The sequence below is a fragment of the Balaenoptera acutorostrata genome, chromosome 1 (genome assembly GCF_949987535.1).
Source record: "Balaenoptera acutorostrata chromosome 1, mBalAcu1.1, whole genome shotgun sequence".
In the NCBI taxonomy this organism is placed as follows: domain Eukaryota; kingdom Metazoa; phylum Chordata; class Mammalia; order Artiodactyla; family Balaenopteridae; genus Balaenoptera; species Balaenoptera acutorostrata.
The window spans coordinates 79,248,515-79,373,536 of NC_080064.1; the positions used below are offsets into that span (position 1 = coordinate 79,248,515).

General features: G+C 39.8%; 1 protein-coding gene across 6 annotated transcripts; it reads left to right on the forward strand.

Annotated features, from left to right (window-relative positions):
- The first annotated feature begins 45,170 nt into the window (after positions 1–45,170).
- On the forward strand, positions 45,171–118,784 carry LRRC8B (leucine rich repeat containing 8 VRAC subunit B). Of its 6 annotated transcripts, none has more exons than XM_057553350.1 (6): positions 45,175–45,377; positions 48,722–48,814; positions 83,729–83,784; positions 95,256–95,358; positions 97,928–100,092; positions 115,267–118,784. In XM_057553350.1, the coding sequence occupies exons 5-6, from the start codon at positions 97,954–97,956 to the stop codon at positions 115,537–115,539; spliced, it is 2,412 nt and encodes an 803-aa protein (XP_057409333.1). In that variant the 5' UTR covers positions 45,175–45,377; positions 48,722–48,814; positions 83,729–83,784; positions 95,256–95,358; positions 97,928–97,953; the 3' UTR covers positions 115,540–118,784. The 6 variants fall into 6 exon arrangements, with proteins under 6 accessions (XP_007176420.2, XP_057409333.1, XP_057409336.1 ...); XM_057553353.1 differs by lacking the exon at positions 48,722–48,814 and adding an exon at positions 73,049–73,127; XM_057553358.1 differs by lacking the exon at positions 48,722–48,814 and adding an exon at positions 79,094–79,202.
- Positions 118,785–125,022: the final 6,238 nt, after the last annotated feature.

Below are 125,022 nucleotides of genomic sequence, written 5' to 3' on the forward strand. Positions count from 1 at the left end.
GGGAGAGGGGGAAATAAACAAGAAAAGATGTGGGTCCCTGAAGGCTGGGGGCCAGGGAGGAGGCAAGACCCCAGAAAGCAGTGACTGTCCCATTTTAGACAAATGAGAGCAAGGCCAGAGTTGCTGCAAAAGGCCTTGGGACAGAGCCCGAAAAGACCCGCATGGGCCCAGGTGAGGCCCAGACAACCAATCCTGGTGGAAACGTGCGAAGGTAAAGGTGTGCTCTTTTGAGGGTTTGAGTAAGGCTGATCCACCACCCAATTCCCCCAGCAGTGACCACCTCGCACTGCGTAATTACAGAGTGGTCATTCTCAAAGACCCACACCAGCTGGGGGATGAGAGGAACAAAGGGGTGAAGGAGACACAAAATCCCATCCTTCCCCAATCATGTCTGATTCTGAATTTTCCCCAGAGGTTTCTTATCCAGGTATGAGACACCTCGCCCTTTGCTTTCCACTCCAAACTCCTTCAACCCATTTCTCTGATAACAGAGCAGAAGTGGTAGAAAAGAAGGGTAGGATCACTCAGGACAAGAGCTTCCTTGTCAGAGTCTAACAGGAAAAGGGTGGTGATGTACTACCATGGTGAAAGTAAATGTGGGTGTGATCTATGGGTTTCATTTTTTCCCATACTATTCCTATTGCTTAATGCCAGTGAGGAACCAGTGAGCTGCCTGCATCTTACTGAATGTTTCATTAAAAACAAGGTCACTTGCTTACTGCCTCCTGGGCTGCCATAAATCCAGGAAGTCTGCCTGTTCTCATAGTTTCACAGTCCCACAAGTCAGAATATCCACTGGGGTAGAAGTGTCTCTTCTGACCTCTTCTAATCCCTTTTTCCTTTAAAGTACCTCCTTCTCTTTTCTCTGCCCTTAAGCCCCAGACTTCCCTTCTCCCCACAATTTCCACTCCTTCCTAAATAATGGCATTCCTTTGGATCCAGTGCAAGGTGATAGATACCTTGTCTGATAAACTAATCATTGGCTTTATGCGTTTTGCATTCTTTAGTTTCTAAGCACAGAGGTGATTGGCTATAAGTTAGAGAAGGCTTCCCCACCCCACCCCCAATGAACTTACATCTTCACATCCTTTCACACTGAGACGTCTCATAGCACAGCCACATTATGAAGTTGCTGATGTGATCCCATCACTTAGCAAATATTAATTAAGCATCTACTATGTGCTGGGCATTGTGCTGCACATTACTGAGTCAAAACAAGTAAGCCATTGTCTCTCTCTTTAAGGAGTTCCAGGTAACTAGGAAGGGGCAGAGTGGAAGTTATTCAGCTCCACAATTAACTTTCTGAGACTTTCGCCATAAGCAAGCAGTGCATGTCCAGAATCTGCTGTGAAGTGTGATCATTCTCCTCTTGACCCATGGTTGTGAAATGCATTCTTGCCAATCAGGGCATTTTTGAGATGGTTGACTGTGTCCCCAGTACACGAACAGTTTTGTTAATCATTTTGCCCCACTTAATCGGTGGGTAGCCTGGTAAGGCAGAGTTTGGGAAAGCACACCCCAAATCCTGAGCTGAACTCAGCATGACCTTTGCTTCCTTTTTCCCATTGGCTCTTTCCGACCCCAACACACCTTTGGAAAACTCAGTCCACATTTGGCAGAAACTAGGTGCTGACTAATTGTTGACCTAAGCTTTTTTTAAAGGTTAAGTTGAGTCCTTTTGAGTAAAATTCAACCAAAACAACCATCATATTCCCTACAGATGAACTGCTATAGTAGTCAAGTGATATCTCTTCTGAAAGTTACTGACTTAGCTGGAAGGAGCCTCTTCTGTGACTGGTTACTTCTCAGGAAGTCTGCCTAAGACCATATTTTCCATCAAGAATGCTAAATACCTTCCAGATGAAGTATTTTTGTAGGCAATTGTAATTGTCTAGGACAAATGCAAGGACATGACCCTTGGAGTCCCATATCTTAGACGGGCTTTGAGCCAATAAGGCCAGGCTGTGTTTGGGTGGGTCATGCAGCCTTCCTGGAACTCTCCTCTGTGCTCAGACGCCCCCTCACTCTCCTGCAGAAGGCCCAGAGGAGAGGAGAGGGGAGACAAGTGACAATCTTCACACCCTTCCCCAAGAGGCTCACAACAAATCTAGCCCTTTGGGGCTGGAAGAACAGGACAGCAATTACATGGAATTTTATAGTCACTACAGGTAACCTGGTAACAGTACATTTAAAAAAAATTAATGACAAGTCTAGGTTTTTTGTTTTTGCTGGCATCCTTGCCTTAGTTCTGAAGCTGAGATTGTGCATAAATGGAATGTGAATTATAATTTCAGGGGCTTCAGAAGGGATTACTGCCTACCTTGCAGATCCATATCTTTAGTTTGAGACTGAGATATCTGTTCTAATGCAAATATCACTGGGAATGCAGGACTTTATGTCTTCTGGACCATTTATGCCTTGATCTGGATGAGCTTCAGATTACTTCCTAAGAGCCAACTAACAAGGGCAAGAAAGACTGAGAATATGAGGAGTGGGAGAATGAGCAGCTAAATGGGAAATGGACACCCATCTATTCATAAGATGGGTACTGAAGCCAATGGGGCTACTGCCAGGCCCATCTAACTCTATTTAGAATAGAGCAAAATATTTTCTGGCCGGCACCTCTCCAATGGTCACATTTTTCAGAATATTTGTTTCTGGAGACAGAGATCTGCTTTTGTAATATAGTCAGAGAGCTTATGTACCATGGTAATATTTAAATAACTGTGCTTCCAGAGTAAAATAAATGTTTAGATAACTGTAGATACACCACCCAAAAAGTGTACCTTTAATCTCTTGCTCCAGAATTAAGACTTTGGACTAAAAACACATCAGAAGGAACTTGATAGCTCACAGGGTTCACGTTATGTAGAAGTGATCCATGGCCACAGAATCTCTTAAGTTGGGAGCTTCTGTTGGCAATTGTGTCTGTACATGTAAGGACTTCATAAAATGTTATTCAAATGCTATAATTTTATGACTATAGAAACATTCTCACAACACTGCACCTTTTGCTGTAATTGCAAGTCAAACAAAAAGTCACAGTTTGTATTTCAAAGATACTCCCCAGTCCATATGCATAAATGCAGTTTTTATCCCTCAAAACTTTGTAGTAAATGTTAGAAATAGCTCTGTAGTATATATAGACATTACTCTTCATGTCTCATCCAGTGCCAAAAATCAAAGATTATACTTCTCATTTTAATTAAATCCCCATCAAAATTACAGTAGAAATTTTAGGGGACCTCAGCACATTTAGGATGTGGAAGAATAAAAATTCATGAATACCAAAAATTGTTCTTTAAGTATAGAAAAGGGAAGGGACTCTGCCCCAGAAATTAAGACACACTATATATCCATAGTAATTTTTAAAAACTCATGGTATTCATATAGGGACAAATGGACCATGGAGTTAAATATTGAGTTCAGAAATAGGTCCATGTGCATCTGGAAACTTGCCATATGATGGATACAGTACAAAAGACAAGGGGAGAAAGGATGTGTTGTGTGTGAGATGGTATTAAAAAACTGGTCATCGCCTGGGAGACAATTAAGTTGGATCTCTACCTCATACCATACATAAAAGTGAGCCTTGAAGGTTTAAGGAACTAAAAGGATGAAGGAATATTTAAAGCTAGTAGAAGAAAATGCAGAAGAGCATCTTTGTTATCTCGGGGTGGGGAGGAAATTTTTAATAAGACCCCAAATCATACATCATAAGGGGGGAAATAGTTGAGTTTCTTTTCATCAAAGAAACCCTCCCAGTCTTAAAATACATGTGATTGGGCAAAGTTAGTGACAGCATAACTGACACAATATCTATATCTGAGTATATCTAGAATATATATTATGGATAGAGTTAACAGAAGAATGAAGATTTGGACAAGAAATTTGAAATGTCTAAACCCAACAAAGAAGTAGCATCTAAAACATTCAAGTGACACCAATAAATTAACAAATAACAACGACAAAAAGTTAGTTAAGCCAAGAAAGAAATGAGCAAAGAATTAATATCTATATAAATTATGCATATTATTTGTATCCATAGAACAGAGAAACTTGTAAACCAGCAAGTATATAAAACTATGCTTAAGTCCAATAGTGCTTAAAGGAATTGAAAAATAAATAATAGCTTTTTGTACCCCTCAGATGGCAAAAATTAAAGTCAAAAAACACCAAGTGAACAGGAACACTTGTTCAAGAGGTGGAAGAAGAAATGGTGTAGCCTTTCTATAGGGCAATCTGTCAATACTTATCCCATTGCCCTTCTTCTAACTACTGTGTGTATGTCCCAGAGAAACTTTTGCACAAGTCTATAAAGATGTATATAAATGGATATTCGTCTGTAGAGGGGAGAGATGCCCATCACCACAGAGTAGATAAGTAATATGGGCTGGGACAGACAAATCCTGAACAATGCAACCGTGAGTGAAAAAAAAGTAAGAAATAGACACACTGTAGAGTACAATACATAACATTTAATTTAAAACATGTACATGTATTATACCATAAGGTATATTTTAGAAGAATATATATGAATCCAAAGACACATAGCAAGCACATTAGAGAGGGTTTGTTGAGAAGGCAGTGGAGGAAATGGGAATAAGAACCAGAGGAAGAGATAAGAATATTGAAACTTGACTAAATGAAAATTAAACAAAAGTGATACCTTGCCCAGATGAGCACTGAGGAGTACAATGATCTCAACTCTGCACCCAAGTTCCAAATGTTAAAAAGAAAAAAAAAAGTGAGAGAGCTTTCCTGAGGTCACACGCTGAATTTGAAGCAAGACCTGGGCTTTGGTAGTGTTGATAGCCTCATTTACTGAGACCTTGACCTGTACTAGTCATTATCTAATAGCTTGACATTCTATGCATTATCTTATTCAAACCTCACGTTAAAAAAAAAATCCACATTATTATTTCCATTTTACAGATGAGGAAGCAGAGACTCAGAGAGGTTATGTTATCTGCCTAAGGTCACACAGCTAGTAAGTGGCATAGCTGGAATTTGAATCTAGGTCTACATAACTCTGAAGTTCATGTACTATATTTCCTGCCATTGTTCACAATTTTAAGAAATAAATGAAGTTACCAAAACCAAGTTCATTCTTTCCTACTCCAATCCCCAGTCCTCTATCATTGACCACTTTGGTTACTGTGGTAGGCTGATATGCCCACATCCTAATATCTAAAACCTCTAAAATATTCCCCCCCAGATATGCCCACATCCTAATATCTAAAACCTCTGAATGTTTCCTTATGTGGCAAAAGGGACTTTGCAGATATGACTTAGTCAAGGATTTGGAAATGGGAAGAGTATTCCGGAGTATTCAGGTGAGTTCAGTGTAATCCCAGGGGTACATTGGAGGAATGTCAGAGAGAGGAGGAGATGTGATCGTGGAAGCAGGAGATGGGAGTGATGCCAGGAAGGGGCCATGAGCCAGGGAATATAGGCAGCCTCTACAAGGTGAAAACAGCAAAGAAATGGATTCTCCTGTGAACCTTCAGAAAGAGCCAACATCTTGATTTTAGCCCCATAAGACCCATTTCTGACTTCTGACCTCCATAACTATAAGAATATAAATCTATGTCGTTTAAAGCCATTGTTTGTGGTAATTTGTTGTAGCAGCAATAGAAATATTCCAGACTCACTTCAGATATTTAGAGCCATCAGAGGGGTAATAGATGTGTTACCAACAAGGTTTAACAACCAGTTAATACCAAATGTGGAACTAGAATCTGGATTTCTTTATGCCTCAGCACTGGGTTCTTTCCACTACATCTTTCATTGGATACACAAAAGTCTCTGGAGTAATAGCAACAGGGAATTTGAAATCAAATAAGTAGACATTGAAAGTGTGTGACTTGTTTCCAAGGGGGCACGGGTTTAGACACCAGGCAAAGAAACCAAATAATCCCTGTGGTCCTGTTACAGAGAATAGCTCAGTATACAAAAGGAAATATTTCTACGCTTAAAGTCCTACACCTGGCTATCAGTGAAGTAGAACAATTCAGGTTTGATTCAACTGCTCCAGCAATGCTATCTACACATATTAATTAGTTCTTATTAAAAATCATTCTCAAAAGGCAAAAGAGGTATAAATAATGCTATTTATGAAGTTACTGTAATATTGTAAAAAAGAAAAAAAAAGACTACTGGAGTTGAAATCAGAATTGGGTTCAACTTCCGACTCTGCCATTAGCTCTGTGATCTGGGTAAGTCAGTTCGCCCTTCCGGGTCTCAGATTCCTCACCCATGGAACGACCTGCATAGCCCACCACAGCTCTTGCATGCTAGACCAAATCATTCAGCACTCTCTATGCAGCCAGAGCTGTCCTAACACCAGCACTGGGCTGGAAGCCAGAGAGAGGAGCCCTGACGTTCACTGAGTGCCTCCTGACAGCCTGGTGCTGTGCTCCGAGCTCCACCTGCGTCACAATGGTCGATGCTCACAGCTCCACAGGGTCATATTGTGATACATATTTCACAACAGAGGAAAGCAGAGACCCAGAGAGCTCAAGTAACACACTCAAGATCATGCAGCACATGTTAGTTAGAGCCAGTTCTGCCTTGAAGTGCTGTGGTCTACAGTACTGCGCCATCTCCCATCTCCTCCTCGAAGGTTAAATAATGTAACTAACACACACACACACACTTTTCAGGTGTCCGACACTTCACACTCATCAGTTCACTCAGTCCTACCAGCAACCCTCTGACAAAGCCAAGGCAGATGAGGAAACTAGCTCAGATACTTTTAAGGAACCTGCCCAAGGTCAAGAGCTGGGAAATGGCAAAGATGGTAGAACTTGCATTCGAGTCTCTCTGACTCCTTGCTCTTTCCACGATGCCCCAGGTCCCTACTCTGCCACCAGCAAAGAGGTCTTGGGTAAGTCACTTAACCTCTGTAAACTTCAATTCCTTCTACTGTAAGATTTCAATTATAATACCCGCCCCTGAAGCCATCTTGAGGATTAGATCATTCTAAGAAAGTGTTTTGCAAGCTTTTAAGAATATACAAACGACAAGAGTGTTTCAGCTTCCCTTGAGCAATGACTATTTGTGTCATCTAATTTAGATCTTTTCTTGAAAGTTTAGACAAAACTATCATAACATGTCAGGAACTAAATACCTCTATGAAACAATTCTGTAATGCCTGGCACAGGCTGAGGGCTTATGTGTTTGCTATTGTTAGTACGAGAAGAGCCTTAATCAGTAGCTGTTCAGAAAGGCAATCTTAGCAAATGCTCAGATGATCAATAACAGCATTTAGGGCAGTAGCCAGTCCATTAACTGGTATTGAAACCACAGTTCCACATCACTGAATTTCGGTGCTAGGACAGAATCCATTTGCCATGAATGAAGTTCAGTATAATACTGAACCTGTGGTGGGACGGAAAAACCTAGAATAAGTACAAGTTTGCTATAATTGGAATAATTTTAGTTTCAAAAATCTTATTGATAACTAGCCAAAAGAATAACTTTTTAAAATCCTTTTTTAATGATAGATTTATCATCATTTCTGGTGAATTTCTTCTACTAGCATTGTGTCACTTTCATTATGAATTAATAACCTATCTATTTAGAATAAACCACAGATCCACCATGAAAAGTTGCTGAAGAATCACAGATGGTACATTTTAAAAAGATGTTATCAAAATTTAACTAGAAATTTTGAAATATGTAGAGTCATTTCAAATTAGTCATAGTAATAGGAGTCAGGAATAATTTAAATTCACGTGCATCCCCAAAGATGATTCTTCTACCAAAACTTTTATTATTGCATCGATCCTGGAGTTGAAAGACATGCACTTGAGTCCCAGCTCTGCCACGCACCGGCTCAGGCTTAAACTCTCTGAGCATTTCCTTATCTGTCATATAGGCATAATGATGATACTCCAAGGGTTTATTTTATCAAATTCTGTAATGACTATGAAAATGTTATATGAATTATAAATGTTAATTAGTATTGAATGTTAATAAATTACAAGACGTATATTTTGTTCAAATTATAATAGAAGTTGTTGGCCTTAGAAGACAAAGACAATACTCACATTTTAAGTTCTTCCTTGTTCTATTACAATATTGAGAAAGCAAAGAAAGGTATTTCAAAGACCCAGCAAATGAAAGTCATAACTGGGTATAACTGAATCTGTGGAATACTGAAGAGCTCTAAAAATTGTTGCCAGATCATTTCTCAAGCTAACTCTATAAAGAATGTGTTAATACAATGCAGAGAAAAATTATATGAATACTCTACCACATGGAGGTGATAGACAGTGGTGTGTGCTATGGAAACTAGAAAGATGACTAAGGTAAAATCTCTGCCTTTGAGAGCAAAGAGTAATGAATAGTCCTTAGTCATTCATCATCAGTTGGGATCATTGACTCCAAAATTTATTATTTTCTCTCTCTCTCTCTCTTCCTCCTTCTCTTCTTCCCGCATCCCCTCTCTGGGTCTGCATGTCTTGCTATGTATCTGTATACATTTACATGTATATATGAATATATAGGCACAATTCAGTATATGCTCATATATCATCTAATAGCCTCTGGGATAATTTCTTATCAGGAAAATTACTTATCCCAAAACATACTCTCGTCTCAGTCTTTCTCACCTCAGTATATGGCACTACCATTCCCCTGGTTGCTCAAGCTACAGGAGCCTTGAAAAATAAGAGTGAAAATAAACATAATTTTATAAATGATTTTGAAGTCATAAGAGAAGATACGATAATAGTTAATAATGATTGAAGGCTTATATATGAGAAATTTCCCATCTCATTCAAATCTCAGAACTATGCTATAAAATAGATATTTCTGTCAATCCAATTTGCAGGTGAGGAAACTGAGAATCATAGAGTATAAGTAACTTGTCCAAGGCCATACAGTCAATGTGTGATAAAATCTGGGATTAAAACCTATATCTGTCTTATTGTAGAAATCATTTTTTTGCATGTGTTTTTTGTGTATGTGTATGAGTGTGTATATTTCATAAAAGTCTGTGTAGTTGTTACAAAAAAAGGAACAAGGAAGGCAAACTTAAGCATCTAATCTGTAATGTGCAAAGTACAAAAACCTTCTGTGCATATTGATGATAACCAGATAAAGATTAAAAGACCAGATTCCATCAAAGGACACATTTTAGGGGAATGAACTAATTCTTTTTTAGGAGTAAAGGGACTCATCGAAGAGATATTTTAATAGACTGATCTTGCTGTCTTGACACGGTAAATTGTTTCCAAAGATGGCCACCTTCCTCTCACCTCTGTATATCCATGACACTTCATCCTGAGGAGGTGGAGTCTATTTTTCCTCTCGTTGAATCTGGGTTGTCCTTGTGACTCGTTTTGTCAAAAAGTATATAGCAGAAGTGATGTTTTGACAGTTCCAGGCCTAGGCCTTAAGAAGTATGGTCGGTCCTGTTTTAATTCTCTTGGAATGTAGCAGCCATATAAAGAAGTTCAACTACTATGTTAGAGAGATAAGCCTCTTGGATGGATGGACGGGTGCATGGATGAATGGGTGGGTGGGTAGATGAATAGATAGGTAGATAGATAATGATTGATAGTTGGATAGATGCTGGATGGATAGATAGATAGATAGATAGATAGATAGATAGATAAATCATGTATAGAGAGAGAAGCCCTGGATAATAAGAGAGTTTGAAAGAAAAGGGAGAAGACCAGCCAGCCCCCATCTGATCCGGCCACTCCAGGTGAGGCACCAGACATGTACATGAAGCTTGAACTACGCCAGCCAACACCACGTGGCCCAAAGACAATACATCCCCACCGAGCCCTCCTCAAATCGCAGAATAAGGAGAAAATGAATAGTTGTTATTGCCTGTTATTTTAGTTACCTGTTGCTCCATAGCAAACCACCCTAAATCATAAGCAATACATAAATGAAACACCTAGAAGATTGGTTCATACTACATTTTGCACTGAGCAACAGAACCAAAAATTATGACTGCATAATGACTTCCTCAGTTTTTTAATCAAGCCGAAGCTAAACAACAAGTTCTTATTACTTGCAGGTTAGTGGTGACTATAAAAAAAAGTGTTAATATAGTGCCAATAGTGACTTATTTTTAATGTTCAAATTTGGAAATTACAGGGCTCTTGGCAAACATCTCATTTACCTCTCAAGGGAAATGTAACAGCTTTTAAAAGATGAGAAACCTGAGTCTTTTTGAAAGATAAAAAAAAAAAAAAAAAAAACCTGAGTCTTTTGAGAGATATGATTAAGAAACTGGGATACCTAAACAAATTATAAATAGAAAATATTCCTCCCAAAGTCTTTTTCATTTTATTTAGTTTTAAAACATCATAAACTGAATTTAGTGAAGCTAGAGAGTTTGAAAAGGAGGATAAGAAAAGTTTTTAATAAATCAGAAATCATTTTACAATAGCTGCAGAGTGAAGTCAATTTTTTCTTTATTCCTGCCAACCTGGGAGACAGAGATGAATGAGCTCTAGAGCCAACCTTCATCCTCAGACTAGGCATTAGTTTCAATCCCCTCCTCCACTAAAGTTCAACAAGAACTGTTTAAGGAGAATAGTATTTCCTTAGATTGGATTTCAGATCCCTAGTCATCTAGTGCAATTGAAAATGGCTGGAACATAGACAAAGCCAAGTGTTAGGAAGTGTTCCTGGATATCAAAAAATATTTTAAATGACTGAAAAGTTGACTCAGAAAACCTCTACAGAAATTCTGGAGGTAATTCTGGAGTCTCCCACATGTGTCACTCCATTTGTCACCAAGATTGATAATTGATTGAGATGATTGAGGCCCCTATCCCCTCTCATTAAGTCATGTGTATCCCTACACATGCTGCCAGGTCAGCCCAGGAGGGCAATATTCATCACCAAAGATACATGAGTAAGTGTACTTCCCTGCTTGATGCCCTAAATAATTTTCTCTATTTGTGGCAGGGTATTCAGGAAACATTTCTAAATTATATTAAATGACAAGGAACCTCACATTCCAGAAATCTCTAGTGATTTTACCTTTCCAAATTTAGTTATGTGATAATCTAACAAACCTAAACTACATCATGAATTTAAGAAATAATCAATATATGCTCCATCCTCTGAGCTAGAGTACAAATATCAAAGCAAGAACTTTCTAATAAATAATAAAAGCAAAGTAGTTAATTCACAAATTCTTTAAACCTCTATCCATAAAGTTAATTTGGTTACATAATGACCTCAATCTTGATTATTACTATCAGCACAAAAAGTGCTTTTTCTGAACCAAGTTCTCTGACACAAAATGAAATAACAATACATTATGTTTTTCTTAAATTCTATTTGTTTTATTCTAAATAGTTAAAATATTCGTATGGAATGTTAAAAAGAATGTATATATGTAAAACATATTCATATGGTCCAAAATTCAAATGTGTATGTAATGTTAAAAGTCAAATTCCTATCCTGTGTCCTCACCACCCAGTTCCCCTGCCTAGAGTTTCCTGCGTATTCGTCTAAAGATATTTTATGCCTTTAGAGGCAGATATTTTCCCCTTCCCATGCTTTTAGAATACAAATGGCCACCTTATATTTGTATATTGTTCTTCAATATACATTAAGATAAATTAAGTTAAGCCTCAAAACTCCTTGAGGTAGACATTTGTTCCAATTTTACAAATGAGGACACAAAAAACATTTGAAACACTTGCCCAAGGTAGAGATGGCACATAAACCTAGGTTTTCTTATTGCAATCAACATTCATTTCACTGCAATCCAGCATTCCTGTTTATTCATTCATCCCTCCATTTATTTTGCAAATATATATATTGAGCTCCCATTACATTCAAAATATCATCTTAGATGTTTTGGAGTGTATATATTTTGGTGAGACACAATTTCTTCTTCCCAATAACTTTAATTGTACAGTGGAAATAAACTCCATTTAGATAAGATAGAATGTTGTAGTGTAATTTTACAACCGTACAAATTAATATGAGGTCCTAAAGAGGAAGCAACTATTTTACCTTGAGATATCAAAAATGGTTTCATGGTAGAAATGACATTTATGTCAAACCTTGAACTACAGTAGAATAGAAATAACTCAAATTTATCAGTACAATTAAAATACATGTATTTAAAAAGTGTAATAAGCATGTTATAAGGCATTTAGTTAAACAAGTAAAGAATTTTACATAGTAATAAATGTGGAACCCCTCCAATCCATTAATTTATTTGTCTTTTATAGCATTTCTATAGATAGAGAGCTATTTAATGATAAAAATTTCAATTCACCAAGAAATTATAATAATTCTAAATCTGTATGCATCTGATAATAATAATAGAGTCTCAAATGATATAGAGCAAAAATTGATCAAACTTCAAGGAAAAATTCATAAATCCATATGCATAGTTGGAAATTTTACCATGTCTCTCTCACTAACTAGAGCAATGTGATAAAAATACTAATAAGTCTAGAAAAGTTTTAACAACATGATAATGACTTAATTGATATATGAAACACCGCACCAAACAACTACAGTTATCCTTTTTTTGAACATTTTCTGGGTCATAAAACAAGTCATCACAAATTTCAAAAATTGCTGTCATACAGAGCATATTATCTTACAGCAGTGGAATTAAGCTAGAAATCTGCCGCAGACCGGCTGCAGAAAGCTAGAAGTTCCTGGCGGTGAGGGGTAAGGAACTGAAAAGCACCAGTATGGGGTCAGAAGGGCCAAGACAACTGATGGTTGCAAGGCAAGTTTATTCAAAGAGCATGAATGTATATATAGGTTTAGTACGGAACGAATATCAGACAATAAATCAGTAAACCTTGTATTTCCGTATAATTCTGTCGCCACTATCTATGCGCCACTATCTATGCACCACTATCTATGCACCACTATCTATGCACCACTATCTATGCGTCAGCATGCCTTATGGGCCATTCTTTGGAGATACAGACTTCCCCCTCAGGGCAGCACGTCCTTCTTCTGGGGAACAACCAGGGGCTCTTAGATGCAGAGCAGGCACCTGGAGCGAAACTGGCCGCAAGCCATTTTCCTTTTTTACGCTCAATACCGCAGCGTCAGGAGTGCATACCAAGAGAGAGACAAGCAGTTCTCCGGAAAGCAGAAAGCTGAATAAGCTTACAGCTTGGGGGCCACCACAGAAATCAATAATGCAAAGATAAAATAAAAATCCTCACACATTTAGAATTTTAAAAATACACTTTATAAATAACTCATTAGCCAATAAGGAAATTGCCATGAAAATCATAAAATATTTTGAACTAAATGATAATGAAAACAGTCAATACTAAAACTTTTAGGATGTGGCTAAAGCCAAACTTTTGTAGCCTTAAAATACATATGTTAGAGAAAGAAAAAGGTCAAAAATCAATGAGTTAAGCTCAATTACAAAACTGAGAAAAAGAACAGCAAATTAAACCCAAAGAAAGAACAGAAGAAAGAAAGGTAAGAGCAACTTAAAAAATAGAAAAATAAATGTAGAATAAAGAAGATCAGCAATGCCTAAAACTTATTATTTGAAATGTATAAAAATATTGATTGATCCCTGGCAATCAAGAAAAGAGAGAAACAAGGTACAAAATAAAAAATATTGGGAATTTACAAAGTGATATCAGTATGAATCATAAAGACACTGGAAATATCCTAAGAGGATATCATGAAAAATAGTATTCAAATACATTTGAAAATTTAGGCACAAATCAATTAATTTCTTTAGGAAAACATTAACTTTCTAGAACTGACAGAAAAAGAAATAGAAAATCTAAATAGTGCTATAACAATTAAAAGAATCAAGTGTGTAATTTAAACATTTTCCATAAAGAAATCTCCAGGCCCAAAGGATTATGTGAGAAAAAAATTAAACATTTTTAATTACCTCTGCCTCACACTATAAACAAAAATCAAGTCCAGGTGGATTGTAGACTTAAATGTGAACAGTAAAACAACAAACCTTCCAGAAGATATCATGAACAACATCAGGATCTGGGGATAGGGAAAGAGATCTAAAACAGGACTCAAAAAGCAAAAATCATAAAGAAAAAGATTAAGCAATTAGACTAAATTGAAATCATGAACTTAAGTTCATAAAAAGACTTTATTAAAGTAATAACGAGTGGGAGAAGAAATTTTCAACCCAGACAATCTAAGAGTGCACATCCAGAATATAGGAAGAACCCTACTAATTGATTAAAAAAGGACAAATAAATCAATTAGAAAATGGTTCTCTGGGCTTCCCTGGTGGCGCAGTGGTTGAGAGTCTGCCTGCTAATGCAGGGGACGCGGGTTCGAGCCCTGGTCTGGGAGGATCCCACATGCCGCGGAGCGGCTGGGCCCGTGAGCCACAGCTGCTGAGCCTGCGCGTCTGGAGCCTGTGCCCCGCAACGGGAGGGGCCGCGATAGGGAAAGGCCCGCGCACCGCGATGAAGAGCGGTCCCCGTACCGCGATGAAGAGTGGCCCCCACTTGCCGTAACCAGAGAAAGCCCTCGCACAAACTGAAGACCCAACACAGCCAAAAATAAATAAATAAATAAATAAAGTAGCTATAAAATTAAAAAAAAAAAAAAAGAAAAAGAAAATGGTTCTCTTAAAAAGATTCTTCACAAAAGATGATGACCAACTGGCCAATAAACATATGAAAAAGCTCACAATCTCACTGATAATTAGGGAAATACAACACACCCATCAGAATATCTAAATCTAAATATCAAGTGCTGACAAACTTATGACACAACAGGAAATTTTGTCCCCTTTAGGTGGAGTGTAAATTAGTACAACCACTTTGGAAAACTATTTTCTAAAATGGTCACGCACATCCTACGGCCCTATGTAGCGGGTCTGGCTGCATAATTTGTGGATCCAATACAAAATAAAAATACAGGACCTGTTCAAATAGCAGGGGTAAACTACTTCAAAAGGTACTAAAACATAAAAATTTTTCCTTTCTTGCACAGTATCTCTGGCATGTCATGATGTTGTTTATTTGCTCTTTAATGCCATTCTAAGCAAAGAAAAATTAAAATTTTAAATTATTATCTTGAATTTTACTATTAATCTCTGTATTGTGCAATGCCAGTTTTAAGTGCACATATAAAGGCATTTGCTCATATGTGGAATTGCCAGTATTACACAATTTGTATTTTATAGCCCATACATGGAGATGTACTTTATTCTACCAAAACAGTGGAAACACTGCACAAAACTAACTCTGCTATTTTTTTTTTCACCTCTTGGTGTGTTCATATTCTATCTACATTCTCTACCTTTGGCTTACTTTAGCCCTTACTAAGAAAGGACTAAGAGGAAGGGTTTGTCCCATCTTTCCCTTTCCTTCTCTGTCATCATTTTCAGAGTTAAGTGGTTGGCTAATAAAGGGAAGTCGTTTTTCTTAGAATGCATTACCTTCTCCCTGCACTTGATGCAAATACTGATTTGAGTGAAAGCATGGCCTCTTGAGGCTGTCAGTGCCCTGCTTACTCAGTCCAGTCTGTAGATGTAATACACTTATCTTAAATTTGTTTTGAATCTTGTTGAACTTCAACGAATAGTAGCTCCACCGGAATTCTATGCTTGCAGGCATTCGGTCACAGGCAAATGAAGCTACCAGGAACTGCGAACATGGACATTGTGCCTTTCTCCTCTGTTATGGACATGCTCATTATTCCATCAGGCTTCAATTACAAAAGACAAGCTTCAACATAAAATTATTAAGAATTTCGAGACTGAAAAAGATGAGATCTAATTCAAAAATATACATGCACCCCAGTGTTCATAGTGGCACAATTTACAATAGCTAAGACATGGAAGCAACCTAAATGTCCATCGACAGATGAATGGATAAAGAAGACGTAGTATATATATATACAATGGAATATTACTCAGCCATAAAAAAGAATGAAATAATGACATTTGCAGCAACATGGATGGACCTAGAGAATATCATACTAGGTGAAGTAAGTCAGACAGAGAAAGACAAATATTATATGATATCACTTACATGTGGAATCTTAGAAACAGTACAAATGAACTTATTTATAAAACATAAACAGACTCAGAGACATAGAAAACAAACTTATGGTTACCAAAGGGGAAGCGGGGGAGGGCTAAATTAGGAGGATGGAATTAACAGATATACACTACCATATATAAAAATAGATAAACAGCAAGGACCTAGTGTATAGCACAGGGAACTATATTCAATATCTTGTAATAACCTATAATGAAAAAGAATTGAAAAAAAAGAATATAGATACATACACATATATGTATAACCAAATCACTTTGCTGTACACGTGAAACTAACACAATATTGTAAATCAAATATACTTCCATAAAGAAAAGGAATTTTAGAACGAAATAACAGACCACTAAACCAAGTACCGAGCTTTTGTGAGCACAGGGCACCGTGCAGCTGTACAAGTTGCATGCCGATGAAGCCAACCCTGCCCAGCAGATCCACTCTTCGATTTATAGCCAACAGAAATGCATGCATGCGTGCACCAAAAGACATGCTCAAGAACATTCCTAATATCATTATTTCTAGTATCCCTAAACTGGAAATAATTCACATGTCTACCAACATTAAATGAATAATTGCATAGTAATATCCATAAAATGGAATAGTATATAACAATTAAAATTAAAGAACTCTAGCTCACCACAACCTTGATGACTCACAAATATAATGTTGAGCAAAATTAGCCAAACACTGAAGAATACATGTTTTGTTATTACTTTCATGTAAACTTTTAAAACAGCCAAAATGATGCTAGAAGTCAGGATAATGTACGCTCCTGGGAAAGAAGGAAGGAGGCATTGATTGAGAGAGGAATGAAGACAATACTCTGTCCCTTGGCCTGGGTGGTGATTACCCAGTAAGTTTATTTTGTGATAGTTTATTGAGCTGAACACTTATAATCTGTTCATTTTTCTGAATTGTCATATTTAATTCTATGTTTTAATTTAAAAATGGAAATATGGAAAAAGCATTCCTTTACTTTTGTTTATTATAGTTCTACAGTGGAAAGTGAGTTCATTTAAAAAAATTATCTGGCAAAATATTAATGATGATACATAGCACCTGTTATGATAATCATAGAAATCTATTAGAAAATAAGCACACTAGAGCCTTTTAAGTTTGATGTTTAGGAAGTTCCTCTTTTATTACCATTACAAATCACCATCAGATGTCTTTTCTAATGACATTATCTACTTCTGGTAGCTGTAGTTTGTTCCATATACACAAATATCATAATCATGGAAATTATTAATTTTATTCTTTTTTTTTTTTTTTTTTGGCCACACCACATGACATGTGGGATCTTAGTTCCCCGACCAGGGATAGAACCCGTGCCTCCTGCACTGGGAGCACAGAGTCTTAACCATTGGACCATCAGGGAAGTCCCGAGATTTTATTCATTTTATTATCTCCTATAAGAGTATGACTTTGTCAACGTACATATACAGGGATTTCATAAGTTTCTACTTATAATTATCATGCATTGAGGAAACAACAATAGAACAAGCCTTAAAGTCTTGTATGGACTCTAGGTACAAGAGGGCAACCGTAAAAATCAAACCAGTCAGTGTTGACAAGGATGTCTTTTTTTTTTTTTTAATATTAATCTATTTATTTTATTTATTTTGGTTGTGTTGGGTCTTCGTTTCTGTGCGAGGGCTTTCTCCAGTTGCGGCAAGCGGGGGCCACTCTTCATCGCGGTGCGCGGGCCTCTCACTATCGCGCCCTCTCTTGTTGCGGAGCACAGGCTCCAGACGTGCAGGCTCAGTAATTGTGGCTCACGGGCCCAGTTGCTCCGCGGCATGTGGGATCCTCCCATACCAGGGCTCGAACCCGTGTCCTCCGCATTGGCAGGCGGACTCTCAACCACTGCGCCACCAGGGAAGCCCGACAAGCATGTCTTGATTTCTACAACTGTTGAACACATAAAGCAGGTGAATTCATAATAATTAGATTTTCCCCCTTCTAATGAGTTGGTTGTAGGAGTAAGTAGAGAGTGAGAAATAATCCTTTGTTTTCGATGTAACTCTAGAAGAGGGGTCTGTGAGAAACAGGGGAGAAATTATCCCAGAAGATTAAGTTTTGGCCACAAAAGGGAGTTGTGAGGTGCAGAATGAGCTGATTCCAGGTCTTTGCGATCAATGGCCATTCAGGGCTAAGAGACAAATCACTAACATCATCTTCATCACTAGCTTCAGCCACTCCAAATCCCGTACAATTTTCTGTCCAGGGCCAAGAAGGGTAAATTAAGAAAAAAGAGGTAATGAATGGCAGTATTTTTCCTGTTTGCCAACTCTACTTAATGTATAGGCCTCTTTTCCATTTTCAGGACCCGATGTTGAATACTTAACTCAGACAGCTCATGTGGATATATTAAGGAAGAGTGGAATAAGCTTCTTTCTCCTATCCTCAATTCTCTTAGTGAACTCCAGTTCCTACCAGAACAATGTATGAAAATATAACTGTTCTAGAACCATTCCAACCTTTTATAATCATTGAATGTTGCCTGTATTTATTGAACTGACACTACCCTGCTCTGCATCTATGTAAGAAAATGTAAAAGTTGAAAGAAAATTACAATTAGCAAGGTTCTATAACAATTCTGTACCTCTCTAAGTGGTACAATTATACTATATCTATTCCATATCTGCAATAATATTTAATTGTGGCTTTTATATCATTTATTATATATTTTTTCAGATTCATGAATTTTCTCTAAAAATGACTTTTTTTTTTTTAATTTTATTTTATTTACTTATTTATGGCTGTGTTGGGTCTTCGTTTCTGTGCGAGGGCTTTCTCTAGTTGAGGCAAGTGGGGGCCACTCTTCATCGCGGTGCGCGGGCCTCGCACTATCGCGGCCTCTCTTGTTGCGGAGCACAGGCTCCAGACGCGCAGGCTCAGTAGTTGTGGCTCACGGGCCTAGTCGCTCTGCGGCATGTGGGATCTTCCCAGACCAGGGCTCGAACCCATGTCCCCTGCATTGGCAGGCAGATTCTCAATCACTGCGCCACCAGGGAAGCCCAAAAAGACTTATTTAGATTGGAATGAATTGATTGTTCAAAGTTAACTATAAGTCAACAAAGAGGAAGTGTATATAATGACAAGGTAGGTGATGAAAAACCTCTGACCACATATTATTTAACCACAAATCTGAACCACAAGATAAAGTCATCAGTAGGAGTTGCCCATTTTCACTGCTAATACAAGAATATGCTCAATTCATTGATGTCAATGCTTTACAAATTAGCCACACATGCAAAATTTCTTTTTCCTTTTCTTTTTTGCCTCAACTAGATTGTGAAATTTAATGACCAACCTTTAATGTATAGCTAATATTACTTAAGTCTTCTTTTTTAGGGGATTGGGTTACTTTAAGATATTTCATATATTAAAATCAGACTACTGGGAATCAAAGAAATTAAAACCATCTAAAACTGTCTTCCGCAGTCAGCATGTTGCCTGTGGCAGTTTTAAAAGTATGCCCACAAATTCTTTGAACCTTCTCCCTTCAGGAGGTAAAACTTAAGTGTAGGTTAGTTTTAATGACTAACTTCTAATGACTTGGATACAGAAGATATGATGGTATTCACTTCTGAGATTAGAGTATAAGAAACCTGCAGCCTCTTGCTTGCAAATGTGCTTTTTCTCTCCTGGATCACTTACTCTGGGAGAAGCCATGTCATGAGGAGCCCTGTGGAGAGGCCCATGTAAGGAGGAACAGAAGCCTCTTGCCAAAAGCCATTTGAATGAGCTTAGAAAATGAACCCCAACCCCGCCCAAGCCTCCAAAGACTGCAGCCCAGCCGACAGCTCAGCTACAACCACGTGAGAGATCCTGAGTCAGAACCATCCAGCTAAGCTGCTCCAAGCTTCCTTTGCAAACAGTGGGATAATAAATATTTGTTATTTAAAGTTGTTACGTTTGAGAGTAGTTTAGTACACAATAGATAACTAGTATAGGTTTTGGTATCTGGAAATGGGATGCTGCAATAACAAAAATCTAAAATGTGGGAATGGCTTAGGAACTGGGCAATGGGCATTGAAGAGAGCATTAATGAAAGCCTAAAGTGCTTTGAAGTAGCTGTTAATAGATGCCTTGTAGTGTTTGATAAGGCAGTGAGTGAGGGCTTACAGGAAAGTGAAGCAACTGTTATTGGAACACAGAATCAAGAAGAGCTTTGCATTTTAATAACAGAAAGCTCAGAAACAGTGTTGCACATAGTTATATGAAAAGTGTTAAATGTAAGAGAAAAATGTAACTAATGAACTGGGTGACATAGAGATTTCCAACAGCGGTGTTAAAAGTGCTACCTGCCTTCTTTTTGCTGCTTAAAGTAGAAGGCAGGAGGAGAGATATAAACTAAAGGAAGAATTAATAAACACAAAGGAGCCAGGAATCAATGATTTTGAAAGTTCTTAGCTTTTCACGATGACAAATGATCCTAAGATTAAGAAACGGCTTCTATGCAAAGAACAAATCCAGGGCATTGCTGGGGGCAGGGGTGGAAATGGGTCAAATATGAAACCAAAGACTGAAAAGTCTTTTGTTTAGACCTCAGGATCATCAAAGGTGGTTCCTCAGAGTGTGATCTAATCAGAAAAAGACTCTCTGAGGAGAATTACAGTGTGTATCACGGATGCTCTCAATCAAACAATAGGGCCTCTGGAAAGCTTAAGGGTATTGTTCCCCAGCCTTCTCAGAAAAAACCCAAGGAAGAGCCAGGGCTCCATTGAAAGGATTTGTAGGTATGGCTTTTGTCTAATGGTTCAACTTAATAAGATTCACAGAAAATCCACAATGTTTTTAAAAGAATTACACATTCAGAAACATCATCAGCTTGGCCTGAGAGGGACAGAATCAGTACAATATGAAAAGTGGCCTTTGGACTACAAAAATTTCACTAGAAGGAAGCAGGCTGAGAAAACTGCTCAGCTGTAAACACACACTATCTTTCATGACAAAGGAAGGATTGCTCAGAGGGCAATGCCGGAAGGCCAGAGAAAGGCATAGAGAGCCATGATGAAGTATTTCCAGGCCTGGAGACCTAATCAAGAACTTCTAACATGTCTGACTGGATTTTATAACTGCTCTGATCAGTGACTCCCAGTTCCCCCTTTTTGTACAGAAATGTCTATAGCAGTTATCCTGTGCCTTTCACACCAGTGATCACTGGGTGTTTTGAGAGGGACAGATCCTTTTTTTTAAATTTTTATTGGAGTATAGTTGATTTACAATGTTGTGTTACTTTCTGCTGTACAGCAAAGTGAATCAGTTATACATATACATATATCCACTCTTTTTTAGATTCTTTTCCCATATAGGTCATTACAGAGTATTGAGTAGAGTTCCCTGTGCTATACAGTAGGTCCTTATTAGTTATCTATTTTATATACAGTAGTGCATATATGTCAATCCCAATCTCCAATGTATCCCTCCCCCCCCCCCTTTTCTCCCCTGGTAACCATAAGAATATTTTCTACATCTGTAATTCTGTTTCTGTTTTGTAAATAAGTTCATTTGTACCATTTTTTTCAGATTCCACATATAAGCGATATCATACAATATTTGTTCTTCTCTGTCTGACTTACTTCACTCAGTATGACAATCTCTAGGTCCATCCATGTCACTGCAAATGGCATTATTTCATTCTTTTTTATGACTGAGTAATATTGAGAGGAACAGATCCTTGTTTCTCTAGTTCACAAATATATAGATCTAGGTTACTACACCTAAGAAAATACACCCAAGGAGCCTCATCCACACCTGGACCTGATTAAATGATGAGATTCCGGATGCTGCAATGGGGGCCATGGGAGGAGGTGAGAGTAGGAGAGGAAGTGAATCAGTGGGGGCCAGAGGACACATTGCCATAACCAGCTTCCTCGAATCCCAGTGGTCCCCACCTCCTGGTATCAGACCTTTGTGTAGTGCCCTCCCATTCTGTACCAGGGTTGATCTGTGTGACCAAGAGCATATGGCAGAAGTGATGGTATGTTCCTTCCAAAACTAGATTATAAAGAATTAAAGCTTCTGTTTTGGGAATTGTTTTCTCTCCTCTGTCTCCTCACCCACCACCCACACTTCCTGCCTCTCTTTCTCTCTCTCTCTTAGACCACTCACTGTGTGGGGAGCTATGTCATGAACAATCCTATGGAGGACCCGTAAGGAGAGTAACTGAGGCCTCTTGCCAACAGCTGTAGCTGTCAGCCAAGCACATTCTCTAGACCCAGGTAAGATTCAGATGACTCCAGCCCTGGCAGACACCTTGATTGAAGCTACATGAGAAACACCACCCACTTAAGCCTTTCACAGATTTCTGACCCACAGAAACTGTGAAACAATAAATATGTTTGTTGTTTTAAGCTGGTAAGGTTTGAGGTAGTTTTTTATATAACACTAGATGAGAAATACATTGACATATGCTGAATTGGGTGAGCCTATTTCATAGAAGCATAAATGAACAGCAGACTGGGACTCTCCTGGTTTTCCAGGTTTTTTTTTTTTTTCTAAAAAAGATGTTTCAAAAATTGACTATGTGCTATTCCTACCACTTCTGATGTCACTCTATGACCTTTCATGGTTAACAAAACAAAAAGTATAATTCAGTTCAAAAGCTGCCTTAGCTTCTTTCATTTTATCCATAATAAATAAAGACTTATCAAGGACCGTGAAATCAAGAAATCCTATATTGGGACTTCCCTGGCAGTCCAGTGGTTAAGATTCCATGTTTCCACTGCAGGGGGCATGGGTTGATCCCTGGTGGGGGAACTAAGATCCCGCATGCTGCAGGCGCCATGGCCAAAAAATTTTAAGAAAAAAAAAAGAAAGAAAGAAAGAAATCCTGTAGAGGAACACAGAGATCACCCCCTCGACCAACAAGCCTGGCAAAATCTGAGATTCTAGGTCATTTTGACAGCACATCTGTAGAAATGGTGCAGCAAGAGATAGGGCATAATAGAAGTAATTACTAGCATTTATAAATCACTTTGTTTTCAGAATGGTTTTAGGTCATTTTTAACAGTTTTCATCGTTATTAATTAGCATAACAGCAATTTCCCCATTTTACTGATAAGGAGCCTAGGAAACAGGGATACTGCATTCCTATGCCACTCACCCAGTTACCATCAGAGCCCAAGTAGAAATCCATATCTCTTTAAGTTAGCTTAATAAACTTTTATTAAGTTTCCTCAATATCCCAAATACTATGCTAGGTACCAAAAAATACAAGGAAAATTAGGTACATGTCCTTATTCTCCAGGATCTTAAAATCTAGTAAATGTAAAAGTTAAATGGTGAGAGCAATGATAGTGGTGATATACCAAGTAGAGTCGAAGCAAAGGGCAAGCGTACTTTCCCTGTTCTCTTATGATTAGGAGATACTTGGACTTGGAACTCTAAGAATACTCTATAGCCTAATGAACTCTTAATTTCCCTGTATCCTAAACATAAATAGTTGAGAAGCTTCTTTGACTGATACATTTTTGTTTATATGGTAGGATATCAAACTGGAAATTTTGTCTCATGCATCACAATACAATAGATATTGAATTCCAAAGTGAGATGCCAGACCACGTATATATTTTCAAAGAAAATTATGAGAACCAATTTTGGTACCTTTAAAACCTCTGACCCACTTTGATGATATAAAAGGTTGAGGGCAGACTGAGAGGGTGGAATTATAAAGGAGTTTTACCTATTGAAAAGAGCTTTGTCCTTCTTCAAATGAGGCGAGGAAATCCTGAAGGAGACTCTGGGAGACAATCTGTGTTCCCCACTGTTGTGGAAGCAAGCTGGACTGGGGTGTGACAAGTCTGAGGACTGTGGCTAGATGCTATGGCTGCTGGCCTGGGATATCAGGAGAGAGACATCCAAGAGACTGGCTGCTGTTAGCTCATCAACAGAGACTGATTACAGGTCGACTCTCATCCTGGAATCATTTTAAAAGTGCTCCCATCTGTTCAAACAGGGCTTTGGCCTGATGGCAAGAGATCCCAACAGAATCTGGGCTTGGGTGGACTGCTGAAAACCTAGAAGCTAAGAGGGAGCCAGTAGTCAGCAAATGAGGGGCACGACCCACATTGTGGAGTGGAGGTCAGAGAGGTCGAGCAGGTGAGCTGTCAGATAATCCAGAATGGCCCCAGAGAGAGAACGTCAGCTTTAAACATCACCCAGGCCCAGAGAGCAAAGAGACAGAATGAAAGTACCAGTTAAGCAAGAACTTTCTGGTCCTCTTCTGTCTGTCCCTGAGGCTGCTTAGGTGGGACAAGCAACCCATAGTCCCTCCCTGACAAGGTTGCGAGGAGGCAGCTAAGGATGGGAGGGGGAAGGAAAGGGGAAGGAATTCTTACCTATAAATGAAACTAAAATTTAGCCTAGACATTCTAATTTTTGAATCAAGCTCTGCTTTGCAAGTTAAAGCAACCATGGGACTTTCTGTCATTAAGTCCCCTCGAGCTTTTATCCAGCCGCAGGAAAAACATTTATCTTACTGAATACACTTTAAAGTATCAGTGGGAGACAAAAAAAAAATTGATTTTCTTATTATATCCCTCAAACCATGCTTATTCAATATACCAGTTGTTTTTATATTAATGGCAATATTATTCAGGCTAGATTATGAAGAAAAACAAGAATTTAAATGGAAAATTTCATTGCTGTTGTGAAAAGGTATGATTATAAATAACAGCCACAATTCCTTACATTTAAAAAGCTTAAAAAAAAAAAAACTTAAAAATCACCTTCACATCTATTTTTCATTATCTCTACAATACTTCGCAGTAGTAGCAGAATAAGAAGTTAGTTAACACCACATCAAGATACCTACATATACATACTTATCTAAACTCTCAGGGTGTATAAATCTAATATAGACTAATAAAATATTAGATTTATAAAGGATCCAGCTCAGCCTGGTTTCTCATCTCTATATCTGTCCCTACCCAGAATCGCTGGGTCTGGATCCAAGTCCTCACCAGCTGGCTGGGTCCCTAGTCCTGGCCTGGGACTGCCCCAGCCTCACGTCCCAGAGCCCCATGTTGCTCTGTTCTATTTCATTCTGTTCTATTCTATGCTATTCTATTCTGAATCTGACTCTGGTGTGAGGCCCCTCGTCTGATATCTGGACATTCACTGCATTCCCAAGTTTTGACATCTACCTCCGTGGCTTACAGTTGGTTTCCGACCATCTCCAAGTTCTTGATTACCCTCCTATATTCCAGTTCCTTACCAGAACTTCTTTCAAAGGTCCTTTCCAAAGGATTGGGGGCCTGTCCTGGAAATCAGCCTAGAGAACCTAGCCTTCATATCACTTGACAGATCTTCAAGTCTTCGTTGCTGTATCTACTCAAATGCCAGAACTCCCTGCTACATCATTGTCAATTCTGTTACCAACTATTTGCCTGACTGAATCTGACCTAGCCCTCAGAAAGTCAGAAAGCATGCTTACCCGACAGCTTAAACCTCCAGCCCAGCACATGCATCAGGTGCCAGCTCCCCTGTAGGTGGGTTTATTGCCAGGTCTTAGTCCCTCCTATGAGCCTATTCTGATGAAAAGAACTGACATGCGCTACTAAACCTCAACAATAATAACAGTTAACATTTATATCTTACTAAGTTCTAGTCATCGTGAAGTACTGTATTATTTTATTTATTTCTTACAACAACTCTATGAAATAGGTACTATTGCCTTGTACAAATGAGGAAACTGAGGCACATACTGGTGAGACAACTTGCCTAATATTTCTTGCTCAGAAGCAGCAGAGACCAGGCTTGATAAGTAAGATTGCAAGGAAGCAGCATGGGATAGGAGGGGGAAGAATTGATAATTGGATGCATACATTCACCAGAAAATAAAGCATTACATAGGTCTAGGAGATGACAGAAAAACTTTAACCACATGTAGGAAAAGACCAAGTGCATTTTAGAAAAAGGAAAGACAAGTGAGAACAAATGACTTTAAATTTGTTGATACACAGGTGAGAAGGGCTATAAAGAGGAAAATAAGAGTTGAATCTGCTAACTAGGCTACTAGACAACCGTTGGCAAGAGACACAAGAGAAAAAGACTGGTTTCAGGAGAAGAACCTTCGGTTGCCAAAACCCTAGAGAGGGAAGGAAGCCTGAACTTAGCCCTGGTTGTTCAGGCTTCTTGTCCAAGAGCTGGAACTGCTCCAAAGTACTGCGGGAGCTGTCTGGTCTGGCGCGCTGAGCACCTTAACTCTCAGTGCAGGAGGGTTTTCTACAGCCTGTTGGGAAAAAGAGCCGTAGTACAGCTGTGTGGAGTCCAGCCAAACTAGGGTTCTTGGATTCTAGGCTCCACCACTTACTTTGAGAAGATAACTAGTCTTTCTGAGTCTCAGTTTCCTTAGCTATACAGTGGGAATATTACTATCTCCCATGCAAGATTATGATGACGATGAGAGGTACTATGTAAATAACCACCACAGTGCCTAGCACAGCACAGATGCTTGGCAAATACTTAACTGTGGTACCATTGTGATTTGTGGGGAGAGGAGGGAAAAGACCACCATGATGCCAAGAAAAGGACTGTGAGCTGTATTCCTAGCAGAGTTCTTGGCACATAGTAGGCAATCAATAAACATTTGTGTGAATAAAGGAGTAAGACAAGGAATAAATGAATCTTAGTGTTTCCATCTCAAGACCCAGAATGTAGTTGCTTGCATAAGATAGGGCAGCATATGTGCTGACATCTAATGTGTCATCTGAAGTTCTGTCATTCTCTGTATCTCATGGGGCTTCTAGGTCTTGCAGGCTCTGAGGCAGGGTTCAGTATTGCTGCCACACTGGCATGCTATAGGATACTCTGATGCTTTTAATGTATAGGATTCATTCAGAATAATAGATGTCACGTCTATGCCACTTCAGAATTTTCATGAATCTAACTTGAGTATTTTTCCAGGCTTTACTCTTACTCTGGAGGTAGGGTGGGTCAAGAAAACAATAAACCAGGCATTTCATAACCTAGATTCCTCAGTTGCCTGAGTCCTCTTGGTCCATATTCATATAGTAGTGTAAAGGTGTCAAAAGGCATTACTTGAATATGGATACATGAAAGTTCTGAAGTAGCATAGATGTGACATCTATCACTTTGAAAAAGAGTTGAAAGTTGGAGAGAAGCAGTAGAAGGAGTTCCAAGAATAGACAGGATGGATTAAAGGAAAGTCAGTATGGAATGAAATCATACAAGAAAAATGTTGTAGTCACGCGGCAAAAATCTTTCACCACATTCTGAGAGATTGGCTATGCTCACTCTATATCAAAAATGAAATAAAATACAGCATCGTAATGGGCCAGAGATTCGGAACCCTGTGATATTTTTTTTCACAAAGAAGGAACAAAGGATTATTTATACTGATGGCATTTGAAGAGTATCTGAAACTAGTAAATGATGCCAACTCACACTGCCATTAATAGAATATCCAAAGCCAGTGATATGGAAGGGGGAAACCAGATGCTTTTAGGGACCCACCCTTAGTGTGAGAGCTGAATCCCCGGAGCAAAACTGAATACTAATGAAGAGAACTGACTATCAAAATAGATGACTGCAGTTATCATATGGTCGTTGGTTCAGCTCCAACTCAAACAGCAGACCAATCTGTGGCGCTCTAAGATCTTTCCACAGTCTGGCACCAGCAACAAATAGCCCATCTGTATTGCCGGGATGGCAGCAGTGAGAGCAGACATCTATTTACATAAAGACAGGCTTCCATGGCTAAAATTACCTTATATTTGGCATGGCTTGCTCATAAAAACTGAGCATTTAACATGCCAGTGTGCTATGAATTGTTTTCTTCATGCATGGTAAATTTTCAGTATTTTTCAAGAGGCTAAATCCACAATTTGCAAGGGCCTAAATTGTTTTACCTTAAAGCAAGCTAACTAGAAAAGAAAAGTTAATTTACATGTTGTTGGAGTATAACAATGTGGGCCTTTTTTTTTTTTTTTAAAGGAATTCCTTTATTTTTATTATTTATTTATTTATTTATTTATTTATGGCTGTGTTGGGTCTTCGTTTCTGTGCGAGGGCTTTCTCTAGTTGCAGCAAGTGGGGACCACTCTTCATCGCGGTGCGCGGGCCTCTCACCATCGCGGCCTCTCTTGTTGCGGAGCACAGGCTCCAGATGCGCAGGCTCAGTAATTGTGGCTCACGGGCCCAGTTGCTCCGTGGCATGTGGGATCTTCCCAGACCAGGGCTCGAACCCGTGTCCCCTGCATTGGCAGGCAGATTCTCAACCACTGAGCCACCAGGGAAGCCCAAGGATCTTTTTTAAGTTGCTTTTTTTTATGGTTGATAAACTGGGTTGTTTTTGTTTTTGTTTTTGTTTTTAAGGCATGCACTACGGAGTCCTATGGCTCTGGATTATAAACTTCTTTTCAGTCCTTACTAGCTGTATTACTGTGGTTATTTGTGGGCCTCTGTTTCTGATTTACAAAGTAAGAATAGGAACACTAACCTCAAAAACTGTTAATGCTGAGCAGGACACAGAGCACCTTGCAAAGAGTCTGGAAAAATTAAATATTAAATAAATATTAGTTACCTCTGCTTCTTTCTTCTCTACCCTCAATGTTCCAAGACAATCAAATACAATGTTTTTAAATTTTAAAAAGTAATTTGACCTAAATTTAGCTCTCTGTCCAGATGGATATATTTTTCAGAAAGTAGCTCAGAGAGGTAAATCTATGCCTCTGAAATGATTACGGGTAAAGCTAGTGCACAAATATGAATTTTTAAAATCGAAGTATTAAATATTTTAAATCAGAGTTCATACTTTAAAAGAATCATGTGAGGTGGCATCCTTGCTTGGAAAAAATAATCACCCCTAATTAATCTGTTTTGTCATTCTGGGTTTCTGGATCCTATACGAAGATCTTGCCTAAAATGGGATAGGTCTCTTCTCAGTTCTTTGTAAGCCTATAATTATATATTTACTCATCAATGTCAATAGACTTTGAAAAAGATTGCATAATGTTGCAATTATTGCATAATGTTTATTATATTTTGTATTTAAAAACATACTCTTGTCAGGAATAATATTTGATTTTTTTTGGAGTAATAGGGCCATTGTTACATTTTAGTCTTCCATGGAAATGGCCTGCCTGATGGGTGCGTTTGTGTGTGCGTGTGCATGTTCGTGTGTAGTTATAACATGGAATATAAGCATATACTTCACCTAGTACATAGTAGATGCTTAATGACTTTTTGTGACTGTTGATTTTAACAAATATTAAGCTATTGTCAGACACTGACACTTCTTGAATTGATTTAACTGGGTCAGACTTTTAAGGGTTAGCAAGAGGAGAAATAAGATTGAAAGCATGGAGAAGGTCTTATCCCCTCCACCGAGAGTCTGGACTTGTGGGGCATTGAAGGCGAATATAGGGCCACTGAAGATAAAAATTCACTGCAAATGGAATACATCCGAGAGAAAACACATAGAAATATTAAAAATTGGTGTATGCAGAGTACAGGTTATTTTCCTCTTGGATTATGTCTTAAACTACTGTCCATTGTTCTAGTTGTATCATAAAATCAAAATAATAATAAAAAATAATAGTGAATCATAGATCAGTCTGATTTTGTAAGTAATTAAACATCAGAAGTGGTCCTCTAGCAACAGATATCAGTCATTAGTATCATTGCTTCATGTGTTCTGTCTAATCCAGCTGTGATTTCTGAATTTATTTCTACTAGTACAGACAAGGAATCATTTTCTAAGGAAAATTTAGTTTTAAACTCTCCTAGAAACTGCTGTAAGAAACCTTAAAAAATATTGAAATGCCATATGCTAAAAAATATTCTTGCATGACAAATTAAAACAATGTGAAACCCAAGAGATTAGAAATATGGTTCAATCATGTTACTAATCATGGCTGGCATTGAAAAAGCAGATGTGAGACTAAACTTTGAAAGGATTTTGTTTGAATATAATAAATCTAAATTTTTCTCAAATGTGTTTGTTATAACTTCCACACTATTCATATGCCAGTGAAGTCTTTGTAATTTTGTTGTTGGAGTTATTAACTTGTCAGATTGCATTGGTGTTTCTAGGTCTGAAAGCATAACTTCTGTTTTAGGAGATTAGGAGTGTTCCTGTTTTGAGATAAAAATCACCACTTTCCAATATTTCTGTGATATTCAAATGGCATACCATTTGGAGTCACAGGTGCTATTGAGAAAGTTACTTATATGCTAATATGTTTTAAATTAGCAAGACAAAGTGAGAAAGTGATTTCTAACTTCAACTACACTGTTCACTGGCATAGATCAGTTTAGTTAGATGCCTAACTTATCATTCAAGTAGAATTGTATTCTTACCGAATGGCAATTTCTCTTTAACCTAATCTAAAAAAGGAAAGGTTTTGAAATGATCTCTACAATCTACTTCACGAAACGTCTTCAATGTAAAAAGAAAGCATTTATTGCACCTAACAATGAGTATGGCTCGACCTGTAAGACTTCTTTTACGTCAGTCTTATTAAGAAATGTCACATTGTCACTTATTGAAAAGAGACCAGGTGCATGTATCTTTTATTTACAAAAATCTGGCTCCTTTGGTATAAATCGCTGCAGGATGCTGTTTAAATTGATGTTCACAGAGCACCTAAACATTTAGCACTTGAACCACAATGGGGCTTAGGGCGTATGTAGCACCACTTGAAGTCTCTCCACTGCCAATTAATTTGAAGGAAAATATTGCCATGTGGGATTCTTGTTTTAGAGAAATAGCTCTGCTCCTTGCTAAACCAAATAATTTAAGCATGTTGAGTGGGTAATGGGCCCATGTACATTTTCCCCAAAATTCTCACTCCTTGGATGATACTAACCAAGAGATTTCAGCATTGTTGGGCCCTGACAAGGCTGACCCCAGAAGGCTTAGGCCAAAACCAAGGGTATTTGTGCTAATGAATAGCTACTGGGGCTGTTGGTATGCACTCCCAGGCATGCCTCTGCTTTTTTGCTTACTATTTCTCTGCTTTTTCCCTTTATTTTTCTTTCATTCCTTGCTTCTTTACCTCTTCTTGGACAGTTTTGTGTAGATAATGGACAGAGGACAGGACTTGGAGTCAGACAGGTTGCATCTGAGACTAATATCTACAACCAAGCTGAGTGACCTAGAACAGGTCAGGTCTGATCTCTTCATCTGTAGAAATGACAGAGTAATATCTAATTTACTGTGTAGTCATGAGAATCAGAGATAGTAAGTGTAAGCTTTCTTAAAAGACAGAAAGTGGCCAGTAAAAGTAGCTGTTATATTATTTTTATTACTATTACTACAATTACTTTCATGAGGTTGATTTAGATTCTTACAGCAGCTGCTGTTGAACTCTACTCTGAGTCTCTTTACTACAGAGTATCCATCCTTAGATGCTATGAGTGTTGGCTGCTAGAGAGGACCACACCACCTCCCTTGAGAGATGCCTGGGAACTTGTATTCTCCCACGTCACCACTTCTCTAAAGATTTCTTCTAAGGGGACTCAATCAACCAATCATCTACAGGAACTACTATCTTAGGCTTTGCCTCTGGGATACTAACCTAAGAAAATTAGTAGTAGTAGTATTACAAATATATCTTAGGCTTTCCACTAGCAACCACAAATACTTCAAGCACTCAGCTAAAGACAATGCTAATCTATACTGGCTCAGTTTCTCCTTCCTAGTTCCACTTCTGGCATGACAGTATGCAACTCAGACTCACTCCTCAGCAAAACTGATGAAAAGTATTTTTTAAACAGCCATTTAAAAGTAGTTGGCCGTTTGGGCATACAAAAATAGAAATGGCCCTATAGGCATACAGCAAGTGAGGAAATATTTACTCAAGAATATTTACGAAAACTCCATAAAACTACAAGAGTCTGTGGTATTTGAACCAAAACCCATACTATCCCTCACCATTCCCAGCTCAATGAGATGGGAACTCCACCCAGACTGGTACAGCTGAGAACACAAGGTTCTGACTCCCCCCAGCTCCCACTTGGAAGCCTATCTTCCTGGGAGGGACAAGACATCAGCATTTCTCATGCTGCCCCCAGCTACTTGTTGCTGAGGTGAAGTTCTGGATAAGTGCAGCCAAGAGGTGGGATCTCCCTTCTCCCACTCATGGGACAAAGGTTCTACCTTGGGCATGGTAGGACACCAAGGTCCCAATTGCTCTTGCCTCAGCCCAAAGGACAGGGGGTTTATGCCAAGGGAAACAAGCCAATGACATCTGGGGCTGTGCCCCCACATACACTGAGCACTTAGTTCTTTGAGCTGGGGTGTCACTTAGAGAGAATTGAGCTATAGTTCCTTCCTCCAGCACCAGAGTTGTGGCTCAGAGATTTTGCCTGGGAGAAAAGGCCGGCCATAGAACAGAAGAGCTCAAATTCTCTCCCCAGAGGACTCAACTTTACCTGAAACAGCATGTGAAGTTCAAGCCTAAGGGTACTTTCAAAAAAACAGTAGAATTGTTGGTTAGAGGCAATTGGAAGGAGATTGATAAATTATTTGAGGATATATAGGCTAAATGATAAGACAAATAGTTGCTGGAGAAAAATAAGAAAACAGTTGCAAGAACCCTCCTAGAATCTGAATAAACCTCACACACTGACTATCAGGAACTATCACTTCAAAGGAGCCTGAATTTGATTGGATGAATGTGTAAAGCAATTTATTCCCCAGGGCATTGTTACAAACAATAGAGCAATTAACCAGCCATTAGTGGAGTTTCACAGGTGGGTGTGGTCAGGTAATAGACAAACAGTCCCGCTAAAACCCTGCTATCCCAGAGTGACTGGGCACACCCAAGGATGAACCGCTGAGGAAAAACATCAGAGACTTTATGTGTGTTTAGGGCACAGAGGAGGAGGGGCAGGGAATAGACTTCACTAAAATAACCCAGTCAGTCCCTAAACAACTAAACAAGCTAATAACAGCAACAAGCCCCAGAGGAGGGGAGAGGTGGAGCCAGTATCCAAAGTTGCTGCAATATGTTATCTACAATGTTCATTTTCAGAAACGTATTATGAGACATGAAAAATAAGCAGGAAAATATGACCTGTATACCAGAAGAAAAGCAAGCAATAAAACTGCCTGTAAGAGTGACCAGATGTCAGATTTATCGGAAAAAGACTTCAAAGAAGCCATTATAAATATGTTCAAAGAACTAAAGGAAACAATGATTTTAGAAGAAAGGAAAGCATGATGACAATGTCACATCACACAGAGAACATTAATACAGTAATTGCAATTATTTAAAAGAAGCTAATGGAAATTTTGGAGTTGTAAAGTAAAATAACTGAAATTTTTAAATTCACTAGATGGGCTCAGTAGTAAATTTAAACTGGCGGAAAATGAAATTAAAGAACTTGAAAATAGATCAATAGAAGTTATGTAATTCAAAGAACAGAGAGGAAAAAAATAAAGAAAATGAACAAAGCCTCAGAGAAACGTGGGTCACTATTAAGTATACCAACAGACATGTAATGGTAGTACCAGAAAAAGAAAAAGAGAGAGAAAGGAACAGAAAAAATATTTGAAAAATTAATGGCTGAAAACTTCCCAAATTTACTGAAAAATTATAAACCTACGTATCCAGGAAGTTCAAAAAACTACAAATAGGATAAACTAAAAAAGATCCATGAATAGACACATCATAGTAAAATTTCCAAAGAAAATGTTGAAAACAGCAACAGAAAAATGACTCCTCACTTATAAGGAAACTCCAATAAGATTAACAGTTGACTTATCAGAAACAATAGAGGGCTGGAGGCAATGGGATTACATATTCTAAGTCCTCAGATTTAAAAAACTATTAATCAAGAATCCTATATCCAGCAAATTTATCATTCAAAAAAAATGAAAGTGAAATAAAGATATTAGGATAAACAAAAACTGAAAGAATCTGTTGCTAGCAGACCTGCCTTACAAGAAATACTAAAGTAAGTCCTTCAGGCTGAAAGGAAGGGACCTCAGACACTTATCTGAATACACACAACGCACACACACACACACACACACACACACACACACACAAAACAAAGAGCACTGATAAAGGTAATGATGTAATTATAAAAGAGTATAAATGCCTGTTTCTTATCATTTCTTCTCTTAATCATTTAAAAAGTGTAAAGCAATGTATATTTAATTGTATTGATGGGCCTATAACACACAGAAATTTAATGTATTTGCCAATAACAGCACAAGGAGGTTGGTGAGAATAAAGCCATACTGGGTTAAGAACTGACATCAGATACTTAACTTGAATCCATAGGAACAAATGCAGAGAACCTAAAATGATAAATAAGAAGGCTGATGTAACAAAAGCTATACATATATACTTGCTCTCCTTTCTTCTCTCAGCTTCTTTAAAAGACATAAAATTATGTAAAGTAATAATAATTATAACAATGTATTGTTGGGTTTATAACATGTATAGAGGTAATACCTATAACAGTAATACCACAATAAGAGAGAAAAGAGAATAGAGCTATATGGGAATGATGTTTCTACATTGCCCTGGAATTGCTGGTATAATTCTGAAACTTTTTTTGATAAGTTAAGATGTATATGGTAAGCCCTAAAGGAAATAACTAAACATATATAACAATAAAATCATTAAAGATATTAAAATGCAATATTAGAAAATATTCAATTAATGAAAAAGAAGGCATTAATGCAAAAAAATAAATAAAGGTGAGGCATAGAAAAACAGCAACTTAAATGGGAAATGTAAATTCAATTATATTGATAACAAATGTGAATGGACAAAACAATCCAATCAAAAAGCAGAGATTGTCAGACTGGGTTAAAAAAAGGATCCAAATATATGCTGTCTACAGGAGACACAGGTTATTGGCAAAATTACAAATAGATTGAAAGTAAAATAATGAAAAAAGATGCATCATGCAAACAACAAAAATAAAGCTAGAGGGACTTTTTATTATGCTAAAACTATCAATCCATCAGGAAGATATAACAACTATAAACATATGTGCACCTAACAATAGAGCCCCAAAGATATGAAACAAAAACTGACAGAAATGAAAAGAGAAATATATAGTCCTCCTTCAGTATCCACAGGGTATTAGTTCCAGGACTTGCCACAGATATCAAAATCTATGGATGTTCAAATCCCTATAGTATAGTACAGTCGGTCCTCCATACCTGCAGGTTCTGCATTTGTGAATTCAATCAACAGCCAATTAAAATTCAATCCACAGGTGCAGAACCTGTGGATACAGAGGGGTGACTGTGTTTACATAAAGTTCCCCCTATCACATCATCCTTAAGTCCTGGACAGCATTTATTATAAGACCCCAAATGCACAGTTTGGGGAATACTTGAGAGAGGATTCATTCTTTTATAGTTTTTATTTTTAAAAATTAATATAACTAATAGTTTGCTTAATAAAAGGCAAAAAGTTTAAATTTGATAAAACCAAAATAAGCTGCTAGATTGCTTTTGTCACTTCTTAATCAGTTCTTTTGGTATTAAAAAGACACAGGGCTTCCCTGGTGGCTCAGTGGTTGAGAATCTGCCTGCCAATGCAGGGGACACGGGTTCGAGCCCTAGTCTGGGAAGATCCCACATGCCGCAGAGCAGCTGGGCCCGTGAGCCACAATTGCTGAGCCTGCGCATCTGGAGCCTGTGCTCCACAACAAGAGAGGCCGCGACAGTGAAAGGCCCGCGCACCGCGATGAAGAGTGGCCCCCGCTTGCCGCAACTAGAGAAAGCCCTCGCACAGAAACGAAGACCCAACACAGCCATAAATAAATAAATAAGTAAATAATTTAAAAATATATATATATTAAAGAAAAAAAAAAAAGACACAATCTCAGATTATTTCTTTGGTTAAAAAAAAAGCAAACAAAAAAAACCCAGAAATCCCTTGACAGGCATAGCCCTACAGGAGATCTTTACAGGGCAATGTCCAGATTCAAAAGTTCCAGCAAAGCCTGAAACTTTGTCCTCTGGTTATTAGAATTGTGTATATTTAGAGGACATTGATTTTGTTTAACAGCAGGTATACTGAGATGCAATTCAAAAAATTCACCTTTTTAAAGTGTACAATTCACTGTTTTTTTCATATAGTCACAGAGTTATGCAACAATCATAACTATCTAATATCAAAACATTTTCATCACCCCCAAAAGAAACCCTGTACCCATTAGCAGTCACTTTCTGTCCCTTCTCCCCCAACCTCTGGCAACCACTAACCTTCTTTTGTGTGTGTGTGGATTTACCTATACTGGACATTTCGTATAAATGAATCACATATTATGTAACATTTCATGACTGGTTTCTTTCATTTAGCATAATGTTTCCAAGGTTCGTTTATGTTGTAGCAGATATCAATATTTCATTATTTTTATGGTCACAAATTATTCCATTGTATGGATATACCACAATTTGTTTATTCACTCATCAGTTGGTAGACATTTGGGCTGTTTCTACCTTTTGGTTATTATGAATAATGCTACTATGAACATTCATGTACAGGTTTTTTTGGGGCCATGTGTTTTCAATTCTCTTGAATGTATTCCTAGGAGTAGAATTGATGGGTCATATAGTAATTCTGTGTTCAACACTTTGAGAAACTGCCAGGCTGTTTTTTAAAGTGGATACACCAATTTACAATTCCACCAGGAATGTTATAAAGGTTCCAATATCTCCACATCCTTACTGAGATTTCTCATTTTCTTTTTATTTTAGTCATCCTAATGAGTTTGAAGTAGTATCTCCTTGTGATTTTGATTTGCATTTCCCTAACGACTAATGATATTGAACGTCTTTTCATGTGCTTATTGTCCATCAGTATCTTTTTTTTTTCCAAGAAATGTTGATTCAAATACTTTGCCATTTTAAAATTTTTCTTTTACTGTTGAGTTTTGTTTTTATATACTCTGAATACAAGCCTCTTATCAAATATACGATTTGTGAATATTTTCTACTATTCTGTGGGTTGTCTTTTCACTTTCTTAACATTAATATTTTATTTAATGCTACCCCTCTGTTTTTATTTAAAATGAATGAGAAAGAACACAACATTTGTACAAAGGTGTAGATACAAGTGCTCTGGAGAAAGGGCAGAAATGCAAGGCAAGGAAAAGAGTCTTGGGTTTTAGTGCAAATCACGCCATTCTCAATGCCATAACACCAAATCTGTACTTGCAACACAGCAAAATATGTCTACCTGCTATATTCTATTTCTAAAATCCAAGACTTCTGAACTCAAATCAGAATCTGCCATCAAAAAACCAATCTATCATGAATTCCTGCACTATGAATATCTCCAGTAGAGAGCACTAATGTTTCTCGAATATTTTGTGTAAGTAGCTTTAAGCTAGAAAAGGCTTAGGAAGCAGTTATGCTCTTTTCCATTCCCACACACCTGGGAACAGAAGACACAGGCATTTATTCCACATTCATTAACAGTTTATAGAGCACTCACTCTCCCCAGGTATCATGTTAGTCCTTGGGATCCTGAAGAGGAAAAGATATACTTCTTACCCTCAAGGAATTTAGAGTGTAGTGAAGAAGCTTATCTCAATCTCCCAATAGCCCCGTCTTCCATCAGTCAAGGAAAGCATTTACTAACTACTCATGCACTTCCCCATCTCTAACCACATACATATATGGTAGAAAAATGCCTGCACTGTCTTCACTTGAAAACAGTAAGTACAGGAGGGCCTTAGAGATAATCTAGTCAAAGCCTCTCATTTTTTTTTTTTAATTTTTATTTATTTATTTTTATTTATTTATGGCTGTGTCGGGTCTTCGTTTCTGTGCGAGGGCTTTCTCTAGTTGCGGCAAGTGGGGGCCACTCTTCATCGCGGTGCGCGGGCCTCTCACTGTCGCGGCCTCTCTTGTTGCAGAGCACGGGCTCCAGACGCGCAGGCTCAGTAGTTGTGGCTCACGGGCCCAGTTGCTCCGTGGCATGTGGAATCTTCCCAGACCAGGGCTCGAACCCATGTCCCCTGCATTGGCAGGCAGATTCTCAACCACTGTGCCACCAGGGAAGCCCAAAGCCTCTCATTTTATACATGGAAACTCTAAACCCAGTAAGTTACTTCCCCAAGATCATGATAAAAGCTAAGATTAATATGCGATTTACTATGTGCTTGGAGCTACTCTAACCATACTATTCATTTAATCTTCACAACCCATTTTCCAAATGGAAAACTAAGGCACAGAGAAATTAACTAATGACAAACATCAAGCAGCTCATCAGGGCAAAGCCACGATTTGAATCCAAGTAGTCTTGTTCCAGAATCCATGCTTTTACACTATGCTATATTCAAGTAACTGTTTCTAAAGGTGGTCATGACTTTCTGACTCATGTCTTTGTACTGTCTTGTTACTTTATGCTAGCAAAATGGTTTCCAGCATCTCTAAAGCCAATCCTTTGGTCAAAAATTATCAAAGAAATCTTAAGATATTATGGCACTTTAAAGTCACAAGACACTCAAGTTGGAAAAAGTGGCCTAATTCAATGTGGATGTATATGTTACCAGGAGGAAGAGATGAAGACATACATAGCCATGAGAAATATAATAAGTAATCTTGTAATAAGTAATTTTTTTAGCAAACTTTGACAAATGTTGCCACCTGTATATCATTCCCTTGTCTTCTTGACTCACCCCCATGTACTCCTTCCCACTTCCAAATCCCAGTCTTTTAAATTTGTTGATTTTTCAATCAAGTAAGAACATGTTAAAATATGAGAACTAAAGTGGACAGAGCTAGGGGTTAAATCCTGAGATGACCATTTCATTTCAGAAGTCTCAGACTTCATTTCATTTCACTCTTTCGTTTATCACCCAGCAAATACTTGTTTTGTGCCTACTACGTTCAAAACACTGCACCTGTTTCTGAGGATGCACTAGTCCATGTGATGGATGTGACCTTTGCCCTCCTGAGTTCCACAGTCTCGCAGCATTCCTCCAGAGGATGTTAGGGATCTGTAGTTAAGCAGCTGTCAACTTGCAACCTATTGGGCCTCTGAATGATGACTGAGCTGCAGAAGGATTAACAGAGTGACTCAGCAAGGCTAGGAACTGCTAATAGATGCCATCACTCTTAGGTATACAGACTATAGAGGTAAGAGCATATTGTTTAGAAACGCCTATAATACACTATTTGAGTGATTTGCATGAACTATAAAATAGTCCATAAATAGAAATTATTTGTATTATAATTATATTTTGTCCTTGAGGACCCTAGAGAACAAAATATTATATCTGCTTATTGAATTGGTAAGTAAGTTAAGGAAATCCAGGAATTTTATTTGACAATAGAGTTTACTCAAAGAAGATAAAATTATAAATTTCCACCCACCCATATATCTGTTTTCATCCTTCAGTTTGCTTCCGCCTCATCTTTACTTGTAATCAAGCTGTCTGTAACTCCCCCACCTACACAGAGGCCTTTGTCAGCCACCAAAAGCTGCTCTGCTCACCAAAAAACAGGATTCCTTTGAGCCCTAAGTAATTTACCCATTAGGTCTGAATTTCTCTGAGAAGTCTTCCCTACTTTAACCCACTCTTTCCTCTACCAGTGTAAGACCTGACTACTTTTGCCCTTCAATTTTGTAATGAGATACAGGACACCTGGTTTATTATCTTACTATTCTTTTTCATAAGGTAACCTAGTTATATACAGCTATTATAAATCATATTTGAGTTGTAGGTTCTGAACCATGATAATATCCTGTATTAGGAGATCCTACTTCGCCCCATATTTGCTCATATAGCCAGCTACCATTTGTCTCTATTTTTTTAAGTTTTAATAACTTTAAGCTTCTTCAGGGCACATGTCTTATTGCTCTATTATGCTCCAAAAACAGCAATTTCATGCAGATGGTGAATTGGATGTAAAGAAGTCTGCAGAGAGAAGTTAGTAGAAGAAGCAGATAATTCAAAGGTGTGTCTGCATTTGGGTACATAGAGTTCAGGAGATAAAGCCAGAGAGTATGGTGCTGTGGGGACACACTAGAGTTTGGTTAGTCAGTCCTCACTGATTTATCATGTCCAGTCTTATATTCCCTGGAGGCGTGCTGGGAGACTATAGACCCCAGGAGGGCAAAGATCACATCTATCACATGGACCAGTGTATCCCCAAAAACCAGTATAGTGTTTTGCACGTAGTAGGCACAGAATAAATATTTGTTGGATGGTAAATGATTAAAATGAAATGAAATCTGAGATATCTGAAACATGAACTATACTTATCTTCTTTTCTTATACAGTCCAGGATAGATATATTAAACACATTGGAAATTAGAAACTCCTGCCTAGACTGTTAGTGGCTTGCCCTAGGCCTCATGGCCAGAAGAGCCACCAATAGAACCCAAGACACCAGGTTCTGTGTTCTTTCTGGCATATATCTCTTTCTCCTCCATCTCTAAAATGCTCTGAATCTTGTTCTTTTACAATTTATTTTGATTTTTTTAAATTCTTAACAAACCACAGATATATATTTATTAGCTCCTACTCTTACAGAATCATTTTATATGAGAATTGAAGGCTAGTGTTCGATGTGTATTATAATTAACAGATGGCCTTATATTAGGTCAAGAAGCACAGACACACAGAAGCACATACACAGACAGCTGTTGAGAAAAAAAGGGTGGGAGTTGGTGGGGAGAGTCGTTGTCTGGCTGGTGTTGGACTTGGGGACCCTCAGATTCCAGCTGCTTTTACAGTACCAGGAAACTTTTTGACCAGGTTTCAACATGGTTTAGGGAACACAGATTGAATCCTCACAGGGATCTCAGCAAGCACTGTCTCAGCCACTAGCAGAACTCCTCCGGGCTTTTTTTAGACCACTTTGCAGGAGCTGAGGGGCACCAGCTCTGCTTTAATTCTAAGCTTTCAGTCTGGCTTCACTTGCGAATATTTTCTTAGAAGTCTTCTTTTTATGGATGGGAAAGGGACAAGATTCAATAATTGGCTGGCTGCTCTGTGGTGGATTCCAATATGTGACCCAGATGACAGTATATAGTCTTTAAATGGGATGTGTAGGAAACTTCCAAAGAAATATTTGGGCATCTTCCCAGAAGACAGATCAACTGGGAATGTTGGGCATCCTGCTGCAGGAATTCTTGTTTTTGCTTTGGAGAAGAGGCTGGAAAGTCATCTTCCTAGCCCCTGCCTCATAAGGAAAGGGCAGTGTATACTTAAGGCAGAGGGGGCAATCAGCACAGTGGGTAGTGAGAACACAGAGTAACTAGTCATGAATATTCCATACTGGGACCATGATAAAGGATCAACTCACACAGAAGTGCACAGCCGGCCCTGCGCAATTAGTTTCTAGTCAAGCTACCTTATTCCAAAAACATGTGCAATGTCCTACTCATCCTATCTTTGGAATTCTCACTACTGAGCTCATTCTCAGAATTTTCCCCAGGCCCAAGGCAAGCTCATGTTAAACCTCTACAACCAGGAGATTGAAAAGTTCAGGAAAACATGGTGAAGTGTTTGGTCAAAAATAAATAAAAATTCTTTATCAGTGACAATATGCTCAGTCATACACAGCTGAACCAGGAGGATTCTGGAAAACGTTCTGAGAATGCAAAACCATGCCTTCTTGCTCTTGTTCTTTTCTTCTGATTTGATGTCTTGGTAGAACTAACAAACTTGAACCATAATGCTCAGACAATAGTTAAAAGCAGTATTTCAATTTAGAACCTTAAAGCTAGCCAAACTTCTTCAGACCCAAGTTCATATGATTCTCCTCCAACCCTACATAGCCCACCAACCTCACCGCCCCTTTAAGATGCTATATGCTATCTGGATAAACCTTCTCCACTAGAGTACATATCTTTAAGGAAAGGAATTATTATATTTATCTTGGTATTCTCCCTCACCTCTGTCAGATGTCCAGTGCTTTCTTTTATACACTGCAGACATTCAATGTTTAATTAATTTAAAGAAATAGAGGATTTTTCATTATCAGAAATAATTTTAGAATTAGAAAAGAACTGTTAATACTGGATCATATTCTGCCTTCCATTAATCATAAAAATTCTCAAGACAAAGAGAAAACAGAACTCTTATCAAGGCAGCCGCATGGAGCATAGCTTAATGCTGATGTCACTCACTCAGATTATTTTTTTTTCAGGGAATCAGCTCAAAAGGGACCTGCCAAACCCAGGAGTTAGTTGATTACTTCATGTGGGTCATGCAGTTCAACAACCAGATGACCAAATTGCAGTGATCCTTTTATTTCTATTATTTGTGTCATCCGACAGAGGAACCAGCGACATGTGCTGTCCATAGTCATCCTCTGTTTCATATGAATGTGAGCAACCTACCACTAGCTATTCTACTCAATGGGATGTTGTAGAAAATAAAGTATTTCTACTTCTGCTTCTTCTAGACAGTCTCGGCTTACCAGAAAGAGATTGACTGAGCCCTGATTGGTCATTTTAAGACAATATTTGGGGTAGATAAGACAAAGGTATAGGATTTAGTCTTTCTAAATTTTGCTTCTCTTTCAATACTTAAAAGTTTCCCTTTCTTCATGAGACTTTGTCTGTTACCATGTGCACTGATCCCTCTCTTCATTGGCGCATAAGTAGCACTTGATTGTTTTCTATGTGTTCATCTATCTTATGAGCTGCTGAGCTCAGGGACCAAGTTTGATGCTTTTTTGGTATTGTCCACGATGTCTAGCATACTGATGGTGACATAATAAGTGCTTAATATCTATGATGGGACTTAAACACTATTTTAGACTTCAACGAATTTGGCTGTGGAAATAGTGACTGAGTCTTTTAGAATTTCCTTTGATCAGAATAATTGACTTTCTCTGATCAAAATAATTGATCAGAGTCCCTTAGAGAATTTCAGATACTCCTCTAAGGACTGAGCATATTTCAAGACTCCACCCATCCTGTTTTCAAAGAGATTACAGTGTAGTAGAAAAACTGGGCACAGGCATAAAAAGTCAAACAGTATTTTTATTTCTCATTATAAGGCCTACCCAGGGCCAATAATTTCTAGTTACTACTGAATACTCTTCTTTATGAGCTTGAATCATGTGCAGAGTATTAAAGTTCTATGAGAACAGCATTTGGGGTCATTCATTTTTCTCCTGTGATATAAGCAGGAGCTTATATGAAGTGAAACAGAAGGAAGAAGAAACGAGAGAAACATCTGTTTGATGCTACAGTTTCAGAGGAGGACTCCCAGAAGCAATATATCACAAATTCAGAAGCCCAATTTCTTCAATGTCAGTAATAAATGTTGTCACCATGGAGGGTGATTTTGTTAATGAGAATTGGAATAAATACATTCATAAGCCACATAGCTGAGATGAACCCAGAGCTAATACAGTTTTAATGAACTTGAGCACTTTAACTTCCTGCTAATGGTGACTTGGGTTACCAAGCATGGGAGTCACTTTTTTATTCATACCCTCATTGGAATTGGAATCTTAACAGATCATCTAGTTTTTAACCTCTTATTTTATAGATGAAGAGGCTGAGTCCCAAGGAGGTTAAGTTACTACTCCAAGTCACACAAGTAGTGATATTGCTGTGATAGAAGAATGGATTCTCTGTTCGCGGTTTTGGAAGGGGAGACAATATGCCTTTCCAAACATTCAAAGACACATATGGAAAATTAGACATTTAAAAATTTTAATGCCATGACTTTACAGTCAATCAGTATTTCTCATAGCACTCACTTTTTTCCTCGTTTCATATTTATTTCTGAATACTTTTTATCTTCCTCTCCAAGTTGTAAGCAGTTTGAGGACCAAATTCCAATCTAAATTAGCTTAACAGATCTGTACATACACAGTGTCTCACCCTCATAAGTTCGATAAAAACTCTATCAATGACTAAATGAAGGAATGCCCTTTCAGCCTTTCCTCCAAGACAGCTGCCAACCCAGAATGGAGTGGACAAGGAGAGAATAGAGCCGTGTCACAAAGACAACCCTCTTATTCCCTTTTGGGGTAATTTAAATTGTAGTCCTAATCTCAGCAGTCTCTGTCTGACACCACTTGGTCTCATATAACTCAGTTGTTCCATTTTCTTTACTCCCATTTATACAAAACGATCAGATATGCTCCAGATGCTGAGTCTTTTATAGTCTTTACTTTATTCCTTTCGGAGGTTCCCGCACATTTTTTTTTAATGGTAATGTGATTGCCATAGCAACTCAAAGATATAAATGTTGCCTAATTGAATCGCAGTGTTGAGGATGATAGTCTGCAAAAAGACTGTCTTAAATCTGGGGTGAGGATGAGAGTAGGGGGTGAATGGGGATGATAAAAATTTTGTCCCCCGAACTCCTGGGTTTGGATTTTTTGTTTGTTCTGTAAGGCACATTGTAACTTTTCCCACTTAACTGTAGAGGGAAAAGAGCGGGTCAGTAGATAGGGTAGACCGGCAGTTTCTTAGCAGTAAAAGCCTAGTTATGAGTAAAGCGAGACTCCTCTACCGCGTTGTTCCCTCCCAATCCTGAGGATAACGACATGTGAGAGAGACGGATGCTATTGGAGGCCCAGAATCTTAAGCCGCTTAGTTTGGTAAAACTGTAAACTGCCACACAGGGGCTCGGCCCTGCATCCTAAGTACGCAGTATAAGGAAAGGTAAAGGGATTTCCCGCAAGCTCCACCCGAGCCTTCCCTTCAGGTTCAAAACACGTTATGTAAATAACAAGTTACTCGGGGTGCACATATGAGAAGGCAGTGGTCCGACACATAAATATTGTACTTCCAAAGTCCCTTGCATGTGCACCTGGATAGCCCTAAGCCCCTCTGCCGTCTCTTGAAAAGAGCCCCCCACTTTTCTAGCCCCAGCGAGACGTGAGCTGTGCACTGCTGCCTGCGCACCCGAGGCTGTGCCGAGCGGGCCGGGCGGCCACATGGCGCGCTCCCCGGTGATGGCAGCCGCGCTTTGTTTCCATCAGCAAGGGGTGAGTCACAGGCCCCCGCAGTCCCTAAGCTGGGCAAACACTCGGGCCGAGGCTGCTGCAAATTTAACAGCAGGAGCAACTACCGAAGCAGCTGCTACCCGTTTCTCCCCTTCCTCCTTCTCCTCCGCCGCCACCGCCGCCGCGCGGCCAACGCCCCCACCTCCTGCCTCCGCCCAGTCCCCTCTTCCTCCCCCCGCGAACTTAGTCAGCGGTTCGCGCCGCCGCGCCCCGATTGGCCGGCGGAACGCGCCGCGTCACAATGGAGCCGGTTGGAGGCGGTGAGCCTGGCAGCGCTGGGGCTTCCCGCTGAGCCCGCAGCAGCCGGCAGCAAGGAAGTGCGGGCGCGGGGCCGCCGCCGGCGCGCCCGGAGCGGCGCGGGGCGCACCCCGCGAGGAGCGCCGGATCCCGGGGCCGGAGGCACGCAGGTAGGTCGGGGCGGGACGCCCCTGGTCACCGAGGAGGAGCCGAGCCGACCCAGTTGGTGGGGGCGGAGGACCGGGTGAGGGGACGCAGCAGGTGCGGTTACCTGTCCGCGCCTCACCTGCGAGCCGGGCCTGCGGGCAGGTGGCTGGGCTAGAGAGATGAGGCGCGGTTTTGCCACTCCCTCGTCTCTAGGAGAGGGGGAATGATACCCCCGAGGGACTTCTGGGTGCTGGGATCATTCGGGGCAGGAGGAGTGGGCGCCGCGACGAGGCGGTCGCATGTCTCCCCCAGCAGTCACGGCGCCGCACCTGAGTGTGAGTCCTCGGGGTGGTGCGGGAACCGGGTTCTCGCCCTCCCTAGATGCGCAGATCTCTCCGGAGGGCGTCCGCCCTTGGGTCGCTCTCCTTTGCCCCTTGCCCTGGCGCTGTTTGTTGGCAAACATTTTCTACTCGTGGGAAATCTACAATTGTTCGCCTGCAATTTAATGGTGGTGTTGGCATTCGTTTGTTTGAGGGAGAAGGGAGCAACCTATACCCATTTCGAGAGAGAAGCTAAGAGTTTCCCCTTACTGGGAAACCGTTGAGCAGGTGCTGAGAGGTCAGAAGGGGGGGAGGCTGGGTGTTGGCTCGTCACTCTGTGTCCTCACCTGACTTCCCAAAGTCCATAGGTTGCCTTTAGTCAGATGACATTTGTGGAAGACTTCTTTGTGGCCAGAAAGACTCCCTCTCAGCAGCCCCCTTCCCACCTCCCCAGAAAAAAGGATAAACCTGATTTAAAAACGAAAACCTGCCCGTGAAGTTCCTTGAATAAATTCGCCTTGCCAAAAACTTTTTTTTTAAGTCCGTAAAAAGATATCGGTATGAAGATTTTAAATTGCAAATAGTTAACCAACTTAAAATAGGCAAAGTGTACACTGCTTTCTAAGAGGAAATGAAATGGTATGTGTCTTTATCAGACTGTTAGGTCTCCTAAAACCTAAGGGTCAGGTTGTAGTACACAGAAGCAATCAAACTGCAGTATAATTGTTTAAAAATTCCAGTACCCTCCGCGTGCCGAGGTTCCACCTCCTGAGAACCGAAAATGCTCTTTGATTTGTGAGTGCCAAGGTGACTTTCTTTTGCCCCTGGCTTCCCTAGTCAACAGCTTCACCCTTGAAGGAATATAAAATGACAGCCAATCCCACAAGTGAGTGGGCCCCTAACATGTCAGACGTTACTCTTAGCTCAGGTAATGAGGGAGACCGTGTTGTTGCTGAGTGTACAGTTGAGTCATGATACCTACTATCCATCTACTACATGTTAGAATTAAATTTACTATTCTTTGAAACGTTCTTTTTTTCTTAAATTGGAAAAGTGTTCCAACATGTCCAGCCTAACAGGAAGATTCTCACATTGGGAGTGATTTCATTTGACTAGTTAAGATTTGCGTTTTAAAGACCACTCTCCTCCCCATTGCTGTTTCATTCCTCCGAATCCTCAGAATGAAAGCACCAACGTTAATTAAAATGAAAAGGGCCCTAATCAATATCACTGGAAAAGGGTACCAGGTCTTTCAAGTTTTGTTTGTTTTTTTTAAATAGAATTTATTTTTTAGAGCAGTTTTAGGTCCATAGCAAAATTGAGAGTAACTGCAGAGAGTTCCCATGTACCCCCTGCTCCCATTCATGCATAGCCTCCCCCATTATCAACATCCCCCACCAGAGTCAGTACACTTGATACAATAGATAAACCTACATTGAGACATCATTATCACCCAAAGACCATAGTTTAGATTAGGGTTCACTCTTGGTGTCGTACATTCTATGGGTTTGGCCAAATATATAACAACATGTATCCACCATTATAATATCATCAGAGTATGATATTATATCATATTATCACTGCCCTAAAACTCCTCTGTGATCTTCCTATTCATCCCTCCTGCCCCCCCAACCCCTGGCAACCACTGATATTTTCACTGTGTCCACAGGTTTCCCTTTTCCAAAATGTCTTACAGTTGGAATCAGTCTGTAGCCTTTTCACATTGGCTTCTTGCACTTAGTATTATGCATTTAAGTTTCCTCCATGTCTTTTCATGGCTTGATAATTTTTCTTTTTAGTACTGAATAATATTCTGTTATCCCTCCACATTTTTTTAGGCTGTGTGGGTATTTTCCTGCAGTGGTTTGAAATTGATTTTTTTTTTGTTTTCTGGAGTTGAAGGTTGGAAATAATATGTAGAAGATTCTTGCTTGAGCCAAAATTTTTATTTATAAAAAAGTTTTTGTAATTTTAAAATCCTTTTTGATGGTATCCAAGTATTTTTATGTTCCTTTTTGATTTTTTACTGCCCATAAAAAATAGCCTATTTAATATCTGATGTTCATTTAGTGTTTCTCAAGTTGAATTTCCAAATTTCATTTTTGCTTCTCTTTCCAGCATCCTTCTAGCTTACACTGATATTATCAGAAACAAATGTATGCTGAATCTGTTGTGTTGCTCCAGACTCGGTGGCATGGTTTTCATTGCCTCCTATATAGCATGTCCCTCGCTGCTTTCTTGACGCAGGGAGTATTGCTTACTCTGCAAACAGTACAGACCTACGACCACTCATAGGAATTTGGGAGGCCCAATTATAGTATAGAATTTCTTTAACCAATTGTAAAATACATTCTAATTTCTGTCATGTCTGTTTTCATATTGCTGCCTTTTCTTTTATTGCTATCGCCCACTTGCATTTTATTTCCTATCTATATTTTCTAAACTTCCTACACACCTTTATTATGACTTAGGTTTTTTTCTCGTGTTTAAAATAATGTCTTTGGCAGACATAACAACTTATTTTTCCTTTTCTGGATCATTAAGATTGATCTTAAATAAAATTAGGCCTAACTCCAATCACTGTATCTCTCTGCTAAGTTCTTTTCAGTGCTGTTCATTTAGAAATTGAACAAAGGGTAATAATAAACTCCCTGTTCTATGACTTCCTCTTATTTAGGATTCTACTCAATTGCAACACAATTTAAATTCACTTCTGCAATGCTGTTGTGAATCCATGTAAAGGAAATGAATAAAAATGAGTGTCAGAGCTTCAACCTTGACCTTTACTTTTGCCTTTTTGGTCTTGATACGGGTCATGTGATTCTGCTTGATATGGGTCATATGATTCTGCTTGTTTCTTTCCAGACTGTGTATCTTTGAACTTCATCGCCTGCTTCTTCAATTTCAGGATTCCTTGTAATTCTTTGTTGTTTGTTTCATCCTGTGGCCATTTTCAGGGCTCTATTCTACAATGCCCACTCCTCCCTCAACAGCATCTTTCAGAGACATTATCAGCTACACAGCTTCTACTTCTCTTCTCTTTCCAGCTCCATGCAGGTGACTGAGATCTTCCTCTGCCCATCTCTGATGGAGACTGAATTTTTTACTGTCAAGTAGCACATTCCCTTTGATTGTCTCAGGTATGCAGATTTGAAAGCATATTCAAACCTTCCTTCTTTTCTTTTTTCAAATATTTTTCAGCATTTTTACACTTCCCCCTCAAATCTATTGCAGATTATAATCAGGAGTTCTTCAGGCTTCTGCCTAAGAGCGTGAACTGTGCAGACTGATGAGCCTGGGTTTGAACCCTACACTATCACTTTGGATGAGTTGCTGGATTAGTTAAGATTAGCTGTCAGTTACAGAGACCTCAAAGAAAAATTGCTTAAACAAAGTGATGTTTGTTTCTCTTTCACATTAAAAAAAAAAAAGCTTATAGAGAGACAATCCAGAGCTGGTATTATGATTTTACAAATCCTCTGAGACCTAGGCTGGTTCCACCTTTTAGAACTACCAAACATCAAATTAGGCCCTCAATCTCATGGTCCTAAGTGGAACTTCAGCCATCACATCCAGGTTCCAAGTGTAGAAGGGAGGACGAACGGAACGGAAGAAGATGGGAAAAAGCAAGAGCCCAGGGTCTCTTAAGGAAATTTCCTGGAGGCTGTCTTACATTTCTTGTTATATCTCATTGACAAGACTTTAGCAATATGGCCTTATCTAGCTGGAATAGAGACTGGGGAATATTGTCCTTACTGTAGACAACCTTATGCCCAGCTAAAACGTGGGATTTTCGCATCCTTGGTAAGATTGGAGTAGTCGAACACCACCGTTGGAGTAGTCGAACACCACTGTTATTCTACACCTTTTTTTTCTTGACTATTGTTATCCATCTCACAGGATTCTTAGGATTAAAAGAAATCTTAACATGAAAGCATCTAATCCAGTATCCAGTATCTGGCATAAAACAAGCTTTCAGTAAATGTTAGTTCATAATCCTCCTTATTCCTTTTTCACGAATTGTCTCATTTCTCTGCTACCACATCATTGGCATCCAAATCCTATTTTAAATACTGGCCCCAATTGATGGTACTAGACTGTAGTCTTGTACCTTATCATTGGAGGGAGCAATGCATTATTACTCAATGTCACACCTATTTCTTAGCTTATAGTGTGGCTTAGATTTAAGATATAGCTCTTGGAATCAAATAGATCTAGATATGAATCCTGGCTCTCCCACTTACTCAGTATGCCTCTCGCATCCTCAATCTCCTAATCTGTAACCTGGGGGTAAGATTCAGATATGAGGAGTAAATGAAAAAAATGTATGTAGAGTACCTAATAAACTGTGCCTGATGAAGTAAGTGGTAGCTTTTCTTTTTTAATTTGGCCTAATCTAGATGAACCTTTTTGAAAATGAACTCTTATTCCATTAAAAAAAAGTTTTAACATTGGTCACCTCCATACATATCCAAATGAGTGTTGTTAAATTGTTAGTCAGACTTTTTGAGAATTGTCCCCAAGATCAGTTTAAACCTAGCAAAGTCTTTCCTGTATGTGTATATATATATTTTATAAAAACCAGAATAGCTCAGCCTTAACCTTTTCCAGCCTTGATTTGAATGAGTTTTTGCCACATCCACTCTCAGAAGCAGAAACATTCCACCAATGAGTATATTTCATAGTATTTTTTTTCAGCAGCTCTTTGTTAAGCACCTACTGTGTGCCAGACACTGTGCTGGGTTCTAGGGGCACAACAGTAAATAAAAATGCACGTGGTCCATACCACCATGGAGGTTACAGGTTACTGGGGGAGACAGGAGAATCAATCACTGCAAATACATGAAAAATTGCTACTACCAACGTTACTGGGAAGGAGACGTACAGGTGCTGTGAAAGTATGTGCAAGCGTTCTTATGGTTGGAGGTTGTATGGTGACTTTAGGAACAAAAAATTGGCCAGGGAGTGGGAGCAAAGAGATGTCGTGGAAGCGTGGCTTGGAATGAGCTTGGACACGAGATGAGCCTGCCTTAAGCAGGGGTCAGAGTGTGCCACAGGTTTCCAGCGCCATTCCGAAGAAGCCGTAATGTTTGGAGTCATCTGTTAAGTGTTCATAATATATAACTTCTCCATGTGATGCTCTGAAAGGGGTCACCTAATTCAGGAACAATTTAATTCTTTTATAGTTTATTCATGCTATATTGACAAACTTTACATTCAGCTGCGTTTTTCTTTTGGATACACCAAGCAGATGCATCTGAGAAAATTGGCTGTAAAGCAGGATCTTTCCAGAGAGGGTCAGAGGGTTGATCTGCATCACCCTTAGCGAGGGGAATTTGAAGCCATTTGGCTGAATGGGGGCACATGAAGGAATGTTGGCAGAATAGGTAGGCCACAAAGCAGCAGTGGAAGATGACCACAGGAGGGGAGGCGTAGGCAGTGGGTTCCAGAGAGCTGGCTGGACTGCCGTGCTTGGGGTGGTGCATCTCGGAGCCAGCAGGCAGCCCAACATCCAATCTCCCCAAGGCTTTCAGGCTCTCATTGACAGGACCCAGCTTGGCACCTTGGCAGTGGGGTACCATTTCTCCTTATGCTGTCCAGCTGAGCTAATGAGGCATCCTTTGGGGAAAATGTTGCCTCTCTAGTCCCTTTGAGGGCCTTGGAGGGTGGCTGGGAGGCTCAGCTCCCGTGTAACATGTGAGGACATGACGGAGCCTTGGGGGCAGAGCCGCCTGCCATTGGACTGCAGGTTGTTTCTTGCTCTGAGCAGATGAATTTAAGATGAATTCTGTTCATCTGAAGATTTTAAAGTTCATCTCTCCAGGCAAAACTAAGTGAGTTTGTTCCTGGCCCTATTTCAATGCCGAAATAGGCAACTGAGCCATGACTTGTCTTCGAAAAGTGTGAGTCATGGTGCAGTTTCTAGATGCACAATGCTGTGCTTGGTGGGCAGGTTCCCAGAGTATTTATGCTCTGCTAGCACTGCCCTGAGGGGGCGCAAGGCTTTCACCTCCACCCTCGCAGGAGTGCCTTTGGAGCTGGGGCTTCCTCTGGCTCACCACTTGCCCGGTATTTGGAATTCCTCCCTCCGGGGCTTCTCAGCTGCTGCTCTCTGCCTGGACCGCTCTTCTCTTATGAATCTGCACAGCTGCTTCCTTCTCAATGGAAGGTCAGCTCCAGCGACCTCAGATATTGTTTCCCTGGATCACCTCAGATGAAGTACCCTTGCCTTTCTCCAGTCATAGTCTTTCAGGCTTTGGTTTATTGTTTGCTGGCTTGTTGATCTTCTGTTTCCCTCCCCGCCCACACCACGATATAAGTTATGTGAAAGCATGGATCTTGTCTCCCTTGTATATCTGCCCTTAAGCCTGGTATGTAGTGGGCTCCCCAAACTGCTACATGTGATTTTGGGCAAAAATTACCCCTTTGAACTTAAAATAGGGATGATATCACCTGTGCTGCCTGCCTGATGGAACAGTAAGGGCCTGGAGTTAGTGTCCCAAAGATACTACTTCCCCCACCAAAATTTGCTAATCATCTTTAGAGTCCATATTTTTGCAAATAGCGATACCATTTACCCAATCACATAACCCTAAAATGTGTAGGACTCATTCTGGGCTTCTCTTTGCTTTGTTCCCCCCTTAACTGCTCCTTAAATGATGGTGACCAGTTTGTCCAGAGGCCACAGCCTTAAGGTACCTCCCATCAGTGCCCTTCCTTTACAGTCTCTTGACTGCCGCGAGTCTTTTCCAGGACTGCTGCTAATTGCCTCCAAATGGTAGTTCAGTTTGTAGTCTTTCCTATCTTCCCCCCACCAAATTGGTTGTCCACACAACAGGAAAATAATCATTGTGAAAGGCAAATTTCATACCACGACTACCTGGTTTGATAATCCTTTAATGACTTGCTTTGCCAAAGGATCGATTCCAAATGCCTTGGAGAGCCATATAATACAGTCTTCTTCCGTCTGCTTCTACAGCGCTCCAGCTTCACCTCTCACTGCCCCCCACTCACCTTCCGTCATTTCTGAATCACCAACGCGTGCACCGTGGACACAGCATGCACAGTCACACCCCCATGCACCAGCCATCCTAAACTGTCTGCAGTGCAGGGAGGAAGGTACAAGGTAGCCAGATGCCTTCACTCCATGGCTTTTTTTTTTTTCCTTTTCTCTATCTGTGTTCATATCCCCTTGTCAAACACCTGCCCATCTTTTCAAGAGTCAGTTCAAGCATACCTATTTGTGAAAGACCATTCCAGACCCTTCCCTCTGCCTACCACTCGTAAGAGCTCCTGAATCCCTTCCCTGTGTTGCCTCTGATGCTTGTGCATCTGTTATATTCCCTCTGCCAGAGAATGCCTCTGCCTCCTCCTAGGTGCTCCTTCATGATAAAGATTATTTTGTTCATCTCCCGAGTGAGCTTCCAGAGCCAGGCATTATACTTGGCATGTAAACTGATATGTGGGAAAGAATTAGGCAATAAAATTCAGTATACTTATTATCTAGTCCAGGGCTTTGTTTCAATAATGTACTTTTGACTGGTATTTGGAAATTTGAAAGATTTCCTTGAAGGTTAGAAGTAGGAAGAAGAGTTATTGTATATATGCTGTTAATAGATATCAGTTGAATGACCAAAATATTTTGTTAATGAGCTAGTGTTTACTGAACGTTTACTGTGTTTAGAGTTCTGGATTTGACCATTTGCAAGGGATGCTTGACTCAGCTTTTGGACTTTACTGAAATAATTCTGGCTCTTTCTATTAGAAGTCAAAATTTTAGATGGTCAGCACAGGTTCTTGGCTTACAGACAGTTTAGGATCTCCAAAGGTGCTTTCAATTCCAGGCTTTGGAGACTAAACTTGGGCACAGAGTACAGCAAGATAGAAGCAACTTTTTTTTTTTTTTTTTTTAAATCTGGCTGCGTGGGGTCTTAGTTGTGACATGCGGGCTCTAGTTCCCTGACCAGAGATTGAATCTGGGCCCCCTGCATTGGGAGCGTGGAGTCTTAACTGCTGGACCACCAGGGAAGTCCTTACAGGCAGTTTAGAATAAAGTGTCTGGTAATGTTTTTTGTCCAGTACCCCCTAAAAGGATTTTGAAACACTATGTCCTCTCCTCATACATTTTAAAAGTTAATATCTAAATTTTTTTATAGTTGTAAAAAATGGCACTTCTGATATTATAAATATTGATTTAAAAAAACACTCTTTTTAATGTACCCAGTGGAAGCTAAATTAAATACCACAGTGATTTCATATCTACCATGTCATCCATTTAAAAAACATACAAACAAGCTGGTCTAGACAAGCTGGGAATTTTTACATAGTTGTTTCCCTTGTGGAACTCATTTCATTCTTCTTCTATATAACCTAATCCCCATTTAACAGTCTTATGTTTGAAAATCTTTCATTGATTACCTTATCATACTCTTGTGACGCACATATATACACACTATATTTTTTTAAGTTCTTGTGACAATAAGCCTCTAAATGTTAAACAGAATTTCATTTGGATTGAGTTTTTATGATTTTGACTAATATACCGTTGACCAGAACAAGTATATTAGAATTTTGATGAATAATTATCAAGCATAGGTAAAATTTTATGGAAAATAACTTCTCAGTGAGATGCCTGGGGCTTAAAAAGAGTTTATTTATGCATAAGTAAAACCTATTGCTAAAATAAGATAGGCTTCATAATCAAGGCTTCTTTTTAAATGTAAATGTTTAAGACACCTTACCACATAAATAAGTGTATGGGAATGAAGGCAGTAAAATTCCACTCTATTTTTTAAACTCCTGAGGTGTATGACAAAAGTTACCTAGTGATTGATCACAAAAATAATTTTCCATGTTCTGTTGTCTAACAGCTTGATTTGGTCTCCCTCCAGTGTTGTTTGAAGCAAAGAAATGGATACTTTCCCCAACTCCCAAAAGGATTTCTCAGTCTTGAAAGTCAATCACTTTCTTAACATCTATAACCCTACAGGTATTTCAAATGACCCTCAGCTTGGAGCCCTGGAGATTTTTACTCCCCAAGACAATGCACCATAAGCAGACTCCTGAGAAATGAGATGTTTTTACCTTTCTTGTGGAACGTGGGGAGAGGATGACTGTGAAAAGGGAAGAAAGGGAGATGGCCAGAAGGAACCAGCTGGACATGGGGTGTTCTGAAGCACATACTTTTAGACGAGGGTTAATTGGTGATCTGGAAGTAGATTCTACCAGAGTACTCCTCCTTCCAAAAACAAAAAGCCCCCACACCCCTTACCCCACTTTGAAGATCAACTGGTTTGGGTGCTAAAGAAAACTTTTCAGTCAAATTCGCTATCAACTCTAAGGAGAAAGGCCCCAATAGGCCAATTTAAAGATTTCTTCCTGGTGGACAAGAACATTCAAAAGGGAAAGAACATGGTTAGAGCTTATCACTCTTTTAAAAAGACTTGATGGAAGCTAATTTGATACCAAAGTGATAGAATCACCATTATCCATTTTAGGAATGTACACTCAAACTCTCCTAGAATATTTAGAAATAATACATAATTTTTTATACACATTGTTAGACTATATACAAATAGAATGTTGGTAAGGATCACCAGGTGCTTGACTGACAGTCACCTAGGTCAGTGAGTGACTGATTTCTAAGGACAAGTCTTAATCCCATTGAAAAAAAGTTTTCTGCAGTGTTTTATCAGGAATGCTAATTTCTTTCCAAGAGGAGATTGTGAATTACATGCAAAAAGGTTTGGTCCCAGGCTAGGTTTGGGACATTTTTTTCTTTACAGAGTAATGCATTCTGAAGGGAGAGGAGTTGAGCCTGGTTGTCATTCCCATTGATTAGTAAGTCTTTATTGGGTCCTCCTGGATCCTGGATGCTCTTGACACCCTGTATGTAAGGGCACTGTACAGATGTCCCCTGTGCTCTTGCCTTCTCCCAGCAGCTTGCAGCAAATCTCTCCTGAAACACTTTACAGGGACCCCCCACCACATTACTTACTCTATTATACATTTGTACATCACTTCTCACATACTGAAGCATTTATATGCACATTTATTCTCCTGATGACCTGTGGGAGATGGGGCAAGTGTTATTCCCAGGATACAAATGTGGATACTGAGTTTATAAGGGGATTGTGGCTTGTCTCAGCAGACTCTACAAGTTAGCTGTAGATCTGGTACCTGATGAAACAACTTTTTCTACAGTATATTGCCTGCCTCCTTTTCCCAGATGTGTTATTTTATAGAAGGCTCTAAAAATTGAAAAGCTTGCCTTAATGTGATCATACGAAGATTAGGTAAGACAGATATGCTCACAAAATGCTTAGTAGAGTACATTGCTCTTAGCAGGCCCCCAGATTTTTTAAAAAGAAAAAAACTGTATTTGAATTTTGGGTCTGCCATGCTTCATTTTATGGATTAAGAAAAAATTTATTCAGTACTTTTTGAGCACTTAATATTTGCCAGGCACTGAGAATAAATCCAACAATGAAGAAAACAGCATGGAGCGTACATCCTAGAGGAGGGAAGATAGACGATAAGCAAATCCAACATATAATATCGTGTGCTGAGTGCTCTGATGAACAATGAAGCAGGGTACAGGGCTAGAGAGTGGTTGGCGGCTGGTAGTGGTTGGTGACACAGCGTGGTCCGGGAGAGCGTCCCTTGGGTGAGGACTTTTGAGAAGACCTGAGTATTACACTCACCTGAGTCTGAGCTCAAAGCCTTGAGTTTATTTGGGTAAGTTGATTCAAGTCATGGTATTCTAGAGTTGTGTGGAAGAGATCTTACAGAGTATCGATCTTTAACCTTTTTTATATTATAGGTATCCTTGAGGGTCTTTCCCAGAATACTACACACATATGCATAACATTTTAACATGCCTTGAAATCATCCTTAGAGCACCTCAAGTTCATATCCCTGTTCCATCTCAGTTTTTCTTTTTACTGATAAGACATTAAGGTTGAAAAAGGCAAAGTAAAAACCATCCAGTGTCACAGCTAGTTAGCGGCTGAGTCAAGGACCTAAGATTCCCATAAAGTTGTCCATTCCTTTTTCTGCTAAACTCTCTAAGTTGCTAGTGTTAAACTCTCTCAGTTTGGTCCATAAAGCATCTCTTGTTTGTTTAATATCTACACCGTTTTTATTTACGTAGAAAACCTCCCCAAGTAGCTTATGTGGCCAGTGTGGCTCCTTGTTCTACTTCCTGACCAGTAACAATATAAATAATATCCCAAGCGTTCCAAATACCCTAGAAAATTATGAACAAGGAGGACTCAGGCTGGCAGTAGAAAAGGAAAAAACAAACAAAAACCAAAATGGAGACCTTGGAGTGTGAAGATGTTCTTACAGACAGCAGAGGGGCTGGAGGTGGGAAAGGCCTTGTCCCAGTTTTGACGGGGGGACAGGGACTCCCTAGGGTGAAACAACAGTCACCCTCACAACTCCACCCAGTGATTTCCTCTGGGGACATTTTATACAAAAACTTGGAAGCTAAACTTGTCACTTTCAGGAAAATATTCATTGTATCAACTTATCTTCCCAGCCACACTTCCTTAACAGATGTCTCAACTTTTAGTACAACAAAATACCCAAAAATTTCAAGTAGTAATCATCCACACTGTGGAACTAATGTGTAATTTCCAAAATTGGTTGCTGTGTAAAGGTTTTGATTTGCGCACAAGATTTTCTTTTTTTTGTAACATCTTTATTGGAGTATAATTGCTTTACAATGGTGTGTTAGTTTCTGCTTTATAACAAAGTGAATCAGTTATACATACACATATGTTCCCATATCTCTTCCCTCTTGCATCTCCCTCCCTCCCACCCTCCCTATCCCACCCCTCTAGGTGGTCACAAAGCACCGAGCTGATCTCCCTGTGCTATGCGGTTGCTTCCCACTAGCTATCTATTTTACGTTCACACAAGATTTTCTAATAAAATATACCTGGCTTTAAAGCCTCCAAAAGTTAGCCACTCTACCTCCTACAAGCACTGATATTTATTGAATTTTTAGGCTGCTTTCTGTTGTTGCAAAGAAAACCTACTTTTTCCATTAGAAGTGCCCCGTAGTGTTGTGTTGATAGAAGAATTCTAGCCTTTTCTCTCTTAACCAGTGAAAGGCCCTTTCTTCCATATTCCCCATCCCCACCCCCATTTCTAGGTATTTCTAGCCTACTTTTCCATCTGTGTGCCTTGTTGCTATGGTGATGGGCACTGTAGAAATAGAGAACAAAGCAGATATAATAAGCATCTCCAACATGGTTCACAATGCTAAAAAGGGATCTAGGTTTTTTCAGGCATGGGTGGTTCTTTATTGGTGATAGAACTGGACCAACCCAACTGGGAGGGGGCACTGGGGTTATGAGCTGATTCAGGCCCTACTTTTCCCATTGTTCTACACTTCACCAGACCCTTCTTTACCTATAATCATGAAGGTGAGCAAAGAGCACTAGGAGCCTGTGGAGGGGATGTAGTACAGAAATTCATGCCACAGAGTCACCCCACTGCAAAAGACAAATCTGCTGAAGCGTATTACATGGGAGGAATCTTGGGCTGGTTTTACGGTTTACCAGTTGTTAATCCCATTGCTTGAGTTAGTATTGTTCAACTTGACCTTTCAGTAGAGGAGATTTGCCAGCTTAGGTTTTCCTCCCTTCAAAGTATTTATTCAGTATTAGACTTTTTTAAAAAATTAACTAAAAATCTGTCTTGATTACTGATAGCTTGCAGTATTTGCTCCCATCCATTGAATTTTTAAAAATAAGTGGTTAAACCAATGTGCACTTATTTTGTGCTTGTTTTAGAATTACAATGAAATATTCTCTCTATGTTATGGAAATTAGTGTTTTCCATAAGATCTGGGAGAAGGTGGCCACAGGTAGTTTTTAACCTTCCCACATGTGTGTTCATTCTTTCATATGTTACATCTTCAAGTATCAGGTTCTTAGACACCCAATAATGAAATACCCAAAGATTAAATAAAATATTCCAATTAACCAATTCCAATTTCCAGACACTTATTTTAAAATTGAATATTATGTTTTATAATCACTTATAAAACACTTTTGCATTACTTACGTTTTATGTTTGTGTTTTATGTAGAGGGAAAATAGTTTTTAGCACAATGTTTCAGTATGTAAAGTCATGGGATGTGAATCAAATTTTTGGAGCTAAAGAAGGTGAACATTCTGTGTGTCTGTTGCATTGTGGCATGAGGGCCTGAAGTTCTTTTTGGCTCTAAATTCTTGTTTCTTTGGCCATGTGGCTCCTTTCTTTTTGCCTGATGAAATAGTACTTTGCCAGTTTTATCTGCTGTAATGTCTCTTACACTGATGTGAAAATATGCTTGGAATCAATCTCACACTTTGAGTTTTTTAAGTATATACCCAGTGTAGCCCTCCCTGCCAAAGTCAGCTATTCCCCTTTGTGTCATGAATGGAAGAATGAGAGCACTGGAGACTAGAGTGGGAGTTGGAACTCCCAGTGCTGATTCTGGCTCAGCCTCTGCCTGGGGTGGCCTTAGAGATACATTTTTAACCCCGTAAGCAGCACTCAGCTTCATCAGGAGGAGCCCAGGAGCCACAAGGAAGGTTTTGAAGCAGAAGGTAACATCAGATTTGTTTTGGGAAGTGATGCTGGCCGTCATGTGGAGGATGTGTTGGCGATGTGAGAGATCATGTTGGGAGACCCAGTAGGGCAGTGGGGATGGAGCAGAGGAGGCTCATATGAAAAAAACTTGAGGAAGAGGTCAGAGGAGTACATATTCTCATTTTCTTTCATCACAAGCATCCCATGGTAATTACGTTAAGTCCAACTATGCTTACTGAAGTTTTACTAGTTTTACTATAATTTCTAACTTTTCAGTTTTTTATAGAAGGAAGGGACTAAGTTCCTTCTGATTATTTATGGAGTCCCCCAAATCCTCAAATTTCAGGTTACCAGTGAATGTACTTATATTAGCACAACTTTAAAAATCATAGCTTTGCTATAGGCTGAGTATGTCCCCCGCAAAATTCATATGTTAAAACCTAACCCTTAAGGTGACGGTACTGGGGGCGGGGGTGTCTTTGGGAGGTAATTAAGTCCTGGGGGTAGAGCCTTCAAGAATAGGATTAGTGCCCTTATGAAACAGACTCCGAGAGCTCCCTTGCCCTTCCAACCATGTGTGGACACAACGAGAAGAGGTCCTTCTGCGAACCAGCAAGTGAGCTCTCACCAGACATTGAATCTTCTGGCACCTTGGTATTGGACCTCTCAGCCTCTAGGACTGTGAGAAATAAATGTTGTTGATTAAGCCACCCAGTCTATGGGAGTTTGTGATAGCAGCCCGAATGGATTAAGACAGCTTCTGGGGCTTCCCTGGTGGCGCAGTGGTTGAGAATCCGCCTGCCAATGCAGGGGACACGGGTTCGAGCCCTGGTCTGGGAAGATCCCACATGCCGCGGAGCAACTCGGCCCGTGAGCCACAATTGCTGAGCCTGCGCGTCTGGAGCCTGTGCTCCGCAACAAGAGAGGCCGCGACAGTGAGAAGCCCACGCACCGCGATGAAGAGTGGCCCCCACTTGCCGCAACTAGAGAAAGCCCTTGCACAGAAACGAAGACCCAACACAGCCAAAAATAATAAATTAATTAATTTTAAAAAAAAAGAAAGATGCTGGGAAGATTAATTTTAGAAAAAAAAAAAAGAGCTTCTAAACATGAGTGTCTTACTAGAAAAGAGAGAAGACTTGGGAGAAGTAGTGTGTGTTCTGTGGGAAGAATAATGACTCTTTTTGCACAGGAGAAGTCTGTGGAAAGCAGGTAACCACTCCACACAGGACAGTTTCTTGTTTCCCAGAAGGCTTGAAAACTGTGGGCACGTTGGGTAGGTTTTATGGGGGGAGCAGGGCTTGTATTCGCCAGGAGTTTCCCCCTTCATGGGCAATTGTTTTCTGATGCCTCCTGGGCGAAAGGCGTATCCATTGCATTTGATGTTATCATCTACGTGAAGGGAGAAAGGCCAGGTAGAACTATTTCTATTTTTACGATTAAGCTGAAGTTCTGAGAGACTGTGTAGCTTAGCTCCCAAATAAGGTAGATGTTAGTCAGGATAAGAGTTCACTCTCCTTAGTCGTTTTGCTGACTTCTCCTACTACACTCATGACTGAAGGAAGGGGTGAATGAATGAATGAATGTATGTTTAGTGTGCTATTCATTTTATTGAGCTGAGCTACTTTTTATTCCCCTCAAAGATCTCTTTGAAGATTATTCACATTCTTGCTAGTCTTATGAGTTTACTGGTTGTGCAAGCATAGATAAATCCCATAACTCTGTCTCAGTTGCCTCATCTGTAAAGTGGAGATAACCTCATGGAGTTGTTGGGAGCATAAATAAGTTAATTGATATAAAGGGCTTAGTAGAATATTTACATGTGGTTATCTTGTGGTGAGTGAGCATTAGCTTCTGCAACTGAGTGTTACAATATACTGAGTGAACCTGACTACTTCAGCCTCACATCAGCTACTTATACGGGCCTCACAAAACACTGGGCTTGTTTTGTCTTATCTACCTAGGCAGAACTATTAGGGTAGGTTCCACTTGATTTGTCTTTTGATGATTTATAATTTGTTGTTTCAGTTAACTAGGCTTAAATGGACTTTTTCCTGGTTATTTTTAGAGTCAACTTACTTAGTGCTGGAAAATTAGGCTTTTATATAGTTATTGATTGTACAGGAACACTACAAATTAGAAGAAATTATAGCTGTCCCAGGACCAGATTGGAAAAGCCTCTAAGTTTTTGTTATAGCCTGAAATTTGTTCAATCTTCACATTCTCTGAAATTCAACCTTGAATTATTCAGCAAATGAACAAATAAAAAAAAGTATGGTCCTTCACATTTTTAATGCATATTTTGAGATATGTAGACTTTAACTTTGAAAAGTCTTTCATGATAATTGATCAGCATGGGTAACAATACTCAAAAGCCACATAAAGCTAGATAGCATAAAATTCTCATTTTTATCTGTAAGAAGCCTTGGAGCTCCTTTGTTTCTTTTCCTGTTCTGCATGAAGGTGACTGAATCAGTGACTCGTAGTTTCCTTATCTTAAAGTGATCTAGACGAGAGAAAGTTTATTCTAACGATATGATCTCATTTTTGAAAAATGATGATTTTTTTTTTTCAATCTCTGTATCAGTGTATGTGTGAATGGAGAATGATTTGTAAGGATGCAGAGAGTTGCCTGGTGTGTGCATTGGAGAATGATGAGAGGGGAAAGGGAACAGAGGAAGGAAACTATTCTGTAGTTCACTCTTGATTCTGTGTTTTTCCTCTCTAGTGAAGTTCTCAGAGATGTTACACATGGTGCAGCAGTCTTATAAAAAAAAAAGTTCTTTCTAAAAACATTTCCTTTCCTAATGAGATTTCATTTTGGTGCTTTGTTGTCAGTGTGCTGGGAGTTTTGAAATGTTCTCTGTGTATTTCTGTGATTTTTGACCTAATAATCTCATGGGGGTTTACCAGGCTTAGCAGCTGTTGTTTTTACCAACTATTGCTAAATTCTGTTAATGTCCAAAGTTGAAAAACCCTTTTTTTCTACATTGGCCTAGATTATCCAGAGTTTTAAAAAATTTAAGCCTTTTCCTCACCCCTTTTAATTTTCATTTACTTGCAAGAAAACGTATAATATTAATATTCTAATGGATGGTTTAAATAGGCTGAACCTGTCTCTCACAGGACTCCAGTGACAGCTTGCAGTGTCAGTTGCAGAACAGCATTTTTTTTGATAAAGCCATCTATCCTCTTTTCTGCGGGAGGAAGGAGAGACCTCAATTCTATTGTAATTTAAGTAGTGTTTAGTGTAATATGGTAAATGTTTACAGAGTGATAGTAATGATTGTTCTTTGACAAAGCAAAAGGAAAAGTTGAGAAGTCAAAGACTTTGAAAATGTCCTAGGAGAAAATAAATTCAGAATTATAGCCATTTTGGGGGATAATTCTGCAGTTTTATTTGAAGGAGGGCATCAGATGTTGAATTTTGCCTTTTCATTTAAGTAATGTAACAGGAATTTTTCTTAAATGGCTGACAGTATATCTTGCTTCCTTTGCAGTCTCTTTTTAGGGGTCCTTTAATTGGTCTGTTTTAATTATAAGGCAGTGGTTTTTGAACTAGAATCTGGGTATGCTCTTGAATTCCTCTAGGGTTAATTTTGTTGGTTCTAAATCCCATCTGATCTCTATACTATCTTTCACATTCCCATTTTCCCTGTTGAGAGCTTAAATTTATTCTCATATATTCAGGATCCAAAGCAATAGTTTTTCTTATTATCAAATCAGATGGCCAGCTGTTTCTGCATTTACAGGTAATGATGTGTATCAGCAACATGCTTTATAATTACAAGGCCGTCTTTACATACATAATCGCATTTGACTCTGACAGTCCAGTGAGAGAGAGAGAGAGAATGGCTACAGTTAATTCCTATTTTACAGGTGAACTTTGAGAAGTCACTCAATATACCCCAAAATAACACACAAACAGAAGGACTAGGAGAAGAACTAGTTCTTTTAGCTTCATGTCTAGTGTCCTTTCTGGCCTGTCATACTTTGTGGGCACACCCTGTTCTATGCCATGAGACGTTTGCCATATAAGCAATTGAGTCAATATGCTGTGTGAAATTGGTGTACCAAATTTTAATAAACTTTCTAAAACCAGGTTGTTATTCTTTATTGCTCTTCCTACTAAGCATTATCATTGCACTGTCTGTGTAGTGAGAGCAGTTTCCTGCTTTCCAGGCTAATGACATTGTGAGTATACAGCTTACGAGGTACAGAACAACAGGACAGCAATAAGAGAGATGCCCAAGGAGACATATAACTAAGTGACAAGTTCAGTGGAAACAGTGTAGGAAGTGAGACCCAAGCTGAGCCTGGCAGGATGAGATAGAATTTGGAAAGGTGAGGGGGGTAGAAGGGAAATATCTGAGCAGAGACGTACAGGACAGAATGTATGCAGTACTGAAATAATTGTGAAATGATATGTCCAGGATTTGCTTCAAAATAATCCTGGGCATGGGTGTGATATGAATTGATAATTGTTGAAGCTGAGTGAAGGGTACATGGGGCTTCCTTATACTGTTGTTTATACTTTTATATTAGGGATTTTTCATAATAAAAAGTTTAAAATATAAAAATAGTATGTATTATTTTTGGACAGTGGGTAGGCTGGCCTATCTGGAATAAAGGGTTTGTTCAAAGGCACAGTGGGAAATGATGTTGGAAAGATAGTTTGGAAACAGATTTGGTGGTGGGAGGGAGTTCATGAATGTACACTCTGGAGTCTGGGTGAGCGCTGGTAGACACTGGTTCATTTACTAGACTTAAGTTTGACTTGACTATGAGCTGAAGGTGGGGTCACAGTTCAGCCTGGCATCCTCGTCAAGGATGACAGCAGACCCACTTAGGGGGTTTCTTAGATGCCACCACACCTGACATGCCGTATTCAGTTCTGGAAGGCACATTTAAAGAGGGCTTTTACAAACTGAGTTTCAATGGTGGTGTGACAGAAGGTGTCACATCTTAGGAATCTTTCTTGTAGAACACTCCATCATTTTATGGTTGTTTATCTGGAAAGGACTTATTTTCCCATCTGCCAAGTTCCTTCTCTGCTCCTTTTTAAACTCTCTCTCTCGTGTGCCTGAGAATGGGCAGTAAAAGCGAAGTAAAAACACTGCTGATTGCCCAGTAATATAGAGGCACATGTGCATGACGGCACCTAATTTAACCTCCTGGAAACAGCCTTTAACAGCAGACAGTTACACACAGAAGCACCCAACCGTTTAGAAAGCCTAACTCTTTGGTGTAGCTTTCTGAAGCAAAGTTCCCTCTTCCTTCCTGCTTAAAATGTTTCTCTATTGCTGAGGAAAAATAGGAGAGAAATTTGGATAGTTGGTAATATTAAGGAATTATTAATTATTTGGATGTGATTCAGTGGTATGCTAGAGTTGACGAGAGACGATTGTTATGTTTTCAGGAATTTTGCAAGCCAGTTGTTAAACACAACCATTAAAAAATTATACAAACTTGAAGTATTAAAATAAAAGTAACACCCCAAATTTATCATTTCCTATTAATTTTTCTATAATTTGCTGTTATCTGTGCTCTTAAGGTTATTTATATCTAATGTCTCCGCATAGTCGAGGTGCTGAATGTGTGCTGTGCATTTCTTATCAAACCCACGGAAATTGGCAAAGACTACAAATCAGGGCCTTCCCCCTCCTCCCTCCCCGCCCCCCTGGCCAGAGAACTGGTTGTAAAATACCTACCAGCACACTGTTGGGTATGATTATGATATTGTGGTTATATTTTTTAAACTCTTTACCTTTTGGAGATGCATACTGATATAAGCCAGATAAAATATAATATCTAGAATTTGTTTCAAATAATCCAGTTGAAGTGGGTATCATGATTGTTGTATCAGAGTGATGGGCACATGGGCTTCATTATACTACTACTCTCTCTACTTTTGTGTATGTTTTAAATTTTCCATAATAAAAAGTTAATAATTAAGGAATGTTACAATATAAATAAGTTGCCTATACCCAGGAGACAGTCTGGTACCTGTCTGTCCCTCAAACTTTGATGCTAACATTGATAAAATATTATTCTCTAATTTTAGAGACCTTATTTGTAACTGGTTGACATAGATCATTGAGCTTAAATGTCTGTTTCTCATTAAATAAAATCAAGGAATCACTATGTGCAGTTGACCATACCTGTAAGTATAAAGGAATCCAACACAGCCTTCCCTAGGGCACTGAAAAGCTCTCTCTTCACAGTGGGGCAAAAATGCATTGTTGGATTGCAATCCTGTTTGCAGAACCAGTTGTACAGATAGGGAAAAATGAATCAAGTTATTGCTCAGAGGACTACTTTGGGCTGTATGACAGCTGTGTGCCCTCTAGATTTATTTTCAGTCTAACTGATTTGAGTCATTTCTCAAGAAAGGAGTGCTGTCAAGTGAATTGTCTTCTCTGCTGATGAAGAGAGCCTTTCTAAACATTGCCTTGCTGGTAAAATGGATGTGTTTGGAATTGTTGGCCTATGAATTAAATTAGACCCAATCCAATGACTTAAAACACATAGCCTAGGTTGTGTACTGACTACCTCTCACAAAGAGTGCAGAAGCACAGTATTTTTTCTAGTATATATCTAGACATCAAATGGATAATTTGTAGCATAAATTTGTAGCTTAGAATACATCTCTTTTTTTCTAAGTTTGAGGTCCTTTTAAATTTCATTCGTAATATACATCTGGAGAATGGTAGTAGTTTTCTTCGTGTCTTTGATTGTATAATAATTCCTACTTACCAAATGTAGTTGACCAGAAAAAAAATTTATGTAGAATAAGGAATGCAAGTGGTCACGGTGATTAGCCCATCAGACAGAGTGGTGCGGAAATTATTAGGTTTATAAGGGGGACAAGGAAGGGCAATAAGAACCTTGAGGGGAAAGTAGTCTATAATATCTTATAATTTTAAGTTATGTGAGTTTCTAGGCTGTGTAAGAAATACAGGCTTAGACCATTCTCTAGGTTTAACCCCCGCCCCCCGACACACACACAAAATCAAAATGTCAAGCAATGAAAATAACAGATGTCAAACTCAGGTAACCTGGGGTCAGAATACCAAAAGGAAGTCTAGCTTGAAGCAGATGCTGAAAACAGGAATTGAGATCAGGAAACCAGAAGTCAGAGTAGGAGGGTTGAAGAATCATAACTCTTCATTATAAGACAGAACCACGCAGAGGAATCACCTGGAGAACCTGGGAGGTTTTGACACTTGGCTACAGTTTTCCCCATGTTCATTTCTGTGTACCAATAACCTTCAGTGCCCTGCAGGATCCCACCATGATATAGGTCCTAAAAGAATTTCTTTGGAGTATGTAAATAGAAAGCATGGTTCAAGATGAAGTTGGGACATGGAGATTGAGTCATGATTGCTAAGGAAAAACACATGTCAAGTTCTTGAAGTACAGTAATCACAGGACTGTGATTTATTCACTCAGCAATTATTTATTGAGCTCCTACTATCTGAGTTAAAAGCTGGGGATACATCATTGAACCTTACAGATAAAAGGTCTGTGCTCTTAGAGCTTACTGCCTCGTGGGTAGACACAGAAAATAGACAAAATAATTATATAGTACATTAAACAGAGATAAATTACATAGAGAAGAACAAAACAGGAAGTATTCTTCAGAATTGGATTCCCCAAGGATACATTTCCCAGTTCTATCAAAGCTAGCAAAGGAAAGATTAATATTTATAAAAATACAAAACATACCACATCTGAAATTCCTTCCTGTTTCTGTTAACTCTGTTGATGAGCTAAATACATTCACTGTTTCTACAACCAACCAGTAGGTTTAAAGCACAAAATGAAGTTTAATTAGCGTGGGAGAGCAGCTTTTTTACACTGAAGTACAATGAAAAATATGCCCTTACACATTTTGTTAGAGAGTTGGCCATTCATGATCAGGATGGTAGTGAGCACCTACAACAGGGAGGCTGGAAGTTATTTAAAATCTTCCCGTCCTGTTTACCTCCAGTTGGGCAGACAAGTAGAAGCCACACAAAGAGATGTGTATGTGTGTGTATGTGTGTGTGTGTGTGTGTGATAACATATAGACATTATGTTTCAGTCAACTTGATTGCCTTCATAAAAAAATTAAATTGTCTCATCTTTAAATAGAAATATTCACAAAGGCAAGTGTTAAGTGAACTCCTTTATGCAGGAGATGGACTCAGTCTACATTTACTTCTCTATTCCAAATTACCAAGTGCAAGCCTTTAAATCCAACATTGGCCAAGGTCAGCAGCAAAAACAAACAGTCTAACAAACACATATGTTCTCCTCTCCCCAGGGCTCCAGTTTATTTCCATCTGCCTACTAGACCTCACCACCTAAATGACCCACAGGTACTGCAAACTCAGTGTTTTAAAAACCACATTCATCAGCCTTCTCCACTGACCAGTTTTCACCATTGACCCTGTGGCCAAAACCAGGGTGGTCTCTTGTCCTTGAGTCTTGGCTTTCCTTAATATCTAGTCTGCCACTAGTCCTGATCAACACCTGAGTAACTCTAGAATCCATGCCCATAAACTATTTAGCAGAGTACCTGCTTGAAAGTACTAAAGAATGATTGGTACTTAAAAGTGCTTAAAAGTATTTGCTTTTATCCCCCCCTTCTCCTCACGCTTAGTCACATCTTAGTTCAAGCCTTCTTTCTTATTTTTATCCCTTGGACTATTGATCTGGTCTCTTAACCTATATCGTACAGTCCCCCTTCTAATGAACCCTCCATGCTGCTACCAAAGCAGCAAATACTAAATTTCTAAATTTGAAATTTGACACTGACCAGATCATTTCACTTCCTTGTATAAAAACCTTTATGGATTCCATAGCATGGCACCCAAGTCTCTTTATGATCTGAACCTAAATGGCCTTTTTACCTCACCTTCTTCAACTTTTCCACAGGGTTCACTCCCAAGAGCAGTACTTGGTCAAAACTGAGCTACACCAAATCCCTAATAAAGGTATAAAACCTTAATTATGTTAGTAAATTATCCTTGATTCATAGTGAAAGAGCAAATTCACCAGATTGCTCATTGATCTTCCAATGAATATTGGAATATTAACTCACACTTTATGATCAAGCCTTTCACCCAACTTTATTCCTATTTCCTTTCCTCATCTCTCCCATCAGCCAATACTTGTCTGATTTTTTCTGTTACTGCTACTTAAATTCACTCCTGTCATTTTCACTGACACTCCCCTGTTCAGGTCCTGACTACTCAGTTATTGAATTACTGCAGTAGGATCCTACCTGGTACCCTTGCCTCCATTCTGCCTCCCCTCCCTTCTCCTGCCCCAGTGTATCTCCCATGCCCCAGTAGGTTACTTTTCCTAAAACACTGCTTGCATTCTGTTTTAGAATCTATAATGGTTCTCTTTTGTGAGTCAAGTCAAGCCATACTCTTCATTCTGGAATCTTAAGTCCTAACTGTCCTTAGTGCCTCACTTATTTGTGAAGTCATCTCTGGCTATGAAGATTCCCTCCCCAGTGGGACCTGCTGCCTCATTGCTCTTCCCCACTCAAGACTCCCTGCTCTTGCCCTTCCCCAGCTGGAGGTCTTCTTCCTGATCTAGCTCCTGCATATCCCGAAAGGCTCAGATGCACGTCACCCGTGCTGCTTTCTCCATTCCCTGAACTATAATTGTTGGCCTTTTTGAGAGGCAGCTTCTGATGGTGAGAACAACACGGTATTTGCTGTCAGTTATGGGATCAAGCTCTTGTTCACCAGACATCTGATTTAGGCAGCTTATTTTTTTCTCTCTGAGCTGGTATCCTTATCGTAAAGTCAAGTGAGTGATTTAAATGACTTATGGGAAAAAATGCTCCATAAACTTTAAAGCATTATGCAGATGTATCTCATTGTTGTCTCAACTATACTGTTTAATCCTTGATTATATGTATTCCTGTTCCCTATTCATTTTGTGTATGTTTCCCACCTCCCTAACTTTGAGTATTTTAAGGGTAGATATGAGGTGAAATGCAGAAGTAAAATGAATTCTCATTTAGTGACTGTCATTCCTTCTTGTCCTATTTAGCCCACACCACAGCAAATGTTCAACACATTCTCCCGTGTCAAGAGAATCCAGTAATTACAAGCATAAAGTATCAGGCACTAGAGTGAAAGTACAGGGAGTGAGAGAGTAACCGGGAGAAAATGAGGTGACCAGAGAGAAGGAGACTGCCTAGGCAACTGGCCTGCCTCCATACTGACTTACTTTATGGGTTCATAGACGAACTCATTAGACTCTGAGGCAGTCTCTTCAGTCTATTTACACGATGGCAATAGAATTACCTCATCTTCTTAGGAGTAATACACTTCTTGCATAGAGTAGGCTCGCAAATGTTTATCGAATTCACTACCCACATGATTATGTATACTATTGTGCACACATGTTTATACAGGCACATATACATGCCAATGGATGTCACTACTTACATAGTTTTTTTTCCCTTTAAATTTCATTCTCGTGTGTAGCAGCAGTGTGTCTGCTTTGTCTGCAGAGTATCACTGATATTCGCATTTGCCTTGTGTTTGTGCAGTGTCTGACAAGGGGGTACCTGATTACTTGCTGAAGTCATAAGTAGTTTAGGAACTACCTTATTAAGATTGCTAAGAAATACCCGTACAAACATTGCGTTATTTCTCATATTAAGCTTACTCAAATCCTGCTTAAGATCAAAAATAAGAATAAAAAATAATAGTGAGAATTCATTCTGTTTTTGCACAGGTATCTTCTAGCTGCCTCTTCCACAGGCAACCTTCTAGGAATGAGGGATATGGTGGTGGAGTGCAGGGATTTATGATTCTGATTAGAAGGAAAATATGAACTGTGACAAGTCTTGTTTGATGACACTATCCTTGAACAATAAGAATAATCGTTAGATATTTATAACTCTTGCTATGTCTGGGTCACTGAGTCTTCATACTCAGTTAAAAAACAAACTAATCCAACAGTAAAATATGGTTCCTGTTTTAAAGGAGTTTATAAATTTAGAGTAAAATACAGGGAATGACAGTAATCCCAGCAAAACAGTTAGGAGAAATGGGATTTGCTTGTTACCTGAGAAGCAAAAGGTACATTTCTCCAAAGTAAGTCATTAAAGACTGTGATTGTTTTGTTGCAGGGCTGACTTAGTAGCAGGAAAATGATAGCTTAACCCTGTTCTCGGTTCACCAGGTGGGCGGGTAAACCTAGCATTTCAGATGAGCCAGCCTGGCCACAGGAAAAGGCATTTGCATTGAGGGACATTGCCAGACAACAAAATGAAGACTTCTGCTTTTGCAATTTCTCTTATTACTGCTTTCATTAAATTGATGTTTCCAAAGGAATGAGTTTTTAAATGAAATCTTAATAGTGCTTCAGCTAATTCCAAATGTACTCTTTCATTTTACTCTGCTTTCACAATGTGATCATATTTGGTTTCACTTCCTGGTTTGTCCTCACAAGGCTGTTGCTGGGAAATATTTAAATAAAATATTTATGAGACATGAATATTGTATTTTAATGGATGCATTTTGGTTTGATTTAGATTTAGTTCATGTAGTAATTTTTATAGAAATAAGATTTCTGATGCCTAAATTGGTAAGTCAGTTGCTTAGGGGGAAAAAAAAAAAAACGTTTTGCCACTGAATTTAATTAAGTTACCTTGTGTTGAAGCCTACAGAACTGTTTGATTAGGCACCAGCTGTGAATCAAGTGAAATGTAGGCCCATAATTAGAGTAATTGTAACTTGATTTTAAACAGAGGTTTGATTGCATGATGAGTGACATAATGCCTAATGATTTTTCCAAAAGAAAGGCCTAGTATACTCTTGGGCTGATGGCTTGCTCAGGGTGTATCTAACATGGCCACTAGTGTATCAGGCACCACTGTGTGTGTGTGTGTGTGTGTGTGTGTGTGTTTTAAATGACTGTTCTTATGTGTTATAACATTGCATGAAATATTTGGCTACTAATTCTAAAACTGATATTTTTATCCCAATGCATCTAATTTCCACCAAAGTATTCAAGTACCATCTAGTGTAGAAAACCTAATCAAATCCATTTCTCTTTTGAAAACATCAATTAAGACTTTTAGGAAAAGTCTGCTCCCTCAAAATCTAATTGTTTTGTCCAGTTGCATCATTTTACTGGCTAATCTGAAAGCGTAATTTTTTTAAGCATAACTACTTTTCTACTTGATATTTTAATTATGAAGTCCTTTATGTTTTATTTTACAAGGTGATCTGATATATACCCTAATACAGAATTAGGCTTCCTGCTCTCATTCTCAGATCCCTTCCAATGAATTCTTCCTGATGCTTTCAAATTAATTTCCCTAATATACACTAATATGTCCTGAAATGTATTTTTTTCCAGCATTCCTCTGCTCAGATACCATCAGTGATTCCCTACTGCTTATATGATCAAATCTAAATTCCTTTCTGCTCTCATAAAAATATATGACTATTAATTCTACAAGTGATATTTTTATCTGAAAACAATTATTTCTCAGGTGCCTGTTATATGCTAAGGGCTGAGCTGTGTCTTGAAAAATTCTTAGCCTGACATTCTAGATTTTATTTGACCCAAATCTACTTTCCACTCTTATGTCCATTATTACTGTCTCAAAACTTCCACTCAATCCACACATGTCTCTTCACTAACTCCTTAAATTCACCTTGGCTTCCTCCTATTTGTTCCTTTATTGTTTGTTTGTTCCTCATTCCTTCACATAAAATACTAATCTTCCCTTCTACCACTCATCCCTTCACCTCCCATTTATATAAATCCTATGCACTTTTCTTGGTCCAACTCATAACACCTGTGCAATGAGTATTATTTCTTTGGCATATATTGCCTTAAAACATAACTGTGTAATCCATTTGTTTGACCTTTCTTGTATTCATGCTTTATTTACCAAAGCATAAGGTCTTTTTGAAGTTCATGTTTAAGTTTGACACCTTTCTGTCCCCTTCAGAATCTGGGAAGATGATGCTTTGCACCCAGCAGAAGCTAGGTCATGATTGTTGAGGATACTTAGTGGACGCAAGATGTGACAATCCTATACTCTCTTGGTACCCCATCTCTGGCCATGACACAAGTTGGTGGCACATAGGGCCCTCTTCATTTCTGTCTCTGTTCAACTAACAGTGACTAAGTTGTTGCCTTCCTTCAGTGAATAATACTTCCCACAATGGAAACACACAATGTTGTCAAATGTAAATAAAAAAATGTTATTTCTTGTGTATGGGTTAGGGGAAAAAAATGGAGACAGGAAGAAAAGACACCATTAGCTTTCTTGCTGCAATCCTTCTACCTTCAAGTTTGTTGCTAAGAAATAACCGTAGATTCATTTGCTGTGCACAAAGGAGAAACCTAGGTCACTGACAGGAGATGATGCGTGCTGTGCAGCTGGATTTGTCACTGAGCCAGACCACGCCCACCCTCATTTAGAAGTCTTGTGTCAAACTTCCAGACTGGGAATGTGGCATTTTTTTCCTGGGAAACCATCACAGTTCCAGAGAGAACATGGCTTCTCTTCTTTGCTCACACCAAGTGAAGCTGCAGAGTCCTCTGAATTCTAAAGCCCAAGGCCAACCCAATATGCAGAAACCCTACCACTCACCTTCTTTGGAATGTGGACAATCTACCTGATTCCTGTTAGTTCTTTGTGGGTTCTTTTAGAAGCCTGACCTTACTCTTATCACTTCAGTATCCCCAGAGCTGCCTCAAATTATTCTTAAGGCCATGGCTAAGCTAAATCTCTTTTCTCTTTTTGATAGGGCTGGAATAGAGACTTTATCTCCTAAAGGATTCAGGGACCTTTGCCTGTCATGTGGAATTAGGTGATTTGAAGATAAGGTACTGTGGTGATTATAGGAAGTTGTTCTGGTCTTTGCTCCAAGCAAGCGGGGGAGGGGGTTCTAATTTTAATTATTTTAATGTTCATTTAATATTTACTAGCAGCTTCTGCCTACTAAGCCCTGGGGATACAATGACGAGCATGAGACATGTAGACCAGACCTCCTAGAGCTTATACTTTAGTGGGAGAGAAGTAAACCTCAATTGAACAATTACACGAAGGTGTGTGCTAAGTGCTGTGAAAACAAGGAATAGAGAACTAAAAGAACACATTGTGAAGGGCCTGGTCAGAGAAGGGGTCCCTTAAGACATAACTTCTCTAAGTCATTAACTCAGGACGTCCGGTGGCTTAAATGACTGCCTGCTCTGTTTGGCCCTTGCAGGTGAGCTTGGCCTTCTAAGTGGACTGCTTGGCACTGTTTCAAATTGCAACTAGTTTGAATAAGAATTAGCCCTCCTGTAAGACTATTCTCATGCAGTGGGAGGCTATGAGTGGTATAATAAGAAATACATTTATATTTGGTCTTTGCCCTCAGCTTCTGGCACAGAGCTCCTAAAACCCTTGGAATTTCCTGACAGGAGCATTTTTTATTACTCATGGTGAGCCCCTTTCAGCCTTACCTGGCTTTATGCTAATGGGGTGACTCTGGGTGGGCCCCTAGGGAGCTTCAGGATGAGGGCTGGTTGCCAGAGGGACCAGCCAGGTGACTAGAGGGTTGGAACTTTCAGTCTACCCCCTGACCTCTGAGGACAGGGGAAGGACTAGAGATTTTCAGTCTCCAATGTCCAGTGATTTAATCAATGATGCCTATGTAATGAAACTTCCAGAAACACCCCTAAATGACAGAATCTGGGAGCTTCCAGGTTAGTGAACATACCGAGGTTCTGGGAGGGTGGCGTACTCAGACGGCGCATGAGAGCTCCACACACACCACCAAATACCTCTCCCCATGCATCTCTTCCATTTGACTGTTGCAGAGTTGTATCCTTTACAATAAACCGGTAAACCTAAAGTGTCTTCCTGAGTCCTGTGAGTCCTTCTAGTGAATTGTCAACCTTGAGGAGGGGGTTGTGGGAGCCCCTGAATTTGTAATTAAGTTGGACAGAAGTGTGGGTAATCTGAGTACCTGGGACTTGAGACTGGCATCTAAAGTGGGGGCAGTCTTGTGGGACTGAGCACTTAGACCTGTGGAATCTTGCACAAACTTAAGTATCAGGATAGGATTGCATCGCAGGACACCCAGGTGGTGTCAGAGAAGGTAATGTCAGAAAAAGAGACAACTCCCTATGTTTACCCTAAATGGAGACCAGACATTTTTCTGCTCCAGCAGAGGAGCAAATGAAAACCAATGTTTTTGACCACCAGCAGCCATTAACCAAGTTGCAAACATGAAGCACTGATTTAACACCAAGGTGAAAGTGGACTTTTTACCTGAAACATAGATGACATAAGAGCTGGGTTTTTTTCGAAACTGACCTATTTCTCTCTTAATGCTCTTGCTCAATCCTTTACTTCCACACCTTCTTCCAGCGAAAATAGGAGCTGGAAGAGGTAAGCAGTCTTGGCTGACCGTAATGTTTTGAAAGTCCTCTCTGGGTAGGGCAGACAGGTATGGCTGCAGTTCATTGGCACTGTGAGCCAGAGGTTGCAGGTGTTGTTTTCTTCTTGCTTTTTTAAATCCCTAGTTGATAGTGTGAATGGTCCATTTTCAGTCCATTATTGCAAGGTGGATTTGGAGAAGAACTTTCTGCTCAGGTTATTGTCTTCTCACAGTGAAGAGACTACTGCCAGTTTTGTGTTTTGGTCACATATTGCTACCTGGACCCCTGTGCCTTTCTAAAAAATTCTTTTTGACTTTGTAGTAGGACTTAAGTGTGAGGGGGTGTCAGTGACCTTGTAACACTTGCCGTTTTGTTTCCTTGGAACCAAGGTGGTGTCAATAAGGCTCACTTTATGGGTTGTTTTGTTTCAGTTTAGGATAATGCTCCAAGGTCAAAAGCATCCCCTTCTAAAATTACTTTACTGGCAAAAAAAAAAAAAAAAAATGGTTTTCTCTAATGAGTTCCCCTTTACATTTATGTGCACCTTTAATGATTTCAGAATGCTTCCACAGTATTTCTTTTACCACTACTGTCAGCTCAGGGCCAGTATGATTGGCCACGTTTTGAAGCCAAGGACATGGCGGCCTGGACTGGGCGAGTGGTTTGCTTAAGCCCATGCAGATGGCGGTGGAGACAGGCCTGGAATCGTTTCAGGGCATGTTTTCCACACCGGGAGCAGAGAAAACCAGCCCCTACCTCTTACCCTCACTTGTGGGGGGAGTGGAGGGTTAGGGGAACAAAAGATATGAAGATGAATAAAAAGTGGGCAGTTTGCAGTTACCTAAAGCAGCTCCAGAACATTCACAGGGCAACATCGCAGCAGGAGGAGTAATCATCACTCTGTGCTTCCAGAATTGACTGCCCTACCGATGACTGCTGCTGACCAGGAAGTAGAATAAAACTTCTGTAAAAATGCCTGATATCTGGGAGCACAGACACCAGTAACATGTAGATAAAAACAGAGCCGGAGGCTTTAAAAATTCCTTCCCCTCACAGCGGTAGTCCAAACTGTATCAGAATCCATGACACGAGCAGCATGAGCTGAAGTTAAAGGCAGCCATATCCAACTTGTGAGGTTGTGTGCGTGCCCAGGGTGAGCCACGTGGCCATGTGATTCTTCCTACTCCAGCTGTCCTCAAGTGAGTGGTGATCACAGAATATGTCCAGTCTGCCCAGCCTTTTGCGGTCAGACACTAGCATTCCTGGGAAGGAAATAGCAAGAGCTAATAAAACCACAAGAGAAGCTGGATAGTACTCGTTTCCATCGTGTGCCAGTGCCAGCTGCTGCCCCCCACCACCTCCCTGAGACATTGTCCTTATAATAACAAATAACCAAATCAGGAGGTGATGTGTTTTAGAAAGAGCTCTCTGGCTGCAACATGGAAATGGGACTAAGGAAGGGAAGAGAGGAGAGTATTTCAGCCGTCTTCCCCAAAGATGAGGCAGGCTCCACCCAAGGCAGTGGTAGCAGGGATGCAGAAGAAGGGAGTAGTTTAAGAAAAGAACCAATTGATTTCAGAGAATAGAGGAAAAGAAGGTTTGGGGTTAGGTGCCTGAGCTCTTGATGTTGCTGTCAACCTTCAGCATCATTCAGCTATCAGTGTTAGTGTTGCTTCCAATATTCAGGCACTCAGGAAGAGCAGATTTGGTGTGGGTGTGAGAAGAAATGGCAGGTTCAGTTTGGGACATGCTGAGTTTAAGTTTTCTACACATCTCAGTGTATAGCTGGGAAGATAGCAGGGAGATGATTCTGCAGTTTAGGATTAGGGAGCTGGGCTTGTCATATAATTTTGGGGAATCATCTACAGGGAGGTGGTGGATAATTCCTTTATCTTATTTTTTCAAATTTATTTGATTTATTTATTTTTGGCTGTGTTGGGTCTTCGTTGCCGCGCATGGGCTTACTCTAGTTGCAGGGAGCGGGGCCTACTCTTCGTTGGGGTGCACAGCCTTCTCATTGCAGTGCTTCTCTTGTTGCAGAGCACGGGCTCTAGGTGTGAGGGCTTCAGTAGTTGTGGCTTGCGAGCTCTAGAGCGCAGGCTCAGTAGTTGTGGCGCACGGACTTAGTTGCTCCGTGGCATGTGGGATCTTCCCGGGCCAGGGCTCGAACCCATGTCCCCTGCATTACCAGGCAGATTCTTAACCACTGCGCCACCAGGGGAGCCCTGGATAATTCTTAAGAATAGAGGATGTCATCCCAGGAGAGCATGTGCATGAGCAGAGAAGCTACTGGTCAGTGCCTGAATCCTGGCGAACCCCGCTGCCTGAGAGATGGTAGTATTAGGACCCTTCCAAGGTTCCCTCTTACCTTTTTCCCTTCAATTAAAATCAATGCTTTCCTCATATGCTTGACCTGATGACCTTCTTTTCTTGCTATGACCCACTTTTTCTCTCTTTTTGGCCAGCCCAATTTATTAGTTTCCAACTGCAGATCATTCAGTGTGCTCTCTTTCTAAGGAAACATGCAGCAGCCATCGTCGGGTTAATGCTTTTCCTGGTGCTGTCACCTTCTTCTTTCAAAGCCCTTCTTGATTCTCACCACTCCATAGGAGTCTCTTCAGATTAGGTCTCCCTTAGCTCCAGCGGCAATTCATCAACTCGCGGGATAGTGGAATGCAGGAAGTGGAGGGTCCAGCTATCATTTGTCTCTCTCTCGAACATGACAAGTGAGGGGGAAGTCAAGTCAGATGATGTGAGATGACTGGCCCAACACTATACTGTCAGTTAAATGTAAAGTAGAGAGTAGAAATTGGGTCTCCTGACACCTAGTCAGGGGTTCTTTCTGTTAGGGTGTGATGCCTCATAGTCTTCTTCTGTGTGCCATGGTGATGGTTACTTTCCTTCATTTAAACATCCCGTTTCATTACTACATTCCCTCATCCTTCTTCAGTATAGCCCTATAGAGAGGCAGAGCAGCTATTGCTCTTATTAAATTGGCTCTCATTTGATATGGATCACTACCTTTATTCACTCGTGCCTTGAATGGACATTTCTACCACACATAATCCAGAGACCAAGGAAGTAACAAGGCAGTCCTACAAAAATACGTGTTATTATGAAAGCCTCAGGGATTGATTGATTGACTAGTGTAAGTGCCTGATAAGTATGTCTGCTATCACTAAGGTAAAGGATTATGATGGCTCTTCTCTAACCACTTACACACACACACACACACACACACACAATCTCTCTGCCTTACCACCAACCTCTCCCTCACCCGGACTCGCACCCTATAAGGCTGTCCTAGATGCTTTCTGCTGAACTGACCTCTAAATAAAAGAAGATTAACAAGAGGATCAAATACTTTGCAAATTCATCTCAAGTTATTAATGATTGTTGTAAACATGTGGGTGCTTCAGTGGTTATTTTAGGAGAAAAAAAAGATCTCATGTGTGTGTTTACCTAGCTAGTCACTAGAAGATATTTGAATGTGTTAGCTTCATGTATGGCTGTTTATCTAGTATAAAAGAGACCCACACCTTTTCTAGGCAAATTAGTGAGATCATATCTCCCCCACCCAAATCCTTCCAATTAAAGGTAACAAAAAATTGATAATGAAATATTTAGTATTTATTATAATAACCTATGAATTATGGACAAAGCAAATTTGACACAGTAAAATAATATTTTTATGTGTTGGTATGTTTTCTAGTACATGGGGGCCTGCTGTATATTTATTTTGTGTAATCCTTTTGTGTTCATTTTAAAGCAGTCAGAACAGTCTTCCTGTTTTACATGATAGATTTTTTTTGTGGTAAAATATATGTAATATAAAATTAACGATTTTAACCATTTTAAAGTGTACAGTTCTGTGGCATGAAGCGCATTCACATTGTTGTGCATCTGTGATTATAGATTTTAAAACATGGCCTTGGGTGATTCTGGCTATATCTGACTTGTCTGAAGCATGAATCTTGATTGGGAAGGCAGGCATTGCATCAAAAAGTAGAGGGTACTTGCACAGGTTAACTTTTTACAAATGTTGCATCACCTTGTATTGTTTTGGCTTCACGATACTTGGTCTTCCCTATGTGTCATATATTAAATAATAGAGGTAAATTACATTTATATTTATATTGCACAACACTTTCTAGTAACTGGAGTCATGTGACACATTGCAAAACGTGGCATGGAAATCTCTAGCTTGGGTGGAAAACCAAACCCCCTAATATCCAGTCTGGTTTCTCTTTACAGGGTAATTTAAAGCCAACCTTTAAAGAATTCACTTTAAATAAACCTACTACTCAGTTAATAAATTATCATTTTTGAGCATTTACTTTGTACCTCCTGCTATGCTAAACATTAGATTTATAGCTATCTCATTTAATTCTTACAACAACTCCATTATTATCTCTATTTTACAGATGAGAAAATTGATACTTAGCTTATCTAAGATCAAGCAGGTGGTAAATGACACAGTCAGAACTTGATCTTAACCATTCTGCTATACTCTCTTCCTCCTAAGAGTGTCAGGTAAGAACTAAACCTAACAAAGTAACTAACAGATTGAAGACATGCGATACTTCTTTATTAAGTCATTCAGAAAGAAGGTCGTATTTAGGTGATATGGCATAAATTTAGTTTAACCACATTTTAATAGGAAGGCCAGGAAGAAAACCCATGTAAAAGATCATTTAAATACAGATTAAACTTGGGTTATTCCTCTTGTCGTTACAGGGGTGGGTGAATGTTTCTCCGTAAGAGGTTATGCCAGTAGGATGCACTCCTGTTCATGTTGATCTTAATTACTTAATAGAGGCAAGCAGGATGGAGGGAGCAGTTGTTGATTCTGTTTCACTAGATGCAATACTGAGTAATGAACAGGAAGACTATATAGATCTGATTTTTAGATTGTGTCTTTCAGTTTCTCTAAAAGATAGATTGTCGGTGTTTTTTTAAGCGATGTCACATTCTATGTAAAACTCCTTTTAACATAGCTTATTGGAGAGGTGGTGTAGCAGATGGCTCTTAGTCAGAGCTGGTGTGAATTCTTCTCCTTTGTGAGCTTGAGCCTGAGCAAGCTTCTCAGTTCCTCCCATCTTCACCTTTCCCACCGTTAGAGTTGAGGTCATAATACGTACCTCACTAAGTGCCCAGTAAATGGTAGCTTTCCTCTTTCCACCTCCCACCACCTTTCTCCATTCAACAGACAATTACTGAGAATCTCTTGTGTGTTAGCTCCTGTCTTGCACACTGAACTCTTCTAAGAGCTCCTAGTGAGAGGCAGGGAGGCATCTGACCAGCTATTTGTGATGCAGTTTAATAGAAACGGTAGAACACTCACCATTCGCTCGATGCCAAAGAAGCACCAGGTATGGAACTAGTACTTGTTGGGGGTGGGGGGGAGGGGGTTGAGTGAGTAGCAGTGTTTATTTTAAACATCTTTTGTGTTTAACGGTCATTCAGTACTTGGTGAACATTAAACTTTTGTGTTTTGTGGTTAGAAGTTAGCTTGATGTAAACACTAGTCTGATTTGCAATGCATGGCAATTAGATTTTTATCATTGGGTTAACAATATGGTCGAGCAGATATAGCATTCCTTATAGTGATTCACTATCAGAAGTTACTGGTTTTATGAGACTGAAACCACCCCTGTACCTGAAATATTGTTAGCTTGTTAATAGCACACAGGGTTGTGGAACTACGATACTTAGGGAGCATCTAATATGTGGCAGGCCCTGGGTGACAAGGGAAGTCCTCACCTTCCCAGAGCCTGTGGTGTTGGGGGAAGGTAGACTGGGCAAGAAATGGGCACAGAACAGCATGGCACACGGTATCCTTGTTGGGTGGTATCTTGACGCTTCCGCTGGTCCCAGCATTATCCCTGTTGCATTATACTGTTAATCTGTACAAAAGAAGAATTTTGAAATCATAATTTGATGTGATATTAAGGTCATTTAAGACTGCTCTGGCATTTATCCATTGATCCATCACTGATTCAAATTGACTCACTGTCATTATAATGTAGCCAGTCAGGCTGAATTTGACAGCACTTCTGCATTCAGATTTGTGAGATGTCATGTTTGGTGAGTAAGCTGGCAAATATGAAATTTTCTCCTTTCTTTCTGAAGGGCGAAGGCTTAGCCTCTGCCTCTGAATCTCTGTACCTGTCAGGAACAGATGGAAATGCCTGAGGCTCTGTCCCCACTGCTTTGCTTATCACCCTTCCAGGCCCACCGTGTCTGTACCCCAGATGTGTGCACAGATGTTTCAGAGAGCCAGGCCTGCTCCTCCATACCCTTGGTTCCTAACTGGGTGGGGAAACCTGATCTGGTATTATTGGTTCACTCAGTAATTGCTTACTCAATACTCATGATGAGCGCAGGGGCAGAACTGGGACATGGGAGCACCCTAGGTGGGCTATTAACTTGTTACTCTGGGCAGGCTAATGATTTGATGTCACTTCAGACTGCTATTCGTTAAATATTTGTTCACATTTTTAAGAGAAGCCAGGAGCTGTATGAGAAGAGGGTAGCCAAAGAGCCCCTCTAGTTCCCACTTCTGCCAGTTGCCAGGATCTCAACTGACCAGAAGTAGCAGACTCTTTGTCTTTCCTTCCAACCGCATTCTGAACAATCCCTGAGAAAAGTCTGGTAGATACTATTTTAGTTTAATTTAGCTAACTTTCCAAAGATGTTTCAACACCCCATTGATGAATTGGTACAGGGAAGCTGCCGTAATATCGAGGCACTTATAACCTAGCCTCGGAAAGAGATGCTGGGATAGATCCTGAGAATATAAGTAAATGAGATTCTGCCCCAGTCCTCAGGGAACTTGAGGCAGTAGCTTATTACATGTCATGAAACAGTGTGAGAGAACTATTGATAAAGTATTCCAAGAAAGCAGAGGGAAGAGCAGTGAACGCAGCCTGTGGAGGTCAGTGTGGCTCATGGCGGTGATTCATGGAGTGATCCTAGGGTGGGACCGATGGTGAAGTGAAATGTCCCTCTCTTCAGTAAATCTGGTATTCAGAGTCTGAACCTTTCAAATTGATGAAAATAGGATACTTTAATTTTACGCAACCTAAAGCCTTAATCTTATGGAATTGCACAAGGCAGGTTGAATAAGTGTGACATTGCAGGGATTCTTGCCATATTGACCTGCAAAGATTCTTGACTTCTTGCTAAATCTTAAAAGGAATCTATCACTGAAAGACAAATTCTCCCAAATGGAAAGCCTTTCTCAGATTCTAAGATTTTATAGTAGGCCTTTGCTTTTACTACAAAGGAGTTTGTTTTGTCAATCTCTGCTGTCTCCACTGACCAGAAGGAAATAAGAGCACCCAGACTTCTCAGTTTTCAAAGTAAAAGCCTTGGGGCGTTTTGTTTTTCTATCAGAAAGCTGATTACCCCCTATTGTTCCTTAATCCACAGTCACTTGGGAGCGTTCCCTTCTGTGTCCCTCACTGGGAACCTTCTGAAAGGAGCTCTTATTTGAGAAAGGGAGCTCTCAGTGTTAGGCTTGTCATCTCCAAATCTTCCAGGATACATTTTTTTAGGTTATCTTGGAATTGATTTTTTCAGTGAAAATACACATCTTGTGTCTTGCATCTGGGGAGAGTAAATGTTTTTCAGAGGGTAGGTAAAGCTGGTTTTATAACCCCCATCCAGCATAGCTAGCTGGGGAGCCCACTGATGCTTCCCAGGCAGCTGGGTCTGTCACAATTACTGTGACAGTCCAAGTCCTGTTTTGATCTTGCCTAATATGGACTGTTTATTTCTATTCTTAGAAGCGTCGCCATTTAGTACTTTCACATTTCATTCTTGCAACTTATACTTTGGTTCGCTGCTGGGGAGGAAGAAAGGTGATAATGTTTGCTGTTGTTTCTAAAATTAGTTTGAGTGATTTGATTTTAGGCTGGATAAAGAAACTGAGCTACATTTTGTTTTTTTACTTGACAGCAATGGCTGCACTCTGAGATGACAAGTTGTCATTGTGAGAGAGCTTTCATTAAGTTCTGCATTTGTATCTTCTCAGCAAAATATTACTCTGGTTTAGGTAAATGTGAAACAGAAAACAGGAATGAAACTCATCGTTAAAACATGTTGGGAAGCATTCAACCCAATTCAAAGTAATGCACAATAAAGCAACAAGATCCTTTTCATGTGTGGAATTAGCAAAGACTTTTCTTTTTAATGATGATTCCCACATCTGGTGAGGGTACTACTCATATTGTTTACAGGAAAGAAAATTAGTATAATCTTCTTGGGAAGTAATTGGATGTTATATATCAGAAGCCTTAAAATGTTCATGCTCTTTGATCTATTACTCTTACTTTTGGAGGTCTATGCAAAGGAAATCATATGAACAGAGTTAGAGATGTTTACAGCATTATTAGTAATAAAAAGGGAAAAGAAGATTCAGTAGGGAAATGATTTTGTAACCTATGACATAGCCATGTATGAACTATTATGCTTCAAAAATGATGTTTCGAGAAACTACAACATCGAGAAAGCCTCTGAGAAATGATGAGGCAAAAAGAGATCTCAATATCATAACACTGAATTTTATAATGGCATAGTTGTGTAAAACTAGCAGGCCAGCAAAAACAAAAACAAAACTGGAAGGGGAAAATGATCCTAAACATTAAGTTGTCTTTTCCCCATGTTTCCCTATTTTCTGTAAGAAGCATATATATTTTCAATGAGTTTTTCTATCTTTTATTTATAAAATGAGTGGTGCCTCATAATGCTTACCTCATTCTTCATTAAAAATTTAAAGTTCATATTTTATGCCTTGTAAATTGCCATGCTGATGGGATTAAATGTGTAGCTTGTGACAGTGATTTTGTTTCTCTCCCTGGGTTTTATTTGACACCTCTTGTAAGAGGTCAGAAAGTGATCTCTTTAACAGCAGTGGCTTTTTTAAAAAGTTATCTTTTATATGTTTCATAAAGTTATTATAGATGTTTGAAACTTTAGAACCACGTAAGTGGATAAATTGTCTTGCAGTCCTATGATGCATAAAATATAACAATATGTTTATGATTTCTCTTTAGGAATTTTTCAAATAGAAACTAATTGCAGAGTTTCCGGTTGACCAGGCATTCATAGGGTAAGATTAATGTTCTGAATTGTGAACACATGGTAAAGATAATTACTATTACACTGGTAGCTTGGGGCAAATAAGTACTGAATACTTAGTGTGTAAAAAGAGATTACTTTTCTTACAGATGTTTTGAGTAAAGTCCTTTTGATGTTTTTAAACCAATTAAACAGAAAATTAGATCTGTATACATTTTGGTAAAATGTCATCTTCCTATCCTTTGTTGGTTTTGTAGTAGGAAAGGATATGTGTATGTGTTTGATATTTGTCATTTTTTTAACATTAAAGATCTAAGGAATATAATAAATGTCTATGAGAGACTTAGATTCCATGACTCCATGTCTATATTTTTCTGATTTTTGTTTAAGGTAGCATTTTTAAAAATTAATTAATTAATTAATTAATTTGGCTGCATTGGGTCTTCGTTGCTGCGCATGGGCTTTCTCTAGTTGCGGCGGGCGGGGGCTACTCTTCATTGCGGTGTGCGCTTCTCATTGCAGTGGTGTCCCTTGTTGCGGAGCATGGGCTCTAGGCTCGTGGGCTTCAGTAGTTGTGGCATGCAGGCTCAGTAGTTGTGATGCACGGGCTTAGTTGCTCCGTGGCATGTGGGATCTTCCCAGACCAGGGCTCGAACCCGTGTCCCCTGCATTGGCAGGCAGATTCTTAACCACTGCGCCACCAGGGAAGTCCCTAGGGTAGCATTTTTAATGTGTAGAATTGGTTTGCCATGTTTCCGTAATGAAAACATGGCCATGCTTTCCTAGAGTAGGTAAGTCAGAAATAAACAAGTTCTATATCCTGTTGCTTCCTGCAAACATCATTCATCTTTTACAGTTGTGGAAGTTTAATCTTAAATTAGCTCTGTGGCAGAGCTTTTGACTTTGACATGATGAATGATTAATTTGTACACTGTATTAAATTGCATGGCTCTCCAGTGTTGTGAATATGACATATGTCTTAAAGCTGTGTCACTCAGCTCTGAACATAGAGTCCAGGTAAAGCAGTGGTGGGGACAGTGGATCTATCCCCTGCTGTATTCTGAACACCTTTCTTTTTACAGATGAAGGTAGATACTTGGACTTCTCGAGTATATCAGCATTTCCCTGCTGATTCATTGAGTTGACTGCGAATTCTTAAAAGCTAGTAATAGATCAGCTGCTTCTCTCCTTATGACTCTTCAGTGGCTTTTCCACCACTCCTATACTACTTATAGTTATCCTAACTCTTTATCTTGACTGCAGGCCCTCTGTTACTCTACTTTCCCCAGGCTTCTGACATTCCAGCCAGGTGTCCTCCTTTCTGATCTGCACACATCCTAAGCTTCTTGCTCCTTCTCCCTGGAATGATCTTCCCCAGTATCATCATCTGGTAGGCTCCATTTAGACCCCTGTTCTAATGGTAGTCCTTCTAAAGAGGCCTTTCCTCACTCCCCAGTCTAAAGTAGCTATGTATTCTTCATAACATTTCTGATTTTATCATGTGTGTGTATTTGGTTTTCTCTCTTTCCTTACTACACAGTAAGGTCCCTGAGAGCAGGGATCTTGTCTGTCTTGCACATCTATATTTCCCTAACACTTAGAACTCTGCCTGGCACATAGTAGACATTCTAAATATTTGTTGCATGAGCAGACTAAATCCTGACCTTTGTTTGACAAGTACTGCTTTACCATTCTCAGTAACGTTTCACCCATTCTCTTTGGATATTTTGTTTGTGTAGAACCAAATGCAGTGCTTACTTTTGGCCATCATCCCACTCATTTTGGCACTGAAATGACAGTATAAGATGGTGCTGCTAACTCTCAACGATGCATGTCTTCTCTCCACAATAGGATTGTAAATCCCATGAAAGCAGGAACAAGGCCTCATATTTCCTTGGTATGCCTTTGTAGTCCTAACCTCCATAATTGAATGTATATAAATGTTAACTTTAGAGAAAGGGTTAAGACTAGTGGCTTAATCATATGTTTAAGTATTTCTAGAATACATTGGTTTGTGTGTCCCAGAGCTAAAAAAAAAAAAAAAAAACTCATTTTGATTTATAGTTTTAAAAAATTATAACACAGAAATGTTCTGGACTATTTTTGCAACTTCATGTTCCAAACCCCTGTTTTATTTTATTAATAAGCCCTATTATTACTTAGGCTAAGTGACCAGAAGCAATGCTCTCAACCTCCCAGTTCTTTTCAAATTAAGCAAGGTGGCCTTAAACCCATGTTCTACTACCCTGTGACCCTAGAGAAGCTGCTTGAACATCTTTGAAATTTAGTTTCCTTATGTGTGAAGAGTTAGACTCTGATCTCTGTGGTTTCTTCTTGGGTTAAACGGTCCATATGATTCTGCTGCTGTGAAAGGTAGGTCACCTATGGAAGAATTACTGTAGAAGCAAATGGACTGATGATCACTGCTATCGGCCAGTCATTTGAAAGGAGAGCGCGTGTGTGATTCCCCAGGGACTGCACAGGGACTGGGTTTGGCTCGGCTTTATGGCTTGCTGACTCTGGGGTGATGGGAGGGGGTCAGGAGAACAGTTTTATAAACAATGAAGATGGAGAAGGGTTTGAAGGGTTTGAAGTTGCTGTCTGTTTACAGATTCTCGGAATTATGTCGCCACTGGTGGCTTATGCTCTAGTGTTAATATTACAGTCACAGGACTGCAGCTTCTCTTCATTTTAAATGTATTCTAGATAATCTGGTAGCTTACTTAAAGCATCAAAGAATTGAGAGGTCTTTTTCTAAAAACACAATTACCATCTAAATTAAATGTACCACGTATTTCATAACCATCAGAAACAAGGAATAGTGAAACAATGTTCCTTAAAGTTCAGCAACTCCGATTTAATTAGGATTTCTAGAGTTGTTCACGTGCTCTTAATTGTCGTATTCAGTAACCTTCTCCTGGGACTTTAGATGATACGGGTAATTTTTCTCATATTTAGCATATTATCTGATTGTTTCACAGATCCATTTCTACTCTACAGCTTTGTGTAAGAAGCTGCAGAATGATAGTCACACATCACTATTCTCCTTTGGTTTCTCTGTTTTGACTATGATGTCAGACCCTTTGATTTCTGTGCTCCAGAAACACTGTGCTGCTTTTTTACCTCACTGACCCTGCTATTCTATCCCCCTTTACTCTTCCTTGTCTGATAGTCCTTCCTCATCTGATATGTTATAAAGGGGAGAGAGATTCTATTCTTCACTCACTAAATTCTTTCAAAGAATTAATTCATTTCTGTGGCACTATCTACTACTTAAATGCTCTTGACTTCCTATAGTGGATTAAAGATGGCTGCAAATACTTTGTGATTTTCCCCATCAAGAGATGGAGTCTATTTCCCTTCCTTTTGAATCTGGGCTGGATCTGTTTCCTTTTTGCCCCATCAAAAGGAAGAAATGGTGTGGAGTAATTTCTAAGGCTAGACCTTAAGGAGATTTGTAGCTTCTGCTTTTGTGTGCTTGTAATGTTCCTACTTAGAACTTAGCCACCTTGCTCTGAGGCAGCCTAAACAGGCATGTGTGGAGGAGTGACAAAGCCCCTGGTCATTAGCTGAAGCTGAGCTCCAGGCCAGCAGCCAGCCAAAATGCCAGCCCTGTGACTGAGGCATTTTGGACCTTCCAGCCAACACCACATGAAACAGAACTGCCTCATCATCCCACAGGTTCATCAGAAATGATGAATGGTTATTTCAGCTGCTATGTTTCGGGATGGCTTGTTACATAGCAATAAAGAACCAAAACAGGGGCTCCCCTGGTGGCGCAGTGGTTAAGAATCCGCCTGCCAATGCAGGGGACACGGGTTCGAGCCCTGGCCCGGGAAGATCCCACATGCCACAGAGCAGCTAAGCCCGTGCGCCACAACTACTGAGCCTGCACTCTAGAGCCCGCGAGCCGCAACTACTGAGCCTGCGTACCACAATTACTGAAGCCTGCGTGCCTAGAGCCCGTGCTCCGCAACAAGAGAAGCCACCGCAACCAGAAGCCTGCTCACCACAACAGAGTAGCCCCAGCTTGCCGCAACTAGAGAAAGCCCACGCACAGCAACAAAGACCCAACGCAGCCAAAAATAAATAAATAAAATAAATAAATTTAAAAAATAAAATAAAAAAAGAACCAAAACAAAAATTGGTACCTAGAAGTGAGGTGTTGCCACAAGAAAACATCTGGCATTGGCTTTGAGACCAGGTAGCAGTGAACCTGAGGGGGAAGTAAGAAGATTATTGGACTTTCCTGGTGACGCAGTGGTTAAGAATCCACCTGCCAATGCAGGGAACACGGGTTCGAGCCCTGGTCCGGGAAGATCCCACATGCCGTGGAACAACTAAGCCCGTGCACCACAACTACTGAGCCTGCGCTCTAGAGCCCGCGAGCCACAACTACTGAGCCCGCGTGCCACAACTACTGAAGCCCGCGTGCCTAGAGCCTGTGCTCCAAAACGAGAAGCCACCGCAAAGAGAAGCCTGTGCACTGCAACGAAGAGTAGGCCCCGCTCACCGCAACTAGAGAAAGCCCGCATGCGGCAATGAAGACCCAACACAGCCATAAATAAATAAATAAACAAAAGTTTTTTAAAAGAAGATTCTTTTTTTAAAAAATAAATTCATTTATTTATTTATTTTTGGCTGCATTGGGTCTTCGTTGCTGTGCGCGAGCTTTCTCTAGTTGCATTGCTGTGTGTGTGGGCTTCTCATTGCGGTGGCTTCTCCTGTGTGGAGCACCGGCTCTAGGCATGCGGGCTCAGTAGTTGTGGCTCACGGGCTTAGTTGCTCCATGGCATGTGAGATCTTCCCGGACCAGGGCTCAAACCTGTGTCCCCTGCATTGGCATGCAGATTCTTGACCACTGCGCCACCAGAGAAGTCCCAGAAGATTCTTAATGGTGGCTCGAAGAGCAGTGAGGAAATTGCTATTGGAGGATATAAAACGGTACCCTTGTTATGCATTGACAAAAAAATTAAGATTGACACTTACAGTAACATGGAAGATAGAAAATGAACCTAACCGATTTGTGGATCTAGCTTAGATTTCCCAGCAGAATTTTGGAAGTACCAATTGACTTTTTAAAACCACTTATGACCAAAGTATTGTAAGAGAGAGATTAATTATAGAAGAAACGGTTCAGATTTTAAGTAGACTTTAGAGGACATATTTCCAATCCAGAATTTTCTGGGGTCGTGAATAAAACTGTTTCTTTCAAAGTAAGAAACGGCCTCAGGTTGAAAGATCAGATCCAGAGCAGCACTAGTGCAGTAAAACTTGGTCTTAAGGTACAAATAAAAGCCAGGCAACAGGTATAGGACCCTGTATTAAGACTTCAAAAAGATTTAAGGCAGTGCCTCTTCTCAGCTAGATAGAAGGGCTTCTAAGAATCTTAAGGGTGTTGTCCCATAGCATCCTGGACATGATTTAGATGACAAGATCCTAGACTTCAAGCCTGAACTTGATGCCATAGCAGAATGAAACGTTTGGGGGGGCTTGGCAGAGGGTGAGGCTTTCATGTGAGAGGAATGTAAATCATTTGTGGGCAGAGAGTAGACTGCAGTGGATTAAACACGGCTGCACATTCTTTGCCTCTTTTCCCACTGAGAGGAGGCATTTGCCTCCTTGAATCTGGGCTGGTACCTGACTCCTTTGACCAATAGAATATAGTGGACATGACACCGTGTAGCTTTGAGAGCTATCCCATGAAAGAACTGCAGGTTTTGCCTCTTTGCTTGGAATGCACTATTTTAGAACCCAACCACCAAGCTATGTGAGGACACTCAAACAGCCACAAGAAGTCTCAAACAAAGTACCAGCCAGCAGTCAGCACCAACTACCAACCTGATGAATGAGGACATTTTGGACCTTCCAGCCATCTTTGTGCCAGCCAACACCAGGAAATAAAAGAACCACCCACAGAATCACAAGAAATAAAACTATATTTAAGCTGTTGAGGTTTGGAATATGCAGAATAGTTAGCCAAAATCCTTCCCATCTATATGCTTCCAAGTTCTAGCCTCTCTGTGGAAAGGCTTAATCATCTTAGATACACCCTGCCTAACATGTGAACGAAATATTCTTCTGCCTTCTGCATTTTTGTACGTTCAGTTATTTATTGTACAAATACTTACTGTACACCATGTGCTATAAACTGTGGAAGATCCTATAATACCATAGGATCAGAATCGGAATCCTTTTGACCCTGTTTCTCCATGGACCTCTCTTAGGACATTTGATGTTGCTAAGTGGCATTGAATTTTCATTTACAGTGGCTATTTCATTCACTGCTTTCTTTTCAAATATATTACAAAAGTTCTCCATATTATTTCTGGCCCACGTGATTGAAATAGCCTTTCAGCCACCCCCTTGTTTCTAATCCTTCTCCTCAAATCCATCCTGCAAATCTCTCTAGCTCAGTGACTCAGTGTTCTCCTACCGTACACCTGAGTCTCTGAAGGTTCCTGTAGTTGATGGTAGCTGTTACTTTGTAGTTTGTGGGGAGGGGGAACACTCTAGACATCTGAAACTTCAGCAAGACTTAAAAGGTAGGCACTTTCCTCAGATATTTCATTGCCAATCTGTCTTGTGAGCTTTCTTCTCCTGGGAGATTTGGGAGAAAAAAAAATTGCTGGCCTCACCTAGACCAACTAAAGTGTTCTTTAAGAGTGGCCCTGGGTTTAAGTTTCTTATAAAAGTGCCCCAGGGGATTCTAATGTGAAGCCGAAGTTGAGAACCACTGTCTTAGATTTGTGATTCTCAAGAAGTGGTCTCTGCACCAGCAACATCAACATTAACTAGGAATTTGTTAGAAATACACATTCTTGAGGCCTAATGCAGACCTAATGAATCAGAAACTCCAAGGGTGGGACCTATCACATTGTGATTTCATAAGCTCTCCAGTGATTTATGAACGTTGATGTTAGAGAAACACTTTACTAGATGAATCCTAGTTCCCTTCTAGATCTCAAAGCTAGTGTCTGGCTAGTGATCATTTAAGTGCTTGAGAAATGCTAAGTAATTGTCCTCAGTTTTCTGAAGAGTGAGTGGTTCAGGGGGTTATTTATAATAGTATAAAGCAAAGGAGCAAATTAATCCTGGATACTAATGCATCGTTTCTCAGAGAGAGAACTCAAAGAGCTCGGTGCTTTGTGACCACCTAGAGGGGTGGGATGGGGAGGGTGGGAGGGAGCCGCAAGAGGGAGGAGATATGGAGATATATGTATATGTATAGCTGATTCACTTTGTTATAAAGCAGAAACTAAGACACCATTGTAAAGCAATTATACTCCAGTAAAGATATTAAACAACAAAAAAAAGACAAAATTGCAGTTAGATATATGTTAGACCCAAGAAACATCTTTTTTTTAAATAAATTTATTTATTTTTATTTTTTTATTTTTGGCTGCGTTAGGTCTTCGTTGCTGCATGCCGGCTTTCTCTAGTTGCGGCGAGCGGGGGCTACTCTTTGTTGTGGTGCGCGGGCTTCTCATTGCAGTGGCTTCTCTTGTTGCAGAGCACGGGCTCTAGACACACGGGCTTCAGTAGTTGTGGCAGGCGGGCTCTAGAGCACAGGCTCAGTAGTTGTGGTACACTGGCTTAGTTGCTCTGCGTCATGTGGGATCTTCCCGGACCAGGGCTCGAACCTGTGTCCTCTGCATTGGCAGGTGGATTCTTAACCACTACACCACCAGGGAAGCCCAGACCCGGGAAACATCTTGATGAGAAGTAGGACTAAGCATTTTGAAAGGATGTAAGGCGATTTTAAAATCAATTTTCAGTGAGAGTAGTATAGAGAAACCCCATTCTGTATTGTTTGGCTGTGTCCCTGCCTGGGGCCAGAGACAGAGAGCTTTGAAGTAGCATCCAGTTCTCATCATACAATGACTCTAAATACCATCTGATCATCATTTGTTTATTTTTTCACTGGTTGTTTTGGAAATGCTTTCAAAGTAAAACAAGGACTAGTGGGAAGTAAAGACTGGCTAACTTGAGTGTTGTTGTTCCAGTCTTAGAGACTTTGGGGTGAGATTGTCAGATGAATTCATGTGCTTTGAAAAGCTTTTATGATTTTTTAACAATGTTTAAAAGCTAAAGGAATGGGATTAGGACCATAAAATCCTTTACTTTTAACTTTGTTTCTTTGAACTGATTTAGTGCATTTGTATATTAGAAATAGAGATCTGATTTGGATTGGATCCTCATTGTTTGCAAAAATATGGTCTGGAAAAAATTTCCTGGACACACAAACAGTATTAAATGTTGTAATGACAAAGGACAGCTATGCTCTAACTCTCCAGTTAAGCACTTCAATTAGAAAAATTAACATCATTTAACATATAGGAATGCTTGAGACTTTTCATACATCATTAAATCCAGATGCTATATATTTATATAAAGTCTTAAATTGTTCAGTGGAAAATGTTCAGTAGAAAAAGTCTAGCTGAGAAAGCAGATTATATAGTATGTAAATGGAGACATTGCGGAAAGCTATATCCTTTGTATCCTTATCTTTCAAAGATTAAAATGGAACCCAGTTATAATGCAGATGTTGGGGTAAGTTGATGTCTTAGTCCCTTCAGGCTGCTATAGCAAACTACCACAGACTGGATGACTTTAACAACAAACATTTATTTCTCACAGTTTCTGGATGCTGGGAAGTCTAAGATCATGGCACCAGCACATTCAGTGTCTGATGAGAACTCACTTCCTAGTTCATAGATGGCCACGTTCTTGCTGTTTCCTCACATAGTGGAAGGGGCAGGAGAGCTCTCTGGGGTCCCCTTTATAAGGGCACTAATCCCATTCATGAGGGCTCCACCCTCATGACCTAATCACCTCCCAAGGCCCCACCTCCTCATACTATCACATTGAGGGATTAGGATTTCAAAATATGTATTTTTCAGGGACACAAACATTCAGTCCATTGCAGTTAGGGGAGGGAGTTAAATATTCAACTTTTCCTTAGCTTTTGAAAGAACTCAGACTGGCTTAATTGGATTGAATGGTCTGGACAGTGTGGTCTGGTGTGGACAAGGCCTGAGATTTTAGCCTGAGGACCTGGGTTCTAGTTGTTGCAATTTTTGCCAGTTTCGTCACCTTGGAGAAGATAACTCCTTTGGGCCTGCCTTATTTTCCATGTTTATAAAATGTGAAGGGGCTTCCCTTGTGGTGCAGTGGTTGAGAATCTGCCTGCTAATGCAGGGGACATGGGTTGGAGCCCTGGTCTGGGAAGATCCCACATGCCGCAGAGCAACTAGGCCCATGAGCCACAACTACTGAGCCTGTGCGTCTGGAGCCTGTGCTCTGCAGCAAGACAGGCCGCAATAGTGAGAGGCCTGCGCACCGCAATGAAGAGTGGCCCCTGCTTGCCACAACTAGAGAAAGCCCTCGCACAGAAACGAAGACCCAACACAGCCAAAAATAAATAAATAAATAAATAAATAAATATTTTTTAAAAATGTGAAGAATAATATTTATCTTAATGGTTTGTTGTAGGTATGAAACAAATTAATGTAAATGAAAGTATTTTGAAAGTAGGAAAACAGATATTAGATTATTAATAACAGATTTTTATTCTCTTATTGACAAGGAACTCATCAAAGGAAATCTGAATTAGATGATTAGAGGAAAAGTTTATAGTTCTTAAAAAGATGAACAGGAAAAATTCTTTACAAATAATTCTCAGTTAGAATAAATATGGCAGGGCTTCCCTGGTGGTGCAGTGGTTAAGAATCCACCTGCCAATGCAGGGGACACGGGTTCGAGCCCTGGTCCAGGAAGATCCCACATGCCGTGGAGCAACTAAGCCCATGCGCCACGACTACTGAGCCAGTGCTCTAGAGCCCGTGAGCCACAACTATTGAGCCCACGTGCCACAGCTACTGAAGCCTGCATGCCTAGAGCCCATGGTCCACAACAGGAGAAGCCCCCGCAATGAGGAGCCCACGCACTGCAATGAAGAGTAGGCCCTGCTCGCCGCAACCAGAGGAAAGCCCACACGCAGCAACAAAGACCCAATGCAGCCAAATAAAAAATAATAATAATAAAATAAATAAAATAAAAATAAGAAAGAATAAATATGGCGAACTTGTAGTCAGTTGTGGTTCACTAACAGGTTAGTTATAGTAGTTTCTCATTCTGATTATTTTAAAATACTACTGTAGTTGGAGGTTTGTGACTCTTCTTTCTTTTTGTGTTTAAAGTAGAAAAATATCTGCAATATCTAAAGGAAACTGTATTGTGCAGGAAGTATCATGATGGCTGGGTAGCATTCTGGAGTTATGCAATAAATTCTTTCCTGGCACATTACAGATGCAATGCAGTGGAAGAATATGTAAAATGTTTCACAGATCAAATGTCTTTATTGTGCTTAACTACACATAAATGCAGTTGTGTATCATATGTTGTCAGTCTTTTAAAAATGAATTGTGAATAAGAAACTCATATTCCAGTGGTGCTAAGTATGAATTAATACACAGCTGAATTGTCACACACTAACTGTGCTTTCTGGCCTGCAAAATAATTTGATCTTCAGTAGTAATTATAAAGAAGGCTTTACACATGGATTGGTAAATCCAAAGTAAATTTCAGACATGCTAACTCTTTGATCTTTGAAAATGACAAGGTTACAAGAGTATTGCTAAAAATACCGTAAATACAATTTGGGGTCAGTACTCTGAGCTGGATTTTGAGTACTTAATAAACCAGAAAAGGATTGTATCTTCCAGGCAAATATATAAACCTTCTCAACAAGTTTTCAGAGGATACATAGGCACTAAAAAACGCAATTTTCACACCCAACTAAAAATTTTGTGTGTTTTAGAATGTTCTCACATTTCAAACTAATCAGTATATATGTAACTTAAGCTATTGCAAATGATTGAAGTAGATGCTAAAAATGACTTTTATTAACCTATAAGGTAAGGAACAAAAACCAATAGGTTTTAATATAAAGGGTAGCTACATTTAATAATGTCATAATTTCAGAGAATTTCAGTCATATTTCTGAGCTGTGTCTTAAAAAGTTATTAACTTGTAACTATATTTAATGAATCAGTAGGCTAAATTTTAAGAGCACTGAGTCTCATTTGGTTAGATGTATGATAAAGTACAGAAATTATATGGTTTGACAGGCCATCTGATGAATGCAAATAAGACCAACTGTGTATGAGGATTGAATGAGCGAAATTAGCATATGGAGACAGCTTGGAAAAAGCTAAGTGTTGTAGATACAGCATTTTAAAATATGTTAACATCTAAATTTCCGTAGAAACTTCTCTGTAAGTTAAGGAAGTTCAGAGGCTGAGCGCAATCTGGTATGTGGATGGGGTCTTATATAAATAGCTTTGCCAGAATGTCTCCCAGTGTGAAAAGTCAACTGGTCTATGAAAATCCACTTGCCATGTAATGTCTTATGATGGAGAGGGTCTCTAACGACAGTATCTCCAATTTTGTTTGTTTGGATGACCACAGCTATTTCAAGATATCTATGCTTTCTCACAGAATGAAGACAATCACAGAGATGGTGTGTCTAAGAAATTTCAAAAGGTGTAGGCCTCCTGACTGAAGCACAGTCAACTTATTGGATTCATTTTTTTTCATTATAGTAAGTATACATATTTAAAGTATATTGTTTTGGCCAATGTTGACCTGTGCTCTTTGTTGAATAAATATTTGCTGTCTGTCAAATACCCTTATTGTTAGAGCTGTTTGTGTTTACATTCTTCTACGATTTCAGTTGTGTATCTGAAATGAATATAACTCCCAGGATCTTTGAGGGGACAAATAAAGCCATAGAATTTGAGCTGGCAGAGCCCTTAGAGATGATCTCGTTCACTTTCTTTATCCATTACAAGAAATTCCTTTGCAACATCCTTGACGGATGGTCATCTTATTCAGCTCAGCCCTGGCAGGAGAAGGGCCTGAACTATTTCACAGAACTATTTCTATGGATGTTCCACTACAAATTAAATCACAATGTCACTTTCTAAAATGTGCACCCACCTAGTTCTGCCTCTGGAACAAATCCACTTATTCTTTAATCCAAGAGGTAGTCCTGCAAAAATGTAAAGATAAATTCTCAGGTTCCCCTAGTCATCTTTTATCTCAGCTGAATATCATCAATTACCTGTGTTCCTCCATAGGAAATGGTTTGTAGACAAGTAGCTCCTGATTATTTTGTTGCCCAATTAGTCTTTAACCTGTGACTGAATGTTGGGTTCCAGGTGTGATCTTACCAGGCAGACACAGAAGGACTGTTGCCCCTTTATCTGGGTTCATGATTTAATATGGCCACAGATTATAGTCATATTATGGCTATATTTGGCGTAAAGATAGCATATAGCTATATTTTGCGTAATAGCTATGACACAATTAGCTTAATGCATGCATTCATGTCAACTAAAATCCTTAGGTATTTTTCACATGTTCATCCAGCAATGTTTTCTGCCCTCCTTTCCTCCCATCATGTTGATGGTATTTTGGGGTCTAAGCCCAGACTTTCTATCTGTCGCATATAATCCTCTTGTTTTTGGTTTTTGTCTTGTCTTGACACACAGTTATGATTAACTGCAGTGGAGTGAAGCAGAAGGGGAGGAGTTGAGAGTTAGAAATAGACCCACTAAACTAGAGTAAGGGAAGGAAGCCCTGGAAAATTACTTAATCAAGCCATAGGTCCTAAGAGGAAGTTGAATCCATATAGTATGATGATGGCCATCATCATACTATAGGATGCAGGTGGAAAGTGGTGCTTTCCACCTGCATCCTATAGTATGCAGGTGGAAAGTGGTGCTCCAGGCTAGTAGTTAAAATCAAGGATCCTGGGATGCCCTAGCAAGGGGGAGAGCATGAAGGTATAGGGTTCAGGGTCAGATGGTCAGGAATATGTTAGGGCTGACCAGCAAAAGAAAAGACACTTATTCATAGGTATCAGAGCCTCTGTAATGGGATTCTAGGGTTCAAGGCAGGATACCAGTCCCTTGAAGGAAGACTAATGAGAGCAAAACAGTTTTTCTTGGGGGTGCTACCAGTACTAGGGTATCTAGAGAGAGAAACTCAGACCCAGGAAAGATGATAAGACTTAAGACTCAAAAAAGTGCAAGAGAAGTCCATGGATGAAGGTTGCAGCTGAACCACCAGCAAAGATGACCATGCTACTGTGATTTTTTTTAACCAGAATTGTTATAAATCCAAATATTTCCTTTTATCTGTCCTTACTCTGTGCCATCTTATAGGTGGTCTGGATTTTACTAGTTAACAATTTTTTAAACGATTTAGGTAAGGCTGAATACTACATAAATCATTTCTGTAAAGAGCATTGTCTGAATACTTTAAATATGAAAATGCAAAATCCACCTTGTTTTCCTGAAGGCAAAAATAGTAATAGCATGGGCCCTTAATCATTTATACTATTAGTACTTTGCCATCAAAACATTAAACATGAGAGAGAGTCCCTTCCACAGTGTTGTAACTGGGGCTTTCTTCCCCATCCATTTTTTAAGCCATTACCATTTTGTGCCAGCTTTTAAATATTCTAAGTTGGATGTGAACGTAGGTTACAAAGCAAGAGCTTGGGGGGAAAGGAGATAATGTATTAAATCACAGTTTGTTCTGAACATAGAATTGGTACATCCCTCTAATCCTAAGGGATAATTTTATAAAGCAGTGCTTGCTCAAAGGAAGTTCCTTGTCATGGTTGAAACACAACTCTTAGGCTGTAACCGGTGCTCCAGACTTGGGAGTGGAATGTGAAAGAGAGCTTATTCAGACCATTTGGAAGGTACAAAATGTGGCCGTTAGAAATTAGTAGCATAAGAACAAGTTTTCCTAATGTTGATTCAAGAAAATTCGGCTTCTGGTTTTTAGTAGCTTAGCATGAAATGAAGATGCAGGAGGAAACTAGATAGTTGCTTCACGTCCTGCACCAAATAAATACCTTTACAGATCCAATCTGGCTGTCACCAAGTGGTCTCTCATCTAAGGGACTTCACAGTGCTCAGCTGGCATAGCCTACGGTTTCGAATGAAACCAGGAAACTTTGATACCTTTTGATCATCAGCCCTGCTTCCCAGGTTTTGCCCCTGAGCTAAATCCTACTTGGTTATGTACAAGCCTTAGAGTTTAAGCTTATTTGGGGTACTTGCTTCAGTGGTTTTTCTTTTATTTTCCTCTTCCAGTTTCTGTCCTCCTACAAGGGAAAGTCATGATTACACTAACAGAGCTAAAATGTTTAGCAGATGCCCAGTCATCTTATCACATCCTAAAACCGTGGTGGGACGTCTTTTGGTATTACATCACCCTGATCATGCTGCTGGTGGCCGTGCTGGCTGGAGCCCTCCAGCTCACACAGAGCAGGGTTCTGTGCTGTCTTCCGTGTAAGGTGGAATTCGACAATCACTGCGCCGTGCCTTGGGACGTCCTGAAAGCCAGCGTGAACACGTCCTCCGATCCCGGGATGCCGCTTCCGCCCCCCCTCAGAATCCAGAACGACCTCCACCGACAGCAGTACTCCTACATCGACGCCGTGTGTTATGAGAAGCAGCTCCACTGGTTCGCAAAGTTCTTTCCCTACCTGGTGCTCTTGCACACGCTCATCTTTGCAGCCTGCAGCAACTTTTGGCTGAACTACCCCAGTACCAGTTCCAGGCTGGAGCATTTTGTGGCCATCCTTCACAAGTGCTTCGATTCTCCATGGACCACCCGTGCCCTGTCAGAGACGGTAGCTGAGCAGTCAGTGAGGCCCCTGACGCTCTCCAAGTCCAAGGTTTTGCTTTCTCCCTCAGGGTGCTCAGCTGATGTGGATTCCAACAAGCAGTCATTGCCCTACCCGCAGCCTGGCTTAGAGTCAGCTGGCATAGAAAGCCCAACTTCTAGCGTCCTGGACAAGAAGGAGGGCGAACAGGCCAAAGCCATCTTTGAAAAAGTGAAGAGGTTCCGCATGCACGTGGAACAGAAGGATATCATTTATAGAGTGTATCTGAAGCAGATAATAGTCAAAGTCATTCTGTTTGTCCTCATCATAACTTACGTTCCGTATTTTTTAACCTACATTACTCTTGAAATTGACTGTTCAGTGGATGTGCAGGCTTTCACTGGATATAAGCGCTACCAGTGTGTCTACTCCTTGGCAGAAATATTTAAGGTCCTGGCTTCATTTTATGTCATCTTGGTTATACTCTATGGTCTTACCTCCTCCTACAGCTTGTGGTGGATGCTGCGGAATTCTCTGAAGCAATATTCTTTTGAGGCGCTGAGAGAAAAAAGCAACTACAGCGACATCCCGGATGTCAAGAATGACTTCGCCTTCATTCTCCATCTGGCGGATCAGTATGATCCCCTTTACTCCAAACGCTTCTCCATATTCCTGTCGGAGGTCAGCGAGAACAAACTGAAACAGATCAACCTCAACAACGAATGGACGGTCGAGAAACTGAAAAGTAAGCTTGTGAAAAATTCCCAGGACAAGATAGAACTGCATCTTTTCATGCTAAACGGTCTTCCAGACAATGTCTTTGAGCTGACAGAAATTGAAGTGCTAAGCCTGGAGCTGATCCCTGAGGTCAAGCTGCCTTCTGCAGTCTCGCAGCTGGTCAACCTCAAGGAGCTCCACGTGTACCATTCGTCCCTGGTGGTCGACCATCCTGCCCTGGCCTTTCTAGAGGAGAATTTAAAAATCCTCCGCCTGAAATTTACTGAAATGGGGAAAATTCCACGCTGGGTATTTCATCTGAAGAATCTCAAGGAACTTTACCTGTCAGGCTGTGTTCTACCTGAGCAGGTGAGTACCATGCAGTTGGAGGGCTTTCAGGACTTGAAAAACCTGAGGACCCTCTACTTGAAGAGCAGCATCTCCCGGATCCCACAAGTCATCACAGACCTCCTGCCTTCGCTGCAGAAGTTGTCCCTCGATAACGAGGGGAGCAAGCTGGTTGTATTGAACAACTTGAAAAAGATGGTCAATCTGAAAAGCCTGGAGCTGATCAGCTGCGACCTGGAACGCATTCCGCACTCCATTTTCAGTCTGAACAATTTGCATGAGTTAAACCTCAAAGAAAATAACCTTAAAACTGTGGAAGAGATCATTAGCTTTCAGCATCTCCAGAATCTTTCCTGCTTAAAGTTGTGGCACAATAACATCGCTTATATTCCAGCCCAGATTGGGGCATTATCTAATCTAGAGCAGCTCTCTTTGGACCATAATAACATTGAGAATCTGCCCCTGCAGCTTTTCCTATGCACCAAACTATATTATTTGGATCTAAGCTGTAACCACCTGACCTTCATTCCAGAAGAAATACAGTATCTGAGTAATTTGCAGTACTTTGCTGTGACCAACAACAACGTAAGTAAATCCATTCTGCCCTTTATTTGGCCAGTCATTTGAGCATCTGCTGTTTGCAGTGTGGGATGTAGTTAAAGATAATGGACTTTAAGTCATACTAAGCCTCCTGAGCTCGGCCTGACTACCACTTCTAGACACGTGACCATGGAAAAATTATCAAAACACTGAGCATCGGTTTTTCATCTAATTTACAAGTTGTCATGGAGATTTTATGAAAAAAAATATAAGCATTTGTCACAGTTCATGGCACATAGTAGGTACTCAACAAGTGTTCTCTTTATCCTCTTTCTCTGTTTTTTACATAAACATTACAACTGAAGTGTTTTAAACTAATTACTTAGTTACGGCAGTGCTTGCTTTCATTTTGGAAAAGTCTTAAGTATTTAGAAAGTTTCATAAAACTTTTCAGCTTTCCAAATCTGTCATAGGAGAACTTTTTGTTAAAAATACTGTGATCATGAATTATTCATAAGTCTTTTTTGTGATACAGTAAGAACGACTTGAAATCTCCATGCATGTCTAGAAAGACAATTCAAAATGAAAGGCCTGGTTCTATAATGCAACGCTAGGGCTCCTTAGAAGCTTTTTCCAGCATCTGTGCTTTAAAAATGAACCATAATTTGCAACAGTAAAGCCAAGTTAAGGAAAACTTAACTTTGCTGAAACAAGAAAAAACAAAATAAATGAGTAGTTTCCTAGGTTAAAATGTGAAGGACGAGGAAAAAGACAAAAAATCATGCTGGCTGAAAGGGCAAGAGAATGATGGTAACATCCATATGCGAAGAAGAAAAACAACCTGTCAGAAATCAGGTCTGCCAAAAGATGAAAGTGATCGTCCTCTAGTTAAAAATGGGAACTATTTTCTTCTGCTCTACCCAAAAAGGTACTATCTCCTGGACTTTTTATAATTCATATTTCATGTTAAATATAGCTACAAGCATGGTGTTGGCTAGTAAACATATTAATCACCAGACAGTATTTTCAGAAACCATGGACTGTTGGAAAAATACCAGAGAGTTGGGGAATGAGGCAAAATTCATACTGACTTTTAGAATTCTATGACTATATTCATATGTAAAAGGATAGAACCCATTATACAGTAAACAAAACATCTTCATGTCTTAAAGGATTATGAGGTTTTAAAACTCCTTTAAGATTGATCTAGATTAGCAGTTTACATCACAATTACCTGAAGGGCCTGTTAAAACACAGATTGCTGAGCCCCACTCCAGGGTTCTGATTCAGTAAGTAGGTCTGCAGTTTGCAGTTCTAAAAATCTCAGGTGAAGCTGGTGCTGCTGGTCTGGTGACCATGCTTTGAAAACTACAGGTCTAGAGATTTATCATTAGTGTCGTTTAATTATGCAGTTGATTAATACTAGTATTTTGGTTACACTTTTTCTGTTGTTAAACCTATAATAAAAAATATAAATATTTTGAAAGGCATTGGTTTCACCAAGTTGTTGTACAGTTAAATCACTCCATAAATTTTTCTTTTCTTCCAGTGTGAACAGATTAACACGCTTTTATTAAGCAATCTCTGAATATATGTAGGAAGAATAATACCCCAATACTCTTCAGTTCTGCTGCTTAGGGTTACTCCATGAGGGAACAAGCCATTTTTTTTTTTTTTTGAGTATAATTGCTTTACAATGGTGTGTTAGTTTCTGCTTTATAACAAAGTGAATCAGTTATACATATACATATATCCCCATATCTCCTCCTTCTTGCATCTCCCTCCCTCCCACCCTCCCTATCCCACCCCTCTAGGTGGACACAAAGCACCCAGCTGATCTCTCTGTGCTATGTGGCTGCTTCCCACTAGCTATCTATCTTACATTTGGGAGTGTATATATATCCATGCCACTCTCTCACTTCGTCCCAGCTTACCCTTCCCACTCCCTGTGTCCTCAAGTCCATTCTCTACATCTGCGTCTTTATTCCTGTCCTGCCCCTAGGTTCGTCAGAACCATTTTTTTTTTTTAGATTCCATATATTTGTGTTAGCATACAGTATTTGTTTTTCTCTTTCTGACTCACTTCACTCTGTATGACAGACTCTAGGTCCACCCACCTCACTACAAATAACTCAATTTCGTTTCTTTTTATGGCTGAATAATATTCCATTGTATATATGTGCCACATCTTCTTTATCCATTCATCTGTCGATGGACGCTTAGGTTGCTCCCATGTCCTGGCTATTGTAAATAGAGCTGCAATGAACATTGTGATACATGACTCTTTTTGAATTATGGTTTTCTCAGGGTATATGCCCAGTAGTGGGATTGCTGGGTCGTATGGTAGTTCTATTTGTAGTTTTTTAAGGAACCTCCATACTGTGCTCCATAGTGGCTGTATCAGTTTACATTCCCACCAACAGTGCAAGAGTGTTCCCTTTCCTCCACACCCTCTCCAGCATTTATTGTTTGTAGATTTTTTGATGATAGCCATTCTGACTGGTGTGAGGTGATACCTCGTAGTTTTGATTTGCGTTTCTCTAATGATTAGTGATGTTGAGCATCCTTTCATGTGTTTCTTGGCAATCTGTATATCTTCTTTGGAGAAATGTCTATTAAGGTCTTCTGCCCATTTTTGGATTGGGTTGTTTGTTTTTTTGATATTGAGTTGCATGAGCTGCTTGTAAATTTTGGAGGTTAATCCTTTGTCAGTTGCTTCATTTGCAAATATTTTCTCCCATTCTGAAGGTTGTCTTTTCGTCTTGGTTATGGTTCCCTTTGCTGTGCGAAAGCTTTTAAGTTTCATTAGGTCCCATTTGTTTATTTTTGTTTTTATTTCCATTTCTCTAGGAGATGAGTCAAAAAGGATCTTGCTGTGATTTATGTCATAGAGTGTTCTGCCTGTTTTCCTCTAAGAGTTTGATAGTGTCTGGCCTTACATTTAGGTCTTTAATCCAGTTTGAGTTTATTTTTGTGTATGGTGTTAGGGAGTGTTCTAATTTCATTCTTTTACATGTAGCTGTCCAGTTTTCCCAGCACCACTTATTGAAGAGGCTGTCTTTTCCCTACTGTATATTCTTGCCTCCTTTATCAAAAATAAGGTGACCTTATGTGCGTGGGTTAATCTCTGGGCTTTCTATCCTGTTTCATTGATCTATATTTCTGTTTTTGTGCCAGTACCATACTCTCCTGATTACTGTAGCTTTGTAGTATAGTCTGAAGTCCAGGAGCCTGATTCCTCCAGCTCGGTTTTTCTTTCTCAAGATTGCTTTGGCTATTCAGGATTTTTTGTGTTTCCATACGAATTTTGAAATTTTTTGTTCTAGTTCTATGGAAAATGCCATTGGTAGTTTGCTAGGGATTGCATGGAATCTGTAGATTGCTTTGGGTAGTATAGTCATTTTCACAATGTTGATTCTTCCAATCCAAGAACATGGTATATCTCTCCATCTGTTTGTGTCGTCTTTAATTTCTTTCATCAGTGTCTTATAGTTTTCTGTATACAGGTAGTTTGTCTCCTTAGGTAGGTTTATTCCTAGGTATTTTATTCTTTTTGTTGCAGTGCTAAATGGGAGTGTTTCCTTAATTTCTCTTTCAGATTCTTCATCATTAATGTATAGGAATGCAAGAGATTTCTGTGCATTAATTTTGTATCCTGCTACTTTACCAAATTCGTTGATTAGCTCTAGGAGTTTTCTGGTAGCATCTTTAGGATTCTCTATGTATAGTATCATGTCATCTGCAAACAGTGACAGCTTTACTTCTTCTTTTCCGATTTGGATTCCTTTTATTTATTTTTCTTCTCTGATTGCTGTGGCTAACACTTCCAAAACTATGTTGAATAATAGTGGTGAGAGTGGGCAACCTTGTCTTGTTCCTGATCTTAGTGGAAATGGTTTCAGTTTTTCACCATTGAGGACGATGTTGGCTGTGGGTTTGTCATATATGGCCTTTATTATGTTGAGGTAAGTTCCCTCTGTGTCTACTTTCTGGAGGCTTTTTATCACAAATGGGTGTTGAATTTTGTCGAAAGCTTTCTCTGTATCTATTGAGATGATCATATGGTTTTTCTCCTTCACTTTGTTAATATGGTGTATCACATTGATTGATTTGCATATATTGAAGAATCCTTGCATTCGTGGGATAAACCCCACTTGATCATGGTGTAGGATCCTTTTAATGTGCTGTTGGATTCTGTTTGCTAGTATTTTGTTGGGGATTTTTGCATCTATGTTCATCAGTGATATTGGCCTGTAGTTTTCTTTCTTTGTGACATCTTTGTCTGGTTTTGGTATCAGGGTGATGGTGGCCTCGTAGAATGAGTTTGGGAGTGTTCCTCCCTCTGCTATATTTTGCAAGAGTTTGAGAAGGATAGGTGTTAGCTCTTCTCTAAATGTTTGATAGAATTCGCCTGTGAATCCATCTGGTCCTGAGCTTTTGTTTGTTGGAAGGTTTTTAATCACAGTTTCAATTTCAGTGCTTGTGATTGGTCTGTTCATATTTTCTATTTCTTCCTGGTTTAGTCTCGGAAGGTTGTGCATTTCTAAGGATTTGTCCACTTCTTCCAGGTTTCCATTTTATTGGCATATAGTTGCTTGTAGTAATCTCTCATGATCCTTTGTATTTCTGCAGTGTCAGTTGTTACTTCTCCTTTTTCATTTCTAATTCTATTGATTTGAGGCTTCTCCCTTTTTTTCTTGATGAGTCTGGCAAATGGTTTATCAATTTTGTTTATCTTCTCAAAGAACCAGCTTTTAGTTTTATTTATCTTTGCTATAGATTCCTTCATTTCTTTTTCATTTATTTCTGATCTGATCTTTATGATTTCTTTCCTTCTGCTAACTTTGGGGTTATTTTTTTCTTCTTTCTCTAATTGCTTTAGGTGTAAGTTTACTTTGTTTATTTGAGATTTTTTTTGTTTTTTAAGGTAGGATTGTATTGCTATAAACTTCCCTGTTAGAACTGCTTTTGCTGCATCCCATAAGTTTTGGGTCGTCGTGTTTTCGTTGTCATTTGTTTCTAGGTATTTTTTGATTTCCTCTTTGAACTCTTCAGTGATCTCTTGGTTATTAAGTAGTGTATTGTTTATCCTCCATGTGTTTGTATTTTTTACAGATTTTTTCCTGTAATTGATATCTTGTCTCATAGCATTGTGGTCAGAAAAGATACTTGATACAATTTCAATTTTTTTAAATTTACCAAGGCTTGATTTGTGACCCAAGATATGATCTATCCTGGAGAATGTTCCAGGAGCACTTGAGAAGAAAGTGTATTCTGTTGTTTTGGATGGAATGTCCTATAAATATCAATTAAGTCCATCTTGTTTAATGTATCATTTAAAACTTGTGTTTCCTTATTTGTTTTCATTTTGGATGATCTGTCCATTGTTGAACGTGGGCTGTTAAAATCCCCTACTCTGATTGTGTTACTGTTGATCTCCCCTTTTATGGCTGTTAGTATTTGCCTTATGTATTGAGGTGCTCCTATATTTGGTGCATAAATATTTACAATTGTTATATCTTCTTGGATTGATCCCTTGATCATTATGTAGAGTCCTTTTTTTTCTCTTGTAATAGTCTTTGTTTTAAAGTCTATTTTGTCTGATAGGAGAATTGCTACTCCAGCTTTCTTTTGATTTCCATTTGCATGGAATATCTTTTTCCATTCCCTCACTTTCAGTCTGTATATGTCCCTAGGTCTGAAGTGTGTCTCTTGTAGACAGCATATATATGGGTCTTGTTTTTGTATCCATTCAGCCAGTCTGTCTTTTGGTTGGAGCATTTAATCCATTTACATTTAAGGTAATTATCGATATGTATGTTCCTATTCCCTTTTTCTTAATTGTTTTGGGTTTGTTATTGTAGGTCTTTTCCTTCTCTTGTGTTTCCTGCCTAGAGAAGTTCCTTTAGCATTTGTTGTAAAGCTGGTTTGGTGGTGCTGAATTCTCTTAGCTTTTGCTTGTCTGTAAAGCTTTTAATTTCTCCGTCAAATCTGAATGAGATCCTTGCTGGGTAGAGTAATCTCGGTTGTAGGTTTTTCCCCTTCATCACTTTAAATATGTCCTGCCACTCCCTTCTGGCTTGCAGAGTTTCTGCTGAAAGATCAGCTGTTAACCTTATGGTGATTCCCTTGTATGTTATTTGTTGTTTTTCCCTTGCTGCTTTTAATATTTTTTCTTTGTATTTAGTTTTTGATAGTTTGATTAGTATGTGTCTTGGCGTGTTTCTCCTTGGATTTATCCTGAATGGGACTCTCTGTGCTTCCTGGACTTGATTAACTATTTCCTTTCGCATATTAGGGAAGTTTTCTACTATAATCTCTTCAAATATTTTCTCAGTCCCTTTCTTTTTCTCTTCTTCTTCTGGGACCCATATAGTTCGAATGTTGGTGTGTTTAATGTTGTCCCAGAGGTCTCTGAGACGGTCCTCAATTCTTTTCATTCTTCTTTCTTTATTCTGCTCTGCAGTAGTTATTTCCACTATTTTATCTTCCAGGTCACTTACCTGTTTTTCTGCCTCAGTTATTCTGCTATTGATCCCTTCTAGAGAATTTTTAATTTCATTTATTGTGTTGTTCATCATTGTTTGTTTGCTCTCTAGTTCTTCTAGGTCCTTGTTAAACATTTCTTATATTTTCTCCATTCTATTTCCAAGATTTTGGATCATCTTTACTATCATTATTCTGAATTCTTTTTCAGGTAGACTGCCTATTTCCTCTTCATTTGTTAAGTCTGGTGGGTTTTTTTGCTCCTTTATCTGCTGTGTGTTTCTCTGTCTTCTCATTTTGCTTAACTTACTGTGTTTGTGGTCTCCTTTTCGCAGGCTGCAGGTTCGTAGTTCCTGTTGTTTTTGGTGTCTGCCCCCAGTGACTAAGGTTGGTTTAGTGGGTTGTGTAGGCTTCCTAGTGGAGGGGACTAGTGCCTGTGTTCTAGTGGATGAGGCTGGATCTTGTCTTTCTGGTGGGGAGATCCGCATCCAGTGGTGTGTTTTGGGGTGTCTGTGACCTTATTATGATTTTAGGCAGCCTCTCTGCTAATGGGTGGGGTTGTGTTCCTGTCTTGCTAGTTGTTTGGCATAAGGTGTCCAGCACTGGAACTTGCTGGTCGTTGAGTGGAGCTGGGTCTTAGCGTTGAGATGGAGATCTCTGGGAGATTTTCGCTGTTTGATATTACATGGAGCTGGGAGGTCTCTTGTGCACCAGTGTTCTGAAGTTGGCTCTCCCACCTCAGAGGCACGGCCCTGATGCCTGGCTGGACCACCAAGAGTCTGTCATCCACACGGCTCAGAATAAAAGGGAGAAAAAAAAGAAGGAAAGAAAGAAAGAAGATAAAATAAAACAAAATAAAATAAAATGTTATTAAAATAAAAAATAATTATTAATAAAAAAATTCTTAAGTGATCAAAAAAAAAAAGAAAGAAAGAAGAGAGCAACCAAACCAAAAAACAAATCCACCAATGATAACAAGCGCTAAAAACTATACTAAAAAAACCAAAAAACCAAAAAAACAGACAGACAGAACCCTAGTACAAATGGTAAAAGCAAAGCTATGCAGACAAAATCACACACAGAAGCATATACATGCACACTCACAAAAAGAGAAAAAGGGAAAAAATATGTATATATTGCTCCCAAAGTCTACCTCCTCAATTTGGGATGATTTTTTTGTCTAATCAGGCATTCCACAGATGCAGGTACATCAAGTTGATTGTGGAGATTTAGTCCACTGCTCCTGAGGCTGCTGGGAGAGATTTCCCTTTCTCTTCTTTGTTCGCACAGCTCCTGGGGTTCAGCTTTGGATTTGGCCCTGCCTCTGCATGTAGGTCACCTGAGGGCATCTGTTCTTCACTCAGACAGGACGGGGTTAAAGGAGCAGCTGCTTCAGGGGCTTTGGCTCACTCAGGCCGGGGGGAGGGAGGGGTACGGATGCAGGGTGAGCCTGCAGCGGCAGAGGCCGGCATGATGTTGCAGCAGCCTGAGGCGCGCCGTGCGTTCTCCCGGGGCAGTTGTCCCTGGATCACGGGACCCTGGCAGTGACGGGCTGCACAAGCTCCCGGGAGGGGTGGTGTGGATAGTGACCTGTGCTCGCACACAGGCTTCTTGGTGGTGGCAGCAGCAGTCTTAGCATCCCATGCCCGTCTCTGGGGTCCGCGCTGATAGCCGCAGCTTGTGCCCGTCTCTGGAGCTTCTTTAAGCAGCGCTCTTAATCTCCTCTCCTCGCACACCAGGAAACAAAGAGGCAAGAAAAAGTCTCTTGCCTTTTCGGCAGGTCCAGACCTATTCCTGGACTCCCTCCTGGCTAGCTGTGGTGCGCTAACCCCTTCAGGCTCTGTTCACGCAGCCAACCCCAGTCCTCTCCCTGGGATCCGACCGAAGCCTGAGCCTCAGCTCCCAGCCCCCGCCCGCCCCGGCGGGTGAGCAGACAAGCCTCTGGGGCTGGTGAGTGCTGGTCAGCACCGATCCTCCGTGTGGGAATCTCTCCGCCCTCCGCACCCCTGTGGCTGCGCTCTCCTCCGTGGTTCGGAAGCTTCCCCCCTCCGCCACCCGCAGTCTCCGCCTGGGAAGGGGCTTCCTAGTGTGTGGAAACCTTTCCTCCTTCACAGCTCCCTCCCAGAGGTGCAGGTCCCGTCCCTATTCTTTTGTCTCTGTTTTTCCTTTTTTCTTTTGCCCTACCCAGGTACGTGGGGAGTTTCTTGCCTTTTGGGGGGACTGAGGTCTTCTGCCAGCATTCAATAGGTGTTCTGTAGGAGTTGTTCCACGTGTAGATGTATTTACGATGTATTCGTGGGGAGGAAGGTGATCTCCACGTCTTACTCTTCCGCCATCTTGAAGCTCCTCCTGACCACTCCATACATTTTTGAAAGTCGTGCCTGATTAAATTGTCAGCGGGCCGTGAATTATCTAAATGTATAAGCAGGTTAACGGCTTTCTGTAGTTCAGTGTTAACTTTAAGATCATTGGTACCTTTGACACCAAGTTTACTGACTTCTTGATTGTGGCTAAAAGGGAGACTAGGTATTAGTATCAGACATATTTTGTCTTGAAGGGTACTTGGTAGCATATGAAAAGTCTTATGCTGAAGATAGTTTATGGCCAAAGTACAATGGTGTCTTTGGCTGTGTTGTCTCAGAAGTGTGATAGCCAGTAGTTGTGGAGCATCCTCCGGGCCATAATGATGACCGTGACACCTTTGAATGGGTAAGGACCACTTTCATCAGAACTATGAAGAGACTTACCTGCTAAGGATGTGGAGAAACTGGAACTCAGAAGACAGTGACCAGAGAGATGAAAAGTTCCTCTCTGATGGGATAGTGTATCCTAATTATAGGAAGTATTGGGGAGGGAAGGGAGAGAGAATAGTCCACAATATTGGTCTTCGAATATTTGGAAGACATTACATAGGAAAGAAGGCTTATTGGGAGTAGCTGCAAGTGTTAGAGCTCGGACAAGCAGGAGAAGGTTCCTCATCTTTCCCCAGAAAGCTGTCCAGAGACTGAGTGAACATTTGAGAAGGGAGAAGTGATTTTCTTATTAATAAAACTGTCCAGATATAAATTGTCAACCACTTGGTAGGAATATTGTTAAAGGGAATTAAGGATTCATGTTTCATGTAGGGGTTTAACTAATTTCAAGGTTCCTTCTTGAAACCTTAAGGTTCTCATTAGTCTATGAAGTAGACCAAAATATTTATAAAAATTAGAAAATAAAACATCAAACCTGCTGCATAAATACTTAGATGTGCACATACTCAGAAACGTGAGTTAATTCCTCCATTTGGAATGGAGGTTGGTAAAGATTCCTGAAAGAACAGTTTTTATAGACTTCTTTTATTTTTTTAAACATCTTTATTGGAGTATAATTGCTTTACAATGGTGTGTTAGTTTCTGCTTTATAACAAAGTGAATCAGCTATACATATACATATATCCCCATATCTCCTCCCTCTTGCTTCTCCCTCCCACCCTCCCTATCCCACCTGTCTAGGTGGACACAAAGCATGGAGCTGATCTCTCTGTGCTATGCGGCTGCTTCCCACTAGCTATCTATTTTACATTTGGTAGTGCATATATAAGACTCTTCTTTTTTAAAGACTTGGGCAGTGTGTCAGGTTTATAGATGGAGGCAACAAATACTAACTCTGGGGTTAAGCAGAAAAGGCATTTATTGAAAGGCTGTCATGTATCTCATATTATCACTGAAGAGGCTGAAGAATGAAGCTTGGAAAACAATCAAACACAAAGTTAGATAGCAAAAGAAATGCAGCCAAAATCATAGTAGAAAAGTAAAATGAAGAAGATACCTTGACACTGACCATACCAGCACTGGGCACCAACGCTACCCTGAAAATGCTGCTGCTGCTACTGTGGCCCTTGCCCTCCCGCAAAATCGGTTCTTCATGGTTTCTGCTTCTTTGTGACACAAGGCCCACATCTGAGCACCTGATAGACCTTAAGAATGCTCACACTCGAGCTGTAAGTTATCTGGGAACACAAGGATCTTGTGTTTTCAGTTCCTCTAGTTGGAAGTGGGCTCTGCTTCCCACCAAGAGTCCCACCAAGATAAGGTAGGGAATTCTCAGGACATAGAAGATGTGGGGCAACCCCCCAAATGACAGACATTCACTGAGAGGGCACTCCAGAGTTTACTCCACTGAATAGTAATAAGTTTTATCACAAAAAAATTTAAACATTTTTTAGCATATTTTTGCTGCAGGATTCCTCAGAGACTTTAACATATGAACATGCATTGTGCTTCTCCAAGAGGGAGATATGGTGTGCAACGTTTGCCACACATAGTTGAGCAAGGCGTTCTTTTCCATGGTAATTTTTGAGAAGAGTGTTCCTGAGAACATTGACTGGGGAAATGTGAAAGGATAGAGGTCATGCCCAGAGGATTGCAACAGGCATTGGCAGATGTAATAAGAGATGAGAGCCTTTAGAAGGTGGGTCAGGGTGGAGAGTGCCTTGAATTCTACCAGTCTAGTTCAGGTTTGAGTCATTGGATAGTAGCTGAGGTGAGGCTTGAGCCTGAAGGTGCTAGTTAGCCTGAATCAGTACCTTCAAAGGAGACTCTGGTTGTAGCATACACATGGGTTGGGAGAGGACAATCAAGAAACAAAACCCTGTGGAAAGGTTTAATCATTATGATTTAGAAGTAGGAATATAGATTAAGAGACTGTTGTATCTGAAAGGAACACTCTGGGTCATTGGTCCTGAGGTCAGCAAACTACAGCCTGGGAGCCAGATCCTCCCACAGCCTGACCTAAGAATGGCTTTTAAATTTTTAAGTGGTTGGGGAAAAAAATCAAAAGAATAATAATAATATTTCATCACATATGAAAATTATATGACATTCAAATTTCAGTGTCCATGAATAAGTTGCATTGTTCTCCTTAGTGGGCCTGTATTACGAAGAAATTGTACTCAATTGTGTTATTGTACTTTTAATTACATCACTTAAATGTATGAAATTTTTTCTCTCTCGTTATTGTAAGTACCTACATAATATTTTCAGTTTTGCCACTTGCCCTGCAAAACCTAAAATATTTACTGTTCCACCCCTTTAGAGAAGAACTTTGCCAATCTCTGTTCTAGTCCACTGCCTTCACTTTGCTGATACTGAAACTGAGGCTCAGAGCAATTTGCCTGAGGTCCGACGCTTCCCAGTGATGGATCTGGGATGGAACCCACGTTCCGGCTCCTGCTCTAGTGCTCTTTCTCCTACAGCTCAGATGCCTCAGTCCAGATGATGCTCCACGGGAAGCAGTGGTGTGTGTAGATGATGGGAGAGGAAGAGACAGCGTCCACCTCTATCCAGTGCCAAAGTGTAATTGGATGATGATGGTGTTGAATGTGACGGAGAAGCACAGGAGAGGGGGAGGATTTAATAACCTCCCTCAAATCTTAAAAACCACTCCAGTTTACACCTAGGTCTTCCAGTTTCTCCATTTCTGCATTTAATGCAACTCAAAGACTTTAGCCCAGAAGGTGAATAATGTAGAAATTCCTTCTGCAGATCATTTATGTGGCAATGCTCCTTGTTGGTTTTGGTATTACCACTTAGATATGGGAATATTCAGCTTTGCTTCTTGAAATGATTGGATTTTATAGATTCAGGTTGACATGTTCCGAGATAGCATGTGTCAATGGCCAGAAAAATAGGAAATCTTACACTGAAAAGAATTCTGAAATGAGGTCCCAGCCTCTGAGAAACAGTGGAATATTTAATTATCAATGTCAGCCATGAATATAGGATGAGAACCATCCTTCCTTGGATGTTCTGGGGGCTTCAGTACATTTTGTTGAAAGTATTTGGTTGCCAGAGAATTCTAGGATATAGAGTGATAATGTAACCATAGTGAGTTTTTTTTTCAGTTTATTTCATAGTTTATTAAATATATGTAATACAGTTTATTCTATAAAACCATTCTGTTGATATAGTTTATCATCTGATAGTCTGTAAACATTTCTTTTGATTTTTTGAGAAGAAATCAGTGGTCCACTGGGGAAATTTTTTCCTTTCTGGCTCATGTATTATATGGTTTAAGAAAGAGCATGCTAAATGAATTCAGTATAAATAAATGCTATCTAAACATTTTTAAAAAATTTATTGGCTCAGGCAAAATTTGTAAGTCGATTTTTCAAGATAAAACTGCCGACTTGAAAGAAAGTCTTGAGTCTCTAACACAGCTGCCCAGCCTCCTTTAGCAAAATTGAATTCCAGTACGTGAGTTAAGGCCCTGTGCTTGAGCTGGGTGATGATGCTGGGAGAAAGCCCCTGAGACGGATACTTACCGCTCCGGAAGTGTGCCACTAACCACGGTCCTTAACTCACTTTTACGACACAACGGAGGGGCCAACCCCAGAGGCTCGCTCTCATTGCCTGGTGAAATCCCTCGCCTGTACTCTGGGGGCTGAGAAGAAGCTCAAATCACAAATTCAGAGAGATGAAAGAAGATGGGTGAGACGTGGTAGTGTTGACAGCCAGACAGAAGGAGAATGAGGACAACGGCTTTAGGGTCTCCACTCAATAGGAAATCAGTGCAATCAAGCAAGGCACCTGCTGGGGCCTGGAAGCTGAATGAGGAAGGGAGATTGGGATTCCTTGATGCAGCCCTGGTTAAGGCACTCTTCTTCCTAACAGCCATTGTAGACTAATGATTTCTATAATTGTTTCATACTTCTCTCCCCCGTTAGACCAGTGCTTCTCAAATGGGGGCAATTGTACCCTGCGGAAGACATTAGTCTAGAGACATTTTTAGTCGTCACAACTAGAGAGGGGAGTGGCACTGGCATCTAGTAGGTAGAGGCCAGAGATGCAGCTAAACATTCCACAATGCACAGGACAGCCCCACAAAAAGAATTATCCCACCCCAAATGTCAACAGTGCCAAGGTTGAGAGACCCTGCGTGGATCTTAAAGACCCATCTGTCTTGCTCAGCACTTTATCCCCAACGCCTAGCTGGGAACCTGGCACAAAACGAGGCTCCCAGCAGGCATTCACTGAATACAGGTGAGCGAAGTCTTCCCTCTTCCCAGCCTCTTTGCCTAAGTCACTCCTTCTGCACCAGCAGGCACTCTCAACCGTGAGCACATTGCACAGGACTGATCATTCCCTCTACTTGTACGTCAGTGACACTACTTTTGAGCTGCAGATAATCTCTAATCAGAAGGAAGTTACATTTCTTCTGTCTCTCATCTCTCTGTCATATCTCTATACTGAAATTGACATATCTATGGTTTTGCATCTGCATTCTTAAGAAGGAATGAAATAAAAGGGTAGATATTTTCCTTTGCTTATACCTAGTATTTTGGTGTAGAATGATGAGCTATAATGCATGGCTGACTTAGCAACAGTGATCATTAGATTTATTTTCAAGGATAGCCAGTACTGAGTGTATATGTGGGTGATGGAGGAGAAGGCAATTTCCAACATAATGAGCATTTTTGAATGCAATTTGACCAATTTTTTTATGCTGTATAGGGAATGTTTATCCTTTTGAAGAGACAGTTCTGGAAGGCCCCGGAAGTTCCAGCAGAGAACTGGCTCAGTGGGGCTACACTAGCCCATCAGAGGAGCAGATTGAAATCTGGAGCGCCCCTTTCATCCCTGTTTCTAACAAAGCCACTTCCGGAACAAAGGAGCCTACATTGTTTCATAGTTGCAAAGATGCCTGGTCCAGGCCTATATAAATATGGGGAACGTTACAGGGTGGGGTGCATGCAATCCAGCTCTTCCTGGAGCGCACTTGCCCGTCAGTGGCAGGATGAGAGCTGAGGACATTGAGTGTGCTCAGCCCTTCTCTGGGTGTCTTTCCCCAATAAACCCTATTTCATATACACACTATGGCTCCCTTAGAAACTCAAATGCAACCTTCCCACCAAATAGGGGAGCAGTTCAGTTGAGCAGCTGTAGGAGTTGACCTAATTGCAGGCTATTTATCTTATTTTAAATGATTTCTCTGTGTCGTATGACTTAATTGAAACTCAGAGAGCAGGAAGAAGAGTAAATACTCGTGAGTGTGTATGCAGAGGGGAATGAAATGTGCATGTATAGATTGTCATATCTTGCATAGATTGTATATCTGTAGATTGTGTATCTATATCTGTTGTATATCTGTAGATTGTATATCTATATCTATAGATTGTCATATCCTGTATAGATTGTATAGATTGTCATATCTTCTTGTCTCTACTCCTGTCAACTTTTTTTTTAACAGAGTAAAGTTTTCAGTCTCTACTGTGAAACCCTAAAAAATAGCCTTGTGTGGGTTCTCGGGATGTTTTTGAGGGTATAGCTCATTATCCCATACAGTAAACTCGTTATGAGGACTCTTGAGATCCCTGATTTCTGACTAGGACTCAAGAGTAATTAGGCTTCTCCTCAGTCACTGGTTTGTTTTTTATCTCCGGGACAATGAGTATGTAACCGATTAGGTTTCCTTTGAGAATTGAGAGTTGCTTGTTAGAATGTTCAGAGCCAAATCTGTTGCCCACCCATATACAGCAGGGGTTTATAGAAGTTCATGGTAGCCTCAATCCTGACTCCATGTCAGGATGTCCGTATTTTTCCTTTATCTTTCCCATCTACTTCAAGTGTATCATCATTGTTATATGTACCTCTGTAAAATGTTTTGGGGAAAAGGTAGGGGTATAAATAAATAGATGTATTATGGTAGGCCATCAAAAACCAGTTTTACTGGCTTCTTTTTTTCCCTTTCCAGATTGAGATGCTACCAGATGGGCTGTTTCAGTGCAAAAAGCTGCAGTGTTTACTTTTGGGGAAAAATAGCCTGATGAGCTTGTCCCCTCACGTGGGTGAGCTGGCGAACCTTACTCACCTGGAGCTCATTGGTAATTACCTGGAAACACTTCCTCCTGAGCTGGAAGGATGTCAGTCCCTCAAACGGAGCTGTCTGATTGTCGAGGAGAATTTGCTCAATACTCTTCCTCCCCCTGTAACAGAACGTTTGCAGACATGCTTAGATAAATGTTGACCTAAAGAGGAAAATAATTTTTTAAAAGTACACTCCAGGGCTTTATCTGAGAACTCAATTTTCCTAAGTTATAAAGATGAACAATGGATAATTATGACTAACTATAACCAAATGTCTTATTAAAGCAACTCAGTGTCTATCCCTAAATTAAACAGGTAAAAAGTATTAACACTGAACTAAAGTTTTGTGAATAACTGATCTTTAACTTATGGAAATATAAGAAGTACGCTTGGAGGGTGGAATGGGGACATGAAATTATTGAATCTCTACATTGCAGTTTGTATCTTTTGAAGATTAGGTATTACTTATTTGCATACTTGTTTTAACTGACTTCCTGTTTTGATATTTATCACCTAGACCATAAACTCATCAACATAAATTCCCTTGATGTACACTGAGCACTGTCTTTGATTTATGGTCTTAAATATTTTTAGGCAGGGTACATTGTGCTAGGCAGAATTCCTTCTGGCTTAATTTTTACTTCCTGTCCCAGCTTGTTTTGAGTCTTCCTCCATCTGATTTTCTCTTGACAACAATGATGAACCCTGAGAAAGTGCCTGCCTTTGGCCTTTGCATAGAACAGGAGCAGAGTTCTTAGGACATGTCACCCTCGGGGCATCCTAAAAATTAATATATGCTCAAATTTTTTCTTGTATATCATCAAAGCCTTTTTTATTTGCTAATGATTTTTATATTAAATGTAAAACATACAAATATTTTTTATTGTATAATCTTGGATTCAAAATCTGTGAGAATAATTTTTGTAAGGTACAGAGAACACATCCTTTTCTTTAAGAATTTACTATTAATATACTTGGTTTTGGCTGCTTATGATTCTCATATTTGTGCACATTCTGTTCCAAAATGTTTTTGTACTCTGCAACTAATTACTTTTGGATAACAAAAGCCTTGTGTTTCATGCCCTAAAATATTTGGGGGGTTTCCTTGTAAGAGGATGGCCACATCATCTACCTCTCTCTTCCCTAGTGCTGTGCTATTGTACGGGTACAATTCTTAATTACTTCAAAAACTGTGATGGAGGGGAGAGGTGCAGATTTGGATCTTTAAAACTGATTTTAAAGCGTTCTGTGGAAATTAAGTAAGAGTTAAGCAAAATACTTTCTTCTCCATCTGCATGATCTCTAGATAGGATTATAATGTAAAACACTCAGCTTAAAATTCAGTGCTTAAAATGAGTTCTCAAAGCTCACAAAGAAATAGATCTGGTTAACAAATCCATCTCATGCCTTTGTCTAACTTTTCTGGAATACATTTTGCTCTTTTTTATAAAGAGCTTTGTGTTTGGCTTTTTATTATCATGCATATCGTAAAATGAATAAAATCGACTGACTCATTTTGGGGAAATGTACATTTTCAATGTGTTTTTCTCTAATGGGTCTAGGCATTGTGATGCCGTCTCGTTTTGGATGTAACTATGACGTAATCTATTAACTGCACCTAGACAAAACTGGAAAACACTATGGGTAAAGAGTACTGTAAACATGGAATTGTGTTGTATGGTATGTTTTTTCTTGCTTTGTCCCTTCCAGAAAGATGAAAGTGAGTCTAAGTTATGGCAAAATGTAGCTTCCCTCACCTGCCACACACCCCTGGACTAACACAGAGAAAAGAATTGTTCACATCAAATGAAATTTGAGTAATAGCTATAAAAAATATAAAACACCAAAAGCTGCCTAGAACATTATTGTTTATTCTGAATGAGAAAGAACAGTGTAAAAATGCAATTCTTACCAAAACTTGCCTTTAGTCAGAACATTCAAGTTCTCAGGGAGCCAGGCATAACTGATGAAACTTTCTTGTAGGATTTCAGAAAACGGATTCTGACTATATCTAGGGTTTTTTGTTGTTTTCAGTCTTTTCAATGTTGAGTTCGTTGTCATTTTAATGTTTCACATCTCTGTTGCACAATAGAATTGTCATGTGTACCGATTCCGGTGTTGGATAGGATTATCTTATGTTTGGAACGTGAATATGATACATAGAAATATGTTTAAATGTTTTGGGCCATATAATTAGCCATAATGTGTATGAAAAATCTTACCCCCTTCTATAAGGAAGAGTTTTTAAAACAAATTTCAGATTTGCTACTATTCCCCTGACAAACTACAACTCCTCCCGGCTAGTCACCAGTTCTGTTCACCTGCAGAAGTCACTAGCCAAACCTTCCTTATCACCCTTCTAAATTTCTATCAGGATCAATAATGAGTTTTGTAAGCTTCTTTCCAAACACCAGGGTTTGGTTACTAATGCAAACTCTGTTGTTCTTGATGCCATAGTTTTTAGGTTTACTTTTTTATTTCAATCCTACACTCCAGTGTTTAGGTAACTTTTGAAATGATGTAGCACTGATGCCATGAACTCTGAAACCACCACTTAACACACAAAACTGTGGTGTTTGATGCCACCTTTACTGCAATGTTGGAGCAGATCTTCAATTTGGAAGAGGATTTTAAATGAAGAAAATGAAGTTTATTCAATTATAATTTTAAGACTTTAGTTGATGCTTGATTTCCAAGAATGTGTAGTGCATTTTCCAAAAAATAAATATGGATGTTATTCAGAACAAAGTTGAAGGCTTATGCTAGCATTGGTTCATTTTATTTACCTTCACACACACAGATACACAATGATGAGCTTGCACACACACACGCCCCATGTATACAAAATGTAATTTATTAGTTTTGGATATGTTTAATATTTTTCCAAAGTTGTAAGAGGTTGTAGGTTAACGCTAGGATATTAATTATTTTTTATTCCTTACTTGTAATCATGGAGTATTCTATTCTCTTAGTTGTAATGTTAAAAGAAAACTAAATGCTCAAACTTGGTCAGCGACCTAAGTGGTTTTGAGCATTCCTTGTAAGGTGTAGTGTTCCTTCACTAACATACATCAGGGTATATCTGTGTGGCACATAGATACGGTGTTTTCATTCTTCATCCTCAGTCTTCATTTTTCCTCTGATATCACCATGTTTCACTGTCACTTAGCAAATGTTTGTGTTAAACAGGGTAAATAGAGATCCTCAAGGTCTCATTGTTGTGGCATAGCTCCAATGTGTGTGCTGTGGTGAGCTGCAGTGAGTTATCTGTGTAACATTATTGTTTGATAGTGAAAATATTTGTTTCTGTTCTTCAGGTGTCTCATGATTCAAATTTTGTATGTTGAATTAAAGTATTGCATAATATTGATGGGTTCAGAAACCATTAAAATAATCAAACAATTATTCTGTGGATTTATAGCTTTATTTCCTTGTATCTTCAATCAAATGCTCTTTGCATCGTCACTTTCTCTTAGCATTGTCCCATCCACATAAGGTATTTTGTTTTCCCTCTCCACTCACCCATCTCCTTAAATTTATATAGTAACAAAATATATGTGTGCTAGAGAACTTGCGATAATACTTGAGCATGTATTTATTTGGGGAGAAGCCAGAGCCTATAATTATGCCTAATTGAATAGTTCTACTTGACCCATCCCTGCAGTGTTTAGAGCTGATCCAATGATCCCTCATCTGTACCAACAGCATGAGAATATAACTGTAAATCCACTTTGTTTTCAGGAACTGTATATTGCATCAGACTCTGTGTTTATTTCTTTCTGGAAACAAGAGGAAGGCTGGTGGGAGGGGGGAGGAGTTATTTTGCATCCTGGTTTGAATTATGAAGACATTATATACATGAAATGGCCTAAACTAGTAACTGTTGCAAAATGCCCTGGATATAATTATTTCTTATCTTCAGCTGGATATGAAAGCTGAAGCAGTGAAAAAACTGCAGTCCTATTTAATTGGTTTCTTCCTGTTTCTGGTCCATCACTTCTACATCCACTGGGAACTATCTACTAAGTACCTTTGGTAATGGATTACATTCTCTCCAACTTTTTTTTTTTATATGAACAATTTCATCAACCCTAAAGCATTAACATAGAACATGTGAACCAAAGTACTGAGTTGAGCTGGCTTCTGGTTGAAATTAATTCATATTTAAATTTTGCATTTGACTTGTATAGTACACTACTGCTGAGGAAAACAATTAGGAATGCCTGCTGCATGTTATATAATCTCTAACAGAGATGGTGCAATTTAAAAAATACAAAGGGGCATAGAATTAGAATGGATGTGTTTGTGTATATATGTGTTGTATATAAACCTAAATATTTATGCTTAAATATTTTAAAAACTCTTCAAATGTTTCACTCTCAGCAAAATAATGGGCCAATCCTGAGTAGAGACATTTTCTTTGGTTAGCTTCACAGTGAAGGCTAGCATTTGTATTTTTGTCTTTGTCACATATTCTGAAACACGTACATAATTGGTTTTTGCTTCTGATAATGGATTACTAGAAAATGTGAGATTGTTTTGAGTTGAATGATTTTGGCCCTCAGGTTTACCATGTAAATCTGCATTTTGGTGGTAAATCCCTCTGCCTGAGATTCAGTAGGTTTTGGTAAACTTTACTGTTCTTAAAATAACTTTTGTGTAAAATAAAGATTCAATTTTTATAATAAATGGCAAATAAAAACAGATTCAGTATTGGAAGAAGTTGACTGGACTAATTGTACCTGTATACACGTATCAGTGCCCAAGTTCCAGAAGTGATTCCCTCCTCTTCCCAGGGTTTCCTGTGCAGTTGTACTGTTATATTGTTCACCAAATGATGGATTTTAGATTTACATATGAATCTCATAACAGTAGTATGAGTTTTCAGAGTATGCTACAATGGCCACAAATTATCAAGTCCCTGAAAACTGTTGAATTGATTCTAGAATTCACTGGGGGGGAGTGTTGACGGTGTGGAATCTGTCACTCCTAATAAGTCCATCTGTCCAATAGTGTTCATCCTTGGGGACTGATGTTCACCAACCAACCCATCTCTCTCCCTCTCTTCTTGGCTCCTGTTTTTCCATCTACTGTTAGTTTCGCACTAGCATTAAATAGTGGACCAGGTAAATAAAAGGTAAAAAACTACAAGACAAGAAATGTTGTGAGGGTTTAGTAAAGGGAGAAAACACACGAATTATCAAGTAAACTAGGCACTTAATAGTTTGAACTTTTGGATAGAAGACTCTCTCTCTCAACCACCTACACAGTTTCAGGAACACATTAGAAAGCAGATAGTAAGAACTTTTTCTCTGCTGGAGGACAGAACTCGTTATAGACTGAACCAGATGATGAAGGAAACCAGATGGTCCTATTTTTCCCAGGAAATGCATACTTCAGGCAAGGCTTTCCCTCACCCTAAATGCCTCAGGAATGGGCAGATGTTGAGGGAACGAAGCCAGTGCCTGACCTAAGGCGTCACTGCAAGGTGCTTTGGGCACTGGGTCCTGTGCTAACAGGCCACGGGGCAGTCACCTGCCCCCATGAGCATGGGTGGCCCACGTTGTTCAGCACTCGCCTCCACTTTCCAAAATCACTTTTCAAACATGCTGTGAAGGGGGCCTGGCTGTGCAGACAGAGGCTGTGTCGGTGCCGTTGAGGCCACCGTTTGATGCCCTGGAGTTGCAGCTCATGTTTGGGTTTCTGACATGAGTCTGGATTCTCTGAAATCCAGGGTCCTAGCTTGTTTACTCTCTCCCTCTCATCTCCGAGGTCCAGAGGAAAGCAGTTTATCCAAAAGCACAAAGCCAGACCTTGAACTCAGCCCCATATTTACAGAGGAATATGTATCTAATATGCCAACGAAGGATCAGAAAAAAGTCATTTTTCAACATGCGAAAAATGCAGTCATTTTTCGACTTGGAAAATACGAGTCTCTCTTCACCCTGTGTTGTCTCATCATGCTCTAGACAAGAGTTCTAAGTCTTGCCTCCTAAATACCAATGACTCTATAGAACTGCCTGTGTGCTGCTGAGAAGCTTTGCAAATTATTTCTTATAACAAATACCTTAAATTTTGTGTGCCTTTTTACACAGGCCTGTTGTTTATTCATTTAGGGCTCAGGCACATCGTTTTTTACTCTCTGCCTCCCTCTGCCGCTGAGATGAGAAGAAATCAAATAGAAGTTCGCCTGGTTCCTATTTCCTCCCCTTTTATTCAGTTTCTCCTTGCCCTGCCTTTATGAAATGCAGCCCCGCCCCCCACCTAAGGTAAGATCTTGAGAATTCAGTGGCCCTCACTGAATCTCAGTGACTCCATCTCAAATGAGATGCACTTAGAAAACCCCATGCAGTGCCCGGCACCAGGACCAGACCAGACATGTAGGTGCCCTGGGCAGGTAACAATTTGTCACCCCTTTAAACATGCTTTGACTATTCATTCAATATGTACTTGGTAGAGATGGGGGAAACTGGTTTTCTATTAGTAAAAATCATGAACCTTTATGCCAGCTGTCTATTTCCTTCTCCAAAAGCAAAACTCTCACAAGAGTAAGGTAGAGCGTAAAGATGATTGAGCAGAGAGACAGATGGAGGTAGGGGTCCTCATAGCATTTCTGTCAAACACTCCCAGTAGACAGTCTCTTTCCCCAGGCCTCATGAGCAGGCCTCTCAGCTGCTGGGTCTCCCCTCTCTTTTTCCCCCTCAGAGCATCCTACTCTTCTGGCCCTTCCCAGATCTCAGGCCCTACACCCTCCAGTCTCTCTCTCGCTCTCTCTCTCTGACTGGGCTGTTTAGCATTGTCCTAACCACATATTCCAAGCTTACACAAATCACCCTTTACTAAATCCCAACTTTGAGAGTATTAAATACCCATCACATCAAGGGAGATGTTTTAGTTCGTACCCATCGACATAGATGTCTTTCAAGGGGACTGCCCTGGCAGTCCAGTGGTTAAGACTTCGCCTTCCAATGCAGGGGGTGCTTCCAATGCAGGGGGTACGGGTTCGATCCCTGGTCGGGGAGCTAAGATCCCACACACCTCGTGGCCAAAAAACCAAAACATAAAACAGAAGCAATACTGTAACAAATTCAATAAAGACTTTTAAAAAATGGTCCACATCAAAAAAATCTTAAAAAAAAAAAAAAATGTCTTTCAAATCACAATGTCCAGGGGAATGTGGTTGTCAGCTGGCGAGGCGTGCTTGCAACCTTAGGAACCTGAGGCAAATGGGATTATAGTAGGGAAAGGATGGTTTCTCAGCTACCTCAAGTTGTGGTAACTTTATCAGAAGAGGAATAATCGATTTGGACCATTGCATATAACATGTTGAATAAAGTCAGAATGTATTTGAAAAAATAAATGTCTTTCAGTTATCAAGATTCTCCCTTCCTTCAAGGTGGTTTCCTGTCACAATTTTCAAATTCCAAATAACAGACTTATTCACTGTGCTGAATGGAAGTAGGACCAATTTGCATTCCTTAGGCTGGTAACCTAATGAATGGCATGTGAAAACCCGCGTTAACTGGTCCTGACCTATTACCAATTATTCCAATGATATTTGGTGCTCCTTGTAAATTAGTACCCAGGCAAATGTTTAAACACTGGGGAGACCAAATGCCACCTGTGTGAAGAGAGTTTCCTTCTAATCTTTCCTTGAACTGGGTTAGGATTCACATCCTTGTCTTATTGCCTCTATAGTATTTCATAAAGAAACTACTCAGATCATTATGGGGAGAAAAGAGCCATTCTGTCACCCTTTTCATAATAGACTGAACCAGTCTCAGGCAACTACTCTGTGAAAAGGGAAATCCTGAAGAAGTAGCCAAGTGAAGGAGCATTGATTCAGTCTGCGTTAAGAGGCCTGAGGGAAATTCGCTGGACCTGTGATACCTGGGCAAAACAATACATCATAAGCCTCACTAATGGCTTCAAACTGAGGAAAGATAAAAATCTAATCATTTCATCACTGCTCCTTCAGCTTGGAGTCTGTCACCTCGGGAGAAACATCATATCGGGGGAAATAATTACAACAGTAACATTATTTACCTCCTGCTACGGGCCAGGTGCGCCCCCCGCCCCAGGTTATTCATGTGTGTTGTCTCAATCCATCCAACAAGGTTTTATTTGGTGTGTGATTCCCATTTTACAGATGAGAAAACAAATGAAAAAATAACTTTCTCAACATCTCATGACTGTTCAGAGGAATCCTATTTAACCTACAGGTCTGCAAAGCCGTTTCTTCAGAGGTTTAGGTAAACAGCACCCGAGATTAGCACTTTATCCCCTCTCACCCACCTGGGTGTTTGAAGGCTCACAGATCATGCTCTGGTTTTCAGAGCTCACTGGTCTCCTATCACCTTTACGCCCAGCGCTTCCTCCTATTCCATATCTATCCTAGTTTGCCTTCTCCTGAGCCAAAGAGTCACCTAACCTTTTTATTTTCCCCCTTCATCTCCTAATGTAATTTTAGAATTGTGGAACTTTCCAATTGGAAGAAACCATGGAGACTTTTCTGAAGAGGAAAGCCTAGATGGCTTGTCCGAGATCACAAACCCACTGTCTGAGGGAGGTGGCACCTAAGTCTGCATGTCCCCCTGTTTAGTGCTCTTTCCACTCTCGGGTCTGGCTCTCAGGAGCACAGATGGTCTATAAGCAAAGCCTAGTGGAAGAGCCAAGACTAGCACCCAGGCCTCCTCCCTAACTGCAGGTCCTGTGCCTTCTCTAACAAGGTGCCTTCATTTTAGTTACGTCCTACATCCTGATAATAACCCTTCCTGTGCCAATGCAGTACCGGGCTCAAAGCATGTGAGGCTTCTTTCCCCATTTCACTTGTAAGAAAACTAGACTCTGAAAGGAACCATCAGTAGTTACCATTACTGAGAACTACTAAAGCATTTGTCATAGTAACATCACGAATGTTTAAAACGTGTTAAGATAGGTACGATCTCCATTTTATAGAAAAAAGAAATTGGTCCAGGATGGTTAAATGACATATTGAGTTATATGTTAGATTATATAGCTAGGATGTGGCAGACCCAGGTTTGAACTGGAGACTCTGTACCACCAAATTTCTGCTTTTTGTATAGTGCACACTGCCAAGGTCATATGACAAGCAAATGATGGTGGTGTGAGAACAGCCTAGGGTTTCGACATCTAATCCAGTATTCTGTCCTTTAGACTGTGCAAGACATTCTGGTAAAAGATTGATATGCATGCAGATACATACATATACACAAACACACAGTTTTAAACACCCTTTAGTATAAATATAACAATTTCATCCAAAGGACTAATGTAATTTTAAACTTCATGGTTATTTTTGAAGCAGCAGAGTTTTTATTTCAATGTCCTAACCTAAACTATGAGCACATGTGCTCTCATTAGAAGAACAGAGTGCCATTCTGAATTTCAGACCCTGTGGGAGACGATGGATGAAGACCTCATCCTGTTAAAAAGAGTTGTCAACATTTTGGCTTTTGCTTCAAGGTACACATGGGGCTCCCAGTCGGTTTGGGTTTTATACAGAATTGCAGTTCCAGTTTAACTCCCTGAGAGTCTTGATTTATTATAGGGAGATGCTGGCAGACATTTTAGACTTGCAAAATGACTACCAATCACAGTTCAGGCTTAATTGGTTCTAAAT

Bases quoted from the DNA above. Each gene is read 5' to 3' on its own strand.
- LRRC8B (XM_057553350.1), top strand. From the start codon at position 97,954: ATGATTACACTAACAGAGCTAAAATGTTTAGCAGATGCCCAGTCATCT. The intron at 100,093-115,266 runs GTAAGTAAATCC...TTCCCTTTCCAG, and splicing joins TTGCTGTGACCAACAACAAC to ATTGAGATGCTACCAGATGG.